Here is a 144,179-nt window from a genome sequence, read left to right on the forward strand (position 1 = left end):
ACATAACTTTATACTGTGGAGGTTGATTAAATTACTGTTTTGTCCACATGTTCTTTATTAGCTATTTTCTGCACCACACTTCACCACATAATGTACATTCTGTATTTTTGGTCTGTAATACAGGGTGTTCGGAAAGTCACTGTGCAGTTTTGTAATTATATTTTATTATATTTCAGATTTTGATCCCAATATGGTTTTAACAACTGAAGAACGTGTATGGCTCGTCGAAGACGTATTCCGAGAAGGCGGTAGATACACAGATGTGGTGCGACAGCGATTTGCTGAAAAATTCCCAGGTACACCTGTTCCATTTCGCAATGCAGTTCGTAACCTTGTTGATAAGTTTCGGGAAACAGGATCAGTGAATGATGCCAAACGCTGTGGAAGGCCAGCAAAGCTATCGGGGGAGAAACTGTTGGATATTTCTGACAGTGTGATGCAGAGTCCATCAAAATAATTACAAGAGTTAGCTCAGCAGCATGATATTGGTCTTGGAACTGCTCATAAGACCGTCAGAAAGAAATTAAAGCTCTTCCCATGCAAAATAATGGCGGTACAAGAACTGGAAGCAACTGATAATGAAAACAGATATGCTATTGCAGATGGTTTAACCGATTTATTGAAGAGAATACAGCTAATGTGTTGGATGTGACCTTTTTCACCGACAAAGCATGGTTCCATCTCTCGGGTTACGTTAATTCACAAAATTCAAGATTGTGGTCACCCAATAATCCTCACAGTTTGCACGAAACATCCCTACATGATTTCAAGGTTGGTGTGTGGGTTGTGATTCCAGACGTCGAATTGTTGGCCCTATTTTTTTTATGAACACAATAAACAGCGAGCGCTATTGTTTGGAGATTCTTCACACCTTTATCGGTCAGATGACAAGTGATGAAATCAATTACTCATGGTTTCAACAGGATGGTGCTACTGCCCACACATCTCACAGATCTATGCGGTTATTAACGGAACACCCTGTACTTTACTTCTGATAGCATTTATCATTTTATCTATCTTTTGTTCACTAATAACATCATCTATCTTTTGTTCACTAATAACATCATCTATCTTTTGTTCACTAGTAACATCATCTATCTTTTGTTCACTAATAACATCATCTATCTTTTTGTTCACTAATAACATCATCTATCTTTTGTTCACTAATAACATCATCCATCTTTTTTCTCACTAATAACATCATCTATCTTTTGTTCACTAATAACATCACCTATCTTTTTGTTCATTAATAACATCATCTATCTTTTTGTTCACTAATAACATCATCTATCTTTTGTTCACTAATAACATCATCTAAATTCCAGCATATCTCATAATTATCTTTAATTTCAGTAACTGATTCCTTTCTATTGTGTTTTAGGTTTAATTCTGCACATACACTTGAGTGTTATTTATCCGGTCAGGATATAATTTCGAAGTCATAGTCTTGCAGTAGAAAAAGCTATCTGGCTAACCTATAAGATAGATCTTTTAATAACATTAGCCTTTTCAACGTTGTATTATTTGTGATTGTGATAAATCTTCTACCACACAAACAATATCTGAAGTTTAAATACCGTGCACTATTAGCGAAGTATTCTTGTTTAATTATGGAACAATTCATTTCAGGTTGTCCTAGTTATCTATTCTGATAAGCTACAGTGTGTTCCTTTCTGTTTGTCTACTGAGACAAAATACACCTATAGCAACGCCTTAAGCATTCATACTTAAAATGGATGTTTTACTAAAGTCTGAATAGCATAAAATTGCTGTCTTTGATAGTGGGTCTCGTATTCCTGGCCTACTTATTTTCTGTTCATCAAAATGTTAAATCGTTATTAGTTAGCTACGTTAATGGTTTTGCTAAACTCGCGAAATGTGGTATAAATCTTCTATAAAACTTATGAAACATAAAAACGCACGAATATATTTTACTGTTTTTGGTACTGGATAATTTTTACTTATCTGAGCGTAGTACAAATCCAGTTTTAGTTTTGTATTCCTCTTCAATATCTATTTGTAAATATCCACTTTGGATGGATGAAAAGTACTTTTATCTAACCCAGCATATCCCAAACTTTCTCGGTTGACGGCACCCCTAGGCAAAAAGAAAAACCTGTGTTTCAAATGAGTGCCTGCAATCCTTCATAACAGTTAGACAGAGATCGACCACCATTGGTATAAACGCCAACGCATTTAGTTCAGTTTAAGTTTTTTTACACATGAAAGTGTCAAGGATCTCAAACAAGTATGAAGCCTTCGAACCTGCAGTGATACGTTTACAAAAGAAAAGGTCTTCCACAATTTTGTCACCATCATGAACCGTGTGTAACAAATCAAATGAGCATCCTTGTTACTATCCGTCGCCTCATCAAGCTGGTGTAACAAATAAAATGAACATCCTTGTTACTATCCGTCGCCTCATCTAGCTGTAACTCGAATTCCTTCCCTTTCATTTTCTCAATCAGCTGATCGTTGAAATCTTCGGCCATGTCTTGGATTCTATGTCTGATGGTATTGTTGGATAAAGGCACTCTTGTAAGCAGTTTTCCCGCAGATTCACCATATCCACTGAAGTTGGTAAAATCAGTTCTTCTACGATTGTGCGAGGAATTTTAGGTTTAGCGACTCTATATGCCACTTTGTAGGATGCTAGCAAAGCATTGCTTGGTACTGATGCTCCTCGTTTAAAAAAATGTACTTCTTTATTCTTTCAATACTTTAACTTTCTGGTAATCATGAGATTTACCAGCCATGTTAGGATTATTGGTCTCTAAGTGGCGTTTTAAGTTACTTGGAAGTAAGCACTCCGGAGCCAAAACTTTTAGACATAATACACACTGCGGACACTCTTCATAATTTACATCTACCGAAATAAAATCAAAATCTAGATAACTATCGTCATATTTCTGATTTTTCCGTTTCTTCACAACTTTACCACTGGTTTGTGGTTCGCCATCCTTTTCTTCACTCCCACACTTCTTATTAATGTTAAAAAATATTTCCATTTTTACGTACAAGGACTGAAAATGAACAAAATAATTCACTGAACTTCGCTAGACCTCCCAGACACTTTATCACCACACTCTTCAGTTATTTCAATTATTGACGGACCCGGAGAGTCGACAGGTATTTATAATACAAAATCTAAGAAACGAGAAAGTTCGAAAAGATACTGATGCAGCTGAATGTACAAGCAAACAAAATTATATCTCAAACATTCGAGAACGTCATTGAAAGGAATGTAGCGCAATCTAATGTTAAAAGTGTAAACTACCTAGAGCTAGTAGTTCGCGCGGTGTCAGACAGATATAGATACTGCTGTGTTTCCCTCGAAAATTTGAAATACCCACGGCGCTCAGTTTGGAAACTACTGGAATAATACACCTTTTTCAGTGCTCAAAAGTATTACTGAAAGTGAAAGGAAAGGGCTCGTCCGGTATTTGAAACACAGTATATCCACCACTGGAACTGGATGGAGAAACAGCATACACTAACACAGAAAAAGCCGAGATATTTAAAAAACACCTAGAAAACACGTTCAAGACACATCATGAACCACACATGAACAGATACTTTTATAATACAGTTACAAACTTTATTGATCAAAACAGAAGCATTTTTACACCTAAATTTCCAGTAAACACTATTACACACCAAGAAAAATCAAAAGACTGGAGCACTCATCAACTGATAAAACATATCACTGTAACAGAAGTCGTAACTGCTATTAACAACACAAAAAACAAAGCCCCTGGAGAAGATGGTATTCAAGCTATCCTCCTAAAACAAGGCACTCAGAGATTATATGAACACCTAACAGCGTTATTTAATCTCTCACTATCAGCAGGATATATCCCCGTTTCTTGGAAGGAAGCAATAATATTAATGTTCCAGAAAGAAGGAAAGCCAGCGAATAAACCAAACAACTACCGCCCGATTAGCTTAACCAGTTGTATTGGCAAAGTATTAGAGATGATAATTAGTAATCGTCTGTCAGTTTACTTAGAAGAAAATTCAAAATTACCAGAAATTCAAAACGGATTTCGAAAAACCGCCAAACTACAGACCACCTGATTCGACTTGCAGAATCAATTACCGACAGCTTCAACAAAAATAAATGCACTGTAGCTTGCTTTCTCGATATTGAGAAAGCGTTTGACACAGTGTGGCATAATGGATTACGACGTAGGTTAGGAAATGGCTTTACCCCAGGAAATTATTCGTTGGCTGCCCAACTCTCTGAATAACCGAATGTGCAAAGTAGATATGAATGGGGCCCACTCAGGGTCCTTTTCACCCGAAGCAGGAGTCTCGCAGGTAGGGGTTGTTAGCCCTATATTATTTATCATGTACGTGAGTAATATGCCTCTGTCAGACCTAAATTTAGGTTTTGCATCACAGTTTGCTGATGATCTAGCAGTCTGAAAAAGTGCTCCCACTCCGTCAATAGCAGCAACGAACCTACAACCAGTCCTAAATAACATCGAAGAATAGTACCAGAAATATAGAATTAAATTCAATATTCCAAAAACCCAAGTCATATTATTCAGCAGACTGAATAAGCTGAAAAAAGATCCACCAAAACTCTATATGAATGGATCACTTTTACTGACTGCTACTTCTGCTAAATTTCTAGGTCTTACCTATGATTCAAAATTAACGTGGTTACCACATATTAAAAATATACTGATACGAATCTGGAAAAGAGCAAACTATGCAAGAAGTCTTTCAGGTAAAATCCAAGGAACATCACCAGACAACATACTTAAAATCTACAAAACGTACATTAGACCAACAATAGAATATGCATCACCTGCCTGGATTAACATAGCACCCACACATGTACAGAAACTTCAACGTATACAAAATTCAGTACTAACTTCAGCATATAAAGTACCACGTAGCACCTCAACCACATTCATGCACAAGTATGCAAACACAGATACAATATCTGAAAGAATCTTGCATAATTCTCTAAAATATTTCAATAAGAATTGGCATAAAAATGACTTAATGTGTGATCTCGACAGATATCACGTACATGATGTAAATAGTCCTAAATACCTCTCCCCTTTTAACATATATTTAAAAAATGTAACACAAGCTGGCCACTATGCACTAGACACTTAGTCCTTGTTTCTTTTATTATTATTATTATTATTTTTAATCATTATTACTTTTTTTTCTCTTATTGAATTATTATTCAAGTATTGAATAATATAATATAATAATTATTATTATTACTTTTTGTTTGTGTGTGTGTTACTAGAAGTAGTAGTAGCATTCTCTCTATGGAGAAAAATACAAAAAAAAATATATATATATATATGAAAATACAAAAAAAATAAAAAATGAAGAAAAAAAACAAGAGAAATAATAAAAGAAAAAAAAACAAAACTTCTTGTTCGTCCATGCATGGACTGTGCCCTGAAATGGGCCTGAGTATGATGTTATACTTTTACTCTGGCCCCAAGCTTAAAAAAAAAAAAACAAACAAACCTAAATACAGACGCTATAATCGTTCGGAAGGGAGGAAGAGGTCAAATGTACCTGACCCTCCTGGGTATTTAACATCAATACCCAAATACCGACACAGTGAAACTTGGAAACTACTGACCTAACCTATTTGCCCTCTTCTGGATATTGTGTAATGGAGAGAGGTCTTTGATTATTGCACCATTCACCTTTCTAAAATCAAAACATAGCCATAATTTACCAGTTTTTGGAAGAACTAATACAAACGTCTTGAATGCAAGTAATATTTTTCTAAATAATGCTATAAACACATCGTTTTTTTTTTTTAAACGAATGAAGCTAGTATGTTAAGTAAAGGCCTTTGTTATTGCCTTTCTTATCAAATATTCGGATACACCACAGAAAGTTTAAATGTTTTTACAAAAATAGTCGTACTTGTGATCTTGTTGCTAATACATTATGCAATATAAAAATTCCTCCATATAATCTGCTTAAGTTTGAATGAAAAACCCTAAATGAATTAATATTCATATAAAGATATTACTCGTAGATAAAGGAAGTGGTTTTCGTTCTAAAATTTTAGGACAATTTACTTTATAGGCGTAATTTTTGTACGAGTGAATTCTTTGCAAATAATATGTGTGACTTGTTAGTTAAATTTTAACTATAAAAAATAGAATCACGATCTGTTTGTTTTAATGTATTAAAAACAAATCAAATGTATATACATATATTCGATTCAGTGTTGGTTACCACAAGCGTACCAATAGTTTTAAGTAATTGTCTCTTTTTGTCAAAGTCCAAACAAGGTAGTTCAGTTACTTTAGAATACAACTGAAACGACGAATTATTCTTCTGTACCCTGTTATTATAATACATTCTGTTATAATTTCACTTTTAAATTGTGCTACTATATGCTGTTTATGGCTAAGTTTGAGATAATTTAAATTAGAACAAGGATTAAATAATGATTATTTGACATGTTTTTATACTCTGTCAGAGGTCTAATACGTACTGCGCATCACTATATATTCTGGTACAATACTTAATTAAATGAACAAGAACTCAGAAAGTCCTACCAAAATGATTTCACTATTGTGAACAATCACCAATGATAACAAAAGCAACATACAACATCTAATTTACCAAAAAATACATTTTCCATATAAACTACCTAAATCATAATGTTCACATTAAATTTAAACAGTTGTGAATATGAAACAAACTCCATTTACAGTAATATCTTGACTATATACAAACACTATTCTCAGTTAATACTCAAAGCCTACTCATACAATCTGCACCCACATTTGCAGTCCCATTTATGGCCTAAATGGGGAACTAGTAGTTCTGGAAATAAAGGACACACCTCATGATCCTCTCTCTGCAGGTTTTGCACCTCTAGATGTATGAAAGGAAGGGACTGATAGCCATTTCAATGATGAACTATTTTCTCTATTGACATTTCTGTAATTTTCAAGGACAAATATGATTGGCAGACACTCTTCATCAATCATAGAATAGTTCTCACTGCTCAACAGCTTTTTATTGTTGTACATTATAGAAAACAATAGATGTTTATATATTTGCAAAAGTACTGCTCCAATTCCAATACGGGATGCATCAGTCTTAATAATGAACAGTTTTTTAAACTCTGCCAATTTAAGGTTTGTCTAATTAACTGACTTGTTTTTCAAGTTTTGGAGTTACTTCTGCTATGGTTGTTTTCACTTCACCTTGTTGAATTCCCTTTCTTAGTTAGGTTGTTCAGTGGTACAGTGTATTTTGGAATGAGCTACTTATAGTATCCTGCTAGCCCCAGTAAGGAACTGGCTTGTTTCTTATTCACTGGACCTGGTTCATCATGTAATAAGGTTAGCTTCTCCTCTTTCATGACTATTTGTCGTCTACCCATCTTAATTTCCAACAAAGTCCAGCTAGTCTTGCCTCCCTCATTAACCCAAACAGCTGAGTTTTTTACTGGTCTTATCATGTAGTTATGCAGATCAGGATGTTGCCCATGTAATGCATGAACATGGTAGTTTTTAAACATCTCCCTCATCATGTAGTTGAATGTAACTGCTGAGTTGACTTACCCAAACAATATTTTCTTAAACTGATAGTATTCAGCTGGTGTCACAAAAGCTGTCTTTTTATATTCTGTCTCCATTAGAATATGCCAATAACCTTTACTGAGATCATTACGGGTGAAGAACTTGGCCTCATTTAGTTCCTCATGATAGCTTTTGGGTTTCTTATAAATTCTAAGTAAACTTTTTACAAGGTACAGATTGTGGTAATCTATACAGAAGCAGCTTGAGCTAACCCTCTTCTTCATGATTATCACTGGTGAACAGAAAGTTGAATTCAAAGGTTCAATGACTTCAGCTTCTACTATTGCCTTGACTTATTGCTGGATATCATAACATAGGACATTTTGTAGGGATTTAAGAAATTGGCATGATAAATCTTGGTCTTCTTTTTCACTTTTACCTTGTAGTCTATTCTATTTACAATTTACAACATCTTTTCTATTGCAGGTAAGTTTGTTGTCTGAAGGTAGAAGAACTGAGATGTTCTGTCAAAACTTAAAATGTCACTCCTTGGCCTTCTTGTTATGGAAATACTTCTGATTACCTTGAATCACATACAAACTCTCTCAAACTTGTTGACACTACTTTTCCTGTCAATTTCTGAGGTCTTACACGAACTGGTGTTACTCACTCATGACTCTTTTTCTATACATCTATTTCAATCTGTATCATGCCTTGTATTATTTTTATGTCAAAAAAGATGATAATCCTTTACTCATTTGTAGAATGTCTTAGTAAGCAAACATTTCTTACAGGTACCTGTACCAATCACGTGGTTCCTTTTGGTACATCTTCAGTATACACACCCCTTACAGGTACCTGTACCAGTCACGTGGTTCCTTTTAGCACATTTTCAGTATACACAACCATTACATGTACCTGTCAGAGTCATATGGTTCCTTTTGATACATCTTCAGTATACACACCTCTTACAGGTACCTGTACATGGTGTCTTTTGATACATGTTCTCTAAGATTTTTTTGACTCACAAAGTTCATTACGTAAATCCAGGGCTTTGCAGGGTGACAAAGAGCTGTCCAGTAGTGATGACATCTTGTTGTGAGGTAACTAGGGTCCTTCTCTCTCTCTCAAGACATCCTTTGGAAAATCTATTCTGCAAAACACTTCCAGGACTGCTTCTGCTACTGTCTCTGTCTACATTTATGGCGGTGCTACATCTTCTGGGTAATGTGGCATAGTTGATTATTGTCTACATGCCAGATACATGAGCTGCTATGGGCTTATTGAGACAGTAGCAGCTCTATGAAATGACTTTTATAAGAGACACTTCAGCCACTTTCACACTGGACACTGTCCTTTGGTGCATGTCACATGATCTGCATAATCTGTAGAACTACTCTGATAAATCCAATACAGCACTCCATTCTGGTCCTTTATTCTAAAGGTTCCTTTTGCCTTTGCCTCGTGCTCAAGATTTTCCTAGGCACTCTTTCATAGTTTTCACATTGAAGGGTCTTTCTTTGGTGCTTCCTTTAACTTTCATAGCTTATTTGAGTTTTGAATTTTGCACAAAGCAACATGAGGGCTATCTCACTAGATGTTCCTAATTTAGCAGTGAAAGACTAGAGGGAAGGCAGCTAGTCCTTACCACCCACTACTTACCTTACCTTATCACTACTCTTTTACCAACAAATAGGAGGACTGACCATCACAGTATAATGCCTCAATGACTGAAAGGGCAAGCACGTTTGGTAGGGTGAGGATTTGAACTCGTGACCTTCTCATTGAACATCGACGGCCCTAACCATTTGGTCATACTGGACCCTCAATTCAGATTTGGAATGTCACCTTTAGAGACTTGATGTCCTGCTTGCTTTTTATCTCTGTAACTCTACTGGCTACTGTAGGTGCTTCATCAGTCTTCTTTTTACCTTGTTCCTTCAAACTTCTATTGCATGGTACATTGTCAATGACTAAATCAAAGATGGGTGTCTTTGTAGAGATGGCTTTAAGCTTTCCCATGTAATATGAAATGTCAACCCCTATTCTTGCAATTGGAAACTTTACACACATACAGAGGCAACTTGCCCATTAGATGCTTGACTGATTTTCACTCCTGCACTTGGTATCTTGTATGACTTTCATTTTTTCTCTCTGACATAACTTTCACTTACAGGTATGTTGTGGTTCTTTGGCACTTCTTAATGTTTGTTACGTGTTCCAATCACTAATGGCAGTGTTGATTCATGTGGCAACTTGAGCTGAACATTAGTTGTGCATTGTTTAATGATAGAAATATCACACTACCTTGTTTTGATAAATGTAACAGGTTGTCCTTATTCTCTTTTTTCTGACAGAAGCATACATGGTTACTCTTCTCTTGTCAGCACCATATTTGAAAGTAGTAATGCAGTTTTTCTTCACATCCTGAATATATTTTGTATTTTTTTCATCCCTACATACCATCAATTTTATGATAAATTTTTTTGTTGCTAATACGTTTAAAGGGATTGAGGGGTAGTTGGACTTTGAAATAGTTTGCCTTCAGATGTGACAGCTGTTATTATTCCAAGGGAGTTAGATATTAATATCTAACTACAGCTATCAATATCTAACTATCAATATATAAATATTAATAACTAACTATCAATGTGACAGCTGTTATTATTCCAAGGGAGTTAAGGGCAAGTTGATAAAATTTAATGAATGGCTTTGAGATATTTCAATTTTTGAAGGTTTAGTTTAATTTAGTGGATAGGACAGCCCAAATGGTCCCTTGTTGTATTTAAAATATTACATGGTGTATTACAAAGCTACACATTTGTCTGTCTGTGCTGAAGAAATCATTAGGATCAAAACCAATTTCTCACTGTTATAAGCCCCCAGACTTACTGCTGAGAAATTAAGGGGAACTTTCATAAAAATCAATTTTCTCCCCAGTGTATTCTTTAATGTGTTTATAAGGTACCATATCTAGGAAAGTATTTCCACACACTGTATAACACACCAGTGTATTCTTTAATGTGTTTATAAGGTACTATATCTATGAAAGTATTTCCACACACTGTATAACACACCAGTGTGTGTTCATTAATGCATTCTTAACTCCCCATCTGTGAAAAATTGATTTCCACAATCTGTAAAACTACATAGTTTCTCTCATGTGCCCTCTTTCATGAGTTTTTAATATACTATTTGTTACATACTGTTTCCCACAATCTGTAAAACTACATAGTTTCTCTCATGTGCCCTCTTTCATGAGTTTTTAATATACTATTTGTTACATACTGTTTCCCACAATCTGTAAAACTACATAGTTTCTCTCATGTGCCCTCTTTCATGAGTTTTTAATATACTATTTGTTACATACTGTTTCCCACAATCTGTAAAACTACATAGTTTCTCTCATGTGCCCTCTTTCATGAGTTTTTAATATACTATTTGTTACATAGTTTCCCACAAGCTGTAAAACTACATAGTTTCTCTCATGTGCCCTCTTTCATAAGTTTTTAATATACTATTTGTCACATACTGTTTCCCACAATCTGTAAAACTACATAGTTTCTCTCATGTGCCCTCTTTCATAAGTTTTTAATATACTATTTATCACATACTGTTTCCCACAATCTCTAAAACTATATAGTTTCTCTCATGTGCCCTCTTTCATGAGTTTTTAATATACTATTTGTCACATACTGTTTCCCACAATCTGTAAAACTACATAGTTTCTCTCATGTGCCCTCTTTCATGAGTTTTTAATATACTATTTGTCACACACTGTTTCCCACAATCTCTAAAACTACATAGTTTCTCTCATGTGCCCTCTTTCATGAGTTTTTAATATACTATTTGTCACATACTGTTTCCCACAATCTGTAAACTACATAGTTTCTCTCATGTGCCCTCTTTCATGAGTTTTAATATACTATTTGTCACACACTGTTTCCCACATCTGTAAAACTACATGTTTCTCTCATGTGCCCTCTTTCATAAGTTTTAATATACTATTTGTCACATACTGTTTCCCACAATCTCTAAAACTACATAGTTTCTCTCATGTGCCCTCTTTCATGAGTTTTTAATATACTATTTGTCACACACTGTTTCCCACAATCTATAAAACTACATAGTTTCTCATGTGCCCTCTATCATGAGTTTTTAATATACTATTTGTCACATACTGTTTCCCACAATCTGTAAAACTACATAGTTTCTCTCATGTGCCCTCTTTCATGAGTTTTTAATATACTATTTGTCACACACTGTTTCCCACAATCTCTAAAACTACATAGTTTCTTTCATGTGCCCTCTTTCATGAGTTTTTAATATACTATTTGTCACATACTGTTTCCCACAATCTGTAAAACTACATAGTTTCTCTCATGTGCCCTTTTTCATGAGTTTTTAATATACTATTTGTCACACACTGTTTCCCACAATCTCTAAAACTACATAGTTTCTCTCATGTGCCCTCTTTCATGAGTTTTTAATATACTATTTGTCACATACTGTTTCCCACAATCTGTAAAACTACATAGTTTCTCTCATGTGCCCTCTTTCATGAGTTTTTAATATACTATTTGTCACATACTGTTTCCCACAATCTCTAAAACTACATAGTTTCTCTCATGTGCCCTCTTTCATGAGTTTTTAATATACTATTTGTTACATACTGTTTCCCACAAGCTGTACAAATACAAGTTTTTTCCCCAGGATGTATTCTTTGATGTTTTTCTAATTCTTTATTTGTTCTAAAATGTTTTCCACACACTGTACAACTGTATGGTTTTTTCCCAGAGTGTATCCTGTGATGTTTTTTTAAAATCATCATTTGTTCCAAATCATTTTCAAACACTGTACAACAATAAATTTCACTCCAAGGTGTATTCTTTGATGTCTTTTTAACTCACGGATTGTTCCAAACTATTCGTATTCTTTTATGTGCTTTTAAAATACTATTTGCACCAAACTGTTTTCCACACATTGTACAATTGTAATGTTTCTCCCCAGTGTATGTTCTTTAATGTACTATTAAATGACTATTTCTATCAAACCGTTTTCCGCAAATTGCTCAAAGGTTTCTTTCCAGAGTGTATCCTCTTTTGTTGATTCAGTTTATCAAATGTTTTTCCACATCTGTGTATTTTATCATAACTTTGATACATATTACATGTTGTTAGGTTATTTACATCTAGCTTTGTTTCTCCACTAATACTGTTGTTTGGTGATTTTATGTCTTTTGTAATGTGACCTTCTTCTTTTATAACATGATAACCAGGAACGTGACTTCCATAACAGGTGTTCATACTGGTCTTTATATCTAAAATAGATATTTAAATGATGCAACAAATTAGTTAATAATAGATATATAATATAGTACTTTACTTAATCTGTAAATACATTACAATGTTCTAATATAATCAACAAAAATATCAATATCTAACTATCAATATATAAATATTAATATCTGAATATTAATATCTAACTACAGCTATCAATATCTAACTATCAATATATAAATATTAATATCTGAATATTAATATCTAACTACAGCTATCAATATCTAACTATCAATATGTAAATATCAATATATAAATATTAATATCTAATTATCAATATATAAATATCAATATCTAACTATCAATATATAAATATTGATAAATATCTAACTATCAATATATAAATATTAATATCTAACTATCAATATACAAATATTAATATCTATCAATATATAAATATCAATATATAAATATTAATATCTAACTATCAATATATAAATATTAATATCTAACTATCAATATCTAACTAGCAATATTTTAATATCAACATATAAATATTAATATCTAACTATCAATATATAAATATTAATATCTAACTATTAATATATAAATATTAATATCTAACTATCAATATATAAATATTAATATCTAACTATCAATATATAAATATCAATATCTAACTATCAATATATAAATATTAATATCTAACTATCAATATATAAATATCAATATCTAACTATCAATATATAAACATCGATATCTAACTATCAATATATAAATATTAATATCTAACTATCAATATATAAATATTAATATCTAACTATCAATATATAAATATCAATATCTAACTATCAATATATAAATATCAATATCTAACTATCAATATATAAATATCAATATCTAACTATCAATATATAAATATCAATATCTAACTATCAATATATAAATATCAATATCTAACTATCAATATATAAATATCAATATCTAACTATCAATATATAAATATTGATATCTATCAATATATAAATATTAATATCTATCAATATATAAATATTAATATCTATCAATATATAAATATTAATATCTATCAATATATAAATATTAATATCTATCAATATCTAACTATCAATATATAAATATTAATATATAACTATCAATATATAAATATCAATATCTAACTATCAATATATAAATATTAATATATAACTATCAATATATAAATATCAATATCTAACTATCAATATATAAATATTAATATATAAATATCAATATTTGTATATTAATATCTAAACATCAGTCCAATCACATTACTTCACACTACATTTTACACAAACATTTCCTGTTGTTAACATTGTTTTCACCTTCCTCTGGTTGGTCCAGATTCATCATCTTGACTATCATCAATAGATAAAGAGCTGATATCCTCTCGTTTCACTGCCTCTTCATTGTCACACATTTGAACAGGATTCACTTTCACTATTTTCTAATATCTCAGTAACTAAACTGAGTTAAGTACATCATGAATATTTATATTGTAATTAAGGTTACTACTTGAGCATGACTCACTTTCAGTATCTTCTAAAATGAGTCAACTATATCAAGTATATTTACATAATAATTAAGGTTACTACTAGCTGCTATAGTGATGCAGGTGTGATTGGCATGCATTTGACATACATTCCATTTGGGTATCTTGTTGGGTACAGAAGGGTTGAGTGGAAAACATTGAAGGAAACCACATATCAACATTAGGTGAGATGACAATAAAAACTTTCCAGCTTATTTTACTTACACACATCATGAACAGCAGTTATGAATGACCAAGATGATATGTATACATCCTAGTCATGGTGAAAGTCTTAAAGTTAAAACTAAGTTTAACGCTTGATAAAAACATTTCTACCTAGATAAGAATAGTACCGACAACAAACTGGTGGTGATGTACAATGCTGAAGAGATATTTTTAGCATATTAAGTCTAAAATCATCTGTAGAAATATGATAGTATAGGTTAACACCAACCAGTTTCACTTTTATCCAGCAACTTTCTGCATTACATGTTTGAGATGACTTTAATTTAAAGTGGTTGATTATCATGAAATCCTTTATTGATTTGTTTATTGTAACATGTTAATTAACATCAACAGTTTATTGTTTCTGTTCTATGTAGAGGTAAATAAATATTTATAAACATCAATATTTAGACTAAACTAACATATTTATCTATATATTAGTTACCAAGTTCAGGTATCATTCCTGTAACTATAAACTGTTTCATTACTGACTCCAACATGTTAAACTGTATATTTGTGATCAATCAACTGGTAGTGTTCAGGATAACCATATCTGTGGTAATACATGACAACAGTACCTCCACAGAACATGTAGAACCACAAAGACAACAAACACTGGTCACTTACACAGTTTTATTTTACAGAAATATGTACTGTTCTCAACATTCATTTTGAGACAAACTTAATGTTAATAATTTTTAAATGTTTTGGTATTTTAAAACATTAAAACTTTCACACTATAGTTCCAAAGTAAAAGTTACAAAAGACAAACCAAACATGGATCTATACACTTGAAATTGATCCTGTATCATATGGACAAATAACCCTTAAAATATCACAAAGAAATCAATAAATTCCTTTGTGCCCTTCACTATAAATACCATATTTTACACCTTGTAAAACGCTACATTGTGGAAGACACACTCTAATTTTGGAAAGACAATTCTAAGAAAAATAAATTTTGAGTCAGCAACCAACACCTTGATATAACCTTAACTTTTTTCAACCTACCAAGTAAATACAGTCAAATACATCATATTCTTCACAGTATATCAATAATATTAGTTAAATTGAATGTTTTATGTTATTAAAAATTCTTGAAATTGCTAAGTGATGAGATTGCGATCTGTATGAGAGGCCATTGTGAGTAGACCCTGAGCTAACCTCTTGTCTTAACCCGTCATTTTTGTTTTGGAAGATGCATGGAGATTTTTCAAGGTATTTTTTAAAGAAAAAGTGCATCTTACAAAGCATAAAATATGATAATACCACAGAAACTAAACAAATACAGTGATGTTATTTCCATACTATCCAATCCAAAAAACAGTTAACATTTCACTTGTAAGCCCACAATTAATACAAATATGTTCTTTGACAAGAGCCAACAAAACATCAATGAGATCCTAGTACTCATCTTCTTTATAACTGTTATCAAAACATGGAAATCTGGCAAACAAGGATGTTTAATATTTTGAAATACTTTTGGAACAGCAGAAATTCCAAGGATCATATTTTGAAAAACGAATGTCAGTCTCAGATAAGATGCAGATTGTATCTAACCATGTGGCTGAATTGATTGCTTAACAGATGAAGCTACATACAATAGCAGAAAAATTTATTCTGCCTGCCAGCTGCTCGATTGTAAAAACTTTGTTTGGTGAAGATGCTGAGCGAGAAGTTATGAAAATTCCTTTGTCTGATAATTCAATTCGCAGAATAGTTGATATGTCATACAATATTGAGAATCGTGCTTCCAAAAGTATGAAGAATTCTAAATTTCCATTCAAGTTGATGAATCGAGCAGCATTATTAGAAAAGCTTACTTATGTCAGATTCATTTCCAATGACGAAATAATCACACAGTTTTATGTTATAAGGAACTTGAAAACGCACCAGAGGACAAGACATTTTACAAACCTTATCTGAGTATTCAGAAAAAATTGAGATTTCATGGAATTCTTCTGTTGGAATTTGTATGGATGAAGCCCCATCTATGATAAGGAATGTGAGAGGTTTGGTGTCACTCATCAAACAGAAAAATCCAGATGTAATATAAACTCAGGTTTTTACACAGAGAGGCATTAGTAAGAAAGACTCTTTTGAGGTCAATTCTAGATCAGGCTGCATGCATCAAGAACTTCATCAAACCAAAACCCTAAAGGCATAGTTATTTGCTCAACTCTGCAAAGACATGGAATCAGAACACCAATGACTAATTTTGCACACCGAAGTTCGCTGGCTGTCTCTGGAAAGTTTTAAATCAGGTGTTGGAACTGAAGAACGAATTAAGACCAATTTTGGAACAAGAAGGGAACCCATTGTACTACCATGTTGATGAGAATGACTGATGTGCAAAGTTGGCATATTTGGCCTAAATCTTTTCCCTGTTGAAAGTGCTCAATGCCAGTTGGCAAGGCTGCAATGAAAATATTCTCACAACAAGACAAACTAACTGCATTAAAAAGAAAACTTTGGCTCTGGCTTGGAAGAGAGATGCAACATAACCTCGAAATATTCCGACTGGTAAAGTGTTTTAAAACGAGCAATGAATTATACAGGAACATCTTACAACACCGGTAGAAAAGATTGATAAGTACTTCCAATCGTTGTCTAAAGAAAAATTCGACTGGGTTAGATATATCTTGGTTTATTCCAACTGTACAGATGAGGAGGAGAAAATGGCAAACATTTCGAGTGATTGCACCTTGAAAATGAAACACTGGAGTACGCCATTGGCCTATATTTGGATATACAACCAAAAACAATATCCACGCAAATCTTCAAGAGTATTATCCATTCTTCTACAGTTCTCCACGATATACTATATATGTAAAAATGGCTGGTTTGGGTTAAGAAATTTTTTATGTAGAGGGGAGAACAACTTTTCGACCTTCTTCAGTCATCGTCAGGTTCACAAAGAAAGAAAGAGGTAACTGACCGATAGCTGACCACATGTTTGAAGGGGGTTGTGTAACTGAGTGTAGGAATGTAAAGGGCATGCTTAGATGTTTGATTATATTTATTAATATAGGTATAAAGGTGTTCCTTTGTATTGGTTTATTTTGGGCTTGAATTGTTGAATAAGTAAGGCTTATTTAAATTTGCATTGTTTCTTTATGTAGTATTTGGGTGTTTTCTACGGTTATGTTGTGTTTATTTGACTTGCAGTGTTCGAAAACGTGTGAAGGTGACTTTTTGTGTTCTTTAAATCTGGTTTCCATTTTTCTACTTGTTTCTCCAATATAGAAGTTGTGGCAGTTATCACATTGTATTTTATAAATAATGTTGGTGTGGTGTTTGTCAGTGTAGTTTCTACATAGTATAGACCTCAGTTCTGTGCCTGGTTTATGAATAAATTTGGCATTAACTGGAATGTCATATTTTGTCACTTGTTTTTGCCAAATGTTGGTTATTTTTGTGCTGATGTCGGGAATATATCTTATGCAGCAGTTCTGTAGTTTCATGATTTTTTAATTCGTGGGGTATATTTACTTTTGTTAGTTGATTTTGCTTTTTGTCTAGGTGTGTGCGTATAATGTTTTCTATGGTTTGTGGAGGTAAGCCAATGTCTTTATGACACAAGCAATTAACACAGCATTACATCCACCACTATACTGGAACACACACTTAATTTTCTTCAATCACATTAACTCTATACATCCCAACATTAACATCACATGTGAACAGGAAGAAAGCAATCAAATATTATTTCTTAACCTCAAAATTACAAGAGCCGATACACAGTCTAAAACAGAAATCCACCGAAAAATCACCCATACCGGACTATACATTCCTTGGTACTCAGCACATGAAACAAAACTAAAACTCAACTTACACCCTTGTGCAAAGTAATTGAAACAAGACGGAAAATTACGATTTTTCAATTTTTTGCGTTTTATTTCTGAGAATCCAAAAATTACTCACAAATTAATACATGATATGACCTTCTTTATTAATCCGCTTTGGCATCTAGTCCACGATTTGACTGCAATCTTTACTAATTTTTGGATCACAATACCACACCTCAATTAGCTTATTTATTGTAGTACAATCTTTTCACCAAAGTCTTTCTTTACAAATTGCCCAAAGATTTTCAATAGGATTTAAGTCCAGAGAGTTTCCAGGCCAGTCCAGCCCAGCACCTTTGTTCTCGTTGTAGTCATAAAATTCTTCACAAGTTTCGATGTGTGGCACAGAGCCAGATCTTGTTGAAAAATGCCAGATCCATCTGGAAATCTCTTTGTGAATTACATGAGTACAATTCTACTTTTACAGAAAACTCTTGACTGACCATTCCCATTTTGGTTTAATGTAATCACTAATATAGATGTAAATAGTTCCTAACTTTAAGCACTTTATCTGCTATAGACACAAGTGTAATTTCTACACTATGAATTCCTATGAAAAATAAATTAAAATATTAGTACAAATCTATGGTTGCAAATTATTACAAAACACACTTTGACAGTGAAGATTCCAGTTACCTGAAGGAAAGAAGACAATGTGTAAACCAGGCAACACCTCAACACAATCTGAAGAGGAGTCTGTGGGTAAATAATGCTCACTGTACATTATAGAAAACTGAAGGACAACTGAAGTTGAGTGAAACCTTAATGTGTAATTTGTGTTTTTGTATTCAATGTTTGTAATCACTAATCAAATCATGTTAACCAAACCACAAATATTTTGTATTTGTCTCTTAACAACTAAAAATAAGAGAGGCAAGGCTAGGTTTTAACTGGCTGACTTACAATTTGAAAGCATCCTGCCCAAGTTATCATGCAACATCTGAATGTGTGCAATCAAAATTAATTTCCAAGTGACAATTTCTTCATAACAATCAAACTACTGTCTAGAATTGTAATGGTACAATTATTTTGAGAAAATTTGAACACTGTGTTTTTGGGCTGACTCCAAAATCTGAAAATATTTATTGAGGCTTGTTCTAATGCATGCTATTTGATGTATTTTTAAGATACTGTTTTTACAAGTATTTATTCCCACATGCTATGAAGCTAAGTTTTACTTCCAGTGTGTAAACCTTTCATGGATTTTTGAGTCACCTTTTGTTTAAGAACTGTCTTTCATACACTTTACAACAAGAAGGTTTCTCTCCAGTAGGTATTCTTTCATTTTTACCTTGTACTGTGACATAAATTGTTGAATACACAAACATCTGTAAGGTTACTCACCAATAAGAATTCTTTGATGTATTTTAATTTCACTGTTTCTTCTAAACTGAATATTCTTAGGTTTCTCACCAGTGTGTATTCTTTGATGCTTTTTTAATTTACTGTTTGTTCCAAATTGTTGGTCACACACTGTACAACTGTATGGATTCTCACCAGTATGTATTCTTTGATGCCTCTTTGAGGCACTACTTGTACGAAAGTATTTTCCACACACTGTACAACTGTAAGGTTTCTCACCAGTATGTATTCTTTGATGTGTTTTAAATTCACCATTTGTTCTAAAGTGTTTTCCACAAACTCCACAACTGTAAGATTTTTCTCCAGTGTGTATTCTTTGATGTGTTTTTAAGGCAAAATTTGTACGAAACTGTTTTCCACACACTGTACAGCTGTAAGGTTTCTCCCCAGTGTGTATTCTTTGATGTGTTTTTAATTTACTGTTTGTTCCAAATAATTTTCCACACACTGTACAACTGTAAGGTTTCTCCCCAGTGTGTATTCTTTCATGAATTTTTAATTCACTGTTTGTTACAAACTGTTTTTTACAAACTGCACAACTGTAAGGTTTCTCTCCAGTGTGAATTCTTTGGTGTGTTTTTAAATTTCCCTTTGTTCCAAACTGTTTCTGACAATCTTCACAATGGTATGGTTTCTCTCCAGTGTGAATTCTTTGATGTATATTTAATTTACCCTTTGTTCCAAACTGTTTTCCACACAATGTACAAATGTAAGGCCTCTCACCAGTGTGTATTCTGTGATGTTTTGTTAAATCACCATTTGTTCCAAACTGTTTTTCACATACTGTACATCTGTAAGGTTTCTCCCCAGTGTGTGTTCTTTGATGCGTTTTTAAGGTACTATTTGTTCCAAACTGTTTTCCACAAACTGTACAATGATATAGTTTCTCTCCAGATTGTATTCTCTTTTGTTGTGTTAGTTTATCAAATGTTTTTCCACAACTGTGTAGTTTATCATAACTTTGATATATATTACATGTTGTTAGGTTATTTACACTTAATTTTGTTTCTCCATTAATTCTGTCATTTGGTGACTTTACGTCTTCTGTAATGTGATCTTCTTGTTTTATAACATGATAACCAAGAACCTGATTTCCACAACAGATGTCCACAGTGGTCTTTATATCTAAGATAGATATATAAATGGTGTCACACACTAGTTAATAACAAACATATATAATACAATATTTTAAAATATAATCAACACAAATAAAAAGGTAAAACTAAGTTTAACACTTAAAAAGCACTTTTCTACCTAGATATGATAGCTCTGAAAACAAACTGTTGGTTACATACCACATTCAAGAGATGTTTTTAGTAGATAAAGTCTAAAGTTATATCTAGAAATATGATAGTACAGTGTAACACCAAACAAAGTTACTTCCTGGTTTAACTGTTAGATATTTTATAACTGGAAGTGGTTAAATATTATAAAATCTTCTAATAATTTGTCTATTTTAAAATGTTAATTAACATCAATAGTTTATTGTTCCAGTTCTGTATAGAGGTAAATAAATATTTATAAACATCAATATTTAGACTAAACTAACATATTTATCTATATATTATTTATCAAGTTCAGGTATCATTCCTGTAACTATAAACTGTTTCATTACTGACTCCAACATGTTAAACTGTATATTTGTAATCAATCAAGTGTCAGATTCTACAGACTAGTAGTGTTCAGGATAACCATATATGTGGTAATACATGACAACAGTACATTCACTGAACATGAAGAACCACAAAAATAACAAACACTGGTCACTTACATAGTTTTATTTTATAGAAACATGTACTGTTCTCAACATTCATTTTGAAGCTAAATTAATGTTAAAAATTATTGAATGTTTTGTTGTAATTTTATCACTTTAAAATTAAATAATTCTTGAATTACTCCCAAAAATTCTACCAATTTTTTGACTCTGTTACTACAGCACATATTACAACTCTAAGAATTTTTTACATTCAAAACTTAAATATTATACATGATCATCATTGTACATTAAAACTTGGTAATCAAAACATAGTTAATAAATCAAATTGAAATATTATGTATCTTTCAAGTTCTTGACTTTATAAAGAAATATTTAATCTTCTCCTTATGAGAGCTGCAACATTTCTTCTCTTGTTCAACCCTTCTCTAATTTATTTATCATTCACCTGAGAGATCAAGAATTGAACATAATTTACTCATTATAATATAGGTATTATAAAAGCAAAGTCTAATTTTAAGAGCCTTCAATATTATTTGTTTACAAAATAATAATCTAGAAAATAAGATCCAATTATCACATCTTCTCCTATGCATCTCTACATTTGATGCTACATTACTTATAACCACCAGGAAATCAATGTTTTTATACATCAAATGATGTATTGTTACATTAATTTCAATACATAATATTGTCTATTTCACCTTTAGTTTGAAAGTTTCTCTTGAGGTGTTAGGCAGATATGCATAAGGAAAGCTTTAAAGGTGTTTATCCCACAGTTAGAAAGATAGATAAATTATGATAGTTATAGATTGTTGTTTCATTGGTGTCTGATATTGTTGTGTGTTTTTAGGTACATTATTCAGGTAAATAAATATTTAGTGTAAAAAGTAGGCTTAAATGAAAGCAAAATCAAAGTATCACAGGTGATATACCTTTTGTGGTTTTTAAATATATCAAAAAAGTAACAAATATATAAGAAATATTAACTTATTAGGTTAGACTGAGTAATGTAATGAATAAGAATATAAAAATTCTTCACATGGTGTGCTTGTGTGCATCTGATAGATACAATAACTCAAGCTACATGTTCAATGAATAATTTAGAACTCGTGCAGGATTATTAGTTAGATGTGGGTGAAAGGGCAGTGAAATAATAAAATTAGGTATAAATAGATTTATGCTGTTAGAAAATTTAAGCTGTTTACGATATACAGTTTCAAATGATAATTTGCATCGTATATAGAAAGGAAAGAAAAAGTAATTTATATCTACCTGTTTTTTTAATCATGGTTACAAGGTTGGTCAAATCAACAGACTGCTTATGTCATTAAGGTAAATAAAATATAGTTTTACTGAAAAAAATTTGATATTTATTTAAGATACCAGAGATTACTCAAGTAAAATTTGCAAATTTTCAGATGAAGAAAATATTTTTACTTTGTACTTGGGGGTAGTCAATCATTGACTTCAGGTTTTCAGTAAAGAAATATACTTTTCTGTGTACAAACCATCAGTAATGTTGACTGAATTTACACAACATATCAAAAGTTACAGTTCAGAAACTCTTATGATTACTTTAAGGTTACAAGTCAGTCATAATGACCAAGTTAATATGGTAAGTGTTGAGGTATTGTTAACACACTTGAGTTTTAGGTGATGTTTGTACTTACCAGATGTTCTTTCTAACCCTGATTCAATATCTCTTTGATATTCAGTTTCTGTTTTCACATTCATAACATTATAACATGAACCATCCTGGTCCTCATCATCACTGTAACTGAACTTGGAAATAACATCATCTTGTAGCAGATCATTAGGTTGTTCCATTTTCACTTGAACACATATATTCTAAAATCAAACAATGCTTGAAAGAGTTAACAACCATTGTTATTATTACATATAGTTTCCACAGTTCATTAATTTAAAACATTATGATATAATTAGTAAATTTAACATCTCAAACTTAGACATATATGTAAACAGTCCTAAAACTATTAAAATAGTAACTACACATCTGATTCTATAGGCAAACAAAAATATAGGAACAAATATTGAGAAATGGAGTTTTATTTGTGACTTGTAGTTCCATATTTTAAATTCATATACAATACATTAAGACAAGAAGCTATTCTAAAGGAAATGCCAGAAAATAATTTCCTAGTGTAATATCAAATACTGAGAATTTCATACATGCCATTTAGCTTTTGGTACCATTATGTAAAGTGGAAGAAATTAGAGATAAATCTTATAATATTAATGAATGTTTTTCAATTGTGAATTTATAGAAGACTCTTTATAAACTGATTTAATTTTGTAAAGGATGGATATGTTTCTTCTTGTAGACCACAACTTTTGTTGTGAGATCACAAGACTTGAAGTATATGATAGAACTGAGAAACGTTCACTTTATTATTCATGGTACTTATTTTTGTGATGAGTGATCTTTCATAGCATTTATTACATTCTATCATACCATGTTGACCTATGTCACAAGATTAAACCTACTGCTTCAAATTTTTGAAACAGTACAATTTGGTCAACTTTGTTTGTCATTTCAATCTATTAATGCCTGCTTAGCAATGTACTCTCTAGTTCCACTTCTCTCTGGTGTGTATGACATCATTGTCTATACCCCTTTCCCTGGGGCATCCAACCACAATGAGACAACATTCATTGAGCAAAGGGGTAAGGGAGCATAATTACTAACATCCAATAACCACTTGCTTATTTAAACAGACAATACGTTATCCTAAATGAAACATCCTATAATTACTTCCTCATTTAAACAGACAATAAGTTATCCTAAATGAAACACCCTATAATTACTTCCTCATTTAAACAGACAACAAGTTATCCTAAATGAAACACCCTATAATTACTTCCTAATTTAAACAGAAATAAGTTATCCTAAATGAAACACCCTATAATTACTTCCTCATTTAAACAGAAATAAGTTATCCTAAATGAAACACCCTATAACCACTTCCTCATTTAAACAGACAATAAGTTATCCTAAATGAAACACCCTATAACCACTTCCTCATTTAAACAGACAGTAAATTAATCTTCAAAGAACTTACAATAACAACTTTCTTATTTACCCAAACTGAAAGTAAAATAGTGAACTTCCCATATATATCATAATGTGGCAAAGCATCATGGGTATCTACAGAAATCACTGAGTACTAAAGTGTGAGAAAAACAAAGGTAAAAAGTAGAAAAGTAAATACATACTAAAAATGTCTTGATTTTGTTTTTATCAAACCAGATTAAAAATAACAGCTACAACCAGTACATGCCCAAAACCATAATTAATATAAATAGTGTCATCACCATTAATGTCAAAGGTAAACTGAGAGACAATATATCTACAACTACAACAGTGCTTTCACTGGTATTATTATGCATGAAATAAACGTAGAATGTGTGTCATAAACACACATTATGGTAAATCAGCTCCTTGTGAAAAGTTGATAAGAAAATTGGCCAATGAGAATCCTTATACAGAGAAGTTCCTCATTCCAATTGTTAATGAAAGTAGATGGGCAAATAAAAGAAGGTTTTACCTGGAAAAATTGCTGTCTCCAACATAAGGGAAAGGTAGGGATGCAACACTAGCAGATCAGATGACTTTCTTGTGATGTTGGTAACATTTTCCCCATAATTACCAACATAGTTGGAAATAAAACTAAACAGTGATAGACATGTAGTAATAATTGTAGTTGTTTACTATAACACACTGTTACAGAGCCAAAGAGTTGTCAGATTTTAAATCATTCATAAAAATAGAAACATAAGGATTGCCTGGAAAAAAGCTTAAGTCTTCACTTCTAGTGAGAAACACTTGTATTAACTGGGAACAGTAACAATCCATGGAGGAATGGGTTAATACATCAGTATCATACAATATTGGATTATTGTGAAGATTCAAATGTCTGATCTGAAGTGGAAGTCTATACAACTAAATGTATACATCCTGGACCAAAGAAGAACAGAATGTTCTGATGTGAAGTGGAAGTCTATACAACTAAATGTATACATCCTGGACCAAAGAAGAACAGAATGTTCTGATGTTAAGTGGAAGTCTACACAACTAAATGTATACATCCTGGACCAAAGAAGAACAGAATGTTGTGACGTAAAATGAAGATCTTGATGATGTACAAAGTCCATGATTCAACCACAGACCAAAGATCTAAACATGTGTAGAACATATTTCCAATCTATAACACCAAACACAAAGATACATCATCAAAGTAGACTTACAACACAACCCATTTCAATAGTGTGTAAACACTCCTTATAAAAAACACTGAACATTTGGTAGAATCTGATAACACCAACACAAAGAATGTTAAGTTCCACTCTCTATGTGAATGATACATTTTTAGTTTACTTTTATTAGCTAAGCATGCATGTAAAGTGATCAGCCCACATGTACAGTGTTTGTCTGAAAAGAATGAGAAATACACTAATTGTACAAGATTTGTGTTAAACACTGAATTCTACACATTCACAATATCTTACCAAACACCAAATCTCACAGATTTCCATTATATAACAATGTCTGATCAAACACATTATCCTACATGTTCTCACTGAATTATAAACATCAGATAACATCTGATTATAACTGAATTGTACATATACACATTATAACATAATGTCTGATCAAACATCAAATTCTACAAATTCACATCATGTCTAACTAAACAGTGAATTCCACATGTTGACATTGTATAGCAATGTCTGATTAAATACCAAACTCCACAAGTACAATTCGTATATCAATGTCTGATTAAATACCAAACTCCACATGTATAAATCGTATATCAATGTCAAATTAAACACAAAATTCCTCAACTACATATGGTGTAACAATGTCTGATTAAACACAAAATTTTGAACATTCACATTATAATGTAATGTCTGATTAAACACTGAATTCTCCAAATTCATGTTACACAACAATGTCTGATTACACACTGAGCACACCAAATGATATTTAATTAAATGTTAAGTCTTTTCTATCAGACATACAAGTGAACCCAATTCCCTCACAGCTTTGTTAATTATATTATTCATCCTAAGACAAATAAAAGTAACAGGAGTCAGAAAGATAATGTTACAGTTGTAACATCTTTCAAAATCTTCCCACGATCTCTGTTCTGTATTTTACAAACATGTGAAAGTTTTGTTACTTAGTTAAAAGTCATGACTATCTTCATGGTCCATGGTTTATTGGAGAGAAAATGTAGAAATAGCAGTTCTTTAAGGAATTTTTGTACATGTTACTGCCAATCTTACCATCCAATAGAGTTGTAGAAGTGTCTAGAAATTGTATGTATTCACCTCCAAATAGAGTTGTAGAAGTGTCTAGAAATTCATCAGGTAGAGAATGTTAAAAAATAAACTTGATATTGTGAACCTGGCTTAGGAATTAATGGAACAGAATTAGGCTTGGCTTAGTAAATGACGAAAAATAATTAGGCTTTTCAAACCATCATTCCAAATCCTATAAATATCTTCAGATATTCAAATGTAGCCAAGACAAAGGATACTGTTCTGAACCAAATGTTCAGTCTTAGGTTACATTGGTATTGGTGATATGTATGACAGCTTAAATAAAGACTACAACCACCATGTTACCCACAGCCAATTATTTATTCTGAATGTAAATTGATTCTATAAAACAATATCTAGTACTGGATACTGGCTGTTTATATAACATGTTTACATTTCTAAGTGACAGTACATCAATTTTACTGTATTGGCAATATCACAGCTGTAATAAGTGTATTCACAACAATGTAGCACACTTATAGTGAGATTCTTCAGCTTGTGACTACAAACATATCATTACTAATTAAATACCAAACAAACAAAGTCCATAAAGACACAGTTACACTACATATTATCTTTAATAACTATAAAAAGTTTAATTACCTCACTTTTATCTGATGTTACATCACACTTTTCTTCTTGTTCCTCTCTTGTTATATCAAACTTCATAACTGTACATAGAGAACTTTCTTCTAATGAATCAGCTGGAACTAGAAGTACAAATAATGTACATCATAAGAATCAAAATAACATCTCTATTATAAACAACATTCACATAATGTACTTAGGATAACATGTCACTTCTCTAACTTCTTACATGGTGTTCCAATGTACAGACTTTCAACAAATGTCAAGTTCTGATAATACACCTGAACCACTATGTACATTGTCAGTTGTAGACCCACATGGATGTTAAACAGGTAGCCAGGATAAGTGAGTAAAACACTTTCCTATACCTGGTAGAAGAAAGTTCTCAATGAAGAAGAACAGTCATGATGTAAACATACTTCTGTAGTTAAAATACTGTTAACCAAAACTGATAAGACTACAAATGTATGGAAGCAGTTGAGTTAATAGTTCCCAGGAAGAATTATAGTCAGATGGTCTTTGGAAAGCAAATGTTACTGCAATGTATATGTACAGATTATATGCTTATGGTGTTCATATACAAGACCTATAGTTTCTTACAAATTAGGAAGTTAAATTATTGATAGTAATAGGTTAGAATCAAATACAAAATTTCAATAATTTCTATTTGCTGATATATTGCTACATTTAGTGAATCAAACACAGTGGCCAAACCACTTCTATGTTTTTTTGGAAATGTTTGCTTAAATACACCTATTTCTGTCTATTACATGCTATCTGGGGCAACTGAAAGGTCAGAATAACCCCACATGATTCTCCAAGCCTCCACAAAGTATTTATATAGGAAACTTTTTATGTACATTCTAAGTGGTAAGACAAAACATGACTGAGATTTTTTAAAGGCACAAATAGAGCTTTGTTACTAAGCCTAGTAATTCATAATGGATTTCTGTGGTATTATATCATAATTTATGATTTTCTGTTATTTTAAAATGTATATATAAATATTCTTTTATATCATTCATACAATAGCAATATTGACTTCAAACTATGTAACAATTATACAGATCATACACACCTCAGTTACTACAAACTATGTAACAATTGAAAATAGTACAGATCATTGGGAGGTACAGCAAGTGACTACAAACTATGTAACAATTGAAAACAGTACAGATAATTGGTTTCTAAATTTCTTTATTTGTTATTAATTCTGTGATGTTAAACAGATACTGCTGAAAAGCCAACAAAGTAACAAAGTTTTATGTACAATGTTATGAGATTTAAGCTGTTTATACTAAACATTTGTGGTCTCTTGTTATAACATGTAGTAATTGCAGAACAAAAGAGCATAATTTGTATCTATTTCCTAATTTTTTATAGTGGTTACAAGGTCAGCCGAACTAAACAAATATATACTTAGGTACAATTGTGAAAGTAAAGGTAGATTATAATTTTTTTTTCTAAAAAAAAACATGATAATTATCTTGAAGATATTAGAAAGTTATAATAATTTTGCATGTGAAATTTGAAAATTTTTCTAATGCATAAAAGTGCATTTAAATCAAAATTACTTAATATTTAAACACCTGTATTAGAAGGATAAGCATATGGTTTACAGTATAACTGTTTTACAGTTACTTTCAGGGATATGGGCTGGCTGGAATCTAAACACCTGTATTAGAAAGGTAAGCATGTGGTTTACCCTTATCTTAACTGGAACTATGAAATATCCACTGTCGGAAAGATGTCACATTTCTAACATCTCAAAATGTTATGCATGGATGTGTATGCAGAGGTGGGAAACCAACCAATATCAGCTATTCACCCCCAGAGGACATCACTCTCTAAGTACCATCACATGGGATGGAATAACATCTATGACAGCTGTAAATACAGACAAAGTTGTCTTAACACAGAGTATCATCTTACAAAACAAGAAACTATGTAAAATTTGTTTCTAAACCAACATAACTGATCTTAACTGTTAGTGATTCAACACGACATGAAGAAATCGTATAAAATAATATAAAAATTATGATTTTTGCCATTGTTGAATTTAACCAATATGTTAAAATAATCATTCTATGATACTGAACTCTACCATTAGCATCATAGTAATACAGTAAACCTCAACACAGATAGCTAACAAAGTACATTCTAAAAGGTTCATTGGTTTGTTACGAAAGTATTTGTGCTGCACCAAATACAAGTTGTAAAAAATAATCTTTGGTGTAACATGAGTGATTCAGACAAGGTTTGTATAATATCAGACAGTAGGTTTGTACTATAGTGTAATATGATAGTAGGGATGTGTTAGTACTATAGTGTAATGTATGTGTTAGTACTATAGTGTAATATCGATAGAAGGGATGTGTTTATAAAATATATGTGTTAGTACATGATTTTAAAATATATTAATGTACCCTCTCTTTTCTAAACTTTTATGATATAATTTTCTAAAATGTTTTTAGAGGTAGTTATTACCAACATCAATATTTCTTACTTATGTAATTCTGTGTGGGTTATACTTTTAACTGCTAAACATTCCACTTGATTCTACTTTTAGCTACTGAGATAGAGAAGATGAAAGTGAAAGCTAGCAACTCAAATGATGAAAACTGTTCAAGATAAGCCTATGTTTTGATCTTTTAGGTCATCTTCAGGTTAACATGTTCTCTGCTTTATAAGTAAAAGTGTTAATACCCATACCAGTCGTCCTGAGATATATGTTTACTTCAAGTGGGTTTCTCGTCTTCACGAAGGTAAGGCTTTTGTTTCAGAAACAGGAAGATGCACTGATGAGTTGTGAAGTTAACAGTTGCTGCAGCATAAGTAGTATAAAAGAACAGATTAGGCTTCTGTGTAATCTTTTATTTATTAAATTTATGTTGACAGGAAAGGAAACTCACCAACAAAAATTTAATTGTTAGTAAACAAAGTTATAGAATGAGTTATCTGTGCTCTGTCTAACTGTAAGTTTATAAGCTATTTGTTTTTTTTACTCTATTATTGTTCAGCTTAGGTTGTTTTATTTTTTACTGAGGGAGTAAATATTCTCATGATTTGAATTTCACAAGTTTAATTCCACTGGCCCAAAACTTGCCCATCCTGACTTTGTCATCAAAGTTACTAAAGTTATCTGCCACTGTCGCTACTGAATGTTGACTATAAAGAAGACTATAAAGTGACTGGTAGAACCAACTACCTACTTTTGCTGATAATTTGTTTATGAACAGCTGATGACCAAACTGTCAAGTTTATTAATTTTTGATTTGTTTCATCATACAATAGAGTATATATATATATATAGAGTGAAACATAAAGATGTCTATGGAATGACTCGGAAGTTAAAATAAAAAAAAGAATGACAGATAAAATTGTTTCTTGCGTTCTTTTGGGTTTAAAATGTATTATTGTGGAAAAATAATCTTTTTTGTAGATTTTGGCCATAACTGGAGTACATATACAAAACATGCTCAAAATACATGGAGTTGAGCTATGACAATAATCTGAAAAGAACTGTGTTAACTTTCTGAAAGAACAAACATATGTTTCTGATATTAGCAGAAAACTGCTACATCTCATTCTGGTTGAGTGAATGGTTCTTTATATCAGAGTAAACAAATCCTGTAAGAGAAAAGACAGTGATATCATGAAGCCATTACAAAAGACAGGATACAAGTTTCCTTGCTTGGTTGAAGCATTCAGCTTTTCTCAACTAATACCAGTTCATGCTTGAATATAGTTTTACAGAAATCAGTTCCAAAAGATGAAAAGCTGTAGAACTATATTCTGACATGACAGATGTGATTTTGTGAGTGTCTACACAAATACAAACTCATTTCTGTTTACTTTACTATGTAAACAAAGATGGAGTTGAATTTCTTCATCAAATATGCCCAGTGTCCTCAATTTTTAAAACTCAGTTATGTTTTCAATTACAATTACTTGTATCTTTTTAAAAAATCCATTATTAAGTGAAGTTACTCCATGGAAAGTAATTCACAATAAAATATCGCATCCTCTTGTCTTACAGAAATATGTTAAGTACACGTATTAACAAACACGTGAGTTATAAACTGAATAAATGTCATAAAAAAAAGTTATTCGTGATGACAAGAAACCCACTTGAAGTAAAAATGTATCTCAAGACAGCTGGTGTTAATATTAAAACTTTTATTAAAATAAAGCAGACTTCAACATTTTGACCTTCTAAGGTCATCTCTTTGTTAACCTAAAGATGACTTTAGATGGTCAAAACATTGTTCTGTATTTAATACCCACACCAGTCGTCTTGAGATACAAAAAATAAATCAGTTTATAATTTTTGTCTCTTAGAAACAAAAGACAAAAATAGTTTAAGAAAAGACTCGGTTTATTCACCAGATGAATAAGGGTAAAGTTCTGGTATATTGGTACAGACTTGAACTGAAAATAACAATGTAGTTAATAAAAGTAGTTCAACATTCATGAACCAAACTTGTAGAACAACCAAAAAAACAATAATTCATTTGTACACTCATAGTTAGTACAAATATGTTAATTAATGAGGACAAACATAGCATCAATGAGATCATATTCAATCCATACATTATATATATATATATTGTTCCACCAGGACCAACAAAACATCATATAATCCTTGTACACTCATATTCAATCCACACATTACATATATATATTGTTCAACCAGGACCAACAAAACACCATATAATCCTTGTACACTCATATTCAATCACACATTACATATATATATTGTTCAACCAGGACCAACAAAACATCATATAATCCTTGTACACTCATATTCAATCCACACATTACATATATATATTGTTCAACCAGGACCAACAAAACATCATATAATCCTTGTACACTCATATTCAATCCACACATTACATATATATATTGTTCAACCAGGACCAACAAAACACCATATAATCCTTGTACACTCATATTCAATCCACACATTACATATATATATTGTTCAACCAGGACCAACAAAACATCATATAATCCTTGTACACTCATATTCAATCCACACATTACATATATATATTGTTCAACCAGGACCAACAAAACATCATATAATCCTTGTACACTCATATTCAATACATACATTACATATATATATTGTTCAACCAGGACCAACAAAACACCATATAATCCTTGTACACTCATATTCAATACATATATTACATATATATATTGTTCAACCAGGACCAACTAAACATCATATAATCCTTGTACACTCATATTCAATCCATACATTACATATATATATTGTTCAACCAGGACCAACAAAACACCATATAATCCTTGTACACTCATATTCAATCCATACATTACATATATATATTGTTCAACCAGGACCAACAAAACACCATATAATCCTTGTACACTCATATTCAATCCATACATTACATATATATATTGTTCAACCAGGACCAACAAAACATCATATAATCCTTGTACATCAAATTAGTTCCAAATATATTTATTGGTGATTATTACTTCATACAACAGTGAAATATGTAAGCTATCTCTTCTAAATTTATTGTCAGACCCAAATATCTTTATCAATAAGACAAATCACTGATGGACTTCTATAATCAAACAGTCAATATAACATCATTTAGAGAAGAAACTTCCAACCAATAAGCCAATGTGAAAGGTGATTATTTTGGTATGATGAAAGTCCTCAAGTTTAACTTATTTACAGGTGACAATACTGAATAAAATTACAAAAGTGCCACTATATTCAGTTTTCTGACACCAAAGACCAAAATAAACAATTTTACTAGCTGGTATAAATATCTGAGATGGGAAAAAATCCTGTGTAAGAAATTTATAATTAATGATGATAAATTCAGTCACACTACTAAATCAAAACAGGTGAAATTCATATTATAATGTTGGTTGGAACACAAAACATTAAAATACCAAATACAGACTTACTATTAGTTATTGTGAAAGTTTCATCTTCCTTTTTCATTAACTTCATTTTTGATAAATTATTATGCTTCTCATCAGAAAAGGACTCAACCTTCATCTTTAATACTTCCATGGTTACTTAGAAGTTTCACCTTTACGTTCTGTAAAAAACGTTTTCACTTAATCTATAGAGAAATAAGAAACAGAAGTTACATCCTCTATACATGTTACAAAATTCAATAAATACAATTTTTAAAAATCACATTATCTTGTTAACCTTCATATCAAATTACAAGTTTTACCTTTGTTACATCTTTTCAATAAAACAATGACATTATCTGAAATATGTGACATTAATAAAATAAGTAGGAAAATATTTACCAACAGTTTAAACAAGTAAAGACTCAAGATTAGGTGTTACACTATTAACTGCAGTTATCGGTCTTGTCACTAGTAATGCCACTGAAACTACAAGGGTTAACACTGAATAACAGGCACTGTGCTACTTTCTCAACTGAAACTGAGTGAAATTTAAGGCAATAGAGTTATGTATTAATTAAAACAAGAACCTAAACAAATATTTTTTACTAAATGAAACAAGTAATGTTAAATTGCTATAATAATGAAAAAAGTATTATTAATAGTACCTAATATATCTTGCTTCACACATATAAATTAACAATATGATTCATTGTACAACTAGAAGTATAATGTCACAATAAGTAAATCTAGAACAATAATTACGAAATTATTGCCAGTAACATGCTTGATAAATTCAAAGAGTTGGACTGTAATAAGACCTTGAAAGTTCATTTCTTATACTCACATATGAACTATTTCTACCACAAACAAGCGAAAAACAAGGGGTATATTTCATTAACGCATCACGCAAATATTGAGGAGGTAGTGGGGAAGGTGTAACATCGGGACGATTTTGCTTTGTTTTTTGAATTTCGCCCAAAACTATACGAGGGCTATTTGCACTAGCCGTCTCTAATTTAGTAGTGTAAGACTAGAGAGAAGGCAGCTAGTCATCACCACTCACCTCCAGCTCTTGGGTTACTCTTTTACCAACGAATTGTGGGATTGATCGTTATAACGCCTCCACAGTTAAAAGGGCGAGCATGTTTTCTGTGACGGGAATTCGAACCCGCGACCCTCAGATTACAAGTCCAGTGCCTTAACCACCTGGCTCACTAAGGGTATGAGAGATTAAATCAAAGAAAAGCATCACGAGTTCAAGAAATTTATTTTGACTATTATGACACAAGATTAAGAAGATTATAGAAAACCTAAAAAGCTTATCATACGGGAAATTAGGACAGAAAAAAGGTTGGCTGAAAATGTAAAAATTAACAATAAAGATTTCTTTAAAAATATTAACGATAAACAAAATATTAGAATGGGGTGGGACACTTGATTAATAAAGAAAAGTTAGTATCTGATGGTTGTGTGGTAAGTTGGTATTCTGCTTTTCTACAATTTTTACTAATGAAGATTTAAACGGTATTCCTCATATTGAACAGTTGACAGATGTAAAGGAGGCTGAACAATAAGACTGCATTGAATCTGAGATTGTTACAAAAATTTTGAGAGGTTAAAAAATGATAAGGTTCCTGGGCCAGATAACATGTTCCAAACGGTTATGAAGGAATCTAAGGATTAGATATGTTAGCCATTTGCTACTATTTTTGTGAGTTCTTGAATAGTGAACAAGTACCAGAAGATTGGAAGTTAACTAATATAACTCCTCTTTTCCAAGTGAGGTGATAAAAATTGTTCCATTATGTACAGGCTTATTAGTTTTACATCGATTATAGGAAAAGGTTTAGAAAGTCCAATAAAAGATAGCCCAATGTGGCTTTCCTGTAAGAAAAACACATACACACAAAAAAACATTAATGAATATGTTTGTTTGTTTTGGAATTTCGCACAAAGCTACTCGAGGGCTATCTGTGCTAGCCGTCCCTAATTTAGCAGTGTAAAACTAGAGGGAAGGCAGCAAGTCATCACCACCCACTGCCAACTCTTGGGATACTCTCTTACCAACGAAAAGTGGGATTGACCGTCACATTATAACGCCACTACGGCTGGGAGGGCGAGCATGTTTGGCTCGACTCGGGCGCGAACCCGCGACCCTCAGATTACGAAGCACACGCCTCAACGCGCTAGGCCAAATTAATGAAAGATATTTTGCAAAGTCATTTAATAATGTTAAAAATTTTACTTGAAAATCAACAAGGTTTCATTAAGGGTAAATCTCATCATATAAATCTTCTGACATTCTTGGAAAATGTTACTGCTTGAGTAGATGACGGTAAGGGTGTAGATTTGGTGTATCTAGATTTTCAGAAAGTCTTTGATAAGGTGGCACAAAAAAGGCTTGTAAAAATTCTCGATAAGTGTAGGGGATAAATAGCAAATCAGATCGAAGCTTGACTGGATGGAATAAAGCAGAGGTTTGTTACAAATGGAGTTCAGTCAGATTGGATTAATGTAATAAATTGAGTATCTCAGGGCTCACACTTAGGACGTTTGCTGTTTTCGATTTACATCGATAACTTAGAAGAAGGAATGGTTTATCAAACACTAACATTTATTGATAATATTAAGGTCTTGGGTGGTGTTAGTTGTAAAGAGGATGTCGCTGCTTTACAAAATTACTTAGATGATTTGTTGATATAGGAAAATAAATGACAGATATGTTTTAAGTATAACAAATGCAAGATAATAGACATGGAATACCAGAATTTGAATTATAAGTATAATTTGGATAGGAAGAAGCTTAACAGTGTGATGAAAAAAAAGGGTCTTGGTGCATTGGTTGATCAGTCTCTTAAGCCATCCAAACAGTGTGCTGTTGCTAGTGGTGATGCAAATAGGATTTTAGGTTATGTCTGCAAAAGTATTGAATACAGGTCTAGAGAGGTTATAACTTTATTGTACAGGTCACTGGTTATGTCACATTTGAAGTATTGCATTCGTTATTGGGCTTCTTACCTTAGGAAGTACATTAATTATTGGAAAGCGTTTAAGGTAGGGTTATTAAAATGATGCCTGGAATGAAGGGTTTGTCAAATGAGGAGGGATTAAGATGTTTGAAATTGTTTTCTCTTGATAAAAGAAGATTTGGAAGTGATTTGATTAAAGGTTTAAAGATTGAAATTTTTTTTTTTAAATTTCGCACAAAGCTACTCGAGGGTTATCTGTGCTAGCCGTCCCTAATTTAGCAGTGTAAGGCTAGAGGGAAGGCAGCTAGTCATCACCACCCACCGCCAACTCTTGGGCTACTCTTTTACCAACGAATAGTGGGATTGACCGTAACATTATAACGCCCCCACGGCTGGGAGGGCGAGCATGTTTGGCGCGACCGAGATGCGAACCCGCGACCCTCAGATTACGAGTCGCACACCTTAACAACGCTTGGCCATGCCGGGCCTACGAATAGTGGGATTGACCGGATTGTAAATGAAATTAATAATGTTGATGTATTATCTTTTTTATATGTAACGCCATAGCAGTAAGACTAGATATAAATTTTGGCTAAAATTTTCAGCTAAAACAGTTTCATTATGAATATTCTACCTAAACAATCTATCAAAGAATAGTTTAAATTTTCTAACAGGATGATTGGTCTTTGGAATTGGTTGCTTTCAGATCTTATGCAGGCAGTAAATTTAAATAAGTTCAGGAGAAAACTTAATAACTGTACATGATAAGGACTGGCTTTAAGATTTTTTTAAACATAGCTGTAATTTAGACTAAAAGGTGGGACAGTTGAGATAAACGGATAGATCCCTTGTTGTCCCTGAACACTATGTTATATCTCTATGAACATTACAGCGAATGTGTTTTATATATAACAGTTTGTTTGTTTTTTAATTTCGCACATAGCTACACGAGGGATGTCTGCGCTAGCCGTCCCTATTTTAGTAGTGTAAGACTAGAGGGAAAGCAGCTAGTCATCACCACCCACCGCCAACTCTTGGACAACTCTTTTACTAACGAATAGTGGGATTGACCATCACATTATAAAGCTCCCACGGCTGAAACGGCGAGCATGTTTGGTGCGACGGGGATTCGAACCTCAGATTACGAGTCAAGCGCCTTCACCACCTGGCCATGCTGGGCCGCTCAAGCAACATTGAACCCTTAACAATTAAAACCACTGTGGTGTCCCATTCCTTTTACAAATCTAAGCTTTTTTTTGTTTATTCATTATTTTAATAGTTTCCTCAGTTAAATGTCAACGGAAATGGCATTTCATCTCAATAATTTTTACAATAATTTTTTTCATCTTCTTGTCAAAGTGGCCTGGCATGGCCAAGCGCGTAAGGCGTGCGACTCGTAATCCGAGGGTCGCGGGTTCGCGCCCGCGTCGCGCTAAACATGCTCGCCCTCCCAGCCGTGGAGGTGTATAATGTCACGGTCAATCCCACTATTCGTTGGTAAAAGAGTAGCCCAAGAGTTGGCGGTGGGTGGTGATGACTAGTTGCCTTCCCTCTAGTCTTACACTGCTAAATTAGGGACGGCTAGCACAGATAGCCCTCGAGTAGCTTTGTGCGAAATTCCAAAACAAACAAACTTGTCAAAGTACATTTCTATAAGTGTTCCTAAAAGGACGGGAGGAATGAAGATAAATGTATAATTCTGAATACTCGTGGTTATTTTAAACTTAAAACTGTAAACACAAAAACCTACTGAGAATGATCAAATGCATATGGGAGGCATTACAATTGAAATATATTTATTATGTCAGAGGAATGCGTAGTTTCAAAAGTCTTGATACAAAGTGATGGCTCGGCATGGCCAGGTGGGTTAAGGCAATCGTGTCTTCATTTGAGAGTCGCGGGTTCGAATACCACTCGCACCAAACATGCTCGCTCTTTCAGCCGTGGAGGTATTATTATGTGATGGTCAATCCCACTATTCGTTGGTAAAAGAGTAGCCCAAGAGTTGGCGATGGATGGTGATGACTAGCTGTCTTCCCTCTAGTCTAACACTACTAAATTAGGGACAGCTAGCGCAGATAGACCTCGTGTAGCTTTGCGCGAAATTCAAAAACAAAAACGTACAAACTACTAAAACCATATAACCCATCGCTTTCGAAAGGTGAATCTTTTTTATTTGGGGGAAATTGGGAATTTGAAATGTATTTATCTTTTAATTCTTGGGACGAGAACTCAACTTACATGTTCGTGTAAGTACAGATTTTAAAATCATACCTATTTTGTAATTCATTGTAGATTTAGTCATTCTCAATTTTAATAGATTTAAACATTTAATATAAGCTACAGAGTTTTTCAATATGAATTGTGTAATTTGTACACAAATCTTCACATATTTATGGAGTTTAGGTCCATTTTACTTCACTGTATAGTAGCCTAAATTAATTTCGGTACGTGAACGACGTTATAATATTGTGTCAAATTTATTATTTGATATTATCAAATGGACCAACTTTATAATGATTGTTGATGTATGTCAAAGATTCTCTTTTCATTCTCACCTCTGGCAAAAAAAGAACAGGTTTTTAATGTATAGATACAACCAAAAACCTCAACAGTTTTCAATGGCGGCGCAAAAGGGGGGGGGCTTGAGCCCCCCAAAATGAGCCAGCCCCCCAATATTGTTACCTACATATATTCATAAAATATGGAAAACACAATCGTCGTTGTTGCTTAACAATTAACATCAAAGAGACACAGATCTGTAGAACTCAACGTCTTCATTAAGACGGAAGTATCCCTCTAGTCTTACACTGCTAAATTAGGGACGGCGAGCACAGATAGCTTTCGAGTAGCTTTGTGCAAATTTCAAAAACAAACAAACAAACAAGACGAAAGTATGTCATGCGTCCCATAGCAACGTACCGAATGCACTGAAACTCATGCGCTGTATTGCCGCTCCCTGTGTAATGCCATTCTATCTTGAGCTTTGACGAAGATTAGACAACCACGTTGATTTCAAGTTACAACAGAACAGGCGCATTGTTTTGAAGTAATATTGACTATAAACATAACATGATCAAAGATAGTTAGCTTGATAGTGACCTTACTTTTCCTCAGAATGTATTAACTTCACATGGAATAATTCGTTTCTACAATGTAAACTATGTCTTTATGTTATATTTCTTTTGATTTGTAGCTTTACCCTCAATGGTATATTAAATGCTCAATGTAAGGTAATCTTGATTTTCTTTATTATTATGTGTTACCTTGGGTGGAATTTAGGTGAGCTTCCTCTTTTACATATACGCATATTTTCATAAACAGATTATTGCTAATTTGTAATAATGAATTATTAATCAGAGTATGAGTTTCCAATGAAAACTGCATTGAAAACGCAGTTCAAAATAGCGCATCTTTCTCAAATGTACCTTAGTATTTACATTATTATAATTTACCATCTATACTTCATATTGATAGCATTTTGGGAAGTCCCTACAGTTTACCTCAGTCCCCCTTCAGCGCATGCGTATGGTTTAAGCGAGACAATCAACTTCTGTGCTAGGTTATACTTGTAAGTGTTGTTTCTGATCGTATCGAAATTACAAATTACGTGGGTTAGTAAGATAGTGTGAGCAATAGTCATGTTATTTTTCTTTGTTATATCAATTTATTATTGCTTGGTTCATTCAGTTAAAGTAGTTTTATTTCTGTACGTGTCTTCATAAGTCATAAATAATATTGCTTCTGTCTTTCACTATTGCGAGTTATTAAAATATCACTTTTAAATTCTTATACTTGTATCAGTAGTAATGCTAATACTAACAATACTCGAGATATTTTGTTACAATAGCGTTCAGTTGTGATGTAAATCTTTGTGAATGACAATTATTTTAAGTAATTTGTCACCACTGTAAATAAAACTACCTAGACAGCAGGTATAAAATTAATATATATATATGTAACACAGTAAAATTAAAGGAAAATGTCTGTACAACTATGGACAACAAACAAATAATTTCTTAAATTTTAAGTTTAATATCAACAGAAATCCAAAACTAAACTCTCAAGTAAATGGAATTTCAATTTTATTTAACAAAAGAAATGTTAATATTAGTAAATAAGTGCCTGGCCAGTACTTAATATGACTGTTAAGTATACCATATAGTTATCGATAATTTTAATACATAAGAATTTGGAAAATGAACCAAAAGAAAAAAATACTAATTCCATAAAAAACAATATTCCAAAATTAAAAACTTTAAAATCAGTAAGAATATAGATACAATCAGCTGTAGTTTATTTTAGCTGCATATCATGAACTAATTTAAGCTTAACATGTTGATATCAATAGCAATATAGAGCAACAAACAACAATAAGCTGTTTTAAATGCATCTCATAAAATTAATTTATCTTAGCTAAAGACATGATTTTTGTATAGTGTTTATGTAACTTGTAAGTACAAATATCTTTTGAAGTTATTTTGATATATAAATTATAATATTTGTGTTTGTTGAAGACTATGTAACTTTTTAAGAATATAACTTTCTAATTCTTAACTTATTTCACTGTAGTCTAACTGCAAGGTTTGGTAATAACATAAAGGTTAAGCTTCTGTGTAACCATGGAAGTGTTAAAGATGAAGGTTGAACCACTTTCTGATGAGAAACAGGATGATTTATTGGATATCAAACTCATGAAAAAAGAAAATGAACCTGTCACAATAACTAGTAGTAAGTCTATATATTTATAATTTGAATATTGTGTTGTCACATAAAGAGTGTGAGTTATTTTAATATAGCTGTATGTCTACACTTTGTCATTGATTCAGTTTCTTAGTTTTTTAATATAGCTGTATGTCTACACTTTGTCATTGATTCAGTTTCTTAGTTTTATTGTACAATTTTATTTCCTGTCTGTTTGATTTATATTAATAATTTGACAAGTGAATGAGATTAAATCTGAGTGCTTTCATCATACCTACTAACAATTCTCTACATTTCCACATGACTTACTAGCTGTTGTATACATCTTGAAATAACACCTTGCTCTCTGTTTGACTATGGAAAGTCATTGATGATTTTCTGGCACTCAGTGATAAAGAATTTGATCAAACAGTGACTTTAAAAGGATCTGTTACATATTTCACTGTTGTTTAATGTAACAATCAGCAATAATGAATTAGGATCTAATTAGATATACAAGAATCCTATCAGTGTATTTAAGTATAAATAAATGTGTAAATATTCCATTGATTATTAGATGAATTGATTTCCATGTGAGTGTAAAATAACTCCTGTTATTTAAACAGAAAATTTGTGGTGTAATTATAATTGAACATTTAACTGTGTTTTTAGCCTGTGTTAGAAATAAGGAAACTGGACATATTTTCTGAAAAAAAATGTAACACAGTCTTTGTTTACAAAGGAGAGTAAAAGGAGATGCATCTCAGAACAGCTGGTGTGGGTATTAACACTTTCACTATAAAAGCAGAGAACAACGTATTGACCTTCCTAGGTCATCTTCAGGCTGAAACATTGTTCTCTGCTTTAATAGTGAAAGTAATAATGCCCATACCAGCCATTCTGAGATACATTTTTATTTCAAGTTGGTTTCTTGTTATCAAGAAAAAGATATGTTTGTATGTTTGTAGACACACAGTCACTTCTTTCAATTCAGAATACAGTTTGTAGACACAGTCACTTCTTTCAAGTCAAAATACAGTTTGTAGACACACAGTCACTTCTTTCAAGTCAAAATACAGTTTGTAGACACACAGTCACTTCTTTCAAGTCAAAATACAGTTTGTAGACACACAGTCACTTCTTTCAAGTCAGAATACAGTTTGTAGACACACAGTCACTTCTTTCAAGTCAGAATACAGTTTGTAGACACACAGTCACTTCTTTCAAGTCAGAATACAGTTTTACAGCTTTCAGGATTCTCTTCTGTTGATCTATAATCAAGCATGTCTCAATCATGCAAGAAGAGGTGTATCCCTTCTTTTTTAATGGTGTCATGACAATATTAGTCATTCTTTAACAGAGTTCCTTGGCTGTGATATAAAGATGCCATCCACTGATACAGCATAAGATAATTCAGTTGTTGACCCATTCAACATCTACATACCACAAAATACTTTCACCAAGAGTAGATACTGTTATATAGAATATAAAAACTTCAATTTTCTGAACCATGTGTTTTTGTCCAAACTGGATACAGACAGAATAAATGAAAACAATATTGAATTTGTTATACTGATAAAACTGGATAATAAAACATGTGATATTGTTTCACATCAGAATGGCAACAGTCTTGTATTCTATCTTAGTTCTTTTTTCAGCATAGTTTGGATATATCTGAATATAAACACCCACTGACTACAAAACTTAGATTTACTCCACACCAACCTAAAACTACTTGAAACAGTTGCCAAACCTGTAGGCCATCATTTGTGTTCTACACTGTAAAACCTGTTTATTGACAAAATTGTGCCTATATTTACTGCAGAACAATTTTTTTCTAATTTTTTTTTTTAGTATTTTGTATAAGTCAGTATTTTTCACAAACCAATAGATTTTTGAAGCAATATAGAAAAACACATTATTTTGACATTGAAAGAAGTAATATGAACAGTCAATTCATAATTTTATATTTTGGTGGATAATTAACACTGGGAATCAGCCTAAAAATTAATTGCACAGTTAAAGGGTTGAGATATTAGAGACATTGCTTATTTGTTCAGAAAGTGAACACTTATTCTTTTCAAGTTTGTTATGAATGTTGCACTACCTTTTACATGTTTCACATCTGAAGTGAACTTTGTATCTATGATGATAACATTTCATCAAAATAAAATATTTTGGACCCAGCATTTCAGAAGGGCAAAAGAAAAATTAATTTTTATCTGTGACTACAGTGTTTGGTTTGACTTCCAAGTCTAGTCCACAGTAATCCTCATATTTCAGTCTCTTTTTCTGAAGAAGACAAAACACTGTTGTCTAATGAACTTGAAGTAAAGAAGCTTATTTTAGTTTAATTGTAACACTTTAGGTTTAGCTAAATCATGGTTTAATTCAGGATGATCATTGGAGTAATTATGTACATAAAGATTATTTACCATCAGAGTTGTGCTGTATGTGGTGTTGTCCAGTGAGTACATCTGGCACCACAAGTGGAAACAAGTGAACCATATGAGTCTTGTTTGTTCCTTTTAGGTGAATATTTATTGATATCAGTTTATCTATATCGATAATATCCATAGATGATATTTCACAGATTGGCCCTTTCTTTAAGTGTTCAACCCAAACCTCATAATTATTTCTGTCCTTCACTTCAACTGTCAACTGATTAACTGTTATTTAGGGTACTTTACCAACCCCATCATGTGTGTCCTTTCCATGGTTGCTGTCACTGTAGTTGTATGTCAGACTTTGCTGACAGGAGCTGATGAACATAACAAATAACGTCTTGTTCCTTTATTCAGTGAAAACAACATTACTTATAAAATGAACTCACCCAAACTATAGTTTATGAAGTAGCAGTATTTGTTGACTGTTCAACAGTTACAGTGAATGATTAGTTCCTGAAATCATAGCAACAAAAAACACAACATTGCCTGTGAATACTGCCAGCCACTTGCCTTTTTTGTTTTCTTTCTATACAGCAATTTAAAACCTGGCAGTTTATTCAATTGATTTCTCTGTTGTCAGGAGTTCAAAAATGAATTAACAACAAAATGTGGGTTGTGGGTGTTAAGGGATACTTTTCTAATTTTTAGTTAGCATTTAGGAATATTGTTAATGGCAGATGACATCAGTAACATTCAATAAAGAAAATGAGAATTTTTAATGAAATGAAAAGTTTTAAGACATGAGAACCAGTTTCTCTGTATAAAAAAACACTGAACAAACTTGAAGTAAAAATAAAGTATAGAACTGGTCAGAGCACAGAGAGACCAATTCTATGTGTTTAATGATAATCAAAAACACAACAACACTGAAGAAACATGGAGTAAAAATAAAGTATAGAACTGGTCAGAGCACAGAGAGACCAATTCTATGTGTTTAATGATAATCAAAAACAACAACACTGAAGAAACATGGAGTAAAAATAAAGTATTCAACTGGACAGAGCACAGAGAACCCCTCGGTGTGGATTCCTGCATGTGGTGAGGAGACATCCCAGGGAAGGTTCTGTCCTTTCAGTTCACTTCCTCTGGGATCTAAACATCCACTCACGTGTTTGCCATGTGTGGCGACCTTTGAAGGGGAGGAGACGATCCTGGTGGTTGAGGGGTCCAATTTTAACAAACCACTTTGGGCTTGAATTCCAGTGGATGGGTTGGCCTTGGCATGGCCCCCTTTGGGTCAATTGGCTGGTCCACTTGTGCTAGAGTCAACTAAGTACCAGTGTTGGATGTTATCAGCAGGTGTTGTGGACGTTTTAGCTGATGCTGGTGTTTGGGTATAGTGCTCACAAAACCCTGGCATTACTGCAGTGTCCTTTTTTGACATTGTAGTGCATCCACTTGTATGGCTTTATGGTGGGTGGGGTCAGTAGGCACTGAAATTTCCCTTTTTTCATTATGGATCCTCCAAATAAAAAGTTAAATAAAATGGTAAAAAACAGTCCATAGGTAAATGACCACATCTTTAAGACTCTGAGCAGCAATCTTGAACTTCTGTTACACCTGTTGTACCTCATTCACTTATCCAACATTCAGAAGGGACTAGAGGGACTTGTCGGCTCTCCAAAGTCAGTAAAGAAGCTTTGATATTGGTGGAAATATCCACACCTCAACAAAATGAATATTGGGGATATACCTATTGAGGTTACACCTCATGCTACATTGAATTCTTCATCAGGAGTTATTGTTGAGAAGGATTTGAAGGACATCCCTGAGTCAGAGATTTTTGCTGGTTTCTCTGCAGTGAGGCACATCTACACTCGCAAAGATGGAATTATGATGCTGGCCAATATCCTTGTTCTGATATTTACATCACCATGTCCACCTGCCACCATCAAGGCAGGTTATCGTAATTGCAGGGTATGGCCATACATACCAACCCTCTTTGATGTCAGAGGTGTGGCCACTTGAAGATGTCATGTTGTGGTTCCTTGATGTGTGCTCGTTGCAGTGGCAAGGACCACAATGCCTATGAGTGTGAAATGGACCCTCAATGCATTAATTGCAATGGCTCTCACCCATCCTAATTTCATTCTTACTCAAAATGATTGGAAGAAAAAGAGGTGCAGTGTTTGAAAACGATTCATAACATTACTTATCCTGAGGCTCGAAAGTCACTGTCCACCACTTCATCTCGGACGTATGTTGCTGCACTTCATTCCACAACTACAGTGGGAGTGTAGACAGATCTGTGCTTCCGAAAGAATCGTTCTCAAAACAGATGAAAAGTCTTTTAACCTCCATTGTTTAAAAGGTTGATGAATCAACTTCAACACCCATATCTGTGCCTTACACACATTCCAACAAATCCCAAGATCCACTTCCTTTTGTTCCGGATACAGGCATTTCCTCAGATATATCTTCTTCTCCCTTCTCCACCTAATTCACCCACACATAAATAAAAATGGCCACCCTGATACAATGGAACTGTCGAGGTTTACATCCTAATCTAGATGACATCAAAACATTGATTGCTTCCTACCATCCTGTACGTCTTTCTGTACAGGAAATATTTCTGAAACCTGCCAATACGGTCACGTTTTGGTAGTTTTATTTGTACAGAAATGACAGGCTGAGTGATGAACGAGTGCATGGAGGGGTGGCACTGTTGATTGATCAACATGTGCCCACCCTATCTTTGTCACTCAACAAACACTTGGAGGCCATAGCCATTTATGTTTCCTTGGATCATACCATCACTGTTTGTTCTCTCTACCTGTCCCCTGGAGAGACATATGATCAATCAGACCTTGATGCTCTCATTGAACAGTTGCTGTCTCCCTTTTAAATCCTGGGGGACTTTAATGGTCATCATCCCCTCTGGGAAAGTGCTGATATTGGTAGGAGGGGTCACTCTGTATAGCATATGCTCTCTGATCACAACCTTTCTCTTTTTGATACTGGTTCTTCTACTTACTTTCACACACATAGTCAGTCCTTTACTGCTGTTGATCTCAGTTTGCTTTCCTTCATTATTCTCCCATTTCTCATGGAGGGTTAACAATAATCCATGAGGCAGTAATCATTTTCCTATAATTTTGAGAGAGACTGGCTGTGGTTGATGCAACCCAACTGACATGACCTGGTGGAAGCTGGATCAGGTAGACTGGCCCACTTTTACTGCTGTCGCAGAACTTGATCCTGCCATTGTCTGTCAACCATCGATAGGTGACTGTGTGGCAGCTGTAAGTGACTGTATTATACAAGCAGCTGCTCAATGTATTCCTAAAACCTTGACACGTTTTCCACTATATTCTCTTCTGTGGTGGAATCCTTTCTGCCACATGGCACTGAAGGCTCAGAAATGGGCCTGGGATACTTTCCATAGATATCCCACACTCTCGAACCATATCGCTTTCCAGTGGGCCTGTGCACATGCTAGGTGGACAAGATGTCAAAGGCAGAAGGAATCTGGGATTAAGTTCACAACTGGCATATCTTCCACCACCAGTTCCAAAGTCATATGGGACAAGATTCAAAAGGTCAGTGGGCAATACAATTCTGTTCCCCTCTCGATCTTACTCTCTGATGGCGAGGAAGTAGCTGATATCTGGAACATTGCCAATACTCTAGGTGAAAGCTTTTGCCAGGTATCTTGCAATTTTGCTTCTTCCTCCACCTTCTTAGCCATCAAAACTTGAGCAGAGCAGTCACCTCTTTCCTTTTGATCTGATTGTCTCTATGACTATAATCATCCCTTTATACTGGTGGTATTGAAACTGGCTCTTCATCGGTCTGGCAGTACATCTGTTGGACCTGATGATGTACACTATGACATGCTGCACTATCTATCTTCTGTTGCTCTTGATATCCTTCTAATTGTTTTTAACCAGATCTGACAGGAGAATATTTTTCCTGCAGGCTATTGTCCTACCTTTCTGTAAGCCTGGGAAAGATCCCAAGATTCCTTCAAACTACTGTCTAATTGCTTTAATGAGCTGTCTTTGTAAGACCTTAGAGAGGATGGTTAATGATTGTCATGTTTGGTTCCTCGAATCAAACAATCTCCTCTCACCCACCCAGTGTGGGTTCTGACGACAGCGCTCCACAATGGACCACCTGTTTTGACATGAAACTTCAATCAGAGAAGCCTTTCTCAAATGACAATATCATGTGTGAATATTCTTTGACATTGAGAAGGCTTATGACATAACATAGAGGTATAGCATTCTGTGAGACCTCCATATATATGGGTTACGTGGCCATTTGCTCATTTTTATTAAAAAGTTTTGATGGACAGGAGATTGGAAGTTTGTGTGGGTTTGACACTTTCACGTTCTCTTCTACAGGAACTTGGAGTCCCTCAGGGCTGTGTTTTGAGTGTCACACTTTTCAGTATGAAGATAAATGCCATCACTGAAGAACTCCCTCTCACTGTTGCAAATGGGCTTCATGTCAACGACTTTCATATCTCATGTCAGTTGTAGAACATGAAATATATTGAGAGACAGCTCCAAACTGCCCTCAATTGTGTACTGAAGTGAATAATGGCAAATGGCTTTAATTTTTCTCTCTAAAACCGTTTGCATGCACTTTTGCCGCCAATGGGGTATTCACCCTGATCCTGAACTCCGTATCTGTGAAGTATCGCTGCCATTGGTCCCTGAGACCAAGTTCTTGGGGATTATCTTTGACTGTAAGCTGACCTTTATACCACACATCAAGCAGCTACTGGTCAAATCTACAATAGCACTGAACATCCTCCGTGTCCTCTCTACCTCCAGTTTGAAAGCGGATTGATGTTCTGTGCTAAAGATATATCTTGCTCTTATTTGATCAAAACTCCACTATGGATCACTGGTCTGTGGCTCTGCCAGACCTCGGCCTTAAAGATGCTGGACCCTATTCTTCATCAAGGACTTCGACTCTGTACTGGGGCTTTCTGCACTTCCCCAGTTCAGAGCTTATACATTGTGTCTCATGAACCTTCTTTGCACCTCCGGCATTTGCAACTTCTCTACTCTATGCTTCAATACTTTGTTTCTTGTCAAAGTATCCCACTTGGGGTTGTGCTTTCCTTCCTCAGTGGGCCATACTTTTCCAGAACAGACAATCTGCCATTGCTCCTTTTGGCCTTCATTTAGGCAGTTTTTTTGTTGTTTTTTTTGTGTGTGAAGGAACCATTTAGAGTTGTAGATATTTCATCATATAGCATTTTTGAAAGAGAGAGACATTTATTCTGCAACAGATGCCTTTTATTTGCAGTCAGGATAAGGGTTCACTATTTTCTCACTATAATGAAGTGAGATATATGTTTGTATGTATGTGACCATAAATAAAAGTTCATAAAATTTAACCCCCTGGCTCATTTTGATCCTTCCCAGGTGATGCTAACTTAACTACTTGTAGAATTTCTAGACTTATCATTTTGGTTAACAGTATTTTAACTCCAGAAGTATGTGTAATGTTTACATAATTACTGTTCTCCACTGAGAACTTTCTTCTGCTAGATATAGGAAAATGTTTTACACACTTATCCTGGTTACCTGTTTAACATCCATGTGGGTCTACAACTGACAATATTCATAGTAGTTCAGGTGTATTTTCAGAACCTGCCATTTGCTGAGAGTTCTTTTCTATGCACTTGTATGTAACATAATAAATTATAGAGTAGCCTGTGCTTTTAAATACATCATGTAGGTTTTGAAGAACAAATTATATCAAATGTTGTTATAGACAAACCTACATTATTTGTACTTCTAGTTCCAGCTGATTCATTAGAAGAAAGTTCTCTATGTAGAGTTATGAAGTTTGATATAACAAGAGAGGAACAAGAAGAAAAGTGTGATGTAACATCAGATAAAAGTGAGGTAATTAAACTTTTTATAGTTATTAAAGACAATATGTTGTGTAACTGTGGCTTTATGGACTTTGTTTGTTTGGTATGTAATTAGTAATGACATGTTTGTAGTCACAAGCTGAAGAATCTCACTATAAGTTTGCTACATTGTTGTGAATACACTTATTACAGCTGTGAGATTGCCAATACAGTAAAATTGATGTACTATCACTTGGAAATGTGAATATGTAACATCAGATAAGTGAGGTAATTAAACTTTTTATAGTTTGTTTCGTATATAATTAGTAATAATAGCCAATGAATACACAGTGAAAATCGTGGATTTTGCTTTATGAATGTTTTGAGATTTGTATAGTCATGGGTAATAGGGTGGCTTTACTGGACAGTCACTTGTATGTTACTGATATTATTTATGGGGATTGGAACTGTAGTTTGAATAGTTTAATTGTGTTTCACGAGTTCCTAAGCCATGTGTATTTTTGAATATGCTTTACTTTGTGAGCAATGTCATTTTCTAGAACCTTCCACCATGGGCCATGAAGAGGGCTATGGTTTAGCCTGTTGACAAAATGTTGGTGTATTTGTAACAACTTTGGTGATTTAATGGAGATGAGGATTGTTCTTTGGAAGTTTTTTAAAATGGAATGGTTTTCCTGAAATATTGTTAACAAAATTCTCACCATTCAAGACAACTGAAGGAAAAGTAAAAAAGTCAATAAGAATATGAATTTATATGTTTTTGTATTAGTTTGATGGTTTATAATAAGATCACCCATTTGTTCTTTATCTCTATTTAATACTGTTCAACTAGCTTTGAATATTATAATAAAATCCATGTAATATTATGAAATATATCATTTGTGATGATGAGAAACCTACTTACAGTAAAAAGTATCTCAAGACAGCTGGTATATTTATTAAAACTTTAACTGAAAGAAAATACAGAACAACATTTCGACCTTCTTAGGTTAACTTTGTGTAGGGTAGTTTTTAAGTTTATTTGACTACCTTACAAGTAATTGTGATTGTGTAATGATTCACACCCACTTATTGTAATGTTGTCTGTGGTTTATGTGGAGCCTCATGGTTTACTACATGCAACTAGATACATGTGCATAGATACTCTTCAGAAGAGTACTTATTTTATAGCTTTAGTATTAGTCTAAGTGTTCAGTGTGGAAGTTTAGTTATTATGTGAGAAGAGTAAAGATAGTTGAATTGTTTCATAAATTAACATTTTCTTTATTACCCAATGTTTTCTGTAGATACCCATGATGCTTTGCTGCAGTAGGATATCTATAGGAAGCTCAGTATTTTACTTTCAATTTGGGTAAATAAGAGAATCATTATTTGATGTTTAATTTGAGTAATTTCTTGTCTGTTTAAACAAGGAAGTTGTTATTGTGTGCTCTTTTGTAGATTAATTTTTTTTCTGGTGTATTAAGAAAGTGCTAATTGAATGTTTCATTTAGAATAGGGGTCACCAAACTTTTTTCACAGGGGCCAGATTACTTGGGGAATGAGAAGCACAGGCCGCATGATCATTATGTTCAATACTCATAAGCTAGAACGTAAGCTCTCTGTAAAAGACTTAACACTAAGTTTAGGATGCCACATTAGCCATGTGGGAGTAGCATACACACACATAATAAAAAAACAAACAGAAATACAACCAACATTTTTATTTACCAGAAGGTTATCAAAGAAGGTGACATAAGCAGAAACAATTGTCACATTGCACATAGTGAGTACAAATCTGAATTTCACTAAGACGCAAATAAGTTAGTGAGATTTATGAAATTGGCATTTGGCTTTCGAAATATCTTTAATATTCGGTTTTGAATTGCTGCATCCAATCAGTAGAATTGCTTTCAAATGTTCATCAGTCAACCTTGATTGATGTAGCGAGTTCACATACTTCATTTTTGAAAATGCTTGTTCATAGACATAAGTTGTTCCGAACACTGATGCCATACCAGATGCGAACTACTTCAGCTTTGGAAAATCATCTTCAGGTATGCAGCTGTAAAATTCAATAAGTTGCCCCTCTTTGTGTTTTGATTTCAACAGGTCATTTCTTTACAAATCGATGATCTTCAGCTGAAGTTCCACTGGCACGTCATCAATGACACAATCAAAAGGATTCTGAAAAAGGAGAATGTCACTTTTGATTCTGTCCAGATCCGAAAATCTCTCTAAAAATGCTTATTTAAATCACCAATAATCTTTTTCTGAAACTCCAGGTTGACATCTTCTGTGATTCCAGCATAAAACTCATTGAAACACTGAAAATGAGAGAGGTTTCCTCCTTCCAAATGTGCTTCAAACAATGACAGCTTTCTATGAAATCCTTTAATGATTCTATAGAGATCACAGACAAGGTTATTCTTGCCCTGAAGTTTCAAGTTCAATTCATTCATGTGGGATGTGATGTCAACCAAAAAAATGGCAACATTGACAATCAGGTTGGATCCGACAGAAGTGGATCAGCTCTAGATGTCTCGATAAGAAATATATCTATTCCTCTTCTCAGCTTATAAAAATGAGATAAGACTTTACTGCAGCTGAGCCACCTCACTGCCGTGTGATAAGGCAAGTCACAGAAATCTGAATTAATTTCTTCAAGAAATGCCTTGAACTGGCAATGATTAAGTTCATGACCCTGAATGAAGTTCACTGCAGAAATGACTGGTTCAGTACACAAGAAATATCTAAGTCTTTTTCCACAGAGTGCTTGGGAAAAAAAATTTTCCTCGCTCTGCCATCTTATACACTATTTTGTAACTTGTACGAGTGACAGATTCATTTTCAGCAAACTTTCTCGTGAAGAGATTCTTTTGAGATTCAAAAACACACATTTCATGGATTCAAATTTCTCAGAACGGAACTTTCCTGAAAATGTATATATGTTGATAGATGTTTTATTTCATAGTGACGCCGAAGATTGTACTCTTTCAAAACGGCAACACTTTCAGTGCGTATCACACAAGTAGCTTTCTGGTTTTCTGTTTCCACAAAGAAGTACTTTTCTCCCCATTCTTCATTAAAACACGACACTTGGAAGCCACTTTTCTTTTTTTAAAAGCAGCCATAACGATGGGTGAAAAAAACAGGATCTGAAAATGAAAAACACAGAACGCTGTGAGAAACGTATTGTACTGGTTCAAGAATGCACAAACAAAATATATTGAAACATATGTTTGCCACGACACTTACCTGAGAACGAGTTATTAAAAGCGCGTAACTCCACTACTAAGAGAAATGAGCTTGCTGAAGAGGTAACCCTAGGTCGTTGAATTTATGAGACGAGTCGACAGGACGAGGGTTAGGTCTGTACTTGTTCTCGAAATCCCAATGCTTTCATAGATACGTGCCTCGATTTGAATAAACGGGCAGCAAGGACGAAAGAAGAATTTTCCTATTGGTTAAAAATGCGCATGACAGCCTTGTTTCTGTTTATCATAATGTCTTGTGTTTGCCAGCTTAAAGGGACTATTGGTGTGATTTATTTTGTTATGACAGTCAGACATTTGATAAAATGTCACTTTTTATTTCCAAGTGGCTAGCTGCTGGCGGGCCAGACAATATGACCTCAAGGGCTGTAGTTTGGTTGGTGACCCCTGATTTAGAGTAATTTCTGGTCCGTATTAATAAAAGTGAATATTGGGTGTTTCTTTTTGAATAATTTTTTGTTTCAGTCTTTCACAATGAGCCTAGTATAATATATGTGTTCATATACACATTTATACATGTTAGGTATTTATTGTCTAACTTTTTATACAGTGTGTACCTTCATAAAATTTGGAAGGCTTTTAGTAAAGATCAGAAGTCATTGGAAAATGAAAAGTAAGATTTTTTTTTAAATGAAAGATTTGTTTATGAAAATATTGAGTCTCCTTGGTTACTAGTCCAAGCAGTAAGTTATTTCATGTTATGATTAAAAACACTGTTCTTCACCCCCAAAATCTCAAATATTATTTATGTACTCTAAAACCTCCTAAATACATTTCAGGTTTTTGTTTCACTAAGACTATATTTTATTTTCTATCAACTGACCAACCTTGTAATCACCATAAAAAAATTAAGAAATAAATATAATTTTTTTTCATCCTAGAATGACTATTGATTATAACATGAAAATACAAATGTTTAATCTAAGTAGCTTAAGTCTCATAATGTTATATATTTATTATATTGACCTTCTGGTCATGCCTAGCTAACATTACACAACTTGCATTGATGTGATGCACGTCCACTCATGTTACCGTATCCAGTAGGATAAAATTGACCTTGTCTTGGTTGTGTTTCATTGGACTAGTATTTTGTATTATACAGGAATGTTTAAATCATTATACAGTACACATGTATATAGATTACCACTATTTTTAAAAAGTTACGAAATTTATTTTTCTTAAAATATAAAACAATAAATAGAAAAGTAAAGCAAACAATTATCTCTTTTGGCTGTGATCTTTAAAGTCGGTAGGTGCTGAACATACATTGCTAAGCCTTTTAAAATTTTGTATTTGTGGAGAACATCAAGCAGTCATTTTTATAGTTTTACATAAACGTAACTAAAAATTATAAGTAACTATAGTAATGCCGTTGAATTGTAAGTAACTATGGTAATGCCGTTGAATTGTAAGTAACTATGGTAATGCTGTTGAATTGTAAGTAACTACAGTGATGCCGTTGAATTGTAAGTAACTACAGTGATGCCGTTGAATTGTAAGTAACTACGGTAATGCCGTTGAATTGTAAGTAACTACGGCAATGCCGTTGAATTGTAAGTGACTACAGTGATGCCGTTGAATTCCACTATAATTTATTAAGCTCAGTAACTGTGTTTTGGTCTAAAAAGAACTAGGAGACTTTAAGCAGACTATTTCTTGATGATGAGAAACCCACTTGAAATAAAAATGTATCTCAGAACTGCTGATATGGGTGTTATCACTACTTATCAGTGATAATACTCATACCAGCCATTGTGTGATACATTTTTGAGCAGACTAGAGACACAACGTACTTTCTTTAAATCTTGGATTGAAAGAATGTGACAGACTTTTCACAGGTTAAAATGGCTTAGAAAGCCACTTGGGGGACATTGAGCTGTTGAGTGGTTATTCAAGTGCCATGTATTGTAGTAGAATTATATAAAGGAATGTTTTTAAAAATAGCTTGTCACTATTGGTAACTTGAGTTCATAATTTGGTCAAAACTATAGACTAAGTATTTTGACATCATGAACAATTAATTTTAAACAGTGCTGCATTGAACACACCACATGACTCGCTAAAATCTATATATAGATGTTATTTTAATATTTGCATTTAAATTAAGAAATTATCACATTTATATATTAAAACTTGAATTATGCTCTACAATTTAATTCTAAACTTATAAATTTATAATATGGAAGTTCAATAAAATTTTGAAGGCAAGTTAGCAAATGCGATAACATGGCCTTTGACCCATGACCCATCACAAGAAGGTTAATTCTGTATTCATGTTTCAAATTAGGGAGCTGTGGAGATGATAACACTGGTTGTCATTTCTGTTAAGTTTTTATTGTGTTATTTGCTTCTAGAACATACTTGTTGAAGTGAAAATGGAACAGCCTAGTGATCTGCTACAAGATGATGTTATTTCTAAGTTCAGTTACAGTGATGATGAGGACCAGGATGGTTCATGCTATAATGTTATGAATGTGAAAACAGAAACTGAATATGAAAGAGATATTGAATCTTGGTTAGAAAGAACATCTGGTAAGTACAAACTTCATCTAAAACATGCATTTTTCAATACTCATCAGTTACCATTGTTGGCACAATTAACTTTGTATCCCTAAAGTACACATAAGTTTCTATACTATAATTTTTAATCTGTTTTCACGAGACTTAGCAATGTTTCAGTAAATATCATATGCCCAAAAAAAATCATATTTTGTAATTAGGTATTTCTACTGAAACCTATCCAAGAACATACAGAGTAAGTGTGTACTAATAGTACAGTGATTTTCTTATGATTAAAAATAATTCCTTCATCTTAAAATCCTCAGATTTCATGTGAATAATCTTTAAAATACGTTAAACAGATATAAAACCTTTTTTCAGTAAAACTGTAGTTTATCTATTATTGTATTTTACCTCAACTGTATACACTATCAATTTCACAGATGTTACAATAGTGATAGAGCATGAAATAAACTTAAATTACTGTTTCTTTCTTTCTCGAATAGCTATAACTTGGAACGTGAAACTTGTTTATGTTAAATATTGTATAGCTCCTAACTGTATATATCTGTTTATATCTGATCTTAGTGTTATTACCCTTTCACCCGTATATAATCTTATTATAACAATTGTAAATCACTTGTGAAGAATTATAACTATTATTGTTCATTAACTTACTTAATATAATCTAATAAATTTCTGATTGTAAGGCTTTAACTACTTTCATAATAATGAAGAATCTACATATAAAACAATAAATATATGACCTGTAACCTCTTGTTTTGTTGATGACCATTGCCAATGAAATTTAAGTCTATGTTATTAAAACTAATGGTACTAGTACACTAAATAGATTTTATTTAAATAATGCACCAAAGAACACAGAAAAATAAAAACTTTCTTTGATAATTAACAATTGTGTAAGAATCAGTAAAGCTTCCCTTTACTTATAGACTTAAACATCACATTTTAGTTTAGTCTATGTCTTGGAATTTATAAATATTTATTTAATACATATTGAACTTTTGAAGAGAAGTTATAAAGTATAAATGTTAATTAACATGTTAAAATACACAAAGCATTTGAAGGTTTCATGATTATCAACCACTTCAATACAAAACATATGTAACAGTTAATTCAGAAAGTTACTGGCTGAAAGTATTGTTTGTTACACTGTACTATCATATCTCTACACTTTAGACTATCTAATAAAAATTCCCTCTTCAACATGGTACATTACCAACAGTTAATGTTTTCAGTGCTATCCTCATCTAAGTGGAAATTTTTTTTATACAATGTAAAATTTTTTTATTGTGAAATTTGTGTTGATTATATTAAAATATCATGTTGTATATATTTATAATTAACTAGTTTGTGACATAATTTATACATCTGTTTTAGATATAAAGACCAGTGTGAACAGCTGTTATGGAAGTCAGGTTCCTGGTTATCATGTTATAAAACAAGAAGATCACATTACAGAAGACACAAAATCACCAAACAACAATATTAGTAGAGAAACAAAGTTAAGTGGAAACAACATGAATGGATCTAAAACAACACAGTGTGATGATAAACAATGTGGAGAAACATGTGATAAACTAAAACAACAAAAGAGGATACAGTCAGGAAAGAAATTGTATCTTTGTTCTGTTTGTGGAAAACACTTTGGGAGAAACAGTCACTTAAGACGACATCAAAGAACGCACACTGGTGACAAACCTTACAGTTGTACAGTGTGTGGAAAATACTTTGTTACAAATAATAGCTTAAAAACACATCAAAGAGTACACACTGGGGAGAAACCTTACAGTTGTACAGTGTGTGGAAAACAGTTTGGAACAAATGGCGATTTAACAAAACATCACAGAATACACACTGGAGAGAAACCTTACAGTTGTACATCATGTGGAAAACAGTTTGGTTCAAATAGTACCTTAAAAAAACATCAAAGAATGCACACTGGGGAGAAACCTTACAGTTGTACAGTGTGTGGAAAACAGTGTGGTAGAAATAGTGAATTAAAAATACATCAAAGAATACACACAGGGGAGAAACCTTACAGTTGTACAGTGTGTGGAAAACAGTTTGGTACAAATAGTATCTTAAAAAAACATCAAAGAGTACACACTGGGGAGAAACCTTACAGTTGTACAGTGTGTGCAAAACACTTTGGAACTAACAGTGAATTAAAAATTCATCACAGAATACACACTGGGGAGAAACCCTACAGTTGTGTAGTGTGTGCAAGACAATTTGTGTCAAACTGTAACTTGAAAAAACATCAAAGAATACACACTGGGCAGAAACCTTATAGTTGTACAGTGTGTGGAAAACAGTTTGGAACAAATAGTACCTTAAAAATACATCACAGAACACACACTGTAGAGAAACCATACAGTTGTGATGTTTGTGAAAAACATTTTGGAACAAAGGGTAATTTAAAAATACATCAATTAATACACACTGAGGAAAAACCTTACAGCTGTACAGTGTGTGGAAAATGCTTTCGTACAAATAACAGATTAAAAACACATCAAAGAATACACACTGGGGAGAAACTTTAAAGTTGTGGTGTTTGTTTAAAACATTTTGGAACAAAAGGGAATATAAAAATACATCAATTAATACACACTAAATGATGACTAAAGGAGATTGAAAGAGAAAGAAATGTTAAGCAGATCAGTTTATGATGACAGACATGGAAAATTATCATTAAGAAATGGTTTTAGAAAGATCAGAGTTAAATATTGAGAGTTCACAGTACATGATTAAAATATATAAACTATTTTTCTGATAGAGAGTAAAGTGATGATCAGAGATTACAGATTCCACAATCTATTCATTCAACAAGGTTTGAAAACATTTAGATTAGCAATCTAATAAGCTTGTTTTATTAGCTTTAGTCTCAGAACTGGATTCAATGTGAATGAAAGTAACATTGTTCATGGAATGACCAGGTTGGTTGTAGTGTTGATCAACAGGGAGACCTTTTTCAGTATTGATAGAAGACTTGTGGTGGTTGAAATATTCTCTAAAGAGTCATTTGGGTCTGTTCTACAGACAGGTAATTGCATTGTTTATACTTCGTGTTCCACAAGGAATTTCTTCAGAAATTTTAAAATCTCTGGTTATTCTTATCAGAAAAAGAATAGTTTTTATGAACTTGTAGGTTTGACAACAAGCTTTTAACATTGATGACAACTGTTGTTTGATGGGGTGTAATTCACAAGGTTATCTTTTGGATTTCTGTTTTTTCCAGAGGGAAGCATTGAGAACTTCATGAAATATGTTTAATTCTCTTGATGAGGACTTGGTCAATGTGACTGACCACATGACCTCTTTGTTATAGTTTAAAGTCTGTATAGATTTAATACTTCTATGTTTCATTATAGTGTGCATATCTTCACAAAATTTGGCAGTCTTTCAGTTAACATTGTCTTTCATGAAATATGTTTAATAAACTAAAAGACTTGTCTGTGAATATATTGAGTATTTATTTTGAATACATCATATGCAATGTAAGTTTCATGCAATAACATGCAAAAAGTAGACAATTGTTTTTAATAATCATAAATCTTCTGTCTTTCTTACTATGTGACAAGAGTCATTTTAAATTTATCCAAACTAAGTGTTGTAATTCCTGTGGGAAACAAAATTATAAGTGCCATTGACAATTATTCATGTAGAATACAATGTAAAACAATACATCATTTGTTAGGTTAAAACATTCACTTACTATTGGTTATGGATAATTTATAATTAAATGTAAGAGAGAACTATTAAATTGTGAATGAGAGAATGCAATAAGTGGCTGTAGCAGAAGGAGACAATGCAATAAGTGGCTGTAGCAGAAGGAGTCTGATTTTCTGTTCAGTAGCTGTGTAACCAAACAGAATTGAAGGCTATAAAAATTATAGTTTGTCTGAACTATGATGAATTTATAGTGAGTAATCTACCTTTTCTTATATAATTTGAAGGAGTAGTGGACAAAGTAATTAGAAAAACATGTTTCATGCTGGAGGAAACATGATTTTAAAAAATAATTAAAGAATAGAATTAAGAACTTAAGACTCCTATACTATTGAAGTGTGGGTTATCAGCTAAGATTTTATTATATTATAATAAAAATTAGTTTAATAAAATTTTGAATGTAAGACACTAAACTTGGGGTCATGTACAGTAAAGACGAAAGACTTAAGGTGATTCTTTAGTTGTACATGATGAAAGTGTTTGTTCAGAATTCATGAAACGTTTCTCAGTTTAAAGTGATAGGTAGAAATAATAGGAATTCTATTTAAAATGTTAGTGTTACTGTATTTTAGGATATTTTCTGCTGAATGTTATTAGTTTTTTATATCTCTGTCAGTTTTGGTATCTTTATATCCTTTGTGTTACATGGCTTGGTTTAGATTCTTTACATGTTTTCTGTAGTCTGTTTCATCTGAACTGATTTTCCTTATTTAATGTAAGAACTAAACTGTCCTGTTTAGTGTGAAGTATTGTGGTCTATCTGTAGGTTTTTAGTAAAAGTTAATCTATAAAAATTTTGTCATTTCTAGACACATCAAGAAAGGTAAGTTTGATAAAAGAGTAACTATATAGGTAAACTTCATTGTTTCGTGAATGTTGTCTGGATGAGATAAATTATTTAAGTAATTCACAACTGGCTGTCCAGATGAAAAATCTCATCTGTGTGATGTTTCCATGTACGAGTTGTAACAGGGATTAATTGTAGAAGTTGACTTTTAATATGGCCTACAAAACGTTTGGCATGACTGAGAGGCATTTTATTATCTATTGCAGTATTTTATCCTAAAGATAATGTTTGTTATTAAATTTTAAGTTGTTTAGAGTTCAGACTGGCTAATCAGTTAGTGTTAAAAGGTTTAGGCAGATTTTATAGGGTTTCTTTACCTTCATTAAATGGAATATTTGTTTAAAGAAAAGAAACATCCATTGTGCAAAGAAGAATGTTTGCCAGTAAGTGTCTGTTGTTACTAATGTTTTCTGCAACATTAAGAAAGTGACTAGTATCCTTTATTTGTTGGTCAATAAAAGCAAACAGCATTCAAGAAGCTGTGTTCATGTTAGAAATTGTTTTGCCCAGGACTGTTTGGTTTGTGTACTTTTTATAAAAGATAAAACCTACCTGGAAAAGCTTGTTTAGGTATAAAATACTGGAAGGTTTCTTTTTTAATTGTGTTGGAGAATATTTGATCAGATGAATTATTCTTCTGTATGTCTGTTGTTACAATACAAGCTGTGAAATTCCCTTCAAAATTACTATTATAATTGTTGGTTACCACAGTTGTAATCCAGAGCTGTAAATAATTGTCTCCTTTTTCAGAGTCCACACAGGTGAACTCAGTTCTTTTAGAACACTCACTGAAAAGACAAATTCATCGTCTTTATTTCTGTTATTGCAAAGCACGTTGTAATAATGTTTGACAGAAAAAATCTACAAATATCTAGCTATCTAGTAACAACAGTATAACACAAGAAAATTGAGCAGTTTTTGTGTAAGATGATGTTGACAATATTACAAAAACCTGGTACATTTAATCTACATACACGATGTAGGTGTTGTACAGTTACATAATAAAACATGCCTAACTTGTTGCTTTTAAGTAATTTTAACACTTGTTACAAAAATCAAAAAATAATTAAATATTAAATTGCTTAATGAATGAAATAATTCTTAAACTGAAGAGTCATGTTTATCCAACATTGTTGTATGATTTTAGATCATTTAGAACAGTTCTTTTATCTTGGATAAGGTTATTATGACATCGTTTGGAATAGTTTAAGGCATGTTTTACATCATTTTTTAAAATATAATTGTAAATGTGTTTCTTTGGTGGAGGTGTTCGTGAAAACCTTGACCTTGCTTTGAAGTTTAATGTATGTTGATCTTCATGAGGGTAGAATTTGTTGTGAAAAAATTTGAAAAGTCTACATTTTTGAGAGAATTCATGCAGGTCAGAAAGAAGTTCAGATAGATTAGCAAAGCTGATGTTTGGACAAGAATTTAATCTTTTAGTGAGGAAAGTAAGTTTTGCTTCTGGGAAGTTATGTTTGAAATTTTAGGTAATGAGAGTGTTCATCATTAATTATGAGGTAAATTTTAACAAATCAAAATAAAAGAATAGATTGAACAAGTAATAAGTACAAGAATTAAAAAGTTCTCAACTGTATGGTTACTGATTGTGAAATGTTTACTATTGGTGTATCCTGATTCAACAATTTTAATCTGGTTTAGGTGTTCACATGCTCGATCACAATGTCAATGGCCTGTTTGTCCAACACATAAAGTATTACGTTTTTTACAAATTATATGTTTCATGGTACATCGAAAAGGTATGTCTGATGTTAAAAGTTTTATTTTTTCTTTGTATACTTGTAGTGCTGTGGGTAGGTGAAACACTTGATTCATTTATATTTGTAAGTGCCTATAGTATTATTTTGTTTAAGGTTACTGTGCAATGGGATTTATTTTAGGCTTTTGTTATGTCTAAGAAACAGTGAGTGGATCGTTGAAAAGAGATTTAGTTGTAGGATGTTAATTGTATTGTGTTGTTGTTTAGTATATTTTTAATCTGTTTGTTCTTTTATTTTGGTTTTAACTATATATATATTATTTTTAACAGATTTTTAGTTTTATAGGACTTGTGTATGTTAAAAGTATTTAAATTTGTTTTTAAATGTTCATTGTAGAATAAATGGTTTTGATAGATTTTGGTGGAGTGCTTAGTGCTACAACAGTTGCTTTTAAGATTTTCAGTACTAATTTAATATATACTCTTCAAAAAATGAAAAGCAAAATGCAAAATATGAGACAATTTTTTAACTAGTTTATTCTGGGTAGTTCTGTATGACATGTGTGAAACTTTGCACATTCACTGCTGAACATCCAAAGTCTGCAAAGGCGAAGTCCACGCTCACTAGTTGAAGTTTAATGTCACTCAACTTCAATAACGAGTATGTCCCCCGTGAGCATCAATAACTGCTTGGCATCTCCTGCCCATGGAAGCGATGAGATGACGAATCACATCCTGTGGAATGGCTGTCCACTGAGCCTGCAAAGCTGCTGCAAGCTGAGGTAGAGTCTGCGGTTGAGGTTGTCGCCGTCGCAGACGTCGGTCCAACACGTCCCAAAGATGTTTGATGGGGTTTAAATCTGGTGATCTGGAGGGCCAGGGAAGAACGTTAATGTTGTGGTGTCTCAAGGAGACAGTGGTGAGTCAGGCTGTGTGAGGACGGGCGTTGTCATGTTGAAAAACGTCGTTGACGTTCACCATGATGGGTTGCACATGGGGCCAAAGAATCTCGTCGACGTATCATTGCGCCATAAGATTCCCTTGAATGTGCAAAAGGTCTGTTTTGGCATTGTAGGCGATGGCAGCCCACATCATGACGCTGCCACCACCAGATCTGTCAACATCCTGCACACGAGGTCTGCCAGATCGTGGACGGTCACGAGTTGATCCATGTTGTTGGTGATGATTCCATAGTTTTGTGATGGTGCTTGGGTGGACATTCACAGCTCTGGCAACATCTGATCGAGATTCGCCTGCTTCCAAGTGACCAATGGCGTTGTTACGTTGGGCTTCAGTCAATCTTGGCATAACTTTATTGCGTGTCGGTGGCTTAACACTGAGTTATGGAAACCGAGAACCCGTCACTTTTATAGGAATTTTGCACATGTTGCACTTGCAGAACATGCAGATCTCTCAAACAAATTTATTGGACACGTATGCGTTTTGGCAAAAAATCTGATGGTTTCCTCCGTTTTCAAAGTGCACAACTTTTATTGTCATTTTGGTCTGACAATCAGTGCCTTAACACGTGTAACATCACATACTCTGAGCTTGTAACATTATTACACATATTTCTCTTTAAAATACAAAAAATATCTCTTTTGCGTTTCTTGTTTTGAAGAGTATATTTAAATTATTTAATTACATTTTGTTTCTTGAAATGACTAAATCTAGTGATTAAAGGTTTTTAGTAACATGAACATATAGTTAAAATTGTGGACACAATAATTCATTTTAATAATTTATTAATATTTTCAATTTACAATACAATCTACATTTACATCCATTAAGGACGTATTTACATCAAAATGTGAGTTAATGACTATTATTTTAATAAATTGAAAATACTGCTAAACCATTCACCAGCTGCTTGGTCATGGTGAGCATGATTCACTATCATCGTGTGGTAAATGTGTTTCTTTTTGTGATAGGTATGTTGCTTTGACCGTAAAGGAAATTGAGCAGCTACAAAGTGACACAGTAAATCAATGGAGAGATGTAGAGAAAATAACAGCAGTGCACTTGATGTTCCTGTAAAGAAACCAGTCCTTACCTTACCTTTTTGTAAGGGAACATTTAATATGTCATATTTACTGGAAATAAATATAGACATGAGACTGAAGTAGCAGCAAGGAACTCATGAAATTATTACTCTTTATTAGAGAAAGAAATGTTTGTCTGCTGAGGAATGTTTATTGTCAGATAGTCCTGGTGGAATTTTAGAAATAAAAAATCAAATACCTAATAACAATAGGACAAAGTTAAATTATCTTTTTCTTCTAGAAAGTATGTTTGTGAAAGTGTTGAGGGTACTCTGGTTTTGAAAGTGAAAGACAGTAAAGGATCGTGTATGGAAGTGCAGTTAGCCCAGTTTTGGACTAGTCTTAAAAAAATGTAAACTTTTTATTTGGTTAAGTGGGCATGATTATGAATTATTGATTAAATTGAAAACTGTACATTATTTTTTTTCCATATTTGTATGTTTTATTCTGAGAAAATATTGCTATGTATTGTTCTTAAAATTGGATAATGCTGCTTGTTGTTTAGCAAAGCTTTCAAAAAAACCTAAGTTAGTAATTTAAATTTCAGTGCATGGTTTTGTTTTTAATTTTTTCTTTGGTATATAAAAATTCATTGTAACACTATAAACTCAGCTACCGTTTGCTTTATTTTTTTTGTAATTATCTCATGACTGTTGACAATTAGTTGACCGTTACTGTAATGTTGGTAAATGTATTTTTAGTGGTGAGAAATTAAACATAATTAATCCAAAGTGAATACTTGCTTTGTTGTTCCTGCATATAGTAGACCAAGGTTTCCAAACTTTTTAGACCTGTGAGCTTGTTCAAAAATTTCTGCTTGTAAAATTTATATTAGTAAAAGTACAGTGTTCTTATTTATTTATTAGTTAGTTCTATTTCATAGATCCTACAGAAATATAAAAACATAATTCTATTTCATTGAGTCTATAGAGATACAAAAACGTAATTCTATTCCGTAGATTATATAGTGATATAAAAACTTAATTCTATTTATTCCATCGATTCTTCAGAGATATAAAAACTTAGTTAGTCCCGTTCCTTCGATTATACAGATATAAAAATGTAGTTCTATTCTAGTTCTAAAAATGTAGTTCTATTCTATTCTTCTTCTATGTAAAAGTGTTTTCTCAGCCCAAACGAGCCGTTTTTGCATATAAATTAGTTCTATTCCATCGATTCCACAGATATAAAAACTTGTTTAGTTCAATTGCTTCAATTCTGTAAAAATATAGAATTTAGTTAGTTCTAATCCATAGATTCTACAGAAATACAAAAACTTAGTTCTATTCCACAGATTCTATAAGGATATAAAAACTTAGTTAGTTTATTCCATAGATTCTACAGAGATACAAAAACTTAGTTCTATTCCACAGATTCTATAAGGATATAAAAACTTAGTTAGTTTATTCCATAGATTCTACAGAGATACAAAAAATTACATAGTTCCATTCATAGATTTTGTAAGGGTTCTTTAATTTTGCATGCGTTTCTTTATTTAGTATTTGGGTGTTTTCTATGGTTGTTTGATATGCAGTGTTTGAAAACGTGTGAAGGTGACTTTTTGTGTTATTTGAATCTGGTTTCCATTTCTCTACTTGTTTCTCCAATATAGAAGTTGTGGCAGTTATCACATTGTATTTTATAAATAATGTTGGTGTGGTGTTTGTCAGTGTAGTTTTTTACACAGTATAGACCTTATACAACAGCTCAAGCCAAAAATAAACCAACACAAAGGAACACCTTTATATCCATATTAATAAATACAATGAAACATCTAAGCATGCCCTCCACATTCTTTCACTCAGTTACACCAACTCCCTTCAAATATGTGGTAAGCTATCGGTCAGTTACCTCTTTCTTTCTTTGTGAACGTATAAACACTGGTAATGTTAACATACTGTATAAACACATAAATACTATATAAACTCTGGTAATGTTAACATATAAATACCGTAGAAACACTGGTAATGTTAACATATAAATACCGTAGAAACACTAGTAATGTTAACATTCAAAATGTGTGAAGCTTCTGTAGGAAATGAGAAGTGTTATTCAAAACTTTAGACATTTAGTAATACATATGGTGAACATAGTATGGTTGAAATACTATTATTATATGCTAATATAACTCATGAAACAAAGGGCCTGGATATAACATGTGTTGAAAAATGTAATAGTTCTATCACTAATGTCTTATGGTAAGTATAATTAATTATAATAATGCACTGCTAGCATTTACACCATAAAAATCAAAATAAACCTGATACTGAGCTAGATAACAGAACTGACAATGAAGTACTTACTTTAGAAGACAGAATAACTGACTTTTTAATAAAACTGTTATTGAATCAATTGACAAGACTGACATTTAAGAACTTTAACATCTAAAAAACAGCATAATAAAAAATTGGTACTGAGTTAGGAAAAATGAGTAATAAAAATTTAATACTGTATCAATAGACAAAACTGATAGAGAAATGGGTAAAAATTAGGTGAAAATATTTATAAAGAAAGCTGGTTTTCAGTTGGAATAAGACTGACAATAAACAATTCTGGTACTTTATATGAAGCAGGGTTTAAAATAAAGAAATCTTGTACTAGATCAGGTGAAAAGACTAATAAGAAATCTGGTACTACATTAGCTGAAAAGACTAATAAAGATATCTGGTACTAAATGTTATTAAAATAATGTAAAGGAAACAATATACATAAAACATTTCATACCTTGTAATCTACTTATTTGGTCGTCATATTTTACAACATAACTATCAAATGGTTTGTGTGTTCATGTTAAATAATACAAATTAACTTCATTTTTATTCATCAAAATAACATTATCATCTCAATGGTTTTGAGAATACCCTTAAGGGATATTGTATCACTGCAATACAAAACTTTATTGGAAAGATCCCTCAGAGAGTTGTTGCTCGCTACATCACCAAACAGGGTAAGCACCTACTTCCTGGTGATCTTGGAAGATACAGGCCTCAATATGAAACTTGGGTCAATGCTGCCACCTCAGTAGAAACATGGTCTGATTTGAATGGAAGGAGAATGCTTTAGCAGTTGCCCTTGGTCTTGAATATGCCTACAATAGGGTGCGACCTCGCTGACAAGAAGTTGGGACTCCCAACTCTGTGAATCAGATGGATTATGTCAGCCCTCAGCCAGCGTCGTGTCATCATGAAACATGCTGAATGGAGGCCAGACTGGTCGACCATAAGCACTGGCCTCCCGCATGGCTCACCTCTGTCACTTGTCCTTTTTAACATTTACACCTTTGATGTAGCAAGGCTGGACAACCCTGGCATCAGAATCAAAACCTTTGTTGATGACATCTTGGTTCATACCAGTGGGATATCTACAGAAATTATCACAAGTAGGATTCAACCCAGGCTGGACCACATAAGAGAGTGATGTAAAGATAATGTGCTGATTGATCCAGAGAAGGCCAAAGTACTGTTCCTTACTCTCAACAACCGTGCTGACACATCAGATATTCCCATTCTAACCTTCAGAGGCATAGAAATTACACAAGAGGGCTCATTGTTCTATCTGGTATTGTGTTTGATAGACAACTGAACTTACCAAGCATGTGGACGAGCTCATTGTCAGGGCCACAAAAGGAATGAATGTCCTTCATGCTTCAGCAGGTAGGCATGCTGAGGAATGCCACTTGAACATGCTGTAAAGAAGCCTTGTGCTTTCAGTGGTTGATTATGTATTGCCCCTGGCACAAATCAGCGACAACCAACTTGGAAGGCTTTAAAGGTTGCAGAACGCATGTCTAAGGATTATCACAGATTGCACCACATCAGCTCCAGTGCCACTACTGCATTATCTCACTGGATTCTCAAGTATCAAGGACAGGCAAACATCACATAGCGCCATACTGTTTTACAAGACTTGGCAAAGTCCAAGGTATGGACTTCAAATCCTTAAAAGGAAGTACTCTTTCACTGCTGAACCATCCAACCAACAAAGATCTTCTCTACGTCACACCTTGAATAGCACCTAGGTCTCATTTAAAGAGGAAGTCGTGGCTTAAAGTAGCTGTACTGGCTTGCAAGATCTGCTTTTCATATTTCATTTCCAACCAACTTCCATGGCTTTGGTCTGCAGAAGAGAAATGCCCATGCCAGCCTGTAGTGATTGTCAAGTTCAACAAAGATTGTAGAGATTGGCCTCAAGGTGCAGCAGAAGCAGCATGCGAGGAGATGTTACAGGAACTTGGCCAGAAGGTAAAGTCTCATAATTGCAACAGAGAGCTCGTTCATACCAAAAATCATGAGCGAAGGTTGGTGATTTGCTGCGTTTCTGGATGGCACACCTATGATTGAGAAGTCTAGAACATGCACCCTGTACACAAGTAGCACCAGGATGGAACATGAGGCTGTCAAGCAAGCTCTTGGATGCCTTGTCCGAGAATCCTCTGATGCCATCACATTTGTGTTTGCCACCGACTACATGGCAGTGTTGCAGAGAATCCAAAGTTGCTGACTATCTGTTGGGTGGAGAGGGGCTGAACCTTATCTCCATGATAAATCTTCCACCTTTGTGTATGCCCCAAGCCACGCTGGTGTCAAGTACAATGAGAAGGCTGACCAACTTGCTGCAGCAGCAGAACTTATAGACCAGATGTCACTCTTTCCTCGATACAACACTATTGTGCCAGCAATCAGCACTCCAGAGCATTAGAGAGTCTATCATGCACTCAGAAAAGAGAGATAGAATTCTCAGCCCCTTTTGGCATCTCTTATGATAGCCATAGCATAAGCTGATTCCTGTGGTATCTGTCTAGGTGGTATTCTATCATTAACAGAAGTACAATTGGCCTCCTGTTGACTGGAAGGGTCAAGGCATAGAGAATTTGTGACCTGCTAAACACATCTTCTGGGATGCCCACTGGCCAACACGAGTAACCCAAATAAACACAGCCACAAAACTATACTCATTCATAAAATCAACGAAAATCAACAAAATAAAACAACACTTCATCAGCATCAACAAATGTTCTTCAAAAATTCGTTATAAAAATTATACGCACACACCTAGACCAACTACCAAACAAGCAGTAATAAATCCCAAGATACAACAAACTACAAAACCTTATACTGGTGAATACCATATGTTTCCAACATCAGCGACAAATAACCAATATTTGGGAAAAACGTATAACAAAATACGGCATTCCAGTAAACACTAAATTTATTCAAAATCAGGTACAAAACTAATGTCCATACGATGTAAAAACTACGCTGACGAACACAACACCAACATTATTTATAAAATACAATGCAACAAATTCTATATTGGAGAAATAAGTAGAAAAACGAAAACCAGAATAAAAAACAACACCTTCACGCGTTTTGAATACTTCAAGTCAAATAAACACAACACAACCATAGAAGACATCCAGATACTAAGTAGGGAAATAAATGTAAACAAAATCAAAGAAGCCCTACTTATACAACAATTAAACTTATATAAATGAACTTCTTTATATCTATATTAATTAATAGCCTAACATCTAACTGCAGCGCCACATACAATTCCGTACACGCTTATACTCTCGTCCCTAAGACATGCGCCCGGCAACAGTCAGTTGCAAATGCTCTTTGTTAATCTGAAGATGACATAATAAGGTCGAAACGTTGTCCTTTACTTTGCTTTAATAAAAGTTGTAATATCCATACCAACAGTCTTGAGATACATGTTTACTTAAAGTGGGTTTCTCGCCATCACGAATCATGAGATATTCAACATATCCCTCTTGCCAATCATCATGCGTCGCCTCTCCACCAATAGGAAAGTACGTCATCATCTGATGCATGTAACTCCCTCTATGTCTGCTATGCCGTTCCACACTTTCCTGAGGATTCTGTTTGGTTTTTTCAGATATTATATCTCTGTCATGTGATGTTTTATCTCTTGCCACAGTTATTTTGACATCCCTTATTGTTTTTACCTCTCTATCGTTCCACCCTTCCCAATTACTTATGTTTGAGTTTCCTCTGTGCCTTTGATGCCTGGCATTGGTATGCTCAATCGCCAACGAGTTTTGGTTCTGTCCACATTTGCGACACATAGAGCAGTCTCCTATAGTATATCATGTAGTTGTATGTTTTATATAGTCTCTTTGTAATACCTTGTCTCAGTTTTCTTCCAGTCTGAGGCTCTTCACAAGAACCCTATGGAGTTTTTTGTGGCCATCCTCTTCCCTTTCTCTGTTGGCCGCATGTTGTCTTTGGTTCTGGCCCTCTCCATGTGGTTCACTTTTTCTTCGGGATTTCTGGGTCGTAACACTCTTCTCTCGAACCTATCGCCCAACTCTGTACATAAGTGATTTTCTTATGTCCCTCATTTTACGACATTTTGTGTGTGACATGGTTTCTGTAACGTTGGAGTTGCAGGAGGCTTCTGTTCAGCAGTGATCTACCATTCCCACTGAGTGCTCTATTGGTCCCCATCAGAGCAAGAAATGGCTTCATATCCCGCCTCTCGACCTTACCCTTCACAGTTCTGCATGTCCCAACCTTCCACTGGACTGGAGTTAGCTGTTTTTAACAATAATACATGGTAAGTAAGCAATAATTCTGGTGAGTTTGAAACTGGTGGTAACTTGTCTGGTGAATTTTGTTCATCAGAACAACCCTTTTCTCCCCGATGTTTTGGTTCTTGGTGTTATATTAGAAGGTTTTGTCTTTTCTTTTCCCCTCTCTGCTGTTTCCTTTCTTCTCTGAGGGATTTCTGGTTATATCTGTGTCTATCTCTGACTGTACGTAGCCTTCTTATCTAACAGATTGTTGTATCAGTCCCATGTAGATTGCATGGGCCTTACTGCTACCAGCCCTTCAGTCTGGCTTTCTCACTGGATATCTTTGTTGTCAGGGTTGCTCTTTGCTCAACAAATTCAACCATCCCACCGGAGGAGTCTTTCCATTTTCTTCCTTAATACCTTAGACAGCTGGGTGTTTCTTCAACACCAATACCTTATACATCTGGGTGTTTCTTCAATGCAAATACTTCACACAACTTGGTGTTTCTTCAACACAAATCTTGGTTGGAACTAACCTTCTCTTAGGCTCCATTCTATGGAATGAACTGATAGAGATTCATGTGTTTTGCATGTTGGATCTCATTTATTGGACCCATTCCAATCACATTCATTTGATGGCGTGTTATATTCTGGGCATGTTCAAGCTAGTGGCAGATCATCTTTCCTGTCCAAATTGAATTTATTCCATGGAGTGGTAACTACATCCTGCTGTTTTTTGGTGGTGCTGTTATTGTTTTGGTAATACCCGTATCAATGTGTTTGTCACTGTCCTCAGTTACAAGTTACCTTAGTTTTGGTTCCAGTTCCCCGTCCTAGAGTTTTGACAATAGATGCTCTCAGCATGGATTGGTTCCATGCTTTTCTCCTCCTAGTCAATTACTTCCTCAGATAGTCTTCCACACCCTTGCCTCTCCGTGCAGTCCTTCTGATTTCACCACTCTGTCGTGGTTCTCACATTTTTCATCTAATGGTAATCCATCCAATCCCTTTTCCCTTACATACATAACTCTTGTACCAACCCCATTTTCTGGTTCTACATTCTGCACTTTCCATCTGCCATCTTTCTCATCTGGCCTATGTCTAGTCCCTGTTCAGGTGTTTCGTGGTTTTTCTCACCCAAATTTTACTTCTATTTGAACCACTGTCTTTCTTTTTCTGTTTAAATAAGGAAGTGGTTATTGGATGTTTCCTTTAAAATAATTTCTGATCTGTTTAAAAAGAGTGCAGTTATTTGGTGTTATCCTTGGAATAACTTGTCTGCTTAACCTTTCTTCGAATGAATCGCAGGTCAAAGACATGCCATCATGTTTGTTTACTCGCATTGAAACTTTTATTTAACTACTAGTTATGAATTTTGTCAGTAAGTTTGGTATGAAATTATAATTTAAGTTTTCATGTCGTACATTATTTAATTTCTTAATTAAAAATATTAAAAAAACACCTAAACATCGATCTTTGTATGTGACGTGTGTATTGAGAGCAGCACTGATTTAATTACATGTTTGTGATGTCAAAAAACAAATTGTATAGTTTTACGAATTAGGATCTCGCATTAGATTAACCTGAATATGACGTAAGAAGGCCAAAACGTTTTCTGTACTTTATTTTAATTAAAGTGCTAATACCGATACCAGCCGTATTAAGAATACATTTCTACTACAAGTTGGTTTCTCGCTATCACGAAAGTTATGATTGGGTGTTTCCTTTACAATACGCTCCCTAGTGGCTCAGCGGCATGTCTGCGGACTTACAACGCTAAAAACCTGGTTTTGATACCAGTGGTGGGCAGAACACAGATATCCTATTGTGCAGCTTTGTGCTTGATTCAAAACAACAATAACAACCTTTACAATACTTTCTTGTCTCTTTAAAGAAGAAAGTGGTTTACGCTCGTTTCCTCTAAAATAATTTATTGTTTATTTATACATTTAAGCAGAAAAGTTTTCAGATTCACAACTTGTCACTGTTTCTTTCTGAATATGAAATAAGTAAACGAATATCCTTATCTACATCAGGTGTCAATATAAAATGGCTGTCTTTCTTGCACTAACAGTATATTCTAATGGCATTTTTAGCAGTTAAAAGTGGAACCCACAGAGGCGACATCAAAACAAGGAACATCAGAAATAGCTAAATCATTTATCTTTTAAAATATTTATTAATCACAGTTTAATAAAATTTCTAGTGCACAGAATAACACGAGTAATATAAATATTGGTGCATTTAATGACGAAGTTTACGAACAGTTTTAGAATGTAAATATGAGTGGTCACAACAATTTTCTCAAAATACTTCTTAATTGCTTTGTGCCAAATAACTTATACTAAATATTTAAAAAACTGAGAATTACTACTTTAGTGCTAAGAACTTCTTGTTACCACTTTAAATCTTGACAACTTTGTATAACTCACATAACAGTTAAAGCTATTTTTCGCACTAATTTTAGGGCTTGTCAAATACTCGTACGACAAACTCTGATTTGGAGTAGTTTGAAAATTGATGAACTTCTTCAGAACGACTTTACTAGCTATTAATGTGCTACTATTGATAAATAATTCAATACTGTGCAATGAAAACGTGAACATGCTGGTCATGTTCATTTGAAAATTTCTAAATTTTAAAATTATTTTATATAATTTCTTCAAGCAATATTAATTGTTTTTTGTTTTGTTTTTAAATTTCGCCCAAATCGCGAGGGTTATCTGCGCTAGCCGTCCCTATTTTAGCAGTGTAAGACTAGAGGGAAAGCAGCTAGTCATCACCACCCACCGCCAACTCTTGGGCTACTCTTTTACCAACGAATAGTGGAATTGACCATCATATTAGAACGCCCCCACGGCTGAAAGGGCGAGCATGTATGGTGCGACGGGGATTCGAACCTTAGATTACAAGTCAAACACCTTAACCACCTGGCCATGCTGGGCCGCTCAAGCAACATTGAACCCTTAACAATTAAAACCACTGTGGTGTCCCATTCCTTTTACAAATCTAAGCTTTTTTTTTGTTTATTCATTATTTTAATAGTTTCCTCAGTTAAATGTCAAGGGAAATGGCATTTCATCTCAATAACTTTTACAATATTTTTTTTCATCTTCTTGTCAAAGTACGTTTCTATAAGTGTTCCTAAAAGATCGGGAGGGATGAAGAGAAATGTATAATTCTGAATACTCGTGGTTATTTTAAACTTAAAACTTTAAACACAAGAACCTACTGAGAATGATCACATGCATATGGGAGGTATTACAATTGAAATGTATTTATTATGTCAGAGGAATGTGTAGTTATAAAACTCTTGATACAAAGTGATGGCTCAGCATGGCCAGGTGGGTTAAGGTATTCGTGTCTTCATCTGAGGGTCGCGGGTTCGAATACCACTTTACACAAAATTCAAAAACAAAAACGTACAAACTAATAAAACCATATAACCCATCGCTTTCGAAAGGTGAATCTTTTTTATTTGGGGGAAATTGAGAATTTGAAATGTATTTATCTTTTAATTCTTGAGACAAAAACTCAACTTACATGTTCGTGTAAGTACAGATTTTAAAATCATACCTATTTTGTAATTCATTGTAGATTTAGTCATTCTCAATTTTAATAGATTTAAACATTTAACATAAGCTACAGCGTTTTTTCAATATAAATTGTGTAATTTGTACACAAATCTTCACATATTTATGGAATTTAGGTCCATTTTACTTCACTCTATAGTTGCCTAAATTAATATCGATACGTGAACGACGTTATAATATTATGTCAAATTTATTATTTGATATTATCAAATGGACCAACTTTATAATGATTGTTGATGTATGTCAAAGATTCTCTTTTCAGTCTCACCTCTGGCAAAAAAGAACAGGTTTTTAATGTATAGATACAACCAAAAACCTCAACAGTTTCCAGTGGCGGCGCCAAAGGGGGGGGGGGGGCTTGAGCTCCCCAAAATGAGCCAAGCCACCAATATTGTTACCTACATATATTCATAAAATATGGAAAACACAATCGTCGTTATTGCTTGACAATGAACATCAAAGAGACACAGATCTGTAGAACTCAACGTCTTCATTAAGACGGAAGTATCCCTCTAGTCTTACACTGCTAAATTAGAGACGGCGAGCACAGATAGCTTTCGAGTAGCTTTGTGCGAATTTCAAAAACAAACAAACAAACAAGACGGAAGTACGAGGGCTGTTCAAAAAATACGCGGAATGACGTCATAAAACAAAATGTACTTTATTTAGAGGTTACAGGTCTGGGACCCCTTCAAAGTACTCTCCTCACCAACGCACACACTTATCCCAACGGTGTTTCCACTTGTTGAAACAGTCCTGGTACGCTTCTTTTGTAATGTCCTCCAGCTCCTTCGTCGCATTTGCCTTAATCTCGGGAATCGTCTCAAATCTTCTTCCTTTCAAGGGTCTTTTGAGTTTGGGGAACAAGAAAATATCTCAAGGAGCAAGGTCAGGTGAGTATGGGGGGGGAAGAACAGTGATCGAGTGTTTGGCCAAAAACTCACGAGTTCTGAGGCACAAATTTCGCAGCAATGCGGCGCATCTTCAATTTTTCGGTCAAAATCTCGTAACAAGATCCAACTGATATCCCACACTCTTCAGCAAGCTCCCTGACAGTCAGACGTCGATTTGCCCGCACCAGGGTGTTGATTTTGTCGACGTGTGGGTCGTCAGTTGACGTGGAAGGACGTCCAGGACGCTCATCATCTTCAATGGACTGTCGACCATCCTTAAAACGTTCATGCCACTTGAAACATGCCGTATGATTCATAGCAACATCACCGTAAGCCATGTTAAGCATAGCAAAAGTTTCAGTCGCATAGTTTCCAAGTTTAACACAAAATTTCACAGTGAGTCGTTGCTCCTTCAGGTCATTCATTCTGAAATCCGCCAAACGAAAAAATCGCACTTCACTTAAAACCGCGTAGCTAATACACAAATGAAGATATCTGCAATCGGAAAATGGCGTCGTAATCAGCTGATATGTGTGAACCTGGCGACACCAAGCGGATTCCCCTGGAACTAACTGGAGCCGCGCAATTCAAACAGTCCGCGTATTTTTTGAACAGCCCTCGTATGTGTCATGCGTCCCATAGCAACGTACCGAATGCACTGAAACTCATGCGCTGTATTGCCGCTCCCTGTGTAATGCCATTCTATCTTGAGCTTTAACGAATATTAGACAACCACGTTGATTTCAAGTTACAACAGAACAGGCGCATTGTTTTGAAGTAATATTGACTATAAACATAACATGATAAAAGATAGTTAGCCTGATAGTGACTTTACTTTTCCTCAGAGTGTATTAACTTCACATGGGATAATTCGTGTCTACAGTGTAAACTATGTCTTTATGCTATATTTTTTTTTTTATTTATAGCTTTACTCTCAATGGTATATTAAATGCTCAATGTAAGGTAATCTTGATTTTCTTTATTATTATGTGTTACCTTGGGTGGAATTTAGGTGAGGTTCCTCTTTTACATATACGCATATTTTCATAAACAGATTATTGCTAATTTGTAATAATGAATTATTAATCAGAGTATGAGTTTCCAATGAAAACTGCATTGAAAACGCAGTTCAAAATAGCGCACCTTTCTGAAATGTACCTTAGTATTTACATTATTATAATTTACCATCTATACTTCATATTGATAGCATTTTGGGAAGTCCCTACAGTTTACCTCAGTCCCCCTTCAGCGCATGCGTATGGTTTAAGCGAGACAATCAACTTCTGTGCTAGGTTATACTTGTAAGTGTTGTTTCTGATCGTATCGAAATTACAAATTACGTGGGTTAGTAAGATAGTGTGAGCAATAGTCATGTTATTTTTCTTTGTTATATCAATTTATTATTGCTTGGTTCATTCAGTTAAAGTAGTTTTATTTCTGTACGTGTCTTTATAAGTCATAAATAATATTGCTTCTGTCTTTCACTATTGCGAGTTATTAAAATATCACTTTTAAATTCTTATACTTGTATCAGTAGTAATGCTAATACTAACAATACTCGAGATATTTTGTTACAATAGCGTTCAGTTGTGATGTAAATCTTTGTGAATGACAATTATTTTAAGTAATTTGTCACCACTGTAAATAAAACTACCTAGACAGCAGGTATAAAATTAATATATATATATGTAACACAGTAAAATTAAAGGAAAATGTCTGTACAACTATGGACAACAAACAAATAATTTCTTAAATTTTAAGTTTAATATCAACAGAAATCCAAAACTAAACTCTCAAGTAAATGGAATTTCAATTTTATTTAACAAAAGAAATGTTAATATTAGTAAATAAGTGCCTGGCCAGTACTTAATATGACTGTTAAGTATACCATATAGTTATCGATAATTTTAATACATAAGAATTTGGAAAATGAACCAAAAGAAAAAAATACTAATTCCATAAAAAACAATATTCCAAAATTAAAAACTTTAAAATCAGTAAGAATATAGATACAATCAGCTGTAGTTTATTTTAGCTGCATATCATGAACTAATTTAAGCTTAACATGTTGATATCAATAGCAATATAGAGCAACAAACAACAATAAGCTGTTTTAAATGCATCTCATAAAATTAATTTATCTTAGCTAAAGACATGATTTTTATATAGTGTTTATGTAACTTGTAAGTACAAATATCTTTTTGAAGTTATTTTGATATATAAATTATAATATTTGTGTTTGTTGAAGACTATGTAACTTTTTAAGAATATAACTTTCTAATTCTTAACTTATTTCACTGTAGTCTAACTGCAAGGTTTGGTAATAACATAAAGGTTAAGCTTCTGTGTAATCATGGAAGTGTTAAAGATGAAGGTTGAACCACTTTGTGATGAGAAACAGGATGATTTATTGGATATCAAACTCATGAAAACCGAAGATGAACCTGTCACAATAACTAGTAGTAAGTCTGTATATTTATAATTTGAATATTGTGTTGTCACATAAAGAGTGTGAATTATTTTAATATAGCTGTATGTCTACACTTTCTGTCATTGATTCAGTTTCTTAGTTTTATTGTACAATTTTATTTCCTGTCTGTTTGATTTATATTAATAATTTGACAAGTGAATTGAGATTAAATCTGAGTGCTTTCATCATACGTACTAACAATTCTCTACATGTCCACCTGACTTACTAGCTGTTGTATACATCTTGAAATAACACCTTGCTCTCTGTTTGACTGTGGAAGGTCATTGATGATTTTCTGGCACTCAGTGATAAAGAATTGGATCAAACAGTGACTTTAAAAGGATCTGTTACATATTTCACTGTTGTTTAATGTAACAATCAGCAATAATGAATTAGGATCTAATTAGATATACAAGAATCCTATCAGTGTATTTAAGTATGAATAAGTGTGTAAACATCCCATTGATTATTAGGTGAATTGATTTCCATGTGAGCATAAAATAACTCCTGTTATTTAAACAGAAAATTTGTGGTGTAATTATAATTGAACATTTAACTGAGTGTTTAGCCTGTGTTAGAAATAAGGAAACTGGATGTATTTTCTGAAAAAAATTGTAACACAGTCTTTGTTTACAAAGGAGAGTAAAAGGTGATGTGTCTCAGAACAGCTGGTGTGGATATTAACACTTTCACTATAAAAGCAGGGAACAACATATTGACCTTCCTAGGTCATCTTCAGGCCAAAACATTGTTCTCTGCTTTAATAGTGAAAGTAATAATGTCCATACCAGCCATTCTGAGATACATTTTTATTTCAAGTGGGTTTCTTGTTATCAAGAAAAAGATATGTTTGTACGTTTGTAGACAAAGATGTCATGTCATGGTTCCTTGATATGTGCTTGTGAAATGGACCCTCATTGCATTAATTGCAATGGCTCTCACCCATCCTAATTTCATTCTTACCCTAAATGGTTGGAAGAAAAAGAGGTGCAGTGTTTGAAAACGATTCATAACATTACTTATCCTGAGGCTCGAAAGTCACTGTCCACCACTTCATCTCGAACGTATGTTGCTGCACTTCATTCCACAACTACAGTGGGAGTGGAGACAGATCTCTGTGCTTCCGAAAGAATCGTTCTCAAAACAGATGAAAAGTCTTTTAACCTCCATTGTTTAAAAGGTTGATGAATCAACTTCAACACCCATATCTGTGCCTTACACACATTCCAACAAATCCCAAGATCCACTTCCTTTTGTTCCGGATACAGGCATTTCCTCGGATATATCTTCTTCTCCCACCCCAAGATGCAAAACAATCATTTTTTCATGTCTTCAGTCACTGGAATCCTCTTCCAACAGTAAAGACCTGCCCAATCGAGCTAGTGCAGGATTAATGGAGGTAGATAGACCTTCCTCAAATAAGGACAGTAAGGAAAAAAGACGTGGTTGTAAACAGAAGGGTTCTCCAGTCAATTTGCTTACACATCATTAATAATGGCCACCTTGATACAATGGAACTGTCGAGGTTTACATTCTAATTTGAATGCCATCAAACCACTGATTGCTTCCTACCATCCTGTATGTCTTTCCGTACAGGAAATATTTCTGAAACCTGCCAATACGGTCACGTTTTGGTAGTTTTCTTTGTACAGAAATGACAGGCTGAGTGATGAACGAGTGCATGGAAGGGTGGCACTGTTGATTGATCAACATGTGCCCACCCTATCTTTGTCACTCAACAAACACTTGGAGGCCATAGCCATTTGTGTTTCCTTGGGTCATACCATCACTGTTTGTTCTCTCTACCTGTCCCCTGGAGAGACATATGATCAATCAGACCTTGATGCTCTCATTGAACAGTTGCTGTCTCCCTTTTAAATCCTGGGGGACTTTAATGGTCATCATCCACTCTGGGGAAGTGCTGATATTGGTAGGAGGGTTCACTCTGTATAGCATATGCTCTCTGATCACAACCTTTCTCTTTTTAATACTGGTTCTTCTACTTACTTTCACACACATAGTCAGTCCTTTACTGCTATTGATCTCAGTTTGCTTTCCTTCATTATTCTCCCATTTCTCATGGAGGGTTAACAATAATCCACAAGGCAATGATCATTTTCCTATAATTTGAGAGAGACTGGCTGTGGTTGATGCAACCCAACTGACATGACCTGGTGGAAGCTGGATCAGGCAGACTGGCCCACTTTTACTGCTGTCGCAGAACTTGATCCTGCCATTGTCTGTCAACCATCAATAGACAACTGTGTGGCAGCTGTAAGTGACTGTATTATACAAGCAGCTGCTTAATGTATTCCTAAAACCTTGACACGTTTTCCACTATATCCTCTTCTGTGATGGAATCCTTTCTGCCACATGGCACGGAAGGCTCAGAAATGGGCCTGGGATACTTTCCATAGATATCCCACACTCTCGAACCATATCGCTTTCCAGTGGGCCTGTACACATGCTCGGTGGACAAGATGTCAAAGGCAGAAGGAATCTGGGATTAAGTTCACAACTGGCATATCTTCCACCACCAGTTCCGAAGTCATATGGGACAAGATTCAAAAGGTCAGTGGGCAAAACAATTCTGTTCCCCTCTCGATCTTACTCTCTGATGGCGAGGAAGTTGCTGATATCTGGAGCATTGCTAATATTCTAGGTGAAAGCTTTTGCCAGGTATCTTGCAATTCTGCTTCTTCCTCCACCTTCTTAGCCATCAAAACTTGAGCAGAGCAGTCACCTCTTTCCTTTTGATCTGATGATTGTCTCTATGACTATAATCATCCCTTTACACTGGTGGTATTGAAACTGGCCCTTCATCGGTCTGGCAGTACATCTGTTGGACCTGATGATGTACACTATGACATGCTGCACTATCTATCTTCTGTTGCTCTTGATATCCTTCTAATTGTTTTTAACCAGATCTGACAGGAGAATATTTTTCCTGCAGGCTATTGTCCTACCTTTCTGTAAGCTGGGAAAGATCCCAGCAACTTCTCTACTATATGCTTGGATACTTCGTTTCTTGTCAAAGCATCCCACTTGGGGTTGTGCTTTCCTTCCTCAGTGGGCCATACTTTTCCAGAACAGACAATCTGCCATTGCTCCTTTTGGCCTTCATATCCAGGCACAATTGGATGAATTGGGTCTGTTCTTGGATAACGTTGCTGTATCCATTGATTAGCCCATCCAACCATGGCTTTTCACAGTCTCAAAAGTGACCTATCTTTAATTCATTTGAGAAAAGCAGACACTCCCGATTGGAAATACTGTCTGTTATTTTGCTGAACATCTTTCAAACCATCCTTCCATTCCTATTAATATGGATGGTTTGAAAACAGGTGACTGTGTGGGCTCTGCCATGGTTTGTTGTGGTTCCGTGGTTGTGCAAACAATCCCCTCAACAGCTTCTATGTTCACTGCTGAACTGTACACCATTTCTCTTACTCTGTATCACATAGAAGCTAAGCAGTACTGAAATTGCACTATTTATACTGACTCGCTTAGTTCTCTACTGGCCCTGGAATTGCTTGTTAGTTCACACCCTGTTGTCACTGATATTCAAAAGCAACTGGCCCATTTCTCTTTAACATCTACTTCTATCCAGTTTTTCTGAATACAGGGCCACGTTGATATTCATGGGAATGAGCTTGCTGACACCGCAGCTAAATCTATCTGCTTTGGCACCATCACTGCTGTGACTGTTCCATACATGGACTGTGGTCCTGTAATTCAAGGCTTGGCTCCATGCCAGCTGGCAGTCGACCTGGAGTGAGTGATGGGAAAACAAGCTTTTCCAAATAAAACCCGATATTGGACTTTGGTCGTTTTTCTTCTGTAAGGATCACAAAGAGGTAGTTGTTCTAACTGGACTGTGCATTGGTCACAGTTTTTTAACTCATCATTTTCTTTTATCTGGAAGTGATGCACCAATGTGTAGTCTGTGTAACACTGAGATCAGAATAAGCCACATTTTACTTCCTTACCATCGTGATGACTCTCAACAATGGCACCATTTTATACAGGTTCTGTCCCAAGGTTTGTCCATAATGTAAGACTGTTATTGGTGATGGTGACACTGTCCATCTTGAGTTTTTTAAAGGCCATTAATCTTTTTAATGCCATTTAAGTTTTTTAATTTAGGGATTAGATCTTCTTTTTATGTGATTTCCTTTTAAGAATCAAAGTCCATCTAGTTTGATTTGAAATTATAAAATGGCCGTAATGTTAAATCTCTCAAAACCAGGATTGGAAAGGCCAACTTCAGGTGACTGATGGTGGTTTTTGAACTTACCTGTTAGTCTTCCTGGCAAGTTATGATACATACAGTTATGGTACAGAAAGTCCTATGACTTCTATTACTGTAGTTTTTCTCATAACATTGTAGACAAGATGTAAACATTGGTTTTATGTTATTTATGTTTTTTTAAACTTTGTTTTGTTTTACCTTAAATTCCTTTTATGAATTTTACTAAATTTAATTTTTTTTAAATTACTAAATTTAACGAGTCACTCAAGGCTGTTTGCAGCCTTGCAAGTCATTATTTTAACCTTCCTCACCTCAAACCACACCATCTTTCACTCAAAATTCACGCAAGGGAAATAAAACAACACAATGATACAACACATTAAAATCTTACACATCAACTGCCAAGGAAATCTCAAAGACAAAAGGATAGAAATATACAACATAAACAAACATATAAACGCCAACATAATCATCGTTTCAGAAACACTTTGCACAGAGAAACAAAACACCACAATCCCCGGATTCATCTCACACAGCATACCTCACTCAGAAAACAGAGGTGTAATAACTTACTTTAGTACAAAAATATCGCATCTAATCTCGATTGAAGATTCATTTAAATCTGACATTAATGAGACCATTTTTTGTAATATACACTTTAACAACCGGCTAACTATTCCGATTCTAGCCATATATTGCTCACCAACCAAAGATATCGACATTAATTTCCTTCAAAAATATGTTAATCGTAAACCTAAACCAATTATTATTGGAGATTTTAATTCACCGCACACAGAATTAAGGGGTAACAGAGACACACGCAGAGGATCGTGCATAAAAATTTTTATCTCTAGCAATAAAATGCACTTAATTAATAACAATACACCTACACACTTCTCAGCCGCTAACGGCTCATACGATGTACTCGATTTCATCATCGCACCCAAGGACATGGTTAACAGAATATCTAACTTTAAAGTGCATGATGAAATCACCAGTGACCACTTCCCCATGTCATGTATGATTCACCAGCGCCACCCTGCTGTGGCGTACGTGACTCCTTCCGCATACACCTACACTGAAATAGACTGGCTCACTTTTAATGCCTCTCTGGACTCATACCTACCCCATCCAATCGAACATGTAAATAACAAAACAGAACTAGACAACTATGTTGATCAAATTACAGAAGCCATAAAGAAAGCCATTAAAAAAACACAATTCCTAAATCGAAAAGAAAACAATCACTTATTCAATGGACTCTAACACCAGAAATTCACGCACTAATAATCAAACACAGACAATTAAGACGAACACACTACATCACACGCGATCCACACATTAAAACAGAAGTCAATAGAACAAATACAAAAATTAAACAAGAAATTAAAAAAAGTCAGAGAAAACAATTGGCATAACTTCTGCAAAAACTTAGAAAAAACCAAGAACAATCCAAAAGAATTCTGGAAAAAATTCAAGAGTATTGCTTCAGACAAAAACACAAATCACATGCTACAACACATCACACACAACAATAAAATCGCAAGGACAGACGAAGAGAAAGCTGACTTATTAGCTGACTATTACAAATCCACTTTTAGCCATTTAAACTCAGTAGATTTCGACACACAACACCAACACCATGTCAACAACTACATAAATACAAACCAAGCTTCATTCTCACCAGGATTTCCCGGAGAGACACTAGAAGCATACTCAAATTCAATCAATAGAAAAATAACCATATCCGAACTAAAGATTAATATCAAAAACTTGAAGAACACTTCCCCCGGACATGACCAAATACCAAATATTATTCTCAAAAAAAGCTCCACTCTCCTACTACAACACCTCACAAACATCATGAACATTTCACTAGCGACCGGGGTATTACCCTGACACGTGGAAAAAAGCCATCATAACTACGATCCCCAAGAAACAAACTAACAGAACAAATCCAGATAATTTCTGCCCCATCAGTCTGTTAAGCTGCCTTGGCAAACTGATGGAGAGAATTATCTCCAACCGTCTCCTCCATTTTTGCAAATCAAACAACATCCTTCCAGAATCTCAAAATGCCTCCAGAAAAAATAGACAAACAACAGATCACCTCACACGACTCACCGAATCAATCTACAAAGCTTACAACAACAATCAAGTAACCATCGGGGGTATTCCTAGATGTCAAAAAAGCATTCAACAGCGTTTGGCACAACACCATCATATACAAACTAAATCACCTACAAATAAATCCTACGATAGTCAAATGGATTTCAAATTTTTTAACCCATAGAACAGCACAAGTAAAAGTCAATAAAACCATATCCAAATTATTTAATATAACGGCAGGAGTGCCCCAAGGATCAGTCCTCTCTCCACTTCTATACATAATTTTCGTCAGTGACATACCTTTTCCAAATCTAACATACACACACAATTCACAATATGCAGACGACATCGCAATCTGGAGCACCTCTAGAAACCCAGTAATGGCCATGTCTCGTGTACAAGAATCACTAAACAACGTCTCAACATGGAGCAACAAGTGGAGGGTCGTGTTAAATCCGACAAAAACACAAGCAATTACCTTCTATAGAAAACTAAAGAAGCAAAGAAAAAATCTAGAAAAATAAAACTATCACTTGGAAACACAACCATTAACATGAGCAAAAACATCACATTCCTTGGCGTCACTTTCGACACAAAACTAACATGGAAAAAACACATAAACAATATACACTCATCAATCAGAAAAAGGATTTCATATCTAAAGAGTATAACTGGTAAACAATCGAAATGCGCACCGAACACAATTATACAAATATACAAGGCTTACATCCGTCCACTAATAGAGTACGGATGTCAAGTAACATACAATATGTCAAACAACACACTCCAAAAAATCCAAGTGCAACAAAACAAAATATTAAAATCCGCATTCAGTTTACCATCTTTTACCAACAAATTATCTACACCAAATTAGTAATTTACCAACTATAAGAGACAGAATAACAGAACTTTCTCTCAAATATTATCTAAAAGCAGAAAATAGAAACAAACTAACGGCATCACTACACAAATTATCAAGTGCACCAACGAAATACATATCACCTTACAACATATTTCAAGAATCACAATCCACTCAACAAAGAATCTAAATAAATATAATCTATGTTATTAACATGAATTCCTTTTTTTCAGGTACAGGGCACACGACAGGCAAAACTTTCGGCCTGTGGGTGTGAAAGTGGGTTTTCTCGGGGCACTCCCGTTTCCCCCCACATCAAATTCTTCAGGCATTGGATTTCTAGATCCCAGCCTAGGCAACCTTTTTGCCAGACCCAGAACCGGGCCGTTTGATTTGATCTGAATTTGAATGAATTACATTCACGTTCACATCTGCCCAATTTTTTTCTTTTCGGGACAGGTCCCGGCCTTTCTTTCCTCTGCTGCCTTTGCCTCCACCCAAAAGAACATTTAGTGAGACATTCTCCACCCAAAAAGTCAAGAATAATAACGATAATTAATTTATTAAAATAATAATTAAAAAAAAAACACCACTTAATCTTAGTAACAATCCACGAAAGGGGACGAAGAGGAACTACAAAGTTCCTGAACACCCCAGTTGGAGAGAGAACTCTTCTGATTTCTCTCTCTCTAAACTGAACCCCTGCCACGTTAGTTTAGTACTAAATTTAATTTTAACTTTTTACCAGATGTTTGGCAGAGATAGGCCTAGCTGCTTTGTACCATAAAACACCAAATTAACCAACCAACCAGCACAGAGTACCTGTTCTATGTGTTTACAACACTGAACAAACTTGGAGTAAATATAAAGTATACAACTGGGCAGAGCACAGAGAACCTTTTATGTGTTTATGAACAATCAAACATTTTATTTGTAGATTTATTTTTCTCTCCAAAATGTCACCATTGCTACTGGCACATAGCTCATCACTTTTATTCCTGAGTATGAAATAAATTACCTAATAGTCTTACTTGCAATTGTAATTGAAACATAATCTGGCTGTTTCCAACTTTCATGTGCTGACAGTATATTCTAATGGAATTTTTTAACTTTTACTAGTGGAACCCATAGAGCCAAATAAATCAATTTATCATTAGAAATAGTTAAAACTTTTAACAGATTTCTTTGAGGACAAGTTAATGAAATTTCTAGTGCACAGAATTACATAAGTAGGAAAATTATTTATATTGGTGTAGTTAACAACTACATCTAAGAACATTTTTGAAAATTATGAAATAAAAGTTTGAATTGTTTATATATTTTAAAATCAGAGTATTACACTATAGTACTAACACATCCCTACTATCACATATTACACTATAGTACTAACACATCTCTACTATCACATTTTATACTATAGTACTAACACATCCCTACTATCGCATTTTATACTATAGTACTAACACATCCCTACTATCACATATTACACTATAGTACTAACACATCCCTACTATCGCATATTACACTATAGTACTAACACATCCCTACTATCACATATTACACTATAGTACTAACACATCCCTACTATCACATATTACACTATAGTACTAACACATCCCTACTATCACATTTTACACTATGGTACTAACACATCCCTACTATCACATATTACACTATGGTACTAACACATCCCTACTATCACATTTTATACTATAGTACTAACACATCCCTACTATCACATATTACACTATAGTACTAACACATCCCTACTATCACATATTACACTATAGTACTAACACATCCCTACTATCACATATTACACTATAGTACTAACACATCCCTACTATCACATATTACACTATAGTACTAACACATCCCTACTATCACATATTACACTATAGTACTAACACATCCCTACTATATCATAAAAGTTTAGAAAAGAGAGGGTACATGAATATATTTTAAAATCAGAGTATTACACTATAGTACTAACACATCCCTACTATCGCATATTATACAAACCTTGTCTGAATCACTCATGTTACACCAAACATTATTTTTTACAACTTGTATTTGGTGCAGCACAAATACTTTCATAACAAACCAATGAACCTTTTAGAATGTATTTATGTATCGTGTAAGAAATTATAGAAGACTTGTAGTTCTAAAACATAACGTTAATTTGGTTATAATGTATTGAAACACAAATTATATCAAATGTTGTTATAGACAAACCTACATTATTTGTACTTCTAGTTCCAGCTGATTCATTAGAAGAAAGTTCTCTATGTACAGTTATGAAGTTTGATATAACAAGAGAGGAACAAGAAGAAAAGTGTGATGTAACATCAGATAAAAGTGAGGTAATTAAACTTATTATAGTTATTAAAGATAATATGTAGTGTAACTGTGTCTTTATGGACTTTGTTTGTTTGGTATGTAATTAGTAATGACATGTTTGTAGTCACAAGCTGAAGAATCTCACTATAAGTTTGCTACATTGTTGTGAATACACTTATTACAGCTGTGATATTGCCAATACAGTAAAATTGATGTACTATCACTTGGAAATGTGAATATGTAACATCAGATAAGTGAGGTAATTAAACTTTTTATAGTTATTAAAGACAGTATGTAGTGTAACTCTGTCTTTATGGACTTTGTTTCGTATATAATTAGTAATAATAGCCAATGAATACACAGTGAAAATCGTGGATTTTGCTTTATGAATGTTTTGAGATTTGTATAGTCATGGGTAATAGGGTGGCTTTACTGGACAGTCACTTGTATGTTACTGGTATTATTTATGGGGATTGGAACTGTAGTTTGAATAGTTTAATTGTGTTTCACGAGTTCCTAAGCCATGTGTATTTTTGAATATGCTCTACTTTGTGAGCAATGTCATTTTCTAGAACCTTCCACCATGGGCCATGAAGAGGGCTATGTTTTAGCCAATTGAAAAAATGTTGGTGTATTTGTAACAACTTTGGTGATTTAATGGAGATGAGGATTGTTCTTTGGAAGTTTTTTAAAATCAAATGGTTTTCCTGAAATATTGTTAACAAAATTCTCACCATTCAAGACAACTGAAGGAAAAGTAAAAAAGTCAATAAGAATATGAATTTATATGTTTTTGTATTAGTTTGATGGTTTATAATAAGATCACCCATTTGTTCTTTATCTCTATTTAATACTGTTCAACTAGCTTTGAATATTATAATAAAATCCATGTAATATTATGAAATATATCATTTGTGATGATGAGAAACCTACTTACAGTAAAAAGTATCTCAAGACAGCTGGTATATTTATTAAAACTTTAACTGAAAGAAAATACAGAACAACATTTCGACCTTCTTAGGTTAACTTTGTGTAGGGTAGTTTTTAAGTTTATTTGACTACCTTACAAGTAATTGTGATTGTGTAATGATTCACACCCACTTATTGTAATGTTGTCTGTGGTTTATGTGGAGCCTCATGGTTTACTACATGCACATGTATCTAGTTGCATGTAATTTAATGTTTATAGAGTGATTATTAACATTGTTGTAACTTCACTTTATCATTTTTTCATAAGGTTTGTTTAAGCGTCTTCTGAAGAGTGCTTATTTTATAGCTTTAGTATTAGTCTAAGTGTTCAGTGTGGAAGTTTAGTTATTATGTGAGAAGAGTAAAGATAGTTGAATTGTTTCATAAATTAACATTTTCTTTATTACCCAATGTTTTCTGTAGATACCCATGATGCTTTGCTGCAGTAGGATATCTATAGGAAGCTCAGTATTTTACTTTCAATTTGGGTAAATAAGAGAGTCATTATTTGATGTTTAATTTGAGTAATTTCTTGTCTGTTTAAACAAGGAAGTTGTTATTGTGTGCTCTTTTGTAGATTAATTTTTTTTCTGGTGTATTAAGAAAGTGCTAATTGAATGTTTCATTTAGAATAGGGGTCACCAAACTTTTTTCACAGGGGCCAGATTACTTTGGGAATGAGAAGCACAGGCCGCATGATCATTATGTTCAATACTCATAAGCTAGAACGAAAGCTCTCTGTAAAAGACTTAACACTAAGTTTAGGATGCCACATTAGCCATGTGGGAGTAGCATACACACACATAATAAAAAACAAACAGAAATACAACCAACATTTTTATTTACCAGAAGGTTATCAAAGAAGGTGACATAAGCAGAAACAATTGTCACATTGCACATAGTGAGTACATATCTGAATTTTACTGAACTGCAAAAAAGTTAGTGAGATTTATGAAATTGGCATTTGGCTTTCGAAATATCTTTAATATTCGGTTTTGAATTGCTGCATCCAATCATTAGAATTGCTTTCAAATGTTCATCAGTCAACCTTGATCGATGTACCGAGTTCACATACTTCATTTTTTGAAAATGCTTGTTCATAGACATAAGTTGTTCCAAACATTGATGCCATACCAGATGTGAACTGCTTCTGCTTTGGAAAATCATCTTCAGGTATGCAGCTGTATGATTCAATAAGTTGCCCTCTTTGTGTTTTGCTTTCAACAGGTCATTTCTTTGCAAATTGATGACCTCCAGCTGAAGTTCCACTGGCACGTCATCAATGACACAATGAAAAGGATTCTGAAAAAGGAGAACGTCACTTTCGATTCTACCGAGATCCGAAAATCTCTCAAAATATATTTATTTAAATCACTAATAATCTTTTTCTGAAACATCAGGTTGACATCTTCTGTGATTTGAGCATGAAACTCATTGAAACTCTGAAAATGAGAGGTTTCCTCCTTCCAAATGTGCTTCAAACAATGACAACTTTCTATGAAATCCTTTAATGATTCTATAGAGATCACAGACAAGGTTATTTTTCCCCTGAAGTTTCAAGTTCAATTCATTCATGTGGGATGTGATATCAACCAAAAAATGGCAACATTGACAATCAGGTTGGATCCGACAGAAGTGGATCAGCTCTAGATGTCTCGATAAGAAATATATCTATTCCTCTTCTCAGCTTATAAAAATGAGATAAGACTTTACCGCAGCTGAGCCACCTCACCGCCGTGTAATAAGGCAAGTGACAGAAATCCGAATCAATTTCTTCAAGAAACGCCTTGAACTGGCGATGATAAAGTTCATGACCCTGAATGAAGTTCACTGCAGAAATGACTGGTTCAGTACACAAGAAATATCTAAGTCTTTTCCACAGAGTGCTTGCTGATGTATGATGCAGTGTATGAACAGAGCGCTTGGGAGTTGAAGATCTTCCAACTGTTTCCTGATCAGCCCCACCAGACCCTTCTTTACTCCAGCCATGTTTTTTCCTCCATCAACTGTTACACCTCTGAGCTGATTCCACTGAAGGTTATAGTCTTGCAAAGTTTTATGCACTTCCATGAAAATGTCTTTTCCAGTTCTTCTATGCATGCTGCAAACTGATGCCAACTCTTCCATGATCTGAAAGTCCAAATTAACTCCACGAATGAAGATGAGAAGTTTGACATACTCGAAGATCAGTAAACTCATCCAGTGCCAGAGAATACCACAGGAAGTTTCTAGCTTTTTGGCATATCTGTAATGCAATGTTCTCTCCAAGTTCTTCTGCTCTCCGTACGACTGAAGTTGCTGAAAGGCTGATACTTTCAAAGAAATTGGCATTTTCAGGTCACAACACATTTGCTGCTTCCATCATACACTCTTTGATGAAGTTGCGTCAGCAAAAGGTTTTCCTCGCTCTGCCATCCTATGCACTATTTTGTAACTTGTACGAGTGACAGATCCATTTTCAGCAAACTTTCTCATGAAGAGATTCTTTTGAGATTCAAAAATACGTTTCATGGATTCAGATTTCTCAGAACGGAACTTTCCTGAAAATTTATATATGTTGATAGTTGTTTTGTTTCATAGTGACGCCGAAGATTGTACTCTTTCAAAATGGCAACACTTTTGGTACATATCACACAAATAGCTTTCTGGTTTTTTGTTTCCAAAAAGAAGTACTTTTCTCCCCATTCTTCATTGAAAACATGACACTCGGAAGCCACTTTTCTTCTTTAAAAGCAGTCATAACGGTGGGTGAAAAAAACAGTATTTGAAAATGAAAAATACAGAACGTTGTGAGAAAAGTATTGTACTGGTCCAAGAATGCACAAACAAAATATATTGAAATGTATGTTTGCCACTACACTCACCTAAGAACGAGTTACGAAAAGCGCATAACTCCACTACAAAGAGAAATGAGCTTGCTGAAGCAGTAACTCAAGGTCGCTGAATTTACGAGATGAGTCGATAGGATGAGGGTTAAGTCTGTACTTGTTCTCGAAATCCCAATGCTTTCATAGATACGTGCCTCGATTTGAATAAACGGGCAGCAAGGATGAAAGAAGAATTTTCCTATTGGTTAAAAATGCACATGACAGCCTTGTTTCTGTTTATCATAATGTCTTGTGTTTGCCAGCTTAAAGCGACCATTAGTGTGATTTATTTTGTTATGACAGTCGGACATTTGATGAAATGTCACTTTTTATTTCCAAGTGGCTAGCTGCTGGCGGGCTGGACAATATGACCTCAAGGGCCGTAGTTTGTTGACCCCTGATTTAGAGTAATTTCTGGTCCGTATTAATAAAAGTGATTAATGGGTGTTTCTTTTTGAATAATTTTTTGTTTCAGTCTTTCACAATGGGCCTAGTATAATATATGTGTTCATATACACATTTGTACATGTTAGGTATTTACTGTCTAACTTTTTATACAGTGTGTACCTTCATAAAATTTGGAAGACTTTTAGTAAAGATTAGAAGTTATTGGAAAACGAAAAGTCAGATTTTTTTTAAATGAAAGATTTGTTTATGAAAATTTTGGGTCTCCTTGGTTACTAGTCCAAGCAGTAAGTTATTTCGTGTCGTGATTAAAAAACACTGTTCTTCACGCCCAAAATCTCAAATATTATTTATATACTCTAAAACCTCCTAAATACATTTCAGGTGTTTGTTTCACTAATACTATATTTTATTTTCTATCAACTGACCATCCTTGTAATCACCATAAAAAAATTAAGAAATATAATTTTTTTTTCATCCCAGAATGACTACAGATTATAACATGAAAATACAAATGTTTAATCTAAGTAGCTTAAGTCTCATAATGTTATATATTTATTATATTGACCTTGTGGTCATCCCTAGCTAACATTACATAACTTGCATTGATGTGATGCACGTGCACTCATGTTACCATATCCGGTAGTATAAAATTGACCTTGTCTTGGTTGTGTTTCAGTGGACTAGTATTTTGTATTATACAGGACATATGTATATAGATTACCACTATTTTTAAAAAGTTATGAAATTTATTTTTCTTAAAATATAAAACAATAAATAGAAAAGTAAAGCAAACAATTATCTCTTTTGGCCATGATCTTTAAACTTCGGTTGGTGCTGAGCATACATTGCTAAGCCTTTTAAAATTTTGTATTTGTGGAGAACATCAAGCAGACATTTTTATAGTCTTACATAAATGTAACTAAAAAATTATAATGCTGTTGAATTATAAGTGACCACAATGATGCCGTTGAATTGTAAGTGACCACAGTGATGCCGTTGAATTGTAAGTGACCACAGTGATGCCGTTGAATTGTAAGGGACCACAGTGATGCCATTGAATTGTAAGGGACTACAGTGATGCTGTTGAATTCCACTATAATTTATTAAGCTCGGTAACTGTGTTTTGGTCTAAAAAGAACTAGGAGACTTTAAGCAGACTATTTCTTGATGATGAGAAACCCACTTGAAATAAAAATGTATCTCAGAACTGCTGATATGGGTGTTATCACTACTTATCAGTGATAATACTCATACCAGCCATTGTGTGATACATTTTTGAGCAGACTAGAGACACAACGCACTTTCTTGAAATCTTAGATTGAAAGAATGTGATAGCCTTTTTACAGGTTAAAATGGCTTAGAAAGCCACTTGGGGGACATTGAGCTGTTGAGTGGTTATTCAAGTGCCATGTATTGTAGTAGAATTATATAAAGGAATGTTTTTAAAAATAGCTTGTCACTATTGCTAACTTGAGTTCGTAATTTGGTCAAAACTATAGACTAAGTATTTTGACATCATGAACATTTAATTTTAAACAGTGCTGTATTAAACATACCACATGACTCACTAAAATTTATATTTAGGTGTTATTTTAATATTTGCATTTAAATTAAGAAATTATCACATTTATATATTAAAACTTGAATTATGCTCTACAATTTAATTCTAAACTTATCATAAATTTATAATATGGAAGTTCAATAAAATTTTGAAGGCAAGTTAGCAAATGCGATAACATGGCCTTTGACCCATGACCCATCACAAGAAGGTTAATTCTGTATTCATGTTTCAAATTAGGGAGCTGTGGAGATGATAACACTGGTTGTCATTTCTGTTAAGTTTTTATTGTGTTATTTGCTTCTAGAACATACTTGTTGAAGTGAAAATGGAACAGCCTAGTGATCTGCTACAAGATGATGTCATTTCTAAGTTCAGTTACAGTGATGATGAGGACCAGGATGGTTCATGCTATAATGTTATGAATGTGAAAACAGAAACTGAATATGAAAGAGATATTGAATCTTGGTTAGAAAGAACATCTGGTAAGTACAAACTTCATCTAAAACATGCATTTTTCAATACTCATCAGTTACCATTGTTGGCACAATTAACTTTGTATCCCTAAAGTACACATAAGTTTCTATACTATAATTTTTAATCTGTTTTCACGAGACTTAGCAATGTTTCAGTAAATATCACATGCCCCAAAAAAATCATATTTTGTAATTAGGTATTTCTACTGAAACCTATCCAAGAACATACAGAGTAAGTGTGTACTAATAGTACAGTGATTTTCTTATGATTAAAAATAATTCCTTCATCTTAAAATCCTGTAATTTATCTGTTATTGTATTATACCTCAACTGTATACACTATCAATTTCACAGATGTTACAATAGTGATAGAGTATGAAATAAACTTAAATTACTGTTTTTCTTTCTAGAATAGCTATAACTTGAAACATGAAACTTGTTTTGTTAAATATTGTATAGCTCCTAACTGTATATATCTGTTTATATCTGATCTTATAGTGTTATTACCCTTTCACCCGTATATAATCTTATTATAACAATTGTAAATCACTTGTGAAGAATTATAACTATTATTATTCATTAACTTACTTAATATAACCTAATAAATTTCTGATTGTAAGGCTTTAACTACTTTCACGATAATGAAGAATCTACATATAAAACAATAAATATATCACCTGTAACCTCTTGTTTTGTTGATGACCATTGCCAATGAAATTTAAGTCTATGTTATAAAACTAATGGTACTAGTACACTAAATAGATTTTATTTAAATAATGCACCAAAGAATGCAGAAAATTAAAATCTTTCTTTGATATTTAACAATTGTGTAAGAATCAGTAAAGCTTCCCTTTACTTATAGACTTAAACATCACATTTTAGTTTAGTCTATGTCTTGGAATTTATAAATACTTATTTAATACATATTGAACTTTTGAAGAGAAGTTATAAAGTATAAATGTTAATTAACATGTTAAAATACACAAAGCATTTGAAGGTTTCATGATTATCAACCACTTCAATACAAAACATATGTAACAGTTAATTCAGAAAGTTACTGGCTGAAAGTATTGTTTGTTACACTGTACTATCATATCTCTACACTTTAGACTATCTAATAAAAATTCCCTCTTCAACATGGTACATTACCAACAGTTAATGTTTTCAGTGCTATCCTCATCTAAGTGGAAATGTTTTTTATACAATGTAAAATTTTTTATTGTGAAATTTGTGTTGATTATATTAAAACATTAAAATATGTTAAAATATCATGTTGTATATATTTATAATTAACTAGTTTCTGACATCATATGTCTGTTTCAGATATAAAGACCAGTGTGAACAGCTGTTATGGAAGTCAAATTCCTGGTTATGTTATAGAACAAGAAGATCACATTACAGAAGACATAAAATCACCAAACAACAATATTAGTAGAGAAACAAAGTTAAGTGGAAACAACATGAATGGATCTAAAACAACACAGTGTGATGATAAACAATGTGGAGAAACATGTGATAAACTAAAACAACAAAAGATTATACAGTCAGGAAAGAAATTGTATCTTTGTTCTGTTTGTGGAAAACACTTTGGGAGAAACAGTCACTTAAGACAACATCAAAGAACGCACACTGGTGACAAACCTTACAGTTGTACAGTGTGTGGAAAATACTTTGTTACAAATAATAGCTTAAAACACATCAAAGAGTACACACTGGGGAGAAACCTTACAGTTGTACAGTGTGTGGAAAACAGTTTGGAACAAATGGCGATTTAACAAAACATCACAGAATACACACTGGAGAGAAACCTTACAGTTGTACATCATGTGGAAAACAGTTTGGTTTAAATAGTACCTTAAAAAAACATCAAAGAATGCACACTGGGGAGAAACCTTACAGTTGTACAGTGTGTGGAAAACAGTGTGGTAGAAATAGTGAATTAAAAATACATCAGAGAATACACACAGGGGAGAAACCTTACAGTTGTACAGTGTGTGGAAAACAGTTTGGTACAAATAGTATCTTAAAAAAACATCAAAGAGTACACACTGGGGAGAAACCTTACAGTTGTACAGTGTGTGCAAAACACTTTGGAACTAACAGTGAATTAAAAATTCATCACAGAATACACACTGGGGAGAAACCCTACAGTTGTGTAGTGTGTGCAAGACAATTTGTGTCAAACTGTAACTTGAAAAAACATCAAAGAATACACACTGGGCAGAAACCTTATAGTTGTACAGTGTGTGGAAAACAGTTTGGAACAAATAGTACCTTAAAAATACATCACAGAACACACACTGTAGAGAAACCATACAGTTGTGATGTTTGTGAAAAACATTTTGGAACAAAGGGTAATTTAAAAATACATCAATTAATACACACTGAGGAGAAACCTTACAGTTGCACAGTGAGTGGAAAATGTGCTTTCATATAAATAATAAACTAAAAACACAAACAATACTGTATAGAAATTTTACAGTCTGTTTGTGGAAAACACTTTGGTGGAAGTAGTACCTTAAAAACACATTAAAGAATACACACTGGGGAAAAACCTTGCATTTGTACAGTGTGTGGAGAATGCTTTGTAAGGAAGAGTGAATTAAAAACACACTGAAGAATACATAGTGGTGAGAGACATTCATGATATCACAAAGTATGTGGGTTCAATAAATTTTAATATGAAATGGGAAAAACTCTAACCCATTTTTTGAAAGGTTTACCTTTCTCTTAAAGGTCATTTGTGGTGGTGTAACAAATGAATGATATATAAATAGTGATGTCAGGAGGGTCACATGGGTTCTTCAAATGAATGATGTATAAATAGAGTGATGTCAGGAGGGCAATCTGGGAATGGTGGTGTAACAAATGAATGATATATTAATAGAGTGATGTCAGAAGGATCACCTCGGGTCTTCAGGAACTGTTTCTGTATAGTTTTTGATGTTTTGTTGCAGATGTGTTTAATTTTTTTCAGTGCAACAAGTCTGGAAAGGAGAGTGTTATGTAGAAAGGTTTTATAGATGTTTTAGAAATGGGAAACCATAGGAATGATGACTAAAGGAGATTGAAAGAGAAAGAAATCTTAAGCAGATCAGTTTATGATGACAGACATGGAAAATTATCATTAAGAAATGGTTTTAGAAATATCAGGATTAAATATTGAAAATTCACAGTACATGATTAAAATATATAAACTATTTTTCTGATAAAGACCAAAGTGATGATCAGAGATTACAGATTCCACAATCTATTCATTCAACAAGGTTTGAAAGCATTTAGATTAGCAATCTAATAAGCTTGTTTTATTAGCTTTAGTCTCAGAACTGGATTCAATGTGAATGAAAGTAACATTGTTCATGGAATGACCAGGTTGGTTGTAGTGTTGATCAACAGGGAGACCTTTTTCAGTATTGATAGAAGACTTGTGGTGGTTGAAATATTCTCTAAAGAGTCATTTGGGTCTGTTCTACAGACAGGTAATTGCATTGTTTACACTTCGTGTTCCACAAGGAATTTCTTCAGAAATTTTAAAATCTCTGGTTATTCTTATCAGAAAAAAGAATAGTTTTTATGAACTTGTAGGTTTGACAACAAGCTTTTTACATTGATGACAACTGTTGTGTGACGGGTTGTAATTCACAAGGTTATCTTTTGGATTTCTGTTTTTTCCAGAGGGAAGCATTGAGAACTTCAGGAAATATGTTTAATTCTCTTGATGAGGACTTGGTCAGTGTGACTGACCACATGACCTCTTTGTTATAGTTTAAAGTCTGTATAGATTTAATACTTCTATGTTTCATTATAGTGTGCATATCTTCACAAAATTTGGCAGTCTTTCAGTTAACATTGTCTTTCATGAAATACGTTTAATAAACTAAAAGACTTGTCTGTGAATATATTGAGTATTTATTTTGAATACATCATATACAATGTAAGTTTCATGCAATAACATGCAAAAAGTAGACAATTGTCTTTAATAATCATAAATCTTCTGTCTTTCTTACTATGTGACAAGGAGTCATTTTAAATTTATCCAAACTAAGTGTTGTGATTCCTATGGGAAACAAATTTATAAGTGCCATTGACAATTATTCATGTAGAATACAATGTAAAACAATATATCATTTGTTAGGTTAAAACATTCACTTACTTTTGGTTATGGGTAATTTATAATTAAATGTAAGAGAGAACTATTAAATTGTGAATGAGACAATGCAATAAGTGGCTGTAGCAGAAGGAGACAATGCAATAAGTGGGTGTAGCAGAAGGGGTCTGATTTTCTGTTCAGTAGCTGTGTAACCAAACAGAATTGAAGGCTATAAAAATTATAGTTTGTCTGAACTATGATGAATTTATAGTGAGTAATCTACATTTTCTTTTATAATTTGAAGGAGTAGTGGACAAAGTAATTAGAAAAACATGTTTCATGCTGGAGGAAACATGATTTTAAAAAATAATTAAAGAATAGAATTAAGAACTTAAGACTCCTATACTATTGAAGTGTGGGTTATCAGCTAAGATTTTATTATATTATAATAAAAATTAGTTTAATAAAATTTTGAATGTAAGACACAAAAACTTGGGGTCATGTACAGTAAAGACGAAAGACTTAAGGTGATTCTACAGTTGTACATGATGAAAGTGTTTGTTCAGAATTCATGAAACGTTTCTCAGTTTAAAGTGATAGGTAGAAATAATAGGAATTCTATTTGAAATGTTAGTGTTACTGTATTTTAGGATATTTTCTGCTGAATGTTGTTAGTTTTATCTCTGTCAGTTTTGGTATCTTTATTTCCTTTTGTGTTACATGGCTTGGTTTTGATTCTTGGCATGTTTTCTGTGGTCTGTTTTATCTGAACTGATATTCCTTATTTAATGTGAGAACTAAACTGTCCTGTTTAGTGTGAAGTATTGTGGTCTACCTGTAGGTTTTTAGTACAAGTTAATCTATAAATATTTTGTCATGTCTAAAGACACATCAAGAAAGGTAAGTTTGATAAAAGAGTAACTATAGGTAAACTTCATTGTTTTGTGAATGTTGTCTGGATGAGATAAATTATTTAAGTGATTCACAACTGGCTGTCCAGATGAAAAATCTCATCTGTGTGATGTTTCCATGTACGAGTTGTAACAGGGATTAATTGTAGAAGTTGACTTTTAATATGGCCTACAAAACGTTTGGCATAATTGAGAGATATTTTGGTATCTATTGCAGTATTTTATCCTAAAGATAATGTTTGTTATTAAATTTTAAGTTGTTTAGAGTTCAGACTGGCTAATCAGTTAGTGTTAAAAGGTTTAGGCAGATTTTATAGGGTTTCTTGACCTTCATTAAATGGAATATTTGTTTAAAGAAAAGAAACATCCATTGTGCAAAGAAGAATGTTTGCCAGTAAGTGTCTGTTTTTACCGATGTTTTCTGTAACATTAAGAAGGTGACTAGTATCCTTTATTTGTTGGTCAATAAAAGCAAACAGCGTTCAAGAAGCTGTGTTCATGTTAGAAATTGTTTTGCCCAGGACTGTTTGGTTTGTGTACTTTTTATAAAAGATAAAACTTACCTGGAAAAGCTTGTTTAGGTATAAAATACTGGAAGGTTTCTTTTTTTAATTGTGTTGGAGAATATTTGATCAGATGAATTATTCTTCTGTATGTCTGTTGTTACAATACAAGCTGTGAAATTCCCTTCAAAATTACTATTATAATTGTTGGTTACCACAGTTGTAATCCAGAGCTGTAAATAATTGTCTCCTTTTTCAGAGTCCACACAGGTGAACTCAGTTCTTTTAGAACACTCACTGAAAAGACAAATTCATCGTCTTTATTTCTGTTATTACAAAGCACGTTGTAATAATGTTTGACAGAAAAAATCTACAAATATCTAGCTATCTAGTAACAACAGTATAACACAAGAAAATTGAGCAGTTTTTGTGTAAGATGATGTTGACAATATTACAAAAACCTGGTACATTTAATCTACATACACGATGTAGGTGTTGTACAGTTACATAATAAAACATGCCTAACTTGTTGCTTTTAAGTAATTTTAACACTTGTTACAAAAATCAAAAAATAATTAAATATTAAATTGCTTAATGAATGAAATAATTCTTAAACTGAACAGTCATGTTTATCCAACATTGTCGTATGATTTTAGATCATTCAGAACAGTTCTTTTATCTTGGATAAGGTTATTATGACATCGTTTGGAATAGTTTAAGGCATGTTTCACATCACTTTCTAATGCTTTAATATAATTGTAAATGTGTTTCTTTGGTGGAGGTGTTTCGTGAAAACCTTGACCTTGCTTTGAAGTTTAATGTATGTTGATCTTCATGAGGGTAGAATTTGTTGTGAAAAAATTTGAAAAGTCTACATTTTTGAGAGAATTCATGCAGGTCAGAAAGAAGTTGAGATAGATTAGCAAAGCTGATGTTTGGACAAGAATTTAATCTTTTAGTGAGGAAAGTAAGTTTTGCTTCTGGGAAGTTATGTTTGAAATTTTAGGTAATGAGAGTGTTCATCATTAATTATGAGGTAAATTTTAACAAATCAAAATAAAAGAATAGATTGAACAAGTAATAAGTACAAGAATTAAAAAGTTCTCAACTGTATGGTTACTGATTGTGAAATGTTTACTATTGGTGTATCCTGATTCAACAATTTTAATCTGGTTTAGGTGTTCATATGCTCGATCACAATGTCAGTGGCCTGTTTGTCCAACACATAAAGTATTACGTTTTTTACAAATTATATGTTTCATGGTACATCGAAAAGGTATGTCTGATGTTAAAAGTTTTATTTTTTCTTTGTATACTTGTAGTGCTGTGGGTAGGTGAAACACTTGATTCATTTATATTTGTGAGTGCCTATGGTATCATTTTGTTTAAGGTTACTGTGCAATGGGATTTATTTTAGGCTTTTGTTATGTCTAAGAAACAGTGGATCGTTGAAAAGAGATTTAGTTGTAGGATGTTAATTGTATTGTGTTGTTGTTCAGTATATCTTTAATCTGTTTGTTCTTTTATTTTGGTTTTAACTATATATTTATTATTTTTAATAGGTTTTTAGTTTTATGGGACTTGTGTATGTTAAAAGTATTTAAATGTTCATTGTAGAATAAAGGTAGATTTTGGTGGAGTGCTTAGTGCTACAACAGTTGCTTTTATGATTTTCAGTACTAATTTAATATATTTAAATTATTTAATTACATTTTGTTTCTTGAAATGATTAACTTACTCAATCTAGTGATTAAAGGTTTTCAGTAACATGAACATATAGTTAAAAATTGTGGACACAATAATTTATTAATATTTTCAATTTACAATACGATCTACATTTACATCCATTAAGGATGTATTTACATCAAAATGTTAGTTAACAACTATTATCTTAATAAACTGAAGGTACTGCTAAACCATTCACCAGCTGCTTGGTCATGGTGAGCATGATTCACTATCATCGTGTGGTAAATGTGTTTCTTTTTGTGATAGGTATGTTGCTTTGACCGTAAAGGAAGTTGAGCAGCTACAAAATGACACAGTAAATCAATGGAGAGATGTAGAGAAAATAACAGCAGTGCACTTAATGTTCCTGTAAAGAAACCAGTAACTCCTTACCTTTTTGTAAGGGAACATTTAATATGTCATATTTACTGTAAATAAATATAGACATGAGACTGAAGTAGCAGCAAGGAACTTATGAAATTATTACTCTTTATTAGAGAAAGAAATGTTTGTCTGCTGAGGAATGTTTATTGTCAGATAGTCCTAGTTGAATTTTAGAAATAAAAAATCAAATGCCTAATGACAATAGGACAAAGTTAAATTACCTTTTTCTTCTAGAAAGTATGTTTGTGAAAGTGTTGAGGGTACTCTGGTTTTGAAAGTTAAGGACAGCAAAGGATCGTGTATGGAAGTGCAGTTAGCCCAGTTTTGGACTAGTCTTAAAAAAATGTAAACTTTTTATTTGGTTAAGTGGGCATGATTATGAATTACTGATTAAATTGAAAATGTTTATTTTGTTTCCATATTTGTATGTTTTATTCTGAGAAAATATTGCTATGTATTGTTCTTAAAATTGGATAATGCTGTTTGTTGTTTAGCAAAGCTTTCAAAAAAACCTAAGTTAGTAATTTAAATTTCAGTGCATGGTTTTGTTTTTAATTTTTTCTTTGGTATATAAAAATTCATTGTAACACTATAAACTCAGCTACCTTTTGCTTTTTTTTTTGTAATTATCTCATGACTGTTGACAATTAGTTGACCGTTACTGTAATGTTGGTAAATGTATTTTTAATGGTGAGAAATTAGACATAATTAATCCAAAGTGAATACTTGCTTTGCCATTCCTGCATATAGTAGACCAGGGTTTCCAAACTTTTTAGACCTGCGAGCTTCACATCAGAAAGAAAAAAAAAAAATTCTGAAGCCTTAATAAAACAAAAATATATTAAAAATAGAAACAATCCATCACTAGCACCAGATAAAGTTTACTTTAAACTTTTAGATTATGAATATATTCAAAATATCAATACTTAAAAATGTTTACTTGTTCAAAAATTTCTGCTTGCAAAAGTACAGTGTTATTATTTATTAGTTAGTTCTATTCCATTGATTCCACAGAGATGTAAAACTTAGTTCTATTTCATGTATCCTACAGAAATATAAAAACATAGTTCTATTCCATCAATTCTACAAAGATAAAAACTTGGTTCTATTTCATAGATTTTATAAAGATATAAAAGCTTGTTTAGTTCTATTCCATCGAGTCTGTAGAGATACAAAAACTTAATTCTATTTCATAGATTATATAGGGATATAAAAACTTAATTCTATTTATTCCATCGATTCTTCAGAGATATAAAAACTTAGTTAGTCCTGTTCCTTCGATTATACAGATATAAAAATGTAGTTGTATTCCATAGGTTCTGTGGAGATACCAAAAAGTTAATTAGCTTTATTCCATAGATTCTGTAGAAATATAACAACTTAGTTCTATTCCATCAATTCTATAAAAATATAGAACTTAGTTTTATTCCATAGATTTTGTAAGGGTTCTTTAATTTTGCATGTGTTTCTTTATTTAGTATTTGGGTGTTTTCCATGGTTGTTTGATATGCAGTGTTTGAAAACGTGTGAAGGTGACTTTTTGTGTTATTTGAATCTGGTTTCCATTTTTCTACTTGTTTCTCCAATATAGAAGTTGTGGCAGTTATCACATTGTATTTTATAAATAATGTTGGTGTGATGTTTGTCAGTGTAGTTTTTTACACAGTATAGACCTTATACAACAGCTCAAGCCAAAAATAAACAAACACAAAGGAACACCTTTATACCCATATTAATAAATATAATGAAACATCTAAGCATGCCCTCTACATTCCTACATTCAGTTACACCAACTCCCTTCAAATATGTGGTAAGCTATCGGTCAGTTTCCTCTTTCTTTCTTTGTGAACCTGATAATGACCGAAGAAGGTCAAGACGTTGTTTGCTCCTCTACATAAGAAATGTTCTCAACCCAAATCAGCCATTTTTATATATTTTTCTCTACAATTCTCAACCCAAATAAGCCATTTTTACATATTTTTCTCTACAAGTGGGTTTTCTCATCATCACTGATTATAAATATGTAATGTTTACAAATGTGTATTCAAACTCATATTTCATAGTGAACCCATCACGAAAGGGTTAATAAACCCCTGATTATAGTGGTCAGAAATATGAAGTGTTTGTTAAACTTAAAATGGTGAACTGACTCTAGGTGTTAGTGTTTTTATTGTATTTTATTAGTTATTAATTATTCAAATAACATCACAATTTATAGTGAGTATAAATACACACTGGCAATACTTGTTTACAAAAGTTATGATTTAATAACTTTACAGATCCATGTATAGTACAGAGATGTTACAAAAGTTATGATTTAATAACTTTACAGATCCATGTATAGTACAGAGATGTTCGGATATTTCAATACTAGTTTACAAAAGTTATGATTTAATAACTTTACAGATCCATGTATAGTACAGAGATGTTGGGATATTTCAATACTTGTTTACAAAAGGATATTTCAGAGATGTTAGGATATTTCAATACTAGTTTAATACTAGTTTAAAATTATATGTTACATCATATAATAAATCACTTTTATTCTGTAAACTTAATGAAGACTATACACACATATTGGATCATTGTATAAAAATAAAGCTTACCTAATAATGACAATTATGATGAATATCTTGAAAATATGAAGGATAATAAAAATGATGAAACACGATGTGAATGTATATGAAAATTTACCAAAACATGTTTACAACTACATAAATCAACACTATCAGAAGTCAACATGTATTTATAAGGTTGTGTAAAGAATCCAGAAACAATTATTGCACATCTCTATAGGCAACATGCTATATCAATGCTAACCCAATGTGATCTTGTTTTTCTTACCATCTTGGAGAATTGTTCTGGCATTTAAACAAGCAACAATGACTGCATAACCTCTCTGTAATACTATATCTCTGAAGAACTATGTTTTGTCCGCATAGTTTATACACTTAGTTGTACAGTACCAAGAAGGTTATTATCAAACTGTTACAGGTCTCAAGAAGTAGGATAAAATAAACTACATAATGAACAAATAGGAATCCAAAGGACTTTGTTAACTATTAGAAGTTGGATTAAGATATAATTTAATGTTAGTGTTTAAATTTCAGTTTAATAATTAGACAGTACTGACTTTGCTACTTTCATGTGAAAAGGAAACTTTGAATGTCTCAAAGTGGACAAAAGGAAGAGATTGGGTTTAAGATATACATGCATTTTTTTATAAATATTGTAAGGAGGTGGTTTCAATTTATATGGATATGAAGAAATTTTCCATGAATTTATTACATTTTTAATCATGTTCCGCAATGATTCTCCCATTTTTGCTTTCTCTAAACATTTCTCAGATACAGATCTTTTGTCCATGGTTTAATCACATGAATCTATTCACACACATGTTAAGATAAAGGTAAATGATTTTCTGAAATTAGATGATAATGTTCAACTTCATGGATATATTGTTACTTCAGTTTTACCACTAATCTATATCTGGATATAAACATTAAAATACTGTAATTTTACATTGTTTATTATTTACAAACTACTCATTGTCATATGATCTTGATCATAATAAATATTTTTCATGACATTGTAAATTCTCAGTGACAAAGTAAAAGTTTCTATGTTCATAAAACACCAAACTGATGGTGTTGTATTTAGACATTAAATTGGACAGTGACCCTCATATGGATGTCAAGGATTGTTTTAAATCCCCTTAAAAATTCTGGGCATGTTAATAAAGCTGAAAAAAAACAACCCAAAACCATGGCATTTGTTTTATCTAAAATTAGTTATAGAATTCAAATAAATATTACAACCAGTAAAGTTATGTGTGATTAACTTATTAAATAATCTTTAACCAGGTTTTATACCTTTCTCTGGTATTTTAAGATATCATTCATTTGCAGACAACTTCTCAGTTTATGAAACTTATCTAAATCTCAAATACACTACATGGCCGAAAGTATGTGGACACCCCTTCTAATTAATGGGTGTTGCTATTTCAGCCACACACATTGCTAACAGGTGCATAAATTCAAGCACACAGCCATGCATTCTCCATAGACAAACACTGGTAGTACAATGGGTCATTCTGAAGAGCTCAGTGACTTTCAACATGGCACTGTCATAGGATGCCACATTTCTAACAAGTCAGTTCATCAAATTTCTGCCCTGCAAGAGCTGCCCCCATGACCTCTAAGTGCTGTTATTGTGAAGTGGAAACATGTAACAAATCTATCACTAATGTCTTATGGTAAGTATAATTAATTATAATCATGCATTATTAGCATTTACACCATAAAAATCAAAATAAACCTGATACTGAGCTAGATAACAGGACTGACAATAAAGTAATTACTTACTTTAGAAGACAGAATAACTGACTTTTTAATAAAACTGTTATTGAATAAGTTGACAAGACTGACATTTAATAATATTAACATCTTAAAAATAGCTTAATAAAAAACTGGTACCGAGTTAGGAAAAACGAGTGAGTCATGTTAGAAAGACTATTGTATATCAAGAGTCTAATGAAAAAGTTATAATTTATACATAAGATCAATATTATTGATTGTAAGTTACACATCTTCTTCCATCTCAAAATTAATACATTTTAACTTGTAAGTTACACACCTTCTTCCATCTCAAAATTAATACATTTTAACTTGTAAGTTACACACCTTCTTCCATCTCAAAATTAATACATTTTAACTTGTAAGTTACACATCTTCTTCCATCTCAAAACTAATACATTTTAACTTGTAAGTTACACATCTTCTTCCATCTCAAAATTAATACATTTTTCTCCTGTTTCTGGCCAGTCAGTGGCTGAATACAGTCCACATAACAAAATTCTTTGATAATACTTGTCATCTCTATGTGACCTGAATAAATAAAATGAACAGTTGAAAGTACATCAAATACGCTGTCAGTGATTTCAACAAATGTTTTATGAAGGTTCTAACTTTAAATATTACTGTTTTTACTACAGATAAGTAAACTTTAGTAACCAATAACAAGAGGGTATCCTCAATAGCACTTGAAATATGTTTAGATGGGATTAAAGTAAATTAATCTAAGAGACCATTTTTTCCCATTTCTATTAACTATATTTTTGTGCCCCAGTAATATCAAGCATGTAACACGTATACTCACTCAGTTCAATTTTATAACTCATCATGCAGGATTAGAATACATTAATCTACATGATGTTGGACATGGTCAAATATACCAATTGAAAGGGTTTGTCCTTCTGAAACCAATACTGTATTTATATCTCGTATTGAACAATAGATGCTGGAGTTATAAGCTAAAATTTTGTACTTGACCAAACAAACAAAAAATCTCAAAAGTCATTCTGTGAGCTACTATGCTGTGGCTAAAATCACCACATTAGAAAAAGATCTGTATAAATCACTGTTCATAATTAGCTATTAAGGGTAGGAAAACCAATCAATAACATGGTACAACCACAAGGATCTACTGAATATATAAAATTTAATAACAAATAACTTGGTAGAAAAAAACTATTTTACACAGCAAATATCTATCATATATGTGAAATACAACAGTAAATAGCTTGGTGGGAAAACCAAGCAGACAACCGACTTTTCACAACAAAGATCTATCACATTTAACAGTCAAACAGCTGGGTACAGAACCTATTTTTCACAACAAAGGCTCATCAATTATAAAAATTTAACAATAGATAACTTGATAGACATTACTATTTATATTACTATATACTATTTGTTTCAATGAAAATCAGCTGAGTATTTATTTGCCACAAGATCTAATGATTTACTATCCAGGATTATAAGGTCATTGCTTCGACTTTGTTTTATTTATCATTTGTATCCTAGTGGTAGAAGTAGTAACTAGCAATCAAACATTGTGAACCTGCAAGATTTTGTATCTAGCAGTTGAATGAAAAACATTAAACTCCTGGTGTTGACTGGACATGAAAATTTTGATAAAGTTGCGCTTTATTTGTTTATAATAAACACACACACGCATACAAAAATGTGTGGCTATCAGTTCCATATACATTCATGTTAATAATAGATTATTTGTAATAATTGAAAAAAACAGCAAGTTGTTGACATGACTTTTAATACACAGTAGAGACTTCACACTTTATAATTTTAAGTGTAGTGTTAGCACAATGTTATAAAACTTATAAACTACATCAACAAATAAAGTGATAAAGTTCTGTGATATTTAATTTGATCTTATAAAAGACTTAGTTATTTCTAACAAATATATGTTGATATAACCTGAAATCCTATTTATCATTAACAACTGATATGGTAACTGTAAGACTCTCTATGTAGACAAGACTTTCCATAACTTATTAATACATATCTTGAAACACATGAAAGTTTATAACAGAACTGTAGTTAATATTCTAACTACACTTAACTTTCCTATATATACTACAATGAAACGTGATCATCATATCCCAATTTCTCAAGAAGATTTCTTGGTAATAACTTATGGATGTTATGATAACAAACTTATGATAAAAGAAAGTTTACATATAATGAATGAAGGTTCAACTATCAATAGATATTCAAACTCATTCCTACATGTATTTCATTCTCTACAAATTGAAAGTTTTTAACTTCCTAAACACTGTTCATTGTGTGTTTATATTAATAACACTGTTCATTGTATGTTTATATTTATAACACTGTTTATTGTATGTTTATATTAATATTTATGACACTGTTTATTGTGTTTATATTAATATTTATGACACTGTTCATTGTGTGTTTATATTAATATTTATGACACTGTTTATATTAATTAATTTTATTGATTTGCTTTTTGCTACATGACAATTATATATTTATTTGAAACCTCTCTCTCAGAATCTTTATCTAATTATGTTTTAGTGCCCAGATAACCATGGTGATTTAGACAACAAAGCTTCAACAAACAGACCATAAAATTGTGAGCATGAAGGAAAGTGTAAACTAATTTTGAAAATAATCAATTGTGAAAAACATTTGTTCCATGAACGTCATCAATGTTTATATTCGATAAACTGTTGTAGAGTTTGAAGAACACAATCTATACAGTTATATCAAACAGGAAATATCAAGTTATAATTCATTATCAGTTTTGTTTCTATGTTCTGATTGCTGGCAAAAAGTATTTTTTATGTAAGATGAAAATGAGCAAAAACAAAACACACATCACAGTATTATGTCACAATAAAAGCTTCCTAATTACTTAAATCAACAAGTTTCATTTTATATACTAGAGACAAATTCTCAGCTCATACTAACCCCTCAACTTGAGTATGTCTTGCACTCCAGGTGTTGATAATATCAGGTCATCCATTAAGTAATGTTTGATTTTAAGTTCAGAAAAAAAGAAAGGATTTCAAACACTTTTAATATTATTTAATCAATAATGTATGTTCCATTATTATTAATTACTTCCAACCAACAGTTCACAAGCTTCTGAATGTCACATCTATAAAATTCTTGGGTTTTGGAGGAAAAAATCTAGAGAGGGTATTTTGACATCTTCATGTGTTCCAAGCTCATTTCCATCAAGATAGTTCTGCAAACTTCGGAATAGATGATAATCAGATGGGGCAAGGTCTGCAGAATAAGGAGGATGTGGAAGTTTTTCCCAGTCTAGCTCTTCAGTCTTTGCAGATGTGATCATTGCTGTATGGGGTTGTGCATTATCCAGGTGTAACACAACACCTTTACAATAGATCAAAGCAGGCCTCTTTTCTTTCAGTGCAACATTTAAGTGCTCCAACTGTTGACAGTAAAAGTCTGATGTAATTGTTACATTGAGTGTCAGCAACTCAAAGTGGATCACACTAACAATACCCCAGCAAATGTTAAAAAGATTTCCCTAGGGTGGAGGTCCTTTTTGGACTGTGTCTTAGCCAGTTTACCTGTACTAAGCTATTGTCTGTGGTGCTTAACATTTTTATAATATATCCATTTTTAATCTTCAGTCACTAACCTGTCCAAAAAAGGTGAGTTATGTTTATAAGAGTGCAGATAAGTGCAAATGTTCACTCTTGTTCTAAGGTTGGCTTCTGTCAAATCATGGGGAACCCATTTTCCAAATTTTGACACCTTTCCAAGCTGTTGAAGATGACGATGAACTGTTAATGGGTTGAATTAAACTTTTGTGCTAATTCTTCAACTATAACAGCACAATCTTCATCAAGTGCAGCCAGCAGCAAGTCATCAGTAAACTCAACAGGATGACCTGAACATGGCACACCACAATAATAATCTATCTTTTATTGTTGAGTCATAGAAACTGACATGACTATCATGATACCTAGAACAGTCAGTAGACATGTGGTATCTGAAGATGTAATTTATATAAACTGACATGACTATCATGATACCTATATCAGTCAGTAGACATGTGGTATCTGAAGATGTAATTTATATAAACTGACATGACTATCATGATACCTATATCAGTCAGTAGACATGTGGTATCTGAAGATGTAATTTATATAAACTGACATGACTATCATGATACCTATATCAGTCAGTAGACATGTGGTATCTGAAGATGTAATTTATATAAACTGACATGACTATCATGATACCTATATCAGTCAGTAGACTTGTGGTATCTGAAGATGTAATTTATATAAACTGACATGACTATCATACCTATATCAGTCAGTAGACATGTGGTATCTGAAGATGTAATTTATATAAACTGACATGACTATCATGATACCTATATCAGTCAGTAGACATGTGGTATCTGAAGATGTAATTTATATAAACTGACATGACTATCATGATACCTATATCAGTCAGTAGACATGTGGTATCTGAAGATGTAATTTATATAAACTGACATGACTATCATGATACCTATATCAGTCAGTAGACATGTGGTATCTGAAGATGTAATTTATATAAACTGACATGACTATCATGATACCTATATCAGTCAGTAGACATGTGGTATCTGAAGATGTAATTTATATAAACTGACATGACTGTCATGATACCTATATCAGTCAGTAGACATGTGGTATCTGAAGATGTAATTTATATAAACTGACATGACTGTCATGATACCTAGATCAGTCAGTAGACATGTGGTATCTGAAGATGTAATTTATATAAACTGACATGACTATCATGATACCTAGATCAGTCAGTAGACATGTGGTATTATCTGAAGATGTAATTTATATAAACTGACATGACTATCATGATACCTAGATCAGTCAGTAGACTTGTGGTATCTGAAGATGTAATTTCAACACTTTTTTGTTTTAAACTTCCTTTTTTAACTACTGTTTTATCAAACAATATTTAAATCAACGTAAATCATTACCTCATTACCCAATTATTGCAAGGACATACAGTCTAAATAAAACAAGGCCAAACTAAGAATGAACAATAAAAAGAAGCAATCAGCTTTTTTATAAATAATATAAAACAATATGTATACTAAATAATTGATATTTTAAAATATTAATTGATAGTAGACTCTCAAGTTAATTTGTAACATTACGTTTGTTTATATACATTTTGAACAGTGTTCTAGTGTTTGTTCATTCTAGCAGACAATGTTGTAGTCATTTATATGTTCAAACAAGTTTCTGTATACCTCACAAAACTAACAATATTTATAACAAAGGATATCACATCACCTGAAGACAAACTGGAAAGTGTAATCAGAAGTACAGAATATAAAAACTTTACCTTCCTTATACACTTACCATTATTCTAGTCTAATCTTCTCTATAAATAATCCAGAGTGAGACACAGCTATCTGAATGACTCATCTTAAAGAAAACCAGCCTGAAGGGCTCAATTACTTTCTGGCATATTTTGTGTTATGAATCTTTTATATTAATAAATGATGTATCATATAAGTGTTTCATAAATAAAGTTGAAAGTTTACCGGTTGAAGCACTATAGTAATCCAGTTTATGTTAATCAATACCAGCAATACTTAACTCTGTCATAAAATTAAACAACAAAAAATAAAGATCACCAGAACATTAAGTAATCAAATATGAAGACAAAATATGAGTGACGTATTTCCAGGGTGGAGTAATACATTAAAAACTTTCCAAGATACACTGTATTCTGACACATATAAAACATATGATGTTATTATTCCAAGATGCACTGTAGTCTAACACATATAAAACATATGATGTTATTATTCCAAGATACACTGTAGTCCAACACACATAAAACATATGATGTTATTATTCCAAGATACACTGTAGTCCAACACACATAAAACATATGATGTTATTATTCCAAGATACACTGTAGTCCAACATACATAAAACATATGATGTTATTATTCCAAGATACACTGTAGTCTAACACATATAAAACATATGATGTTATTATTACAAGATACACTGTATTCTGACACATGTAAAACATATGATGTTATTATCCATACAAATTATATAAGGCACATTTTTTATTGCATTTTACAACATTTATTCTACTTTTGAGACAAAAGTTACTAGCTTTGTATAATAATACAGTGTTGAGTAGTTTAACTGATTATAAGTTTCCAACTAAGTTAAACATCCAAAGTATAATAGCACAAAGTGTTCAGTAGTTTAACTGATTATAAGTTTCCAACTACGTTAAACATCCAAAGTATAATAATACAATGTGTTGAGTAGTTTAACTGATTATAAGTTTCCAAATAAGTTAAACATCCAAAGTATAATAATACAAAGTGTTGAGTGGTTTAACTGATTATAAGTTTCCAAATAAACATCCAAAGTATAATAATACAAAGTGTTGAGTACTTTAACTGATTATAAGTTTCCAACTAAGTTAAACATCAAAAGTGTAATAATACAAAGTGTTGAGTAATTTAACTGATTATAAGTTTCCAACTAAGTTAAACATCCAAAGTGTAATAATACAAAGTGTTGAGTGGTTTAACTGCTTATAAGTTTCCAACTAAGTTAAACATCAAAAGTGTAATAATACAAAGTGTTGAGTAGTTTAACTGATTATAAGTTTCCAATTAAGGTAAACATCAAAAGTGTAATAATACAAAGTGTTGAGTACTTTAACTGATTATAAGTTTCCAAATACGTTAAACATCCAAAGTATAATAATACAAAGTGTTGAGTACTTTAACTGATTATAAGTTTCCAACTAAGTTAAATATCCAAAGTATAATAACACAAAGTGTTGAGTTGTTTAACTGATTATAAGTTATCAACTAAGTTAAACATCCAAAGTATAATAATACAAAGTGTTGAGTATTTTAACTGATTATAAGTTTCCAACTAAGTTAAACATCAAAAGTAATATAATACAAAGTGTTGAGTAATTTAACTGATTATAAGTTTACAACTAAGTTAAACATCAAAAGTGTAATGATACAAAGTGTTGAGAAGTATAACTGATTATAAGTTTCCAACTTAGTTAAACATCAAAAGTGTAATAATACAAAGTGTTGAGTAGTTTAACTGATTATAAGTTTCCAACTAAGGTAAACATCAAAAGTGTAATAATACAAAGTGTTGAGTACTTTAACTGATTATAAGTTTCCAAATAAGTTAAACATCCAAAGTATAATAATACAAAGTGTTGAGTGGTTTAACTGATTATAACTTTCCAAATAAACATCCAAAGTATAATAATACAAAGTGTTGAGTAATTTAACTGATTATAAGTTTCCAAATACGTTAAACATCCAAAGTATAATAATACAAAGTGTTGAGTACTTTAACTGATTACAAGTTTCCAAATAAGTTAAACATCCAAAGTATAATAATACAAAGTGTTGAGTGGTTTAACTGATTATAACTTTCCAAATAAACATCCAAAGTATAATAATACAAAGTGTTGAGTAATTTAACTGATTATAAGTTTCCAACTTAGTTAAACATCAAAAGTGTAATAATACAAAGTGTTGAGTAATTTAACTGATTATAAGTTTCCAACTAAGTTAAACATCAAAAGTATAATAATACAAAGTGTTGAGTAGTTTAACTGATTATAAGTTTCCAACTAAGTTAAACATCCAAAGTATAATAATACAAAGTGTTGAGTAGTTTAACTGATTATAAGTTTCCAACTAAGTTAAACATCCAAAGTATAATAATACAAAGTGTTGAGTAGTTTAACTGATTATAAGTTTCCAACTAAGTTAAACATCCAAAGTATAATAATACAAAGTGTTGAGTAGTTTAACTGATTATAAGTTTCCAACTAAGTTAAACATCCAAAGTATAATAATACAAAGTGTTGAGTAGTTTAACTGATTATAAGTTTCCAACTAAGTTAAACATCCAAAGTATAATAATACAAAGTGTTGAGTAGTTTAACTGATTATAAGTTTCCAACTAAGTTAAACATCCAAAGTATAATAATACAAAGTGTTGAGTAGTTTAACTGATTATAAGTTTCCAACTAAGTTAAACATCCAAAGTATAATAATACAAAGTGTTGAGTGGTTTAACTGATTATAAGTTCCAACTAAGTTAAACATCCAAAGTATAATAATACAAAGTGTTGAGTGGTTTAACTGATTATAAGTTTCCAACTAAGTTAAACATCCAAAGTATAATAATACAAAGTGTTGAGTAGTTTAACTGATTATAAGTTTCCAACTAAGTTAAACATCCAAAGTATAATAATACAAAGTGTTGAGTAGTTTAACTGATTATAAGTTTCCAACTAAGTTAAACATCCAAAGTATAATAATACAAAGTGTTGAGTGGTTTAACTGATTATAAGTTCCAACTAAGTTAAACATCCAAAGTATAATAATACAAAGTGTTGAGTGGTTTAACTGATTATAAGTTTCCAACTAAGTTAAACATCAAAAGTAATATAATACAAAGTGTTGAGTAGTTTAACTGATTATAAGTTTACAACTAAGTTAAACATCCAAAGTGTTGACTATGTAACAGTACAACAACTTTTAATACACAAACCAGTTAGTATTGTACAACCACAGCTGATATAAAATGTATATAACTGACCTTTAATAAGTGCAACTGTTTTTCTTCTGTTCTTGAGGACCAGTATTTTGTATATAATATAATCACATTCAATTTTAATACATTACATGTATATATATTATTACTATTTACAAATAAATCTTAAATATTAGATATTTTTCTTAAAACACAGAACAGTTACAATGATTTATGATATTATGTTATAGTTTTACTGTAATTACTTGTACTATTTATTTTGTTAACTTTTACTGTACACTAAACTAAACTGTTCACAAAAAGTCATTTGACAACCCTACAGATACAACTATAATATAGAGATGTTGGGATGTTTGAATACTGGTTTAAATAATTGTTAATGTTACATAATAAATTACTTTTCATTTTATAATGTTAATAAAGACTATACACACATGTGGGCTCATTGCATAACTATAAAGCTTACCTAACAATAAAAATTATAATGAATAATTTCAAATATGAAAGAAACTAAAGAATGATACAACTGTAATTATACAAACATAAAACTGTTTATACGAACATGTTTACAACTCAGAAATTAACACTGTCAGAAGTCAACATATACTACAAAGTTGTGTATAGAATTCATAATTAATTATTACACATCTCAACTGGCAAAAAATTATAGCAATGTTAACCCAATGTGATCTTGTTTTTCTTACCATCCTGGACAGCTTTATAGCATTTAAACAAGCAATAATGGATGTAATAAACTCTTTATAATACTAGATCTTTTGTGCACAAAGTTTATACACTTACTTGTAGAGTACCAAGAAAGGTATCAACAAACTCCCTGTATACTTCCCAGATATCACCTTGTGTAACATAGCGGCCTACAGCACTGACTGCCCATTGAAAAGCATGCCTAACATTTTCTATACCAGCTTTCACTTCCACGCCTTCAATAGAGCACATTCTAACCAGTGATGTACAGCTTATGACTAAAAATAAAAAAATTAACGAATACAGTTACAAATACAACAACTTATTTTGAAGACTCCCTCATTAATATTTAATCAACTTAGAATATATCCTCCATTATGGATAAAATAATTACTATATCTGTTATCTTAATATTTCAGATACAGTAACACTACTTATAAACATTACCTTTCATAGCTGTATCAGATACAGTAACACTACTTATAAACATTACCTTTCATAGCTGTATCAGATACAGTAACACTACTTATAAACATTACCTTTCATAGCTGTATCAGATACAGTAACACTTCTTATAAACATTACCTTTCATAGCTAGATAATTTCTAGATGACACACACTTATTTACATGTATCTGTATTTTATAAACTGTATCAGTTCTACACAGCTGTAACATATCATTTACAGTAACATATATGAACAGTTAATCACAAAATTCAAATAATGGTGGTGTTTTAGTTTAAAACTGTTAATGTTTCCTAAATAAAAACAAATAATGTTAAATTTTCCAGAAGTATCTACATCTTTATCAAATGTTGATACTTACAGTTTAATTATATCAGACACAGATCATGTAACATTACAGAAATAATGTTTTGTGTTCAATATAACAAAACAGTTCCTTTATCCAGCTATATTTACCTGTCAACATGTAACATGTTCCCTGTCTATATGTACTAAAATATGTTGATACTGTTTTATAGATCACATAAAAATACTTTAATAAACCTAAAGTTTATACAGATATGTTGTAACACATTCTTATTGTCTTTATGTACAACTTTCAGAATTTCTATAGAACTTATCACAAGATAACATTACAAATGTTTACATGTTGATTACCATAGTTTTTGTACCATGTTATTTATATCAAAGTTAAGTTTACTGACTTGTAAATGGTGATTGAATAAATTTAACACTATCCTGTTCTATAAACTCAAATCTGGATACATGTAAATATTAATGTGTGGATATACATATAAAGGGACTCATACAGGTAACTATGAACAGAAATATTTCATTATATCAGTGAAATACATTTTTTATTATACACCTTTTCATGTTAACCCTAAAACAATAATGTTAACTATTATATTTAGTACTAACACAGATAGTAATGTACATCTCTTTAAAACAACATTTTCTCTTTAGCTTCAGACATGACAAGTTTGGACTCCTCAGTTAACCAATCCACCCACAAGTCTAATAAAGTTGGATAAAATAAGATACATTATGAACAAAACAGAATACAAAAGACTTTGTTTACTACTAAAAGTTACATTAAGATATAATTCAATGTTATTGTTTAAAGTTCAGTTTAATTCACTCACAATAATAAGTTGTTAGTACTGACTAACTACTTTTCTATGGAATGGAAACTTTTAATATCTCATGTTGGACAAAAGCATCAGATCATGTTTAAGATCTACAAGTATTATTTCTAAGTATACTATGTAAGTTATTGTAATTTGTGTGGATATAAAGAAGTTCTCCATGAATTTATTCAATTTGTAACCATGGTCCACAGAGTTAAAGATCCTTTGTCTGTAGTTTAATCACATGGATCCATCCATACAACAGAACTGATCAGTAACCCTCAAAGGAAAGTCAAAGATTATTTTGAACCCCCTTAAAACTTACAGAATGTTGACAGAGCTACAAAAAGATAAAAATAAAATTAACAAACATTTGTTTTGATTAAAAATTACTTTTTATATTGGAATGAAATTCAAATAATTATTACAAGCAGCAAAATAATGTGTAACTGACTTATCAAATGATCTTTAACCTGATCTTTATTTCCTTAAAAAAATCAGTTCAGACTGTCTGATTAGGGACAACAAACAATCAGGAATAGAAGCTGAAGTAATCCACAGTTGGAAAGAAGGTCTTGATCTGCTTCTGACAGATAATGGCAGGGATTCTCTAGGAGAGGGAACTAGAAAAGGAGTGTGTAAATGAAGTGAGAGTTCTACAAATAAGACTTTTAACAACCAAGGTTGGTGAGGAAGGTTATATAAACATGGACACTCCTATATAGCTTGGTCTCCATAGGTTCTGTACATACCAAGTTGTTACAAAAACCAAGTACAGCAAATGGATTGGCACCAAAAAATAAGACGAGTCAGAAACTGTGGCAAAATAAGCTGATAAGGGGACAAATGGGAGGGAGATGAACAGGGGAAGACTGAGACACATGAGTGGCAAGGAAGTATGAGGAAGACTGGAGATGAGATGACTCCACTCAAGACTCCAATGATTAAAAGGTGCCTCCAGAATAGACTAATGCATAAAAGGAGTTGTATGTAACTGTGTAAATCTCTTGAAGACGAGAGATAAAACACACTCGTGTCAAAAATGAATTCTACCCAACAACACCAGAGCTAAGGAAAACACATGTAAACAACAATACTGAATGACCACCTTCCTATAATACATCAGGAGAATGATAAATAATGTCAGACAAAACATGAATTATAGAAAGATAACATAGAAGGGAAATTAATGATAAACAAAGATGGGAAACTGAGCACATGAAGTATCTAGGTCTTCAACCCAAACTAGCATAAAGAACCCAACTGTAAAGAATCTAAAAAAGAATTTGAATCCCAATGGTAGACAAAAGTGTATGTAAAATATCAGGCAATGGAAAAGACACAAACCATTCAGGAAAAGAATGTAAGTCATGTAAAAAAAGAAAGTTTATACAATACAGAGAATGAGAACAAACCATAAAAACCTGTGTGTCTTTATCTTTTTGTGTAGCATCCCTAGGAGAAAGAATGAGTATCTGGAGAACCCACACACTACAGGAATGATGCTGTATCTCTGTAAATAAGTGTCCAAACTCCTCTGACAATAAAGTTCACTTGTGATCACAGCAACAGATGGTTTATCTAAGGTAGTAGTAGCAGTCATAACAATAAAAAACAAATTCATAACTAAATATGAAATGAGTAAATAACTCAAGAAGAAAAATCTCGGTAAACAAAAAAAAAATTCATAAAATAAATTCAACTTACACACAACTGCTTTTAGACTTGGAAAGTTGGAAGTTAAATACTAAACACTAAGTTCAAACTATGAACAAAGTTAAGCAAAATTTAAAAACTCGAAGCATGGCAAGGAATAAGTCTAAACACTTGAGTGACAAAGTGAGAAGAAACTGGACTATAATTCATGGAGTGTGACCTACAATAAGAAGTGTGTGTCCCATTGCTATCAACAGAAAGTTGTTGCATGATTATTTACATGATACAGCACAGCTCAACCATGTTAATCACATGATCATATGTGAGAGTATGGAGGCCAGTTGAAAGCAAAAATGTTGAGCATATACAGATCAGTAATAATAAAGAAAAGTTTTTATGTGAGTAGAAGTATTGTACTGAAAGTTTTCACCACCTTCTCACTTCTCTATTTCTTAACATGAGAAAATGAAGCAATTTAAAGAACAAATGCATGGTAAAGATACATATGTAAAGTATTCCCCTTGTAACTAATTATTTATAAATAAATATAACATGAAATGTAATTAAATATTGCCATAGTAAATTTTTATGCCTTGACTTTTATTAAGACGGTAACAATTTTTCCAGGTTTTGAAATTTTGTTTCTTTCATCAGTTAATACTGTTTGGAATACCTGCAGATTTTATAATACTGTTAGAGAATCAATGTTACATAGTTTTCAAGTTAAACTACTCACAACACAGAATCAATGTTACACAGTTTTAAAGTTAAACTACTCACAACACTGATGTTTTTCATTTTACTGATGTTCATATGCCTAAAATACAACTGCTTTATTGTATAAAAAAAACACCACCTCACGCAGTTAATAAACCCAGCAAGCACTTTTCCCCGAGAAGTCATCTGACTTCAAGATGAAGCAGCAAATTTTTATGCAAACTTTCCATATCCTCACAGAGTAAATTGAAGATTCTCGTATTGAGTGGGCTTGACTTTATAACTATTTTTATGACATATCCCAGTGCCTCTTTTAAGTCTTCTGGCATTCGTTTCATTACAAGTGCGTGACGATGAAGACAGCAGTGGATACTCTCGATGTCCGGGTTTTTGGTTTTTATACATGCCACTGCGTCTCAAAATTTTCCTGTCATACCTTGAGCCTTATCAGTGCAAATTCTCAAGCAAAGCTGCCATAAATAAATCGGTTATTTTAAAAATTTCTTCTCCTGTTGTTCGAGTAGGGAAAGGTTTGCAAATACGCATGTCTTCTTCAAAACTAGCTTCGTGAATATAGCGACCAAACTCAAGCAACATCGCATAATCTGCGACATCTGTTGATTCATCCATCTGAAGCAAAAAAGTTGGACTCGCTTTCACCAGCCTTATTAACTCCGTTAAGCAAGTTTCTGACATATTCCTGATTCTTGGAGAAACCGAATTGTCAGAAAGGGGCACAGAGTTAATGTTTTTAAGAAATTTCTCTTCAATCATGTACTCTACCAAATCTTTTGTGCATGGTTTTATAAAATCTTCTGCACCTGTATGCTTTTGCAATACGTTAAATAACACGATATGAAGCAATAAGAGATTCTTTGTTGTTCTGATGGACAAACGAACGAAATGTAACTTTTCTTGCATTTTATTGCAAAACACTTTCTTTTGAAATACTCGGAAGTTGGATTTTTTAATTGGGAATGTTTGGTTTCTAAATGCCGTTTTAACTTTGCCGGATGCAAACTACTGTTACTCAATACTGTTCCACGTTCAACACACAAACCACTAGGTCCATCTTCATTGCCTGTCCATGTAAAACCATATTAAACAAAACTTTCATCACACTTTCTTTCATTTCTTCTTTCGCTACTTCTTGCATCATCCTGCGTTGAAGTGCTTGACCACGACGATAACGCCGAAGAATTCGTATTAGGCTTGGGAAGATTTTTATTCAGCCACTTATCCATTATAAAGGGGACAACTAATTATTAATTTGTCTAAAAACGTATTCTTATATCTTTGGCACTTCAAAAGTATTTTCATGGACACTAAATAGCTTCTTAAAGAAAACTCGTTCGGGCACTTGAGTTTTGTCATTATTATACAGTGACATGCTAACCTAAAGATGAGTGTTGCCATAACGAAGTCAGAAATCAAGATTTGTGGAACAAAAAGATAGGCCGCTAAAATAATATAATTTTATATAGGAAAAGGTTAACCTATTATTTTTACAATTTTGTTTTTTTTCACAGAATTTCTTAACCCAAATAACAAAAACAAAAAAATTAAGCCAGATCTGACGTGCGTCTAAATCTCGAACGAAATGAAACATGAAGTTTACACCTATAGCTTATTGCTGCAAAGTTTATCTTATTAAACTGCAACAAATCTAACCTAAAATAACAATTACCATTTGTTATAAATATAATTATACTTCATATAAATATACATTGAAATTGAAACAATTGATACAGCATCTAATTGCATCACAATATTTCAAATTTGGACCAGTTTCAGCTATGACATCATGCTTCATTTTGTTTCATTTTCTTGGATATTTAGCCGCTAATCCAGATCTGGCTTTTAAAAGATAGTTGGTATCACTAGCCAGGGATGACCGATGGTTCATACGAAAATTACTAGGCTATTTTGAATCTCCCAATGACGCATGCGATCTTGAGAAGGTGCCATATCTACAAACAACCAGTGACGCCACTGTCGAAATTAATTGAGATTGTATTAACACTTTCACCGCTAGAATTTCCCCAAAGCTAAACAAAATCGTCTGGCGTTAGGCAGAATAAAATACTAAAAGGCTCAATACGCGAAAACTTGTTATATTAAAGATATATTTTACTTTTTGTACGGCGTAATCTGATTCAGTTTTATAGTTTTAGGAAAAAATATTAACATTCTAACATTTCCTCGCGGATCCCAAGGGCATAGGGGAGCATAGTTTGAACAATAATGAGTATAGAATATCACAATCTTACAAGGTGTTTTTAACACTGTTAATTAACTGTATATCCCTTTCAACTTTAAATGTTTGTTTCTTAGTAGCAGAAATTTGTGTACTTTAATCAAATCATAAAACATTTATGGTTCTCTCTATTTTTATATTTCATATAATACATACATATAATATATAAAAAGGTTCAAGTCATATCTATAGAATAAATCTACAGACGACAGATAAAACTTGTCACATCTAAAACTTGTTGCCTTGAGATCTACACCAACAAATCATCATTCCTGTGATCGCTAGAAACCTTTATTTATATTCTATATACAATTTGTCAACTAGATTTAAAGGATAAAATTTCGTTTTGATAACTCAACTATGAATATCTTCTGACTTTTCCCGCTGTTATCCTTCACTTATCAGTTTTATTTTTCTGTCTCTCTTTTTTCCTTCTCTTTTGCCTACGTCATTTCATTACAACAATTGATTCAAGAGTATTGTTACACTTCCAACCAATGTGAAGAAAGACAACAATAAAATGGAACCACAATATTACTGAATATTTATACATAGTAACTACAGAGACGAGACATTAAATTAAGCGGCCGAACGTTGAGAAGAAAGAACAAAATGTTACATCAGAAAATTACTCACCTTACATTTGACGAGTATTTTGACTAGTACAATTAGCAAGTATAAGTTTTGTATAAATATTTTAGGTGTATAATCACATAAGGTCATTCCATAAAAATGAATTAAGTTCTATAAATGAGAAATAAAAGTAAGACAACTATTAACTAACATTCACTTTACTCTGCAACCTGAGAGACTTAGTAATTAGTGTTAGCAAACACCGCGCTGTTTTAAAAAGCGTCATACTTAAACGAAAGGAAAAAAAGAGACCATTTTGTGAGAGAAAAATATACAGAAGTTAATGCAGGGGAAAACTGTTCTGATTGCGCTAAGAGAAATACTATTTTTGATCTATTAAGTATAGTAACGTTTATTTAAAAATCAACAGTTTTTTGAACTCCATTCCTTAAAAGTATATTTATAAATTACATCAATAAAGATATAATCAAACCTTCAGATTTAGTCCAAGTGAAAGTCGGGTTCTTGTTACAAGGACAGTACTTTAAAATTCTGTTATTTGATAAACAAAGGTTTCTCGTACGTATCGTAGTTATTTTTATAATTATCTGAATTTAGAATACCAAAATAGGAATTTATAGAATTTTCTTTGTGGTGCCATTAAATAGGTAGTGACACAATCTATTTATTATTTCGGTCACATAGACACTGATACACACTGCATGTCCTTTACATAATAGTGAGATTACAAAACATTACCTAATTAATTCTTTGTATTAGATTTACCAAAAATATATATCTTCAACATTATATAATGCTGGAGTTGTTAATACACAGCTTATACTAAGTTGTTGTATTATCAAATAATTTTGCTTTTAGTTCGTGATTTTAGTAAATTTGGGATAATTATATCGATGTAACCCACAATAGCAACTTAATACGAGGTCTGTTCAAAAAATACGAGGACTGTTTGAATTGCGCGGCTCCAGTTGGTGTCGCTAGGTTAGCACAGATCAGCTGATTACGACGCCATTTCCCGATTGCAGATATATTCATTTGTGTATTAGCTACGCGGTTTTAAGTGAAGTGCGATTTTTTCGTTTGGCGGATTTCAGAATGAATGACCTGAAGGAGCAACGACTTGCTGTGAAATTTTGTGTTAAACTTGGATAATCTGCGACTGAAACTTTTGCTATGCTTAACACGGCTTACGGTGATGTTGCTATGAAGCGTACGGCATGTTTCAAGTGGCATGAACGTTTTAAGGATGGTCGACAGTCCATTGAAGATGATGAGCGTCCTGGATGTTCTTCCACGTCAACTGACGACCCACACGTCGACAAAATCAACACCCTCGTGCGGGCAAATCGACGTCTGACTATCAGGGAGCTTGCTGAAGAGTGTGGGATATCAGTTGGATCTTGTTACGAGATTTTGACCGAAAAATTGAAGATGCGCCGCGTTGCTGCGAAATTTGTGCCTCAGAACTCGTGCGTTTTTGGCCAAACACTCGATCACTGTTCTCCCCCCCCCCTACTCACCTAACCTTGCTCCTTGCAATTTTTTCTTGTTCCCCAAACTCAAAAGACCCTTGAAAGAAAGAAGATTTGAGACGATTCCCGACATTAAGGCAAATGCGACGAAGGAGCTGGAGGACATTACAAAAGAAGCGTACCAGGACTGTTTCAACAAGTGGAAACACCGTTGGGATAAGTGTGTGCGTTGGGGAGGAGAGTACTTTGAAGGGGTCCCAGACCTGTAACTTCTAAATAAAGTACATTTTGTTTTATGACGTCAGTCTGCGTATTTTTTGAACAGCCTCGTATACTGTGATGGTTTAATCGGTGTCATCTCATTATCAGTCAAATATCTACGGCATTTTTCTTAACAAATTCTCTCAGGTGTGTTTGGAATGTTTCTTCACGTTGGATGATAATGAATTAATAGGGATTGATAAGGATTTTAAATGTGGTACAGTGCCAAGAATAACCAACATTTTGATAAAGTAGTTATTTTAGTTAAGAATAACAATGGTATTGTCGGACGATGCAACATAAATATTTTTATCTAATGATAGTTCTTTTAAAAGATTTATTCAGGGCTTAAAAGGTAAGAACGAATATTAGACATAAATTTATAAAAAGTAAAAAAGGCAGATTTTTTTTTATTTTCTTCATGAAAAAATAACTGAGTCAACAAAGAGTTACTTTTTCTTTCACAAGAAGGTCCTTTAGATATCTGTAATGTGATTTAAAAGTGTAAACTAAGTTAGGTACATAAAGTTTACGTGGTGGAAGAGAGAACTGAAGACCTTTAGCTAGCACTGATTATTTTAGCAATAATTACATAGGTTAACAATCTGGTCGCCAGGATGGAACTAGGAATGAATGCTGTTAGTCAGTCAAATCAGCGTAAGAAAAAGAAGAAAGACCGAATTTACACCATGAACTGCCCTTGAGGCACACTGTAATTTTGGGTTGAGGCACTTAACTGTGCTACTAGGCATCCGGTATATACTGATTGTGCTTTCTAGACAGTCGTGTACAGGTCATAGCTGAAAGTAAATTGATCAATGTTCACAGGTGTCCTCGAACCCCACTTACAAATGTGTAGTCTATCTATTTTGTTGTTAATTTGTTTTGTTACTTAATACCATTAAACGCAAAGTAAAACTTCCTTTGCATGTAACATTTCTTATCACTGAAACGAAGACAAAATATACTCCTGAATTCTAATCTCCTTTATTGAATCACTAACTGTCAGCAGAAATAATTATAATGTGTACTGACAGTTTGCGAAATAAAACAGAGACACACAAGTCCTATTGACACAGACCTTTTGTGGTCTTAACTGTAAGTACTCTTATGTTAATCTTTTATCGATACACTTTTAATACTTAGCTGTTGAATTAAATATGGAAATAGAAACGGAAAGTTACTGAACGATTGGAAAAATAAATCTTGGTGAGTTTAATGTACAGACAAGGCAAAACTGCAGTCTGCAGTGCCGTGTTTGTAAACGTCATAAACCCCGAGAAGGTCCTCACCCCATAATTAGCTAACCTATACTAGGGAGAAAGGCGAAACCTACACTTGAACTGCCTTCGAAGCTGAAAGTAATTCAACTAGGGGTACGTGACTGTGAGAATTGGTATACGGAATAAACTGCTTGTGCTTTCTAGACACTGCTGGACAGGTCATAGCTGAAAGGAGCTTGATCGATGTTCTCAGGTGTCCTACACGCACAACTCTTCCAAAACTGTAGTCGTAATATTTTTCTGTTTATTTTGTCATTGTTAATTTGTTTTGTTAATCAATAGCTTTACATGCAAAGTAAATCTTGCTTTGCATGTACCATTTCTTGTCAGACAAATGAAGACATGTACTTCTGATTTCTGACATCCTTTATTGAATAACTATCAGCAGAAATAATTATAATGTATACTGAGAGTATATGAAATTTCACAGAGACACACAAGTCCTAATGATACAATCCTGTGTGGGTCTTAACGGTAAGTACTCTTGTGTTAATCTTTCATCGATACTCTTTTAATACTTAGAAGTTGAATTAATTAAATACAGAAATGGACGTGGAAAATTACTCTACGATTCCTAAAATAAAAGATGGTTATTGTGCTGTACAAACAAAGGAAAACTGCTATTTGTAGTGCCAAGTATATTAGCGTCATAAACCACGAGAAGGTCTTCACCCCATTATTAGCTAAACTATACAAAGGAGAAAGGCTAAACCTACACCCAAACTGCCCTCGAAGACAAACTTTTACTAGACAAACTAGGGGAAACTGCTATCTGTAGTGCCGTGTATCGAAGCGTAATAAACCGCGAGGTCTTCCTCTAATTTTAGCTAACTTATAGCAAGAAGAATGGCCCAGCTTATACCCTGAACTGCCCTCGAAGCTGAAAGTAATTTTAGCTTGTGATACTTAGTTGTGAGAATACGTATAGGAAATGCAGTGCTTGTCCTTCCCTAGACACTGATGGACAAGTCATAAGTGTAAGGAGATTGATCGATGTTCTCACGTGTCTCGGACACACGTTTGTAGAACTGTAGCCGTTAAATTTGTTAGTCTATTTTGTCATTGTTAATATGTTTTGTTACTCAATTGCATTGCATGGAAAGTTAAACTTTTTTTGCATGTAACATTTTTCATCAAAGAAATGAAGACAACGTGTACTAATGTTCATCTTTACTGATTCGTTAAATGTCATGAGAAATTATTATGATATATACTGAGAGCTTTCCATGTTTGTACACAAGTCCTATCGTTAGAGTTGTCCTCTCGATAATTTCATTCTAGGAAAGAAAATACCTTTAATATGTTACGAATGTGTTTGGAACTACGTCAGCCTTATATATTTTTTTGAACCAACAGTATTGACACTATTCAGTTCTAAGTATTTAACTGGAAATAGGGTCATCATTATTTCGCCAAAGATGGTAGAATAAACGAAGTCTGTTAGGTGCATAACGTCACTTCAATAAAGTTTATAATAGTCTCGCACACGTTACTGTGACACCGAAATATAGACTCAAGCCAGTCACAGTGACATCTATAACAGTCTCAGTATTGTTGACATTCATGACGGTCTCACAATAGCCATTGATACCCATAAAAATAGTCAATCCAGTCACAATGACATCCATCATACTATCACACTGATACCTACAACTATTTCTCAAATTGTCTCTTATCAGTTATACTGATATAATATAATCAACTCTTTCCACTGATGTTCATAATCGTCTCACAACAGTCACATTGACTCTAATGTAAGCACTAAACAGTAGATAGGATTACTGTTATAGTTTTATTAAAATCGAAGTAGTTATTTTAAAAATAATATTACACACGTTATTGATTCTGAAATCATTTTTTAATTATTTGTTATTTCTTTGCTATAAATTTACCATAAAAGCAAAGTACAACTAGAAAGTTTCAAATTTCCTACTATGAATTCATCATGTGTTATTAACAAGTTGTTTGTTTACTGAATTTCTTACAAAGCTGTCTCCTGTAGTCTACTTCTAAAGTGACAGACTAAAGGGAAGGCAACCAGTCAACATTCATCAACCGCCAGTTCTTGGATTGCTCTTATCCCATGGTAAAAGAGATTGGCTGTCACATAATATAGCGTCTTCGCAGCAGAAATGGCAAACATGTTTGATGATGGACATATATCCAATGATCTGCCAATTATGAGCCAGGCACCCTAATCACTAGGTCATGTCAGGCGTCACTATCAAATAAACATTTCTAGTAAAACAACGTGCAGTTTCGATTACAAGAAAAACGCTTAGCTAAGCATTTTATGTCTTAAAATGTTTGATGAAAAAAGGGACACAAACAGAGACATGTATAAATACAATAAATATTATATTATAATCAAACCATACAATTAAACTGATTAGTCCTAACAAAGAAAATTAAAATTATGTTATTATATTTTGTGTTTTATTGGTTGTAGAATCTGTAACAAATAACTACAGTAAAATATGTCTCTGTAAAACAAATCACTCAAAGTAAGGCATGCCCAATTGCTCAGATGATACTCAATTTAAACAGAGTCCAATGCAACTACCAAAATAGTTTATCTTGTTAGTAAATGAGAGTTTTAAACATGATCCAATACAAAACACCAAAGAATCACAGAGGATCCTGTACATAAAGTTGTATAAATCAGTTTGGTATTAAACACCAAAGAATCACAGAGGATCCTGTACATAAAGTTGTATAAATCAGTTTGGTATTAAACACCAAAGAATCACAGAGGATCCTGTACATAAAGTTGTATAAATCAGTTTGGTATTAAACACCAAAGAATCACAGAGGATCCTGTACATAAAGTTGTATAAATCAGTTTGGTATTAAACACCAAAGAATCACAGAGGAGCCTGTACATAAAGTTGTATAAATCAGTTTGGTATTAAACACCAAAGAATCACAAAGGATCCTGTACATAAAGTTGTATAAATCAGTTTGGTATTAAACACCAAAGAATCACAAAGGATCCTGTACATAAAGTTGTATAAATCAGTTTGGTATTAAACACCAAAGAATCACAGAGGATCCTGTACATAAAGTTGTATAAATCAGTTTGGTATTAAACACCAAAGAATCACAGAGGATCCTGTACATAAAGTTGTATAAATCAGTTTGGTATTAAACACCAAAGAATCACAGAGGATCCTGTACATAAAGTTGTATAAATCAGTTTGGTATTAAACACCAAAGAATCACAGAGGATCCTGTACATAAAGTTGTATAAATCAGTTTGGTATTAAACACCAAAGAATCACAGAGGATCCTGTACATAAAGTTGTATAAATCAGTTTGGTATTAAACACCAAAGAATCACAGAGGATCCTGTACATAAAGTTGTATAAATCAGTTTGGTATTAAACACCAAAGAATCACAAAGGATCCTGTACATAAAGTTGTATAAATCAGTTTGGTATTAAACACCAAAGAATCACAGAGGATCTTGTACATAAAGTTGTATAAATCAGTTTGGTATTAAACACCAAAGAATCACAGAGGATCCTGTACATAAAGTTGTATAAATCAGTTTGGTATTAAACACCAAAGAATCACAGAGGATCCTGTACATAAAGTTGTATAAATCAGTTTGGTATTAAACACCAAAGAATCACAGAGGATCCTGTACATAAAGTTGTGTAAATCAGTTTGGTATTAATAAATAGTTTGGACTTTTATAAATAAAAAACATATATATTATTTTCTTCACTATTTTTTCTTTATTTCTTTAAATGTTTTAAAAATTGTTAAGTTATTTTTAAACTCCTTATATTAACTGTGTTTTTACATATTTCTTCTAACAATATTTTTATTTCCTTAGCTTTATTTAACACCTTGTTAATACTTTATTTGTTGTATTGTTATTGTTAATACTAAAGTTTCTATCTTGTAAAATATTTTCTTACCTGTTGTATTTGATTCTGAATTTCCTGTCATTAACCAAAATACTTGATTTTGACTCAAAAATAATATTTGTTTAAAACATTACAATATAAACATTTTTAAAGTAATTTAACACAACGTTTAATGTATTTTATTAACTTTCACACTGTTCTGTTATTTTATATAAAGACATACACAGTTACTCATCACAAATATATTACATATATTTTCATTTACCTGCTTAGTTTTCTTGAATTCCTATACTCTCTATATCAAAAATGTTTTGATAAATTATTACCTCTTTAGAGCTATACTTGATAATGTAGGTTTTAGTTACATCTGTTCTTGTTGTAGGGAACTAGACCTGCCTGTCATTAATTAATGTTGTTTCTATTTCTTTAATGTGGAAACTTTATATTAGTGTAAATCTCATGTTTACATGATTTACAGAACCAGATCTCAGCTACTTTGCTATAACCAACATCTAGCATACAGATATTGTGAATTATACTGTCTGTTTGTAGTCGGTGATGAGTGTACATGTATCTGTAGAGCTGGAATGAAATGAAACTATGATGCCAATTAGGTAATAACAACTGGTTTAGACACCTGCAATCAACATAATTTATCCCATTTGTTAGTCACTTTACAGTTCATCAAGTGAGTATTAGGTATACTAAACATGAGTTGCTTTGTTCCTTTCAGTACAGGTTTGGATGTTTATGTTTACAGTTCATCAAGTGAGTATTAGGTATACTAAACATGAGTTACTTTGTTCCTTTCAGTACAGGTTTGGATGTTTATGTTTACAGCTCATCAAGTGAGTATTAGGTATACTAAACATGAGTTACTTTGTTCCTTTCAGTACAGGTTTGGATGTTTATGTTTACAGCTCATCAAGTGAGTATTAGGTATACTAAACATGAGTTACTTTGTTCCTTTCAGTACAGGTTTGGATGTTTATGTTTACAGTTCATCAAGTGAGTATTAGGTAAGCTAAACATGAATTACTTTGTTCCTTTCAGTACAGGTTTGGATGTTTATGTTTACAGTTCATCAAGTGAGTATTAGGTATACTAAACATGAGTTACTTTGTTCCTTTCAGTACAGGTTTGGATGTTTATGTTTACAGTTCATCAAGTGAGTATTAGGTATACTAAACATGAGTTACTTTGTTCCTTTCAGTACAGGTATGGATGTTTATGTTTACAGTTCATCAAGTGAGTATTAGGTATACTAAACATGAGTTGCTTTGTTCCTTTCAGTACAGGTTTGGATGTTTATGTTTACAGTTCATCAAGTGAGTATTAGGTATACTAAACATGAGTTACTTTGTTCCTTTCAGTACAGGTTTGGATGTTTATGTTTACAGTTTATCAAGTGAGTATTAGGTATACTAAACATGAGTTACTTTGTTCCTTTCAGTACAGGTTTGGATGTTTATGTTTACAGTTCATCAAGTGAGTATTAGGTATACTAAACATGAGTTACTTTGTTCTTTTCAGTACAGGTATGGATGTTTTTGTTTAAAGTTCATCAAGTGAGTATTAGGTATACTAAACATGAGTTACTTTGTTCCTTTGAGTACAGGTATGGATGTTTATGTTTACAGTTCATCAAGTGAGTATTAGGTATACTAAACATGAGTTACTTTGTTCCTTTCAGTACAGGTTTGGATGTTTATGTTTACAGTTTATCAAGTGAGTATTAGGTATACTAAACATGAGTTACTTTGTTCCTTTCAGTACAGGTTTGGATGTTTATGTTTACAGTTCATCAAGTGAGTATTAGGTATACTAAACATGAGTTACTTTGTTCCTTTCAGTACAGGTTTGGATGTTTATGTTTACAGTTCATCAAGTGAGTATTAGGTATACTAAACATGAGTTACTTTGTTCCTTTCAGTACAGGTATGGATGTTTATGTTTACAGTTCATCAAGTGAGTATTAGGTATACTAAACATGAGTTACTTTGTTCCTTTCAGTACAGGTATGGATGTTTATGTTTACAGTTCATCAAGTGAGTATTAGGTATACTAAACATGAGTTACTTTGTTCCTTTCAGTACAGGTATGGATGTTTATGTTTACAGTTCATCAAGTGAGTATTAGGTATACTAAACATGAGTTACTTTGTTCCTTTCAGTACAGGTTTGGATGTTTATGTTTACAGTTCATCAAGTGAGTATTAGGTATACTAAACATGAGTTACTTTGTTCCTTTCAGTACAGGTTTGGATGTTTATGTTTACAGTTCATCAAGTGAGTATTAGGTAAGCTAAACATGAGTTACTTTGTTCCTTTCAGTACAGGTTTGGATGTTTATGTTTACAGTTCATCAAGTGAGTATTAGGTAAGCTAAACATGAGTTACTTTGTTCCTTTCAGTACAGGTTTGGATGTTTATGTTTACAGTTCATCAAGTGAGTATTAGGTAAGCTAAACATGAGTTACTTTGTTCCTTTCAGTACAGGTTTGAATGTTTATGTTTACAGTTCATCAAGTGAGTATTAGGTATACTAAATATGAGTTGCTTTGTTCCTTTCAGTACAGGTTTGGATGTTTATATTTTGTGTTGAGTACCATGTTTACTGGTTAACTGTTGATGTTGAACAAGTATCTGAGTTTGGAATGTTTCCTTGTAAATCAGCCTGTAGCTTCACTCAATACTACATCAACAACAACAACCTGTAGTTGTTAAACTAGCGAACTTTATCATCACCCTAGATCTAAATAAATCTCTGCATCAACAAATTTAACAAAAGTGAAAATATTTGTTTCACTGTTCGATAGTTAATTCAGGGAAGACATGTTTTATCACTTCTGGATTTTAGATAAATTCCATTATTTAGATAACATTATGACCTCTAGACAATTTTAATGAACAGCTTTAGTTCATTTAAAAAATGGTTTGGAAATAAATGGGAAAAAAAGTATAAATTCTATGGTAGTAAAAGTGAATGAAAAACCACATAAAAGTGATGTAGATGATTTACAGAAAACACTATGTTTTACATGTTCCATTATTGTGTAAACTTTAGTAAAACACCATGTTTTACATGTTCCATTATTGTGTAAACTTTATTAAAACACCATGTTTTACATGTTCCATTATTGTGTAAATTTATTAAAACACCATGTTTTACATGTTCCATTATTGTGTAAACTTTACTAAAACACCATGTTTTACATGTTCCATTATTGTGTAAACTTTATTAAAACACTGTGTTTTACATGTTCCATTATTGTGTAAATTTATTAAAACACCATGTTTTACATGTTCCATTATTGTGTAAACTTTACTAAAACACCATGTTTTACATGTTCCATTATTGTGTAAACTTTATTAAAACACTGTGTTTTACAAGTTCCATTATTGTGTAAACTTTATTAAACCATCATGTTTTACACGTTCCATTACTGTGTAAAGTTTATTAAAACACCATGTTTTACACATTCCATTACTAAAACCCACTGACTTACCATGCAGACTCATATGTTAGAACGGTTAGTAATTCACTTCACGTACTCACCATGCAGACTCGTATGTTAGAACGGTAAGTAATTCAATTAGTGATGTTGAGAAACCCACTTGTTGAAGAAATTTATATGCAAAAACGGCTTGTTTGGGTTGAGAAAGTATTTTACATAGAAGAGCGAACAACGTTTCGACCTTCTTCATTCACTTCACTTACCATATAGACTGCTATGTTAAGAACACTAGGTATCTCATACAGAATGTAAATGATTTTAACATTTTGCATGACATTTTTATGTTCTAATCTAGGACACAGACATATTTATTTGTTCTAGTACTAAAACTGATACGACACAAACGCTACACTACACATTCTTAATAAAAAAATCCACACATTTTTATTTCTATTCTACACTTGTGTTTTTTTCTTACTTATATGTTAAAATATATATTTTTCTTCTAGATTTCCACCTTATGTTTGATGTCCTAGCATTTGTTACTTATATTCATTGTGACAATGATTCATAACACTTATTTTATTGTAAGATTTTGTTTCTGTCATACTGCTATATATACATGTATATTACACTTTTTACTTAAATTATGCCTGAGTTTGAGGGGTTGTCATACAAGGAAAGGTTTAAATTTCTCCTTGTAAAAAAAAGAGTTTGTGCCAATTTGATTGATGTGCTTGGATTGTAGATGGAATTGATAGTGTTGATGTATCATATTCACCACTAAGAAACGTAGGACTACGGAAGAGAAATATAAATGTTGCCTAGGTAGAAGTCATCTTTAGTTTTACTTTTCAATTGGGCGAGGGATTTTCAGAAGGGGTTGTTCAAGAGGCAGTTAATTTAAGTGAAAGCTTCACAAGTCTATGAATCATAAAGGCTGAATTTAAGATGTTTTAAAAATGTATGTAGGTATTAAAATAAAAGTACAGCAGTAAATTCATTACAGAATGTAGTGTCCTTACATCTTAAGAATAAAAACAGATAAAACAATTAAAGTATCATTATTATCATCAGCTGTAGCCTGAGACATGCAGTTAAATACAAGAAAATAAGTTAGATATGTCTCAATTGATACTTTAACACACAGGATATTAAGATACTAAAGAACTGTTTTATTTTGATGGTTAGAATTACTTCTCTTTAATGATACATTTAAAACAGTTAAGATAGTTGGCTATTGTGTGAATCTACATCTAATAAAATACTTATAATGTTAGAAGTCCCAGTTTATTCCAAAATCATTCATTAATCTTACACTTCAACTTATTCCAGGAAGGGTTTATTCTAGGAATTTCTTCTTCTGTAATAAATATTGTTCTTGAATTTTACTTTAGATTACAAACAAGTTTATATTAGAACTTTCAAGCACATATTTATCAGCAACTGTTTTTAAATAGAACAATCTCTTGATTTAATAAAAACAGCATCTACCCATTTTTTCTACCCATTTAGGACAAGAAATAGAATAAGAAGGGTGTGGGCCAGATTGCATTCACAAGTGTTGTGGTCTTTACCACCATAACAATCACATATCAAAGAACCACAACATGATATTTTTGAGTGACCAAACTTCTGACACTGGAAACATCTGAGAGGGTTAGGAATATAAAGCCATACCTTGCAGTTCAGATAACTTGCTTTGACTGTGGCAGGAGGACATAGTGATGTAAATGTTAATATCAGAACATTGGTCAGGTCCATAATTCCATCTTTACAAGTGAATATTTGGCACATCGCAGTAACGCCTTGGTTGGAGAAACCAGTGAGGATCTCTGACTTAGGAATGTTCTTTAAACTTCTCTCAACTATAACTACTCTAGAACAATTCAAAGTTGCATGGGGAATAACCTCAATGGCCTTTGATTTCAAGAGGAGTTTGGTATGTTGTGGTGAAGATGTTTTCACCAAAATATCTCCAGAATGCAACTTCTTTACTGACTTTGGGGAGCCAGCAAGTCCCTCTAGTCCCATTTGAATAAAAAGTGGATACAACTGCCCTAAGGTAAGGAATGGACAATCAGAAATCGAGGTGCAGAATCTGGCTGTGATGCTGACTGTACAACAAAGTCATCCATTAGTGGTCATTTTTAAATGATCTGTTTCTTTTCAATTTTTTTCATTTTGTCAGAAGGAGAGGTATCCATAATAATGAAGATACATTTCAGTGTCCACTGACCCCACCCACCATGGAGCCCTACGAGAGGATGCACTACAATGCCAAACAAAAACACTGCAGCAATGCCAGGGTTTTGTAAGCACTATCCCCAAACTAACCATTTGTAAGGGTTTCTCCAGTGTGTACACTCTGATACATTTTTATGTTAAGAGTTACCCTGAAACTGTTTAATACAAACAAAAATATACACTGCTTTGATAGTGTATTTTGTTGTTTTATCTTGAAGATTTTATAACTTCTGCATACAACATATTCTTATGATGGTATTTATGTCTATATCATTAAGAACATAGTTAACATTTTGTCATACATTTTTTTATTTTATGAACTTCTAAATGAATTTTACTGTCCTTATATGATTGACAAAAATATAAAAATATTAAAATTAAAAAATATTTGTGTTAAAAATTTCATAATTTCATAAATACTTTGCTACCTATAGATCAGAATAACATTGAAAAATACAAACACTAAAGGCAACACACCCTGTTGAAATAGTTTAAGTATAAAATAACCAAGATTATATTCTACAAGAACATTATATATTCTCTTATTTCAAATGCTTGATCATGATAAATCCTTATGTTTTGTCAAGATTAACATCAACACTTTATAAAGAACTTCCTGTAAAGTGGAAATCAGCTAACATCAATACTTTATAAAGAACTTCCTGTAAAGTGGAAATCAGCTAACATCAACACTTTATAAAGAACTTCCTGTAAAGTGGAAATCAGCTAACATCAGTACTTTATAAAGAACTTCCTGTAAAGTGGAAATCAGCTAACATCAATACTTTATAAAGAACTTCCTGTAAAGTTGAAATGAATTAACATCAACACTTTATAAAGAACTTCCTGTAAAGTGGAAATCAGCTAACGTCAACACTTTATAAAGAACTTCCTGTAAAGTGGAAATCAGCTAACGTCAACACTTTATAAAGAATTTCCTGTAAAGTGGAAATTAGCTAATGTTAACACTTTATAAAGAACTTCCTGTAAAGTGGAAATCAGCTAATGTCAACACTTTATAAAGAATTTCCTGTAAAGTGGAAATTAGCTAACGTCAACACTTTATAAAGAACTTCCTCTAAAGTAGAAATGAACTATTAAAGCATATTCTCAACACATCTTAAAACACAACTGCTACTGTTTCAAACTATTACTTAGAGAACCACAAGTATAACAAACATTGGTCAATTAGTTTCTTGTTCCTTCATTTTCTTTATTACGATTATCTCCACCCATTTCCAGTTGAACATAATCACTTTTAATATCCATTCTTTATTACAAGACAATTCTCAAGTACATCAGTCAGCCGAGTCTAACCACATTTAGTAGTTGAATCAACACTAAATAATATAACTACATACAATAGTGGAATCAACACTAAATAATATAACTACATACAATAGTGGAATCAACACTAAATAATATAACTACATACAATAGTGGAATCAACACTAAATAATATAACTACATACAATAGTGGAATCAACACTAAATAATATAACTACATACAATAGTGGAATCAACACTAAATAATATAACTACATACAATAGTTGAATCAACACTAAATAATATAACTACATACAATAGTTGAATCAACACTAAATAATATAACTACATACAATAGTGGAATCAACACTAAATAATATAACTACATACAATAGTTGAATCAACACTAAATAATATAACTACATACAATAGTTGAATCAACACTAAATAATATAACTACATACAATAGTTGAATCAACACTAAATAATATAACTACATACAATAGTGGAATCAACACTAAATAATATAACTACATACAATAGTGGAATCAACACTAAATAATATAACTACATACAATAGTGGAATCAACACTAAATAATATAACTACATACAATAGTTGAATCAACACTAAATAATATAACTACATACAATAGTTGAATCAACACTAAATAATATAACTACATACAATAGTGGAATCAACACTAAATAATATAACTACATACAATAGTGGAATCAACACTAAATAATATAACTACATACAATAGTGGAATCAACACTAAATAATATAACTACATACAATAGTTGAATCAACACTAAATAATATAACTACATACAATAGTTGAATCAACACTAAATAATATAACTACATACAATAGTTGAATCAACACTAAATAATATAACTACATACAATAGTTGAATCAACACTAAATAATATAACTACATACAATAGTTGAATCAACACTAAATAATATAACTACATACAATAGTTGAATCAACACTAAATAATATAACTACATACAATAGTGGAATCAACACTAAATAATATAACTACATACAATAGTTGAATCAACACTAAATAATATAACTACATACAATAGTGGAATCAACACTAAATAATATAACTACATACAATAGTGGAATCAACACTAAATAATATAACTACATACAATAGTGGAATCAACACTAAATAATATAACTACATACAATAGTTGAATCAACACTAAATAATATAACTACATACAATAGTTGAATCAACACTAAATAATATAACTACATACAATAGTGGAATCAACACTAAATAATATAACTACATACAATAGTTGAATCAACACTAAATAATATAACTACATACAATAGTGGAATCAACACTAAATAATATAACTACATACAATAGTTGAATCAACACTAAATAATATAACTACATACAATAGTGGAATCAACACTAAATAATATAACTACATACAATAGTTGAATCAACACTAAATAATATAACTACATACAATAGTTGAATCAACACTAAATAATATAACTACATACAATAGTTGAATCAACACTAAATAATATAACTACATACAATAGTGGAATCAACACTAAATAATATAACTACATACAATAGTTGAATCAACACTAAATAATATAACTACATACAATAGTTGAATCAACACTAAATAATATAACTACATACAATAGTTGAATCAACACTAAATAATATAACTACATACAATAGTTGAATCAACACTAAATAATATAACTACATACAATAGTTGAATCAACACTAAATAATATAACTACATACAATAGTAGTTGAATCAACACTAAATAATATAACTACATACAATAGTGGAATCAACACTAAATAATATAACTACATACAATAGTGGAATCAACACTAAATAATATAACTACATACAATAGTTGAATCAACACTAAATAATATAACTACATACAATAGTTGAATCAACACTAAATAATATAACTACATACAATAGTTGAATCAACACTAAATAATATAACTACATACAATAGTTGAATCAACACTAAATAATATAACTACATACAATAGTTGAATCAACACTAAATAATATAACTACATACAATAGTGGAATCAACACTAAATAATATAACTACATACAATAGTGGAATCAACACTAAATAATATAACTACATACAATAATAGTGGAATCAACACTAAATAATATAACTACATACAATAGTTGAATCAACACTAAATAATATAACTACATACAATAGTGGAATCAACACTAAATAATATAACTACATACAATAGTTGAATCAACACTAAATAATATAACTACATACAATAGTTGAATCAACACTAAATAATATAACTACATACAATAGTGGAATCAACACTAAATAATATAACTACATACAATAGTTGAATCAACACTAAATAATATAACTACATACAATAGTTGAATCAACACTAAATAATATAACTACATACAATAGTTGAATCAACACTAAATAATATAACTACATACAATAGTTGAATCAACACTAAATAATATAACTACATACAATAGTTGAATCAACACTAAATAATATAACTACATACAATAGTTGAATCAACACTAAATAATATAACTACATACAATAGTTGAATCAACACTAAATAATATAACTACATACAATAGTTGAATCAACACTAAATAATATAACTACATACAATAGTTGAATCAACACTAAATAATATAACTACATACAATAGTTGAATCAACACTAAATAATATAACTACATACAATAGTGGAATCAACACTAAATAATATAACTACATACAATAGTTGAATCAACACTAAATAATATAACTACATACAATAGTTGAATCAACACTAAATAATATAACTACATACAATAGTGGAATCAACACTAAATAATATAACTACATACAATAGTTGAATCAACACTAAATAATATAACTACATTTAGTAGTGGAATCAACACTAAATAATATAACTACATACAATAGTTGAATCAACACTAAATAATATAACTACATACAATAGTGGAATCAACACTAAATAATATAACTACATACAATAGTTGAATCAACACTAAATAATATAACTACATACAATAGTTGAATCAACACTAAATAATATAACTACATACAATAGTTGAATCAACACTAAATAATATAACTACATACAATAGTTGAATCAACACTAAATAATATAACTACATACAATAGTGGAATCAACAACTTCTACGTAGCTCATCTACTTCACATGTGATAAGACAAGCTTACTAAACATGTAATTTTTTTTAATATAGATGGAGAGAATACTAAATCCTACATTTCTCATCTTCATTCGATTGAAAACTTTGATCACCACAATGACCAAAAAGTGACAGATTATCTTTCTATCTTAAACAGATATAAATATAGAACTTGTTCTGTTTTTCTTTTTACTCTTTGAGCAAAAGTGAACATTTTGTTTCATATTCAAAATTTCCAGTATTGGAAGATTTAAACCTTTTAAAGTGTAGAAACTGTATCTAAAAATTCTTTACTCACCATTTCCCAGAGCTATATTTCAGAGACGAGACTAGATGATACTTTCCCATGTATTTCAGAGATGAGACTAGATGATACTTTCCCATGTATTTCAGAGATGAGACTAGATGATACTTTCCCATGTATTTCAGAGATGAGACTAGATGATACTTTCCCATGTATTTCAGAGACGAGACTAGATGATACTTTCCCATGTATTTCAGAGATGAGACTAGATGATACTTTCCCATGTATTTCAGAGATGAGACTAGATGATACTTTCCCATGTATTTCAGAGATGAGACTAGATGATACTTTCCCATGTATTTCAGAGACGAGACTAGATGATACTTTCCCATGTATTTCAGAGACGAGACTAGATGATACTTTCCCATGTATTTCAGAGATGAGACTAGATGATACTTTCCCATGTATTTCAGAGATGAGAGTAGATGATACTTTCCCATGTATTTCAGAGACGAGACTAGATGATACTTTCCCATATATTTTTGACTTACAGTTATGTTCACAGTATAGACAAATGACTGTGCATTACTTCTCACTGTTTACGTTGCAATTTAAAACACGTACTTGCTACACACTAGACAACTGTAAGGTTCCTATTTCTTCACAGTTATTCTTCTCCTGTTTTCTGCCCCACAGTAAACAATTTGATTTTTCCACACTGTTTCCCACAAAGTGGCTTTGGGGTTTTCTTTTTTTTTTCAAAATTTAGTTTAATTTAGTAAAGAGGTATGCCTAGATAGGTCAAATGGTCCCTTGTGGTCTGTTAACATTATACAGTACATTAGAGAACCCAATTTTTAGCATTATATGACCTCAAGACTTACTGCTGGTGTATGTAGCTGTTTATTCTCTGAGGTGATTTACGTTACACTTATATACAAACTGTTTTATAGAATCTCCACATCTGTAATGTTTTTACCTGGGAGGTAATCTTTTATATTTTTATAATTCACAGCACAACTCTAAGGTTTCTCCCAAGTGTGTGCTATTTGCTTTTGTATGCTGCAAGTTGATACCAACTGTATTGCACACAACATACAACATTAGTGTGTTATTTGATGTATTTTTAAAGTATTATTTTTACAAAACTTTTTTCCACAAACTATACAACTGTATGGTTTCTTTCCAGTTTGTATTCTTTGATGTCTTTTTAATTCAGTGTTTGTTTTAAACTGCTTTTCACAATCTGTACAACTGTAAGGTTTCTCATCAGTATGTACTCTTTGATGCGTCTTTACATGAGTATTTCTACGAAACTGTTTTCCACACACTGTACAGCTGTAAGGATACTCACCAGTGTGTATTCTTTGGTGTGTTCTTAAACAACTATTTGTTCGAAACTGTTTTCCACAAGCTATACAACTGTAGGGTTTCTCCCCAGTGTGGATTGTTTGATGTGTTTTTAATTCATTATTTGTTTTAAATTGTTTTTTACAAATTGCACAACTGTAAGGTTTCTCCTCGGTGTGTCTTCTTTGGTGACTTTTTAAATTACCGTTTGTTGTAAAACGTTTTCCACACACTATACAATTGTAAGGTTTCTCACCAGTATGTTTTCTTTGATGTATTTTTAGTTTACTCTTTGTTACAAACAATTTTCCACACACTGTACAACTGTAAGGTTTTTCACCAGTGTGTATTCTTTCATGTATTTTTAATTTGCTCATTGTTCCAAACAGTTTACCACACACTGCACAACTGTATGGTTTCTCACCAGTGTGTATTCGTTGATGTCCTTTTAAAAGACTATATGCATAAAACTGTTTTCCACACACTGCACAACTATATGGTTTTTCCCCAGTGTGTATTTTTTTATGTTGTTTTACGAGACTATTTGAAACAAACTGCTTTCCACACACTGTACATTTATAAGGTTTCTCCCCAGTGTGTATTCTCTGATGATTTTTTAAGTAACTATTTCTATCAAACTGTTTTCCACACACTGTACAACTGTAAGGTTTTTCCCCAGTGTGCATTTTTTGATGCTGATTTAAGTGACTATTTGCCCCAAACTGTTTTCCACACACTGTACAACTGTATGGCTTCTCCCCAGTGTGTATTCTTTGATGTATTTTTAAGTTACCATTTGTTCGAAAGTGTTTTCCACACACTGGGCAACTGCAAGGTTTCTCCCCACTGTGTATTCTTTGATGTATTTTTAAGTTACCATTTGTTCGAAAGTGATTTCCACAAACTATACAAATGTAAGGTTTCTCCCCAGTGTGTATTCTTTGATGTATATTTAAGTTACCATTTGTTCGAAAGTGATTACCACAAACTATACAAATGTGAGGTTTCTCCCCAGTGTGTATATGATGCTGATGTTGTTTCAAATGCTTATTTCTATCAAACTGTTTTCCACAATCTATACAATGATATGGATTCTCTCCAGAGTGTATCCTCTTTTGTTGGTTTAATCTTTCAAATGTTTTTCCACAACTATATAGTTTATCATAACTATTATGTACATTAAATATTGTTAGGTTATTAACACCTAACTTTGTTTCTCCACTAATATTGTTATTTAGTGATTTTACATCTCCTGTAACATCACCTTCTTGTTTTATAACATGATAACCAGGAACCTGACTTCCATAACAGGTGTCCACACTGGTCTTTATATCTAAAATAGATATAAATGATGTCACAAATTAATTAATAATAAACATATAATATATTACTTTATGTGTTAAACAGATATTTATAAATATCAATATTTAGACTAAACTAACATATTTATCTATATATTATTTATCAAGTTCAGGTATCATTCCTGTAACTATAAACTGTTTCATTACTGACTCCAACATGTTAAACTGTATATTTGTAATCAATCGAGTATCAGATTCTACAGACTGGTAGTGTTCAGGAATACCATATCTGTGGTAATACATGACAACAATACATTCACTGAACATGTAGAACCACAAAAATAACAAACACTGATCACTTACAGTTTTATTTTATAGAAATATGTACTGTTCTCAACATTCATTTTGAGGCAAACAAAAAAATGTTTAACGTTTAGTTTTCATTTAATCACATTAAAATTTTCATACAATAGCTCCAAAGTAAAAGTAACAAATGATAAAGCAAATAGAGATCTCTACACTTCAAGTTAAAACTTTCTCATATCGTTATATAAATATTAAGAATTCAACCAATTATTAGACCCTCTTATTATTGTTAGATCAAAGTGCATGTCAAAAAATTTCTTAAGTAGTTACATTCAAACCTTGGCATCAAACATAGTTAATGAATCAATAAAATGCTTTCTGTTTGTGACACATAAAAATGTCTGATATAAATCTGACAACAGCCATAGAATTCCCTGGTTGAAATGATGTGAAAATAGTAACACACATAATAATAGTCAGAATAATTATATCATTAGTAATACTACCTCGACATTTCAATCATTTCTCAAAACTAAATTATAAGTTTGTATTATAATTTGTAGTCATTCTATTAAGAAAAACAAAAAGTAATTTAGATTTATTTGTTTTATGGTAGTTATGGTCGTTGTTATGGTAGTTATGTCAAATCAACAGACTCCATCAAGGTTAATAAAAAGTTTTACTGAAAAAAAAGTTTAATATTTATTTTGCATACTACAGATTTCTCAAATAGAATTTAACTAATGATGAAGAAAGTATTGTAATGTTAACAAAAAAGTCACTTTGAGCTTGGAATAGTCAAACATTGACTCCAGGCAGGTATTCATGCATAGATTCTCAGTAAAAAAGAAAAAAAAAAGTCTGCTTTTCAGTGTACAAAACACCAGTAATGTTGACAAAATTGGTTACACCAACAAAGTTCTCAAAGTAAGTGTTTAGCCAATGCTCACAAACTTAAGTTTTAGGTGATGTTTGTACTTACCAGATGTTCTTTCTAACCCTGATTCAATATCTCTTTGATATTCAGTTTCTGTTTTCACATTCATAACATTATAACATGAACCATCCTGGTCCTCATCATCACTGTAACTGAACTTAGAAATAACATCATCTTGTAGCAGATCAGCTGGCTGTTCTATTTTCACTTGAACAGACATATCCTTGAATCAAACAGCATTTGAAAGGATTAACAGAAATAACAATCAGTGTTATCATTACATATCATCTCTACAGTTCACTAAATGATGATATAATTAGTAAACATAATATTTCAAACTTACCTATGTATGTAAACATATTTTATGTCTGGATCTATATGCAAACAAAACAATGGCATGCGAGATATTAAAACAAGAAATTATTTTACAGGAAAGACCAAATAACCACTTTCTTATTTATCCAAATTGAATATAACAATATTTAATTTCACGATGACAAGAAACCCACTTGAAGTAAAAAAAAAGTATTCTAAAGACATCTGGTAGGGGTATTAAAACTTGAATTAAAATAAAGTACAGAACAACATTGACTTTTTGAGGTCATCTTCAGGTTCGCAAAGAGAATTTGCAACTGACTGTTGCTGTACGTCTTAGGGATAATAATATAGGGGATGCTGCATTAGTTAGGTTATTAATTAATACAGGTATAAAGATGTTTCTTTATACTGGTTTAATTTTGGTTTGAGCTATTGTATAAGTAAGGCTTCTTTGATTTTTGTTTGTTTACATTTGCTTCCCTACTTAGTTTGTTGGTGTTTTCTATGGTTATGTTGTGCTTATTTGATTTGCAGTGCTCAAAAAATGTGTGAGGGTTTTTGTGTTCTATGAATCTGAATTCCATTTTTCTGCTTGTTTGTCCAATATAGTTGTGGCAGTTGCTACATTGTATTTTATAAATTTTGTTGGTGTTGTTTTTGTCAGTGTAGTTTTTACATAGTATGGACTTTAATTTTGTACCTGGTTTTTGAATAAATTTAGCATTTACTGGAATGTTGTATTTTGTTGTAAGTCTTTTCCAAATGTTGGGAATTAATAAAAACTAAACAGTGAACAAAATTGTCCAGTTTCTTTCTAAATACCACAGAAAACTCAATGAGAATTTCAGTAAGTATGGCCCTTAAAGAGCTACACAAGGCAGTAAAGACCATATAATTTGGAAACTGCTTGTCCTAAATATAATAAAGAGCAAGGAAATTGGCATATAACTGAACAGTGAACACAGAATCTGTAATTGAGGATCATACAGTTATTTACTATAACAAACTGTGACAGAGTAAAAAAAAGTTATCTTATTTTAAACACTGTCCACAAACACAAAAACAGAAGAATGGTTTAAAAGATGTGCAGAAAACTGAAGTCTGTATTTTCAGCAAGGACTCCTCAAAATGACTGAAAGGAAGGTCACAAGTCGTGGTGGAATTGGCTGGTCATCAAATTGAACTGTACCAACAGTAAAAGATATTGCACTTTGGTCATAGTATCCAGGAATAAAAACAGAATCTTTGTAAAAAACATGTAAAGCATGATGACACAATGACAGGAAGGATGTTGTGGTAACCAGTATACTGTAAAGAAAGGTTCAAATGTATGATGTCATGTGGAAGTTTATATAGAACTCAGTGTATAAACTGTCCCAGAGGAGAAAGACCTGATATAAAATGTAGCTCTTAATGACGTACAGAGTTCCTGTTTGAGCCAAAGACCAAAGATTCATAGTTCAACTTTGACTACTGTGCAGTGTAACTAAGGCTTTAGATCAATCAATATTGGTGAAATCCTTACATCAGATAGATGGTATACTGACAGGTGGAAGGAGGAGTCTTTACTTATATTCCAAAACAAATCCAAGTCTAATTTAGTTGTATCTACCAACTGGAAATTACTTGGTAGATATTGTAATGGGAGTGCCTTATACTACATACTTTCAGTTAACATCCTAGTCCTACATCTCAAACTAAGAGTGGGTTAAACTAATCTCTTATTCAATGAAAAACACTACTTACAGAGGAGACTATATATACCAAC

General features: G+C 32.5%; 3 protein-coding genes, 2 long non-coding RNA genes and 1 pseudogene across 12 annotated transcripts in view; 4 read left to right on the forward strand and 2 right to left on the reverse strand.

Moving 5' to 3' along the window:
* Positions 1–3,658: 3,658 nt before the first annotated feature.
* On the forward strand, positions 3,659–29,503 carry LOC143226847 (uncharacterized). Its single transcript, XM_076458339.1, has 2 exons — positions 3,659–4,320; positions 29,099–29,503. Exons 1-2 carry the CDS (start codon positions 4,201–4,203, stop codon positions 29,423–29,425), a joined length of 447 nt encoding a protein of 148 aa, XP_076314454.1. The 5' UTR covers positions 3,659–4,200; the 3' UTR covers positions 29,426–29,503.
* Positions 18,474–34,529, reverse strand: LOC143226840 (uncharacterized). Of its 3 annotated transcripts, none has more exons than XM_076458320.1 (5): positions 34,222–34,529; positions 33,420–33,580; positions 27,477–27,583; positions 23,201–23,378; positions 18,474–20,938 (listed from the first exon to the last, which is right to left on the reverse strand). In XM_076458320.1, the coding sequence occupies exons 2-5, from the start codon at positions 33,526–33,528 to the stop codon at positions 19,788–19,790; spliced, it is 1,545 nt and encodes a 514-aa protein (XP_076314435.1). In that variant the 5' UTR covers positions 33,529–33,580; positions 34,222–34,529; the 3' UTR covers positions 18,474–19,787. The 3 variants fall into 3 exon arrangements, with proteins under 3 accessions (XP_076314435.1, XP_076314434.1, XP_076314437.1); XM_076458319.1 differs by lacking the exon at positions 34,222–34,529 and adding an exon at positions 33,777–33,921; XM_076458322.1 differs by lacking the exon at positions 34,222–34,529 and adding an exon at positions 29,167–29,348.
* Positions 34,530–39,914: 5,385 nt separating this feature from the next.
* Positions 39,915–96,656, forward strand: LOC143227562 (uncharacterized; annotated as a pseudogene). Its single transcript, XR_013015012.1, has 16 exons — positions 39,915–39,960; positions 40,919–41,077; positions 49,237–49,343; positions 54,921–55,098; positions 56,467–57,629; positions 67,002–67,080; positions 67,550–67,724; positions 67,772–68,013; positions 69,586–69,726; positions 69,901–70,006; positions 75,378–75,409; positions 75,659–75,752; positions 76,786–76,913; positions 86,398–86,504; positions 92,591–92,768; positions 94,083–96,656. The product of XR_013015012.1 is annotated as an uncharacterized LOC143227562 (transcript).
* Positions 57,633–63,844, forward strand: LOC143226856 (uncharacterized). The gene is made up of 3 exons (XR_013014785.1): positions 57,633–58,132; positions 61,328–61,425; positions 63,317–63,844. It is a non-coding gene; the product is annotated as an uncharacterized LOC143226856 (long non-coding RNA).
* LOC143226857 (uncharacterized) lies at positions 96,107–102,011 on the forward strand. The gene is made up of 3 exons (XR_013014786.1): positions 96,107–96,238; positions 99,442–99,539; positions 100,256–102,011. It is a non-coding gene; the product is annotated as an uncharacterized LOC143226857 (long non-coding RNA).
* A 36,932-nt stretch (positions 102,012–138,943) lies between these two features.
* LOC143226852 (uncharacterized) overlaps positions 138,944–144,179 on the reverse strand; it is a 17,417-nt gene continuing 12,181 nt past the window's right edge. For all 5 annotated transcript variants that reach the window (XM_076458345.1, XM_076458346.1, XM_076458342.1 and 2 more), the window contains exons 4-5: positions 142,139–142,316; positions 138,944–140,882 (exon numbers count right to left, since the gene is read on the reverse strand). In XM_076458345.1, the coding sequence (XP_076314460.1) occupies positions 139,303–140,882; positions 142,139–142,316 (1,758 nt within the window). In that variant the 3' untranslated portion in view covers positions 138,944–139,302. The remainder of the gene's footprint in view (positions 140,883–142,138; positions 142,317–144,179) is intronic.

This window comes from Tachypleus tridentatus, chromosome 9 (assembly GCF_004210375.1).
Source record: "Tachypleus tridentatus isolate NWPU-2018 chromosome 9, ASM421037v1, whole genome shotgun sequence".
Classification (NCBI taxonomy): domain Eukaryota; kingdom Metazoa; phylum Arthropoda; class Merostomata; order Xiphosura; family Limulidae; genus Tachypleus; species Tachypleus tridentatus.

Bases quoted from the DNA above. Each gene is read 5' to 3' on its own strand.
- LOC143226840 (XM_076458320.1), bottom strand. From the start codon at position 33,528: ATGGAAGTATTAAAGATGAAGGTTGAGTCCTTTTCTGATGAGAAGCAT. The intron at 27,584-33,419 runs GTAAGTCTGTAT...TTGTACTTCTAG, and splicing joins AACTTTCACAATAACTAATA to TTCCAGCTGATTCATTAGAA. The intron at 23,379-27,476 runs GTAATTAAACTT...GTTTGATTTTAG, and splicing joins TAACATCAGATAAAAGTGAG to AATATATGTGTTCAAGTGAA.
- LOC143226847 (XM_076458339.1), top strand. From the start codon at position 4,201: ATGGCTTTACCCCAGGAAATTATTCGTTGGCTGCCCAACTCTCTGAAT. The intron at 4,321-29,098 runs GTAGGGGTTGTT...ACTGTTTTACAG, and splicing joins CCGAAGCAGGAGTCTCGCAG to TTACTTTCAGGGATATGGGC.